Source organism: Engraulis encrasicolus, chromosome 16 (genome assembly GCF_034702125.1).
Source record: "Engraulis encrasicolus isolate BLACKSEA-1 chromosome 16, IST_EnEncr_1.0, whole genome shotgun sequence".
NCBI lineage: Eukaryota > Metazoa > Chordata > Actinopteri > Clupeiformes > Engraulidae > Engraulis > Engraulis encrasicolus.
This window is the reverse complement of record NC_085872.1, coordinates 15210338-15325337: the sequence shown is the minus strand read 5'-3', so window position 1 is coordinate 15325337 and position 115000 is coordinate 15210338. Positions and strand designations below refer to the sequence as shown.

The 115000-nt window shown below is 43.4% G+C and overlaps 2 protein-coding genes and 1 pseudogene across 2 annotated transcripts in view; 1 reads left to right on the top strand and 2 right to left on the bottom strand.

Annotated features, from left to right (window-relative positions):
* Positions 1–3359: 3359 nt before the first annotated feature.
* LOC134466005 (collagen alpha-5(IV) chain-like) lies at positions 3360–51561 on the bottom strand (annotated as a pseudogene).
* A 10565-nt stretch (positions 51562–62126) lies between these two features.
* LOC134466003 (collagen alpha-2(IV) chain-like) lies at positions 62127–106173 on the top strand. The gene is made up of 41 exons (XM_063219902.1): positions 62127–62189; positions 62939–63076; positions 64301–64417; positions 64664–64729; positions 64832–64867; positions 66107–66169; positions 66966–67001; positions 69125–69205; positions 69731–69775; positions 70243–70302; positions 70682–70726; positions 71941–71994; positions 72105–72171; positions 79023–79127; positions 81132–81287; positions 81676–81762; positions 82369–82520; positions 83546–83656; positions 83942–84125; positions 84618–84701; positions 85714–85821; positions 86605–86826; positions 87252–87410; positions 89870–90037; positions 90375–90518; positions 94839–94943; positions 95067–95248; positions 95579–95642; positions 96113–96187; positions 97135–97224; positions 97887–97991; positions 98285–98356; positions 99318–99455; positions 99893–100000; positions 100343–100498; positions 101913–102020; positions 102572–102712; positions 103265–103381; positions 103761–103949; positions 104231–104514; positions 105384–106173. Exons 1-41 carry the CDS (start codon positions 62127–62129, stop codon positions 105654–105656), a joined length of 4758 nt encoding a protein of 1585 aa, XP_063075972.1. The 3' UTR covers positions 105657–106173.
* A 3836-nt stretch (positions 106174–110009) lies between these two features.
* nyap2b (neuronal tyrosine-phosphorylated phosphoinositide-3-kinase adaptor 2b) overlaps positions 110010–115000 on the bottom strand; it is an 18262-nt gene continuing 13271 nt past the window's right edge. Inside the window, 4 exon segments of the mRNA XM_063219901.1 lie at positions 110010–110282; positions 110537–110643; positions 110742–111590; positions 114890–115000. The exon segment at positions 114890–115000 is cut by the window's right edge and continues 584 nt beyond it. Coding sequence (XP_063075971.1) covers positions 110010–110282; positions 110537–110643; positions 110742–111590; positions 114890–115000 — 1340 coding nt within the window.

The window sequence follows — 115000 nt, the reverse complement described above, 5'->3', positions numbered from 1 at the left end:
TAAGACATGCTACGCTGATTTTTTCTTTTTTTTCCCCAACTACAAAACCTCAAAAACACTCACACTGATACTGCAAGGTGTCCGCAATACGTGACTTAAAATCAGACAATGGAATGAAGACGTCTAGTCCTAGCTGCATACTGTATTAGAATGCTTCAAACACTTCAGTCAAAGCCTTAACATCGTTTTCATTAATCACTGTCTTGGGGATAAATGGGGGTGGCGCATGCAGACTGAATTTATCATTGTTGATCATGTATCGCTTTACATCATAGATCCATTTTACATTTCTGAGAAATAATACAGAGGACATGACCTCTGTGTCCTCAATGGTAGTTACGGCCATGATGCCTATCCCTTTCCTAGGCTAACATGCAACCAGTGGTGTAGTCTACGTAGAACGCGGGTATACGGAGTATACCCACTTCTAAATTTCAGGGATTTCAGTATACCCACTTAAAATTGATTGATCCCTTGTTTTGAATAGCACAAATATATACAGTATACCCATTTCAAAAAAATCTCAAAAATACAGTATACCCACCATAAAAAAGTAGACTACACCACTGCATGCAACTCATCATTATCCATAAGGGAGAGATGCTGAGCGCTCTTCTTTGTTAGATCAGTATACTCTGATATGCTGGTGCTCTTGAAGTTAAAAGACAAAGTCCATTCTTGAAAACATGGTGGCCGTTGGGCCTACTTCAGGCGACTCTTGCATATAGAGACAAGGAGTAGTGTGTACTTTTATGTGACGCCCTGATGAAGACCTGGTAAGGTTGAAACCGGTTGGCGTTTGTAGATACAGTATGTACCCCAGTTTAAAATAAAGGGTTTTTAAATAATAAAAGTACACACTATTCCTTGTCTCATCATTATCTGTGTTGTGTGTGCAGAGCCCATCAGAACCCTTGATTTGGCCAAGTCAGGCGGCCGTTCTAGAGAGTGAAGCGCCGCCACAGCAAAGTCATCCAGGGGACACGGCCCACACAAGGACAGAGAGCCTCCTGCCTCAGAGCAGCATGCCGCTCGACCGTTTATCTGTCAGTCCCCTGGACGCCAAGAGGAACCGACAAAGGTAAACCAAACCAACTCTTGTTTCACAGGGGACCAGGGGCAAATTATAGATATGTCCACTGTTTATGGTGGGGAGCCTCGGATACTCAAAACAATTCCCTACCCCGATAAAACCTCCCCACTGAACATCTGTTGGTCCCTATGAATAGCACGGGCCATCATGGAATTTTCGCGCCGTGCAGAGGGGTTGCACTGTCCTTCCAGGTCTATGAATAAAACAATGGGACCGTTTCTCGTAATCCAATTAGCCAACGACACGGGAGGTTACAGCTCAGTGTGCTAAGTCCCATGATGGAAACAATTTGCACTAACAACAAAACACTGACATCCTAGTTGAGTCCACCATAGACAGTTGCAAAAGCCATAAGCCACAATGGACGGCGGCACCCAATCGATCTCACAGAGATCTAGCCTCTGACATGTGTGCCATTGTTTGTTACCAGTCCATCACTGTTACCTGTCCTGCTGTCTTGCACTTTATGTCAGTCTGTAAAATGTCAGTCTTGTGTAGGTCTATGTCTTGGCATGGTATAGAGAGAAAACGTAATTTCATTTTCCTTGTATGACTTGTGCATATGAAGAAAGTGACAATAAAAGCTGACTTTACTTGACTTCTCCACAGGAAGATAAAAGGAGGAGGCCAGAGGAGAAGGAACAGTCAGGTTGATCAAGCAAAGGCCACGTTCCCCCAGGTCAGAGGCCGACTATCTGCTCAGACGGATCTGAGCAGGATTGCTGACACTAGTGACTCTGCTCACCAGACAAAACCTGGTGGCGGCAGCATCCCGACTGCCCACCCTGACACCAGAGATCAGGGTGTGGCCGTGCCGGGAGACTCGGTTAAAACTGGCATGAGCGTCCCCAGGACCAGGACCCATACTGGATTTGGCAGTCCCCTTGACCGGATCGGGATCGGACGCTTCTCTAACAGGAAGGGTTAAACCACCACTTTCTCAGTTTAGTGGGATAGTTTTCACAACTGTACTTAGGCCTTCAGAAAAAAAATCTGCACTATTCAACATTTTAACTCATCACCTTCAGTAATTTTATGCATAGGGGAGTAGTGTATTGCAATGTTCTGTTTGACAAGGAATTTCACAATGAAGATAAACTAACAGGTATATATAACAGACACCAAGACTATTTAATGTTCATATGAGTGTTTTATTTGGTCATTTGTAACTTTAGAATTTAAGATGTCACTGGTTTATACTCAATCATGTTGCAATAAATAAGATAAATAAACGCAAACATGTGTTTTGGCCAGTAAGTGTTCTCAGGCAACATAATCGTCATAATGACAACTCCAAAATGGATTAATCAGCAGCAGGGAAGCTGACGAGGTGGACAAAGGGGACAGTTGTCCCGGGCCCAGGAACAGAGGGGGACCAGAATTGGGTTCTCATTACAGTGTATGTATTGAGTGGGGGGCCCTTTCAGATGACTTTGTCCTGGGCCCAGCCAAAGCAGCGCCATGTCTTGTAGTAGAGAGTGCATCCCTCCTGTGATCCTTGGCTGCGCTTGCTCTTGTCGAATTCCTGTTCTTCCCGCCTTCCCAGTGACCTCCCGTCAACATCATCACTACTGTGGGTCAGAGTTCCACTCTCCTGCAGTCCACCATCAAATTGGAGAAGAGTCAAGGCCAACTGAAGAGGGTTTAGTGTGGAAGATATCTGGTAACAGAGAACAGAGTGCATTGTTTTTCTTTTCTTTTCTTTTTGACATTTTTTTGGGGCTTTTTATTGCCTTTATTTGACAGGACAGTGAAGGTAGTGACAGGAAGTGAGTGGGCAGAGAGAGATGGGGAAGGGTCGGCAAAGGACCCGGGCCGGGAGTCGAACCCGAGTCGGCCGCATAGCAAACAAGTGCCTTACCATTTGCGCCACGGTAGGGCCGAGAGTGCATTGCTTTTCACTGTTGCATTATTACCTTTTCTCAACATTCTCAGTGCGGGCTAATGCATTTTACAGCTTTAGCACTGACTGTAAAACAGCAATACTCTGGTGTAAGCACTTGGAACTATCATCTGCGTTGGTTGTAGCCAGTTGTATGTTGCTCATTATTATCACTTCATAATTTGCATTTTTTTTTAATTTGTGGTGGAACAGCCCCATAACTAATCAGCTAAAATGATTAAAATGATCAGCACCACGGATAGCTCCACATAAACATTCCTGAGGGCTTGTATAAAAAGGTGTGTAATAATAAGCCTACAAAACTGAGAATTTTTGTTATGAAAACGTATTACCTTGTGTTTCGGAGCAGCGAAAGATTCTCTCTCAGATGTCTGCGTCCGCATCTCTGAAAGACCGGGAGACCCTCCATCCACACCAAAAGTGAGGTAGGCCACAATGGCAGCGCAGCAAGGATGAAAGATGTGCATTTCTGTGATGTTGGATGGGTGAGGACTGGCTGATGAATTCTGGATTCCCAGTGGCAGATTTCCTTTGCCGATTGGGGTCAGAGAACAAGTTTTATACACGTGCTGCCCTGACGTCATGTTAGTACACTGTGTTGCCAAGAGAGGGTAAGAGGGACGGATTATGACCCCATGGGCCCCTGGGCCAGACAACAAGAAGGGGCCCCCATCCATGGATGTTGGGTAGTCTATAAAAAGCTTTAGGCCAGGCCCTGCCGTGGCCTAACGGTAGGGCACTCATCTGCCATGCGGCCGACCCAGGTTCGAGTCCCAGTTCGAGTCCCCGTCTCTCTCCCCATTCACCTCTTGTCCACCTCTCAGACTGTCCTGTCATCAATAAAGTTAAAAAAGACCAAAAACAAAAAGGTTTTAGGCCCGATGTTAGAGACCCTATGTGGTTTGGGGTCTGTGGGTATGTCCCCCGAGAACAATTTTAAAACATTGTTGTTAAAAGTGTTTTGATGCAATATGAAAAGAGGAAATATAGAGGCTTGGGCTTCAGGGCCTCCTTGGCACTTGGCCCCCTGGACCTGGGCCCGGTAGGCCCATGCAGTAATCCATCCTTGCGTATCCTATCCATGTTCAAGTATTCAAGCATGAGCAAATTAGCTTTAACTGCACCTGAGTGAATACTCCGTGACCTCATGGATGGAGAAATGTCCGAGTCATAAAATCCGTTTGGATGCACACATGCAGCTGGAAGAGGCCTGTTGAAACAGCAGCCCTTCAGCATGGCAAGATAATGGACTTCTCCTCATTTTAGGAACATCACGCTTTTTTTGCCGTCAACATGAAAATTAGAATTGCTCCCTATGTTTTTTTCCCCAGGAGACGAAAGTGGTGCTGCTTTGAGTGCCTTTATGACAGGAACAACAGCTACAAATATGACTAAACAGTAAACTGTGTGATGAGTAACATTCCCACCAAACCTGTTTTAAAATGTAGTATTCTTCCCACAAACAGGTTTGTAGGCCTATTTGAATACATAGTTTGGACATTGGCATCCCTGTAGTAATTTCTGGTTGGAGTTCAAAATGCTTTATATCGTCGACATGAAATCTTAGTCCAACCAGGACGAGCAGCTGTGTGAGCCAGGACATATCTATGCTATTCCAATATAAAAGACTGCGAGCCAGACAACAAGCGCTTCCAGGGCCATAAATGCAGTACTTTCACATGTGCTGAGAGGTGTGCACACCATTGAGGAGATGCTTTTCTAAATCAGGCCCTTGTAGTATGACATTCCAATGGGCACATTTCCCATTGCTCCGTGTCACTGCTGTGGGGAGATTGATAACTTGGAATGAGCAAGTGCAGGGCTGGACTGGCCATCTGGCATAGCGGGCACTTTCCAGTGGGCCCCGCACCCTTGTGGGTCCCTATTTTTTGAAATGTAAAAAAAAAGAAAAAAAGTTCATTTTATTTTTTGCATTTCTGAAAATAGGGAGCCACAAGGGTGCAGGGCCCACCGGTTACCGGTAGTCACTAATTACTAGGGGGCCTTTTAAGCCTTAAAAGTGCCCGGGCCCTGTTTCTCCCCCAGTCCAGCTCTGAGCGAGTCATGGGCGGCATGGGGTTACTGTGCCTTTGCCTTTGGGTCCAATTGCCCTTGTGATTATCACCTTCCCGCCAAGGGGAATGGAGACATTATGGGCTCCTCTCTGACAGCCAGGATGAGGGGGGGGGGACAGGGGTGTCGTTCAGGGGGGTAAAGTGTGACTGAGTCACCAGGGCCCCATGTATATAGGGGGCCCACACACAGTCCGATTTATGAAGATATAGGGTTTGGGGGGGTCATCGGAGCTGATTGTGCATAGGGCCTAAAATTTGCTGCTACGCCCCTGGAAGGGGACATGGCATCCATTCACCCCCCAGTTCACCCATACCAGCCACCCCACTATTAAATAGAACCAGACAATGAAATACAATCCATTACACAGCACTTTCCCCCAATAAAAGAAAGACACATCACAGCACTGCATGTCCATGGATTAAAGAGGAATCAAAAGACTGTCTGACTGGAAGTCAGACCCGATCACAAATGAACAGGCATGTGGTGGTGGAGTTTATTTTAGCATTTTATAGCAAACATATATCACAACATGGAGAGGAGGGGACTTTATTTCAGACTGTAGACGTGCTTGTCAGAACTTTTCCCCCTTAACGTATGAAAGCATAGTGGTGACGAAGACAATTAATTCCGGACAAGAATGACAGTAATATATACTGTGTATTACTGTTAATTACATGCAAGGTGGAAACATTTTATTGTACTCAACACAATCATATGATTTATTCCCACATTAAAGCAATTACAGTATATTTACAAAATCGCATCAGAATACAAAATAAAAAAGTGGATTTAAGAAAGACAACTGAAACTGAATCATATCTAAAATCATAAAATGTGAATTTATTTTAACAACAGAGCTAGCCATTCAAAATCAATGGCCTAACATACTTCAAATAGAGGGTTATAAAACCTTAACTGTATACAACTTATTATTCATGTATACAACGTATTATTAATGTGTAATTCACTTGTAGTGTGTGTGTGTGTGTGTGTGTGTGTGTGTGTGTGTGTGTGTGTGTGTGTGTGTGTGTGTGTGTGTGTGTGTGTGTGTGTGTGTGTGTGTGTGTGTGTGAGAGAGAGAGAGAGTGTGAGAGAGAGAGAAAGAGAGAGAGAGAGAAAGAGAAAGAGAGAGAGAGAGAGAGAGAGAGAGAGAGAGAGAGGGGGGTGTGGGGGAGAAGGAGAGAGAGAGAGAGAGAGAGAGAGAGAGAGAGAGAGAAAGAGAGAGAGAGAGATAGCAAGAGAGAGAGAGAGAGAGAAAGGTGTGTGTGGGGGAGCAGACAGAGAGAGAGAAAGGTGTGTGTGGGGGAGCAGACAGAGAGCGAGAGAGAGAGAGGAGTCTTTTTCAATTACTTGATGCAGACACGGCAGCGACTGATGACACTGTCCAAGAATCGACCCTTCACAGTCTTGGGTACCGGTTTGCTATTGAAGTAGAACAGAGTTAAGAACTTCATGACACGGCAGATTCAAATGTGGAAACTAATAATATACGTACTTTACTACATTCTGCCAAATATTTAACAGTACAATATAACAAAGCAATGTAAATGAATTGAAATGAATACAAGAACATAAATAAAAAATAAAATGCCTGTGTGCGCTCACTGTACCTGAACATGTATCTCTGATCTAGTGTGGCCAGCCAGTAGCTGTAGGAGTCTGGGTAGTAGTTGCAGGTGCCGCGGCCATGGCACTCGATAAAGGGCACCTGGCGGAACTGCTCTAGACAGGAGCCTGGAGAGACCAGGGGCTGCCCAGAGCCCTCGGCACCCACCCCCGTTTGCTGAAGGAGAGAGGACAACACAAAAAATATGTGCCTAGATGTCTTCGTTTATTATCCTAAATGCCTTGTTACCCTTCTTATTATTGTATGCTGCATCCTTTACCATGTATTGGACAATGCTGTCAGTGTTGCAACTGCACGCTGCACCTTTATGTCTTTGTTTACCTTTCCCCACTTTTTAAAGCATCTTATTCTTTGCTACGTCGTCTTCTTTACTTTGTGTTGGACAATGATGTCAGTGTTGCAATTGTACACTGCGCCTCACCCTGTTCTTGCTTAAACTCTCTCCTTGTAAGTCGCCTTGGTCAAAGGCATCTGCTAAATGCTAAGTAATGTAATGTCATGCAATGTAAAAGAGATAAGAATATGAGAAAACAACATACAGTAGGTGGTTATTTTCACATATGAAGGGGGAAAAAAATGCCTGTACCATGACAAAAGAGTATCCAGTCCACAAAGAGCGCCAACCATTGGGACAGTGTGGGGTAGTAATGGACTGGCTGTGAATGGCAATCACATTGGATGTGGTCTCACAAACAGAACACCTGTTGGCAGAAAATAAGGAGAAAATACATGTAAGTTATGGAGGGACTTTTTGCGTCTTCATTGCACTACATTCTAACCCCTTGGCGCAGACTTGGAGGAGCCTCTGTTATAACCTTATTATCGCAGAAAGTTTAATGACCAAGTCTTGATCTGTTTCGTAGCCTCTTATTGCAGATGAGGTCGGCGCTTGACTATTCACTATTTGATGAAAATGCTCAACTACATCATAACAACATTGCTATGACAGTGCAGAGAGCCTTAAGTAACAGAGTAAGACATAGCCATTACAATTTTGGGGACAGCAGGGTTATTACATAAGCTCTGTGCTAATTGAGTTAAGGCTCTCTGTAATGTCATGGGCTAGCAATGTTGTTATGATGCAGTTGAACGATTTCATCAAAAAGTGAGTAGACCCGTCGACAGGCCCATCTGCAAGAGGCTACGGAAGTAATAAACCAGTTACCGTATTTCCTCAAGTTATAGTCAGGACTACTACTAACAAAAAAAAACCCACAAATAAGGGCAGGCTGCAATTTGAAGGAGGCTTTCAATACAAAAAGACATTTTATTTAATGAGATTGTTTAAGACCAGGTTACCAAAAGAATCAGTCTTCTACGTATTTGAGGCTATGAATTGAGGAATTACAGTAATTGGACCATGCAGAGGCGCATCTTGTCACCAGGCTAGGCAGGCAGCCGCTTGGGGCCCCCATGGTGAAAAACAGCTCACACTTTGCTTCAGTAGTGGCTAATTTCTGTCAAATGTTCACTCTTTTGAAATTTCGCTTGGGGCCCCAGCTGATCCTAGAGCGGGCTTTGGGCACATGTGTGTGTTGGCACTAGAGACCTGCTTATGTATTCTGACAGCACTGCACCGCTGACAGAGTGCATGTTCACTGGCAGGGTCTTGTCTGTGGACAGCCAGTAGGAGTAGTCATTGCGTGCAGCGTAGCGACAGGTAGAGTCCGTGTCACAGAAGAGGTAAGGCATGGTGGAGAAACGGGGTAAACAGCTTCCCATTGTACCTGGAAAAGATAAAATAGAACAGAAAGCCTTTATTGTCATTATACAAAGTATACTGAGATTTCAGCTTCCCTACAAGGTGCACAGTCCTTTGCAGATGAACACAGTCCAGTAAGTTTAAGTTCAGTGTAGTGACAGCTTTGTAGAAGATGTACCTGGAAAAGATGAGGCACACATTGACACAAATAAGACACACAGGCACAAGTAATAGCCTACATGTCTTTATATTTGTATGTATAGCATTCATGGCCTACTGTACAACATGTACAACTGAACTCCTGTGTTGATTAAAAATATAGTATATTGAGAAACAAAACTGGTGAAATGAAGAAATTGTCATCAAATAAAGCTCTACAAAAGCCATCTGAAATTCATCATTATAATTGAAAATAGATGAAAGGCATAGCTATTAAATACTGTATGTTACAATAGCTTATGGAGATGTGTCTGTTATTGTATATGTAATTATTCATGTACAGTACATGTATTGTCATGTGTGCATATGTACTGCATGTACTCTATTGTGCTACATTAAGACAATATGTTGCATCGATGTGAAAGCATGTAAAAGAGCTGCGATTGCTTCCTACCCAAGTCTTGGCCATACGCTCTCTCGTTGCCATTGATGAAGAGCAGGGAGTATCCGCTGTAGATGTGGGTGGTGCCTTGGGGGCATATGGGTACATGGGTGCTCTGGCTGTGGCGAGCCAGAAAGAAGCTGTCAGCAGCGCCACCTGTCCCAGAGCCAGGCACACCACGCTGGCCCTTCACACCAGGTGGTCCCCTATCGCCATCAGGGCCTGAGAGAGAAGAGAAGGGCATGGACAGACATTCACACATTCAGGACCGTGCACAAACGTCAGCAGTGGGAGATGCCTTGTGAACACTATCAGCGGCGTAGCAGCAAACTTTGGGCCAATCAGCTCCGATGGACTCCCCCTCAGCCATATATCTACATCAGGGATGTCAAACTCAAATTGACTGAGGGCTAAAATCAAAATCTGGAACGAAGTCGCGGGCCGATCTCAACAATTATTTTTACAAATGGACTAAAATTGTGCATGCATGCACTTCATACTCTTAGTTAAATTGTGCATACAGTCTTTCCCATCATATTTGTTAGTTAAAATGTATCTGCACATCCTGTGACGCAGCAAATTCCATGTTCAAGTCATGTTACGCTATACATTAATGGTGTATGTGGGCCAACTGTAATACACATTTGAAATGATCTCGCGGGCCAAATAAAATGGTTCCGCGGGCCAAATTTGGCCCCCGGGCCTGAGTTTGACATCCCAAATCAGACCCCCTATATACATGGGACCCTGGTAACTCAGTCAAACTTTACCTCCCTGTACGACACCCCTGGACATTATACATACCCATTTGTATTTCATGTTTATGAAATATGTGTGGTTGAGGCACTGAAACTGATCAGAGGTGCGTCTCTCAGCGGGGAAGTTGCTAATTTCCTAGCAACTCTGGGCTTCGTTTCTCCATTGCGAAGTTGCTAACAGACTAGTAGCAACGTTGTGGAGTAGATACTATAAAAGTTGCTAACTCCTGTGTCTCGAACGTTAGCACACGAAGTAACTACTGTTTGGAGTAATGCGCACTTTGAAGTAGTGGGGACTTTGAAAGTGGGGCGCCTCCTATCCGTATCTCGACAGTGGAGTTGACGTGAAGTTGAAGTACAGCTGGAGTAGATCCATTGAGTCCAGACATCACCTAAGCCACCCCAAGTAACACACAGTGCTAGTCTACTTCAGAGTGTGACTCCACCCATTAGCTAAACTTGTAGTACATATTTGACCACAAATGTGTCAATATCTTTTAATCCTGTTTGCAAAAGCACTGAAAAACAATCGACATGCACACAAACTCATGATACAGCTGCGAGAGTGTTCAGAACACAAATCCACGTCATATCATATGTCCGTGAAAAAAAGATGTCATGTCCTTGGAATCTGATGTCTCCCACACTAATAATATAGTTTTAGCTGCATACAGATTGAATTTCACTTCATTTCGAGGTGTAATTTGTGAAATATTTGGATTAGAAAGTATTGGTTACTCCCGCAAATTCACCAGTTTAAGTGTCAACTCCCCAAAAAATTCGATGTGAATTCCATTTCGTAGCCTCGCTTGCCTGTCAATGGGAAGACGTGAGCCTAGCGGGTTCGTATCCACTGTGTAGTATGTTGACAAAAAAATGTGAAATAATGTTTTGTACCCTACAGTGTAACACATTTTCCCTTGGCTGCACGTGTGTGTAATGCACAAAATAATAGATCTATTTCGGCCGCCCCCGGCAAGATAAGTGTTTCAGTTTCTCACACCTGGTCGCTGCGGCCTTCAAACCCGCAGCCCTTCCTTGATCTGCTGCTCTCGTGCATCTCGCTCTCTCCCTCCTCTCCTATCACTCGATGTGATCAGCCTCTCTCCCTCCCGCTCTCATTCGGATCGGTTCTGACTCTTGCACCTGTCTCTGGCTCCCGCACTTCCCCCCTAGAGACCAGTCGCGTTTGAACAGACATTGGCTACTTACTGCCATGTGGGGTTGCCAGTGCACACATAAAGTGGAGTTGGCTACTCCTTTATTTGCACTAGAGTGCTCCCAGTTTGCTGTGTCTTCACCTGCCCAGTTTGTAGTGAAATGCATGCAGTGCTTTGAACTTCAACGTGTGCTGTGATCAGTAGCCACCCATTTGTGTCTGTGCTCAAACCAACCCCACTGGTTCCTCCAGCTGGCAGTTGCATCGAAGATGAGGGGGTTGTGAGTGACAGAGGAGCCCGCACATGCAGCCACCCGGATTTTGGGCTGCTGCTGGCCTGTCTACCCCACTCCGAGGCATGGGCCCACACAGGACTGAGGACATGAACTTTGAGTGGTACCGTAGGCCCGTGCACATTGACTGAACTTTTGTCTTCCTCCAAAAAGACTTTTAGTGATAGGCTATTTAATTAATAAAATATACTTGTGAACTCATTTTGTTGTCATGGTGTGTCTGTGGTGTACAGTTTGTTACTCGGGGTATTTGGTATCAAACGGGGGTGCCGCCTGGAAATGCGCACCCCCTACCTGTGACACAACCATGTGGATTCGAACCTGCGTGACTCATGTCTTCTCATTGCGGTGCAAGCGTGAATACCACTAGGCTACATAATGCAATTCACGCTCATTTTTTTAGGGTATTGACAACTTAACTGGTGAATTTGCGGGAGTAAACAATACTTTATTATCCAAAAATTCTACAAATTACACCTCGAAATGAAACGAAATCCAATTGGCATGCAGATAAAAATAAATTATCAGTGCGGACGGTGTCAGATTCTATTGCCATGGCCGTGTTTTTTCACTAAGAACTTACAAGGTGTGTTCTTGGAGGAAACAGCTGAGACATGACTCAGCAAAAACAGAAGGCTATTCCTCGTTTTCTCTTGTTGATTCAATGCTCGCACACTGTGGAGAGGGGAAAGTAAGTAGCCGTGTGGGGTTACGTGGCGCCATTCCGACATGTCGCTATTCCGACGTTAATGTCCACCGTCCACCGCTATTCCTACATGCCGCTATTCCGACATTTTTTTAAGAAGCCTATAGGCCTAACCCTAACCCTAACCCTAACCCTAACCTTAACCTTAACCTTAACCCTAACCCTTACCCAATTTCAATGGCACACCGCTTGCGTGGGGATAAAAAGTTTCGGAATAGCGGCATGTCGGAATAGCGCTATGTCGGAATAGCGGTTGCCGTGGGGACTCGGGAAAGTAGCCATACTTCTCTGGGCTTCGAGAAACATGTATTTCGGCTTGAAGTGAGTAGATACTTACCAAGTTAATCTGTCAAAACATGCTAACGTTCCGGAAATGCACCCCAGGGAAGGTATAAGGCTGATAGAGTAATGTCCTTGGCATGCAGGCTCACACTCACTATTGTATTTAACCTACCCATGCATTTAAAGGTGCACTGTGTAAGATGTGGCCAGAGTAGGTATTGCAACTACACTGTTCAGTGAAACTGTGCTGTCTATTGCCAAATTTGATCTTTTCATGAATATTTACTAATTAATTAACTACTAGTATGACCAAAGTAGAGTAAGTATTTCGGCTAAAAATGCCCATTTTTGTAAATTCAAAATGGCAGACCATGGAGAAGATCCCCCTTTTCATGTATGACAGGTGCAATTTTCCCAGTCATAATGAATACTTAGAATTTGATGGTGGTGGTAAATATTCATGAAAAAGGCAACATTAGTGAAAGGGCAGCATGAATTCTGGAAATAAACTACTAAAAATATTACACAGTGCACCTTAAAAGCATCTACCTACTCATGGAAATTAATTTCAGCATCAGGTAAACCTTGAATCTTACCCTTGTGGCCAAAGGGTCCTCTGTCTCCTTTTACCCCAGGAAAGCCTGGAGGTCCTGGCCATCCAGTGCCTGGCGGCCCCCTAGGGCCAGGCCTACCTGTGAACATATACAACACATCACAACCATTTCACCACATTCAGTGCCATTCATTTTAGATTAGCTGTGCTAGAGACCTTTTACTGAAGACATTTGAAAAGGGCATACTGGGAGGTAGACATCTTATTTGCCATTATTTCCATTTATATATAGTACTGGATGTATGTGATTTGATGGGAAACAGAAGTCAACTCACCATGAGCACCCTTTTTTCCAATGTATCCTGGGTCACCAGGTAGTCCGGGGTTGCCTGCCGGTCCTTCGCGGCCCGGGTCGCCAGGTATTGGCACGTAGGGCTTGTATATCGGCGCGGGCTGGGGGCCGGGGGGCCCGGGGAGCCCTGGCAAACCGGGCGGACCTGGAGGTCCTGGAATGTAAGTGGATGACCCAGGGTCGCCTAGGATATTGCACACCACAGTGAAATGTGTGGGTTAGTATGTCACTGTGAGGCAATACACAATGCACTGCTTTCCCTTGGAGTGTTAAGTGTTTTATTTATTTATTTTTAAGCCTACTGTTCAATGCAGTATTTCACATAGCTCAAATAAGCCTTTGAGCACAAGCGCAGAGCATTTCAGATGTATATAGTTACACTGATACTACTGTAATTCTATTAGCAATAGTTCCTTCCAGCCAAGTTGTAGATCTTAAACCATAGTTGGTAAAGTAGCGGTGGTAATACTATTTTTTTTCTTTTTTTAAATTGTGTTTATTGATTTTTCAAAAAAGAATTACATGAAAGTCACATGAATGTCCTCAAACTTTGAATCATATTCAAACATGGTAGTACAAATAGAGAGAATATCCCAATCCCTCCCTCCCTCCCTCCTAATGTAGGACTACAGATTCTAGAATAAATTCCACTATATAAAACATATACGATGAAATGAAATAATAATGGTCAATAATAATAATAGCCGTAATTATAATCATCATCATCATCATCATGATGGCTGGTAATACTGGCATACGGTACCTGGAGGTCCGGGGTAGCCAGGTGATCCTGGGTCCCCATCTGGGCCGGGTCGACCTGGGTAAGACCCTGGTCCCTGTGAATGGCAAGACATCATCAGACCATCAAAACTCAATTCACAGTCAAGTAAAGTGAAAGGATTGATTGATGCTCATCTATCATAGCAACTGGCTATCACGACTATAAAGCTCTTGTAGTTTAGTTTATTTGGTTTCGTTCAGCAGGGACCATGCACAAAAGACATTGTTTACAAAAGTAAAAACATGACTTATGCCAGATTATAGCTATATAGCTCAATTCCATCTGCAGCCTGGACAGGTAAAAGAAAATGAATTAATTGAGCTTGGACAGGCCTAGCTACCGTACATGTGTTCATCTATGAAATGGATGAAATCTTGTGCCACAGACCCAGGCTAGCTCAACTACACCACTGTTTCCCAACCAGGGGTACGTGTACCACTAGGGGTACGCGAGCACATTGCAGGGGGTACTTGGAAAAATGTAATTTTAACAAATACTTGGAGCTTAGTTACATTGGGATAGAGAAAGCGATATAAAACTTGACTTAGGGGGTACTCATTGCACAACGAAAATGCTTAGGGGGTACACGAGACAAAAAAGGTTGGGAAACACTGGTCTACACAATCAAGAAGAAATCATACAAACTTCAAAGCTTCAAGGAATATCGCTTCAATGCACTTGTTTTTTTTAACAGGATTTCTGACCTCCCGTCCTGGAGGGCCAATGCTGCCCGGAGGTCCTTTAGCGCCAGGGGGTCCTGCAAAGCCACGGTCTCCCTTCTCGCCTGCATATCCTGGGCCTGGGTCACCAGGTTTACCAGGAGGCCCTGAAGGTCCTGCGGTACGCCAAAACACAATAATTCGGAAGAAAAAAAAATGTCTTTAAAAGCAATTATATATTAAAAATGACTGAAAGCACTAATGTGCTGTGTTGGTCCAAGGCTTTTATGGCCTTTTCCAGTTACATAAAAAACACAGTAAGTCAGAAGAATACAAAATATGTTAACAAGCATTATACATTATACATTGACAAAGGCTGAATGTACGTTAACTAATGTGCTGTGTTGGTCCGATGCTTTTAGGGCCTTTTCCAGTTGCATAAATGGGTGAGATACAGTACAAGGCCACAACCACCAAATCACACATTACCTTCACTCCCAGGACGTCCGGGGTATCCAGGGTCTCCTCTCTCTCCGTCTTTGCAGCACTTGCTGTCCCCTTTGGGGCCCTTTGGCCCCCTCCACCCAGGGGGTCCCGGCAGTCCACCATCACCCTTCGGTCCAGGGGATGCACTTCCTGGATACCCTGGAGGGCCTTGGTCACCCTTAGGCCCTGGCAAAACAGAAAGTGATGCTCTGCATTCCCATGGAATTCATTCTGCACAATTGTGGAACGACAAATACTTGGCCATCTTTGGCTTGGCACCCAGTGGCTCCTAATGTGTCTCACCTGTACTGCCCTTTGCTCCTTGTGGGCCTGGTATGTAAGATCCAGGTCCTGATGGGAAAACAACACAGCCATTTCACAGTCATTAGAAATGATAGAAACATAAATGATACACAAAATGTTTACATACATGTCATCTACTGTATGTTCAGGCTGACATGCAGTTCTCGATGACAACGTGGAGCTTTACCTGGCTCTCCTTTCGGCCCAGTGCGCCCTGGGATACCGTCACGCCCAGGATTCCCCTTCATGCCCTTGGGCCCGATGTAGCCAGGAGGGCCGTGAGGCCCTGGGACAAAAACACGGCACATCAACCCGTTAAGACATGGTGTTATAAATGTGCTGTTACCAAAATGACAATGACCAAGTGGTAGTGCATTACTAAAGGCTCTGTGTTATGTCATAGTAGTGTAGTACTATGGTAGCTAACTTTTCAATGATTATTACAGCATGCCTCTGGAGGTATGGTGTGCATTAAGGGGCTACAGAGACATCATATCCCCATATGTCACATTTACTAAGCTGTGGATACACATACGTACACACAAGCTGTCGGACAACCCAATATCCCAATCCCACAGCCGAATATTTCTCTTCAGTTGCCTTAAGTGTCGACTAACCTGTTTTGTTGTCAGTCAAAGTAGGTGTACAGTACAGTCAATTAAACACCATGTGTCAGCATATTTAGTCTATATCAGATGCAGGAGTTCAACCTATTCTTCCAATTAATCATGCTAAAATGTCACCGGTTTCAGTTTTAGACGACAGATTTGTTGTATCATATCCATCAACTATTCAATAATTAAGAATATATTAACAACACCTTTGTTTTTTTAAGTATGTTGTGGGTTATTTTTGGGCCTTTATTATGACAGTGAGGCAGTGTGAGAGGAGACAGGAAATGAACAGGATAGAGATATGGAGTGTGTCTTAATATGCAACCTTGCCTCCTCCACTTGCCTCCTCCACTTGCTTCTCGTCATGATGACATCACTGACAACAGCATTATATTTCAATATCTTGCAAAAGCTCAATTGTAGAGTCTTTTTCTCTTTTGCAATTGGGATGGTGAATGAAAAACAGTCCCTCAAAAGTTGTTGTGGCTAGGCTGACAACTGGGAAACTTTATCGTTTTCTCCACGGAGGAGGGGCCAGGAGGCGGGACGAGGAGACAAGCACAAGTGGAGGAGGCAAGGTCCCATATTAAGACGCACTCATGGGGAAAGGCTTGGAAATGACCCGGCCGGACTCGAATCGGGGTCCCCATGGCCATGCCAGCCCAAATGTGGGGGGCTTAGCGCGCTGTGCCACAGCACCCCTAAAAACCCCTTACATGGCTGACAAGATTGGCCACCTACCAATGGGTCCAGGGGGTCCAGGGTTTCCTGGTCTGCCAGGTTGGGTAGATTCCCCAGGAGCTCCAGGTGGCCCCGGGGGTCCTACAGCAGGACACATACACAAAATCATCATCAGGTTTAAAAATATTTGTTTGGTCTTTAGTAACTTTGCTTAGGACAGGACAGTGAGAGAGTGACAGGAAACATGTGGGAGAGAGAGATGTGGGGAAGGATCGGTAAAGGACCCAGGCCGGAATCGAACCCGGGTCGCCAACATAGCAGCCCAAGTGCCCCACCGTTAGAGCCACGGCAGGGGCCACACATCAACACAGGCTGACAACATGACATGCACATGGCCATTTGTGTATGTGTAATGACGAAACATATGACAATTGATGAGTAGGTGATTGATGTTTTCTTTTCTACAAAGTCAAACTTTTCATGATGATAATTCATGATAATACGTGATCCTGATAATAACTGAAGAAGATAATAAGAATACATGTTGATTAGTCTATGTGCTTGTGTCTTTGTGGCTTTAACTCTACTCTACTTAACCACCATCAGGAGAGGGAAATGGCCTCTCATCATTACAGTATTACCCAGGAGATGTTACCTGGATACAGGATGTATTTCAAGACAGGCAGGCACTATTCTGGAGCCAGCCCAGCAGGGGACCAGAGGGAGAAGAAAGCTAGCCGCTAAAGCACAGTCAAAGCTCCTTAGTGCCATAACTGCACCGTTTCACAGACTGAATGCGAAAAACAACCACCTCTCCAACCAGGGGATGCTATTTGCTGTACAGTAAGCAGTACTGTGATCACCACACCTAAGCAGATACCCTGCAGGATATCTTCCCTGGCCTAACATGTGAATGGATGCCAGCTACCAGTGCTTGGTATGGAAAATTGGTCAACCTCCCTCTCAATGGCTCATACAGATACAGATACACTACCAACTTAGGCAAAAGGCCAGCTCACTGAGTAGTGTGCTTACCACCCATATAGGGATGGTGAAAATTGAAAAAACTCTTAACCGGCTACTGAGACTCATTAACTGGTGGTTAAGTGGTTATCCGGTAATCTTAAATTATACAACGTTTGCGTGCCTGCATATGCACAGCACTGATTTTTTTAAATTGTATTTCTCACATAAGCCTTTTTTTTGCTGCGCAGACAGGACCTGCCATGTCCAGTCACTGTTGCCAGATGGAAAATGCTGAATTATCGTACTAAAACCTCAAAATTGGGGCTTTTTGGGAGGAAATTATTGTTATAATTAATATTATTATTATTACAACCGGTTAACCGATGGCAGAACATTTTAACTGGTTAAAGTTGATCCGGTCGACTATCGGTTAAATGGTTACCGGTTAACATCCCTACACCCATACCGGTGTTTGCTGTGACCGTTGCAGGTTTGACACCAGGTCTGTACTGTGCCGGAGGACTTTTCCAACACATGCTCTTCCTTTTAAAAGCTATGGTACAACTCTATCCCAAATCCTGAGGGCTTTGTGTGGATGTCTTGACCTTCGCATAAGGCGCCACAATCTCTGTTCAACAAAGACGCTTTTGCACACCTCTGTAGTTGGGCAGGTGCGTAGGATATTATCCCAGTGGGGTTGTCATTCCAATGTAAAGAAATCCCGCACACTGTCCATTCCACCAACAAACTTTAATACAACGTTTCGGTCATCCGACCTTCTTCAGGTAAAGCCACAATCTCTGTAAAACATTCTCACCTCGGTAACCAGGGTCTCCCCCAGGTCCATAACCTCCGTCTTGCCCGGGTAATCCTGGACCTCCTCTCTGGCCTTTCTCTCCTTTCCGTCCTAGACCGCTGCAGCCAGGGCTAGGCTCCCCCTAGAGTCACAACAAATGTTTTAGTGGAGTACACACACACACACACACATGGTACACGCACGGACGCACACACATGCACAGACGCAAACACATACCACACGTCTTCTGAAAAACTTAAGACCTGTCTACATATTGTGCAGGTGTCTGGAGGCAAGGGTATTGTTTTGCACTCTAGATGTTTAGAAAAATTAGTAGGTGCGTTGACCCAAAAAGTATAGTTCAGAGTAGCAGGTTCGCACACTAAATAAGACACTAAGGTCAAGCACAAGGATTTTTTTACATTTTTCTCAGAGAACAGTAGAGCAGACGTTTCAGGTTGCTGACATCATCGCTGCTCTCTGTGCTTACCTTGTGCAGGTGTCTGAGATGTCATTCATTCAGTAGCCTCTCGCTAGCTCACCTTCTGTCCTTTTGGCCCTGGGGGGCCATATGATCCTCTGCCAGGGTCCCCTGGTATTCCCTTGGCTCCGGGAAAGCCCGGTATGCCCCTCGGTCCAGGGGGGCCAGTGCCACCGGGAACACCCTTCATACCATCATTACCTGACAGGGAGGACATTTAAAACACACAAACACCACAAAGTGACTTCCAGTTGCATTATTCAAGTCAAGTCAAGTCAAGTCAAGTTTATTGTCAATTTCTTTACATGCACTGGTCATACAAAGAATTTGAAATTGCGTTTCTTGCTCTCCCATGCAGACATAGACTAATCTAGGTAAGGACATAGACAGTATAGACATAGACAGTACTCATACATGGACATAAGACAGTATGGACGTAGACATTGCTCATACAGACATTTAAAGTGCAAGACTGGACAACAGAAGACTTGTAGAGAACATACATTAAGAGGAGGTATTTTGTTGTGCTTTATCTAAAAGTCCTTTATAGCGTTCTGACATAGTAATAGTAGCATTTGAAGAAAATAAATAATAATAAAAAAAATAAAAAATAAAAAAAACCTGTATTTGTGCAAACAAGTGCACTCATTACTCAGAGTGAGAGAGAGAAATAGAGAGAGAGAGAGAGAGAGAGAGAGAGAGAGAGAGAGAGAGAGAGAGAGAGAGAGAGAGATTCAACATTCGTTTATTGAGCCATTTGTGCGTCATCTTAACACCAAATCAGCCTTCACTTACAATCCACTGTGAAAGGTAACCCCCCCCAAACACACACACACCAAAATTAAACATTTCAAACCACCTCCCCATTCGCAGTTGTGGGACACAACAACCCCCCAACCCCCCATACAGCCATAAACAATTCCATCTCCTCAATAAGTCTGCAATACGAACACTCAATTTTTCACCCGCGCTGCCACCATGCCCTTACAGACTTCAACTGGATCACAGGACCCCACCCGCGGCAACTTACTTTTCCTTGTTTTCCGAATGGCTAACTTGGCAGACCCCCCAAAAAAGCTCGTTACGCACAGAAGAATAGAAGAGAAGAATATGAGAAGAGGATAACATGTGGAAAAGAATAATTTGGTAATAAAAAAATGGAACATAAGGTCTCACCAGGAAATCCCACGCCGCCACGGTCTCCTTTATGGCCAGGGGGTCCACGTATCCCACCGGGAATATATCCATCAAGACCAGGGTCACCAGGAGGACCTGTTCACACACACACACACACACACACACACACACACACACGCACGCACGCACGCACGCACGCACGCACACACACACACACACACACACACACACACACACACACACACACACACACACACACACACACGTGCACGCGTGTGCACACACACACCTTTCTCTTTTGAAGTCTGTGTTGAATTTTATATTTGACACCACACTACTGTACCATGGTTTTCATACTGCATGGCTTTGTCATTGCCATTGTCAGGAGGAGAGAAGTACAGCACACTCCCGTAGGACTACACGATTATGGAAAAAAAACATAATCACAATTATTTTGGTCAAAATCGTAATCACGATTATTAATCACGATTTTTTTTGCAGTTTTTTTTTTAAATTAAAAAATGAAATATAACCACGAATGAATTATATACGGGATGAGCAAAATAAAATGAATTGTAATAATTATGTAAAGGCAATAGCACGGAACTTAGGTGGACAGATTTCTGGCCAGAAACACCAGCCTGTCAGTATGTTCTGGCTTCAAGGACGCTCTTGCAGGTAGATCACTATTGCCACGATTAAATCCCGAGTGAAATCACGATTTATCACGATTTTCGATTATTTTCGATTAATTCTGCAGCCCTACACTCCCGAATTGTTTAAAGAAGTTACCACGTGAGGAAGACCGACAGGCCGAAACAGTGTCACATTAAAAACTTGTTTATGCAACTCGGGAGTGTGCTGTACTTCTCTCTTCCTACAAGTGTTTTACTGGTTGCCAGCACCTCTTTTTCTGGTGTGCGTTTTGCACCTCCACTCATCATTTGTCATTGTCATTGTCACTGGCTTACTGACCTGGAGGTCCTGCTAGCCCTGGGCTTCCGTCTCTGCCGGCGTTGCCAGGGAATCCAGGAAATCCCTTTGAGCCTTTGGGGCCATTCAGGCCGGGAAGACCTGTGCCACATCACAGTGTCAAGATACAATCTATATAGATATACTGTATAGTCATATACCAGATATAGATACAGATATAATCACACCAATATAGATATGATCACAAATACAATCTTCAGATGTGTACAGATGACAATCTAATTCATTTATATATTGTAGCACAATATCATAACTATACAATTGACTGAAACGGTTTTCAATCATACACATACTGTATGGTACACACATACACATGCACACATTGACACCAGCTCTGGAGGCTGCCAAGAAGGTGCCAACTGTCCAACTGTCCACATGAGACGTACAAACACACACAGACACAGACACACAGACACAGACACACACACACACACACACACACACACACACACACACACACACACACACACACACACACACACACACACACACACACACACACACACACACACACACACACACACACACACTATCACTACGTTTACATGATGGTTTTTTTTTCCAAATTCATAATTCAGAATTAAGCTTTATTCAGAACTTAAGTGAATGAATAAATGTCCCATGTAAAATGAAATGTCCCATGTAAACGTAGCAACTGTGTCTGTGTGGCATGAGCGCATTCTCACCTGGTGGGCCAGGGTCTCCTTTCAGGTCGATGAAGGTTGAGGGGCCTGGTGGTCCCTTTGGCCCCCGCTCCCCTTTCAAGCCATCAGGGCCTCTCCCGCCTGGAGAGCCAGAACCGCCTGGAGAACCTGCATTAGAATCATTATCAAGAAAGACATGATAATCAATGTTTTCATTCATGCATAGGTTAACATAACAAAATAGCCAAGGTAAATATGTTCAGTTCAGACCATTTTTTGAGGATTTGTAAAACTGCATATGAAGAGATTCATTGCAAAATGACATATCCACCATTTTTGATGTTTGCATTTTATTTTTGGAAATGGCTGCTCAGAAGTCCTATCATCTACTGCATGTGTGAATTCTTGTCATTCATATATTTTGAGAACATACTTTTTAAGCCTATGCAAAATGCATTTTGCAATCCAATGCAGTGCAATGCCCAATACAAAAATGTCAATTTCCCTAAATGTTCCAAAAATGGATATACAGCACGTAATTTTTCAACGAGGCTCTTCGTATATATTTTTAAATCCTCAGACACTGGCATATCAGAAAAGCCTGGTTGGGCTTTTATACAAAATAAGGGCTAGGATTAAAACCAGGGTGATGCGAAGGCATGGCAGTGCTGTGATAACAGTGTGTGGTGTGGTGTGGTGTGGTGTGGTGTGGTGTGGTGTGGTGTGGTGTGGTGTGGTGTGGTGTGGTGTGGTGTGGTGTGGTGTGGTGTGGTGTGGTGTGGTGTGGTGTGGAGTGGTGTGGTGTGGTGTGTAGTGGTGTGGAGTGGAGTGGTGTGGTGTGGTGTGGAGTGGAGTGGTGTGGAGTGGAGTGGTGTGGTGTGGTGTGGTGTGGTGTGGTGTGGAGTGGTGTGGTGTGGTGTGGTGTGGTGTGGTGTGGTGTGGAGTGGAGTGGTGTGGTGTGGAGCGGTGCGGTGCGGTGCGGAGCGGTGCGTTGCGGAGGAGCGGTGCGGTGCAGTGCGGTGCGGTGAGGAGCGGTGCGGTGCGGAGCGGTGCGGTGCGGTGCGGAGCGGTGCGGTGCGGTGCGGAGCGGAGCAGAGCGGAGCGGTGCGGAGCGGTGCGGTACGGAGCGGAGTGGTGTGGAGTGGTGTGGTGTGGTGTGGTGTGGTGTGGTGTGGTGTGGAGTGGAGTGGAGTGGTGTGGTGTGGAGCGGTATGGTGNGGTGCGGTGCGGTGCGGTGCGGTGCGGGGCGGTGTGGTGTGGTGTGGTGTGGTGTGGTGTGGTGTGGTGTGGTGTGGAGTGGTGTGGAGTGGTGTGGAGTGGTGTGGTGTGGAGTGGTGTGGTGTGGTGTGGAGTGGTGTGGTGTGGAGTGGAGTGGTGTGGTGTGGTGTGGAGTGGTGTGGTGCGGTGCAGTGCGGTGCGGTGCGGTGCGGTGCGATTTGGAGCGGAACGGTGTGGAGCGGTGTGGTGCGGTGCGGAGCGGTGCGTTGCGATGCGGTGCGGAGCGGTGCGGAGCGGTGCGGAGCGGTGTGGAGTGGAGCGGTGCGGTGCGGTGCGGAGCGGTGTGGAGTGGAGCGGTGCGGTGCGGTGCGGTGCGGTGTGGTGTGGTGTGGTGTGTTGCGGTGCGGTGCGGTGCGGTGCGGAGCGATGCGGTGCGGTGCGGTGCGGTGTGGAGTGGAGCGGTGCGGTGCGGAGCGGTGTGGTGCGGTGTGGTGTAGTGGTGTGGTGTGGTGTGGTGTGGTGTGGTGTGGAGTGGAGTGGTGTGGTGTGGTGTGGTGTGGAGTGGTGCGGTGTGGTGCGGAGTGGTGTGGAGTGGAGTGGTGTGGAGTGGTGTGGAGTGGTGTGGTGTGGTGTGGTGTGGTGTGGTGTGGTGTGGTGTGGAGTGGTGTGGAGTGGTGTGGTGTGGTGTGGTGTGGTGTGGTGTGGTGTGGTGTGGTATGGAGTGGTGTGGAGTGGTGTGATAACAGTGTGTGGTGTGGTGTGGTGTGGAGTGGAGTGGTGTGGTGTGGTGTGGTGTGGTGTGGTGTGGTGTGGAGTGCTGTGATAACAGTGTGTGGAGTGGTGTGGAGTGGAGTGGTGTGGTGTGGTGTGGAGTGGTGTGGTGTGGTGTGGTGTGGTGTGGTGTGGAGTGGTGTGGAGTGGTGTGATAACAGTGTGTGGTGTGGTGTGGTGTGGTGTGGTGTGGTGTGGTGTGGTGTGGTGTGGTGTGGTGTGGAGTGGTGTGGAGTGGTGTGGAGTGGTGTGGTGTGGTGTGGTGTGGTGTGGTGTGGAGTGCTGTGGAGTGGTGTGGAGTGGTGTGCTGTGATAACAGTGTGTGGTGTGGTGTGGTGTGGAGTGGTGTGGTGTGGTGTGGTGTGGTGTGGTGTGGTGTGGTGTGGTGTGGTGTGATAACAGTGTGTGGTGTGGTGTGGTGTGGTGTGATAACAGTGTGTGGTGTGGTGTGGTGTGGAGTGGTGTGGTGTGGTGTGGTGTGGTGTGGAGTGGTGTGGTGTGGAGTGGTGTGGTGTGGTGTGGTGTGGTGTGGTGTGGAGTGGTGTGGTGTGGAGTGGTGTGGAGTGGTGTGGTGTGGAGTGGTGTGGTGTGGTGTGGTGTGGTGTGGTGTGGTGTGGTGTGGAGTGGAGTGGTGTGGTGTGGTGTGGAGTGGAGTGGTGTGGTGTGGTGTGGTGTGGATAACAGTGTGATAACAGTGTGTGGTGTGGTGTGGAGTGGTGTGATAACAGTGTGATAACAGTGTGTGGTGTGGTGTGGTGTGGTGTGGTGTGGTGTGGTGTGGAGTGGTGTGGTGTGGTGTGGTGTGGTGTGGAGTGGTGTGGTGTGGTGTGGTGTGGTGTGGAGTGGTGTGGTGTGGAGTGGAGTCTGACCTCTGCTGCCTGGGGGGCCAGGTGGTCCTGCAGGTCCGTCGGTCCCTACGCCTCCTCGCCCTGGCAAACCTGGATCTCCCACCATTCCTGTCCATTTGAAATGTATTCACAGCACAAGGAGTTGTATTGCGAAGATGCTGTGTGTACACCAAGCATGCATGGCATGGTGCACTGTAATTGTGTGAAACCCTTTTATGCGGATGAGGTGTATGTACTTTCATATTGCAGAAAAATAACATGCCATGTCAGCATGAAAGCATGAAAGTATGAAAGTATCTACATTTACAACAATGTATAAAACAGCAATGTAGACTATTGGGCCATATGTTTAGTCCAGTGATGAAATCAGCACCTTTGTCGCCAGGGAAGCCGTCTCGCCCCGGGGGGCCTGGTACCCCAGGCGGTCCTTGGGGTCCGGGCACAGAGAAGCCTGGAGGTCCTGGAGGCCCGGGGAGACCTGGAGCCCCAAAACCAGGAAGACCTGGCGGTGCTCGGGACCCCTTCTCACCTACAACCCCTGGCAATGCAGAGATAAGGAATTCGATTTATGTATAGGTTTGTGAGCATAGAGTGTGTGTGAGTGTGCACACACGTCTGTGTGTGTGTGTGTGTATGTGTGTGTGTGTGTGTGTGTGTGTGTGTGTGTGTGTGTGTGTGTGTGTGTGTGTGTGTGTGTGTGTGTGTGTGTGTGTGTGTGTGTGTGTGTGTGTGTGTGTCTATGTGTCTGTGTGTGTGTGTGTATGCTACATCTATAGGTATCTTAAAGTCATTTCTCGACCCTGTTAATTTTGTGGAAGGGACGGGAAAAAAATGGATGACCTTTGAAGATGACCTTCCCTGTGTTTCCTGTTGTGTGAATCTGTAAGGGTTCCTGAATCAGTTACCTGGATGGCCTGCAGGACCAGGTGGGCCAGGAAGTCCAGGTGGGCCTCGCTCGGTACCCCGACAGTCTCCAGGCGGGCCCTCCCCACCTGGGAAACCCCTGGGGCCTTTCTCTCCTGTGAGGAAAGTAGCGACCGAGGCAGAAATTTCAGTAGTGTGAGAAGCCAACTGCTCTAGAAATACTCTCAGAGATTCAAGACTCAAGATTCTAGATTCTTTTTATTGGTCCCGAAGAAAATTTTGTCTTGGACAGAGGCAGAATAATTGTATCATAATACTACCATACTTCCACCTACCACAGCATACATCACATTCATGTTTTTGGCTGGCTTGATGAACAGTTACGTCGTACCACCGTAATGTGCAGTTAGTACCACAGATGATGCTTGCAGAGCTCTAAACCAGCCAACCGGCCATATGCTGGTGAAATTTCAGTTTGGCTGGTAGAAAAGACCAACTTACTAGCCACTTTGACCCATTATGATTAGTGAGTGTGTGTTTGGCCAGTGAGATTAACGTTGTCTACTAGTCATTTTGGCTGGTGATGCGAAAAGTTAATTTAGAGCCCTGGATGCTTGTACCAGAGATTCTAGGAGTATTATAGAGATATGCCAATGTAATAGGTTGCTATGGGCACCTAACGTGACCAGGTTCCGGTCTGCCTAAAGGGGCGTGTCATAATACTCCTAGAATGAATAGGACAGTCCTTAGGTCTGCCTAAACACTATGCGACAGTAGAACCCAGAAACAATGGGCCAACGGAACCTTTCTCTTATCCAGTCTCTCTGCTTGTACCTTTCATTCCGGGTGGTCCGGAGAAGCCTGGTATTCCTGGTTGTCCAGGTGAGCCGGGCCTCCCGGGGTCTCCACCGTGCCCTGGGTCTCCAGGAACGCCAGGGAGACCAGGGGGACCAGCGGGGCCCTGTGGGGCCTCACAGCATCCCCCGGGACGCTCACAGCACTCTCCACCACCACCACCCTGCCCACGGAGTAACAGACAAGATTAAAAGTGACAACAAAGACTTTTCAATACCCTGTACCGTACTTGAAATAACTGTAAGTCGCTTTGTGTCAGTTAAGTGTAATGTAATGGACAAGTGGGTCCCTGTGGGGCCTCACAGCGTCCCCCGGGACACTCACAGCACTCACCACCACCACCCTGCCCTCGTCACTTCAGAGGACAAGAATGGAGGGCTCGTTAACTAGTTGTGTCGAGGCGGTGCTCTCAGCAGGGAAGGATGCTCACCCATTGCAGGAGTAACAGACAAGATTAAAAGGGGCAACAAAGACTCTTCAAGGTATTTCAGAATCAGACCGAGGTGGGGCATTGTATTGAGAAAGACAGGTGGGCAGCTGTGGTGTAATGGTAATGGAGATAAGCTTTAGATCAAAGGGCTGTAGGTTCGAAACCCACTCTTTCACTCCCTACCACACTCCATGGCTGAGGTGCCCTTGAGCAAGTCAAGTCAAGTCAAGTAGGTTTTATTGTCAATTTCTTTACATGCACTGGTCATACAAAGAATTTGAAATTACATTTCTTGCTTTCCCATACAGACATAGACTAATTAAGGTAAGGACATAGACAGTATAGACATAGACAGTACTTATACATGGACTTAAGACAGTATGGACATAGACAGTGCTCATACAGACATTTAAAGTGCAAGACTGGACAACAGAAGACTTGTAGAGGACATACATTAAGAGGTATTTGTTGTGTTTTTGTGCTTTTCCTAAAAAAAGTCCTTTATAGCGTTCTGACATGGTAATAGTAGCATTTTGAAGAAAATAAATATAAAAAGGTCTGTCAAGTACACCAGCAGCAGTGTGTGTGTGTGTGTGTGTGTGTGTGTGTGTGTGTGTGTGTGTGTGTGTGTGTGTGTGTGTGTGTGTGTGTGTGTGTGTGTGTGTGTGTGTGTGTGTGTGTGTGTGTGTGTGTTTAGTGCAGGTAGAAGGTGCGGTGTGCGTCTTGTGTGTGTGTTCGTGTGTCTGTGTGTGTGTGTGTGTGTGTGTGTGTGTGTGTGTGTGTGTGTGTGTGTGTGTGTGTGTGTGTGTGTCAGTGTGTGTATGTTGGGTTTAGAGCAGAAAGTGCAGTGTGCTTGTGTGTGTGTGTGTGTGTGTGTGTGTGTGTGTGCATGTTTTGAGTTAGTGCAGGTTGAAAGTTCAGTCACAAGTATAGTAGTGCAGGTGGAATGTTCAGTCGCAGATATGGTGGTGGGGGATGGGGAGGGGGGGTTGTCAGTGGCCTTGCTGGCTAGAGGCTGACAGTGGGGGGGGGGGGGGGGGGTTGTCAGTGGCCTTGCTGGCTAGAGGCTGACAGTGGAGGGAGAGTGGGTTGAGTGTTCAGCATCTTGATCGCTTGGTGCATTGTGCTGCTCGCCAGCCGGGTGGTACGGGAACGGAGGCGCCTGTACCTCTTTCCAGAGGGCAGGAGGCTGAACAGTTTGTGTGCAGGGTGGCTTGTGTCTTTGATGATCATCAGTGCTTTCCGGGTGAGGCGTGTGGTGTAAATGTCCTGCAGGGAGGGGAGTGGTACTCCAATGATCTTCTTCGCTGTGTTCACAACACGCTGGAGTGTCTTCCTGTTTTTCTCCGTGCAGCTTCCTCCCCACACTGTGATGCAGTTGGACACGACGCTCTCTATGGTTCCTCTGTAGAATGTTGTCATGATGGAGGGTGTAGCACTTGCCTTCTTTAGTTTGCGCAGGAAGTAGAGACGCTGATGGGCCTTCTTCGCCAGTGATGTAGTGTTGGTGGTCCAAGAGAGGTCGTCGCTGATGTGCACTCCAAGGAACTTGGTGCTGCTCACTCTCTCCACAGCATCGCCGTCGATGGTCAGTGGTGGCAGTTGTTTTTGGACCCTTTGGAAGTTGACAACAATCTCCTTGGTCTTGTTGACATTCAGCAGGAGGTTGTTGTCTTTGCAGGTACCTACATAATCCCATAGTGCTCCAGGGACTGCAACCAATACCCTGTACCGTACTTCAAACAACTGTAAGTCGCTATGGATAAAAAGCGTCAAATGTTACGTGATGTAATGTGAAAAAAGACAAAAGTTTGATGTGAGAAAGAGACACTTGAGCATATGTATGGCACATTGTGTTTTGCTGTATACTTGTCTGGTATACTGCACCCTGGATATGTGATATGAGTGTTTGTTGTCGGCCCTACCATGGTGTAACGGTAGGACACTGGTCTACTCTACTCTGCGACTGACCCGGGTTTGATTCCCGGCCCGGGTCCTTTGCCGGCCCTTTCCCGTCTCTCTCCCCACTTGCTTCCTGACACCATCTTCACTATTCTATCATAAATAAAGTCCAAAAGACCAAGAAAAATTGTGTTTGTTGTCAGACCTTCTCTCCTGGTGGTCCTGGCAGTCCAGGGGGTCCTGGTCGGCCTGGATAGCCCTCAGTAGGGGGGCCCGGCAGACCTGAGGGGCCCCTATCCCCTAAAGAGACAGAGAAGACTCATTAACGACATTTACAACATGTGGTCAAAATCTCTCTTTCTCTCTCTCTCTCACACACACACAGTATCTAATTAACTCTTTACCACAGACACACCCACTCAGGCATGCTGACCTTTTGGTCCGGGTGATCCAGGGCGAGGCCCCACAATGGCCCCTGGTTCCCCCTTCTGCCCTGGCTCCCCAGGCCGACCCCCGGGGCCGTTAGGTCCTGGATAACCTGGCATTGCCACACAAACATGGATGATTACAAACTCTCCTGCCATGTTTTCCACATATCAGGAAGTCTTTTTGTGTATATTACTTTGTCATGCATACCATACCGGTCAAGCCTCCCGTTTTTCATGGGAATCTCCCTATTTCTGATTTATTTCCCGCTGTCTTCACGATTTGGTATTTTCCCGCAAATAACCCGATTTATCTCGAGCGTCAGTCCAGAAATTCTCCCCGTGGCAGAGTGAAAAAGCAGAGTAGAACACGCAGTTCGATTTGTCACTGTCGCCCCGTTGACTGTCAGGATTTGGCCTATTTAACATTTCCTGTTTTTTTTTGGTGTAAAATCTGGGAATTATCTGGGAATTAATTATAAATTTTGAATCGCACGAAGCTCACAGGTGTCCAAAGACAAATCTCTAAACCAGATTAACAGGTTGTCTAGAGTTTTCATCAACTAGTCTGTTTGACATCCAAATTCTTATCTACATGTTCTTAGTTAAACTGCACATTGGAGACTGGTCAAACGCAATTTCAAACTTCCGTGCTAACCCTGTTATAGATTTAGACAATAAAGTACACTTGACTTGACTTGAACACTGCTCCATGACACCAACCTGGTGGGCCATCGGGCCCGGGGGGCCCTCTCTTCCCTGGGGGTCCTGGGTCTCCTGGCACGGGGAAGCGCGAAGCAGGCTCCCCCTTCTGACCTGTGGAGCAAGGAGGTGCTACATTTCACAAACCCTCTGGAGAGTAGTGTGTACTGTACTTTAATAAATTGTTGTAGGACTTAACGGTATTTTCCATACAATAATTGACCACGCAGACAGTTGAATGTGTGTGAGTATTTTGGCCTCCATTTCAGCATGGAGTTCTCCCAGTGTTCTTAATGTTCTAATAGGTGTTGGTATTCAGTAGTCAGTATTCAGTGGTAGTCAGTGTGTAGTCATGTATGAATGATATTACTGTGTCCAACCTGTGATTCCTGGTGGTCCCAGTGTTCTTAATGTTGTAATAGGTGTTAGTATTTCTGAGTGGTAGTCAGTGTATTTGTGAATGATATTTGTGTGTCTCCGTGCGCGTCCAACCTGTGATTCCTGGCGGTCCTCTGAGGCCCCTCACCCCGATGTTGCCTTTGTGCCCCGGGAGGCCAGGAGACCCCAACCCCGGCGGTCCATGTGAGCCAGGTACGCCCGGTAGCCCTGGTGGTCCCGAGTGACCAGGTGGACCCTGGTCCCCTTTCAGACCACAGTCCTGCAAAGTTCCCACAAAGGGGAGTCATTTTACCCCTTGCTCACTTCAGTATTGAGACATTAACACACACAAACACAAACATCCAGATGCACCCACACAAGTGCAAACACACTCAGTGGGCTCCACAAGAACCCCAAGAAGAAGCTCAAAACTGAAAACCTGACTCTCGCCAGCTGCTATGTGTCACCTCGGTCTTCACGATACCATCTGGGTATCCCCCACAACCGACACATTTACGAATGATGCTCGGCATCAAAAATCCTTGCATGTGATTGGATGACCAACCTATCCTCATCTTTACTGATAAATTACAGCCTGCATTCCTGATTGGCTCCCACATGCAGGACTGATTCTGACTTTCACAAGGTTTTCAAACACAGCCAGATGGCATAAATCTGATTACAAAACTGAGGTCTGCATGAAAAATAAAACACTCTATAGCAGTTTATTAATGCACCTCTAATGTGCATCAGGGCAGTCATGGGTAAGCGGTTAGGGCGTCAGACTTGTAGCCCAAAGGTTGCCGGTTCGACTCCAGACCCGCCAGGTTGGTGGGGGAAGTAATTAACCACGTGTTATCCTCCTCCATGACTGAGGTACCCTGAGCACGGTACCATCCCGCCGCACTGCTCCCTTGGGCCACCATTGAGCGCTGCACGGGTGAAGCATAAATGCAATTTCGCAGTGTGCAGGGAACACTTGTGTGCTGTGTCACAATGACAATGGGAGTTGGAGTTTCCCAGTTGGGCTTTCACTTCACTAATGGTACGTTCAATCGCACACTGACTTACGAATTTGGAGTCCCCCGGTGGGCCTGGTGGGCCTTTTAGGCCGTGACGACCTTTGGAACCAATGAAGCCAGGAACGCCAGGTGGGCCAGGAAATCCAGGAGAGCCCGGGTCCCCCTTGATGCCGGGAATGCCATAGCCGCCCCCGTCTCCTTTAGGCCCGGGAAACCCTGGCACGCCTGGGAGCCCAGATGGGCCCTGCAATCAAACCAAAAGACATTAGCATTATTAGCCTTTACGATAAAATGCTCGTCCCACCCATCAAGGAATGCTTGGAGATTGAAAGTTCTAAAAGAATTTAAGACAGGATAGAAATAGATAGTATGGAAACAGTCGAATAGTAGATAGTACAGAAACAGAATAGAATAAAATGTGAAAATGTAAAAGCTTGCATTGTTGTAGAACACACTCTTTTTGTAGTATGTTCAAAGCCCATTGTCTTAAAGGTTAGTGATATCACGACAAAAAAGAAAAAAAAAATCCCCACTGATAATGAATAGAAGAGAACAGTTCTATGCAAACTGACTTTTGGCATTCAGACAACCTTGCTCCTCACTCCATGAATCTGACTGCAGTGAATGTTCATAAATGACCTTGTCATGGACGAGCTACCGTACATGACCATGACTTTCTACCTTATCAACCGAATGTTTTATTATCATATGTGTGCTCCAATTAAACAGCCATGTAGTGCATCTATGCATGTAATGTAACAAAGTGACTATCTCTGTGCAAGTCCTGGCTTACTGATTACAGAAGATAATAATGATACAGTACCGGTGAACCAGGGCCGCCCGGATAGCCTGAATGACCAGGGTCTCCCTTATGTCCAATACCACCAGGGGCACCTAGAAACACAATGGCAAAAAAAACATGTGATTCCTTGTAGCAGTGAGTGAAAGGAGAGTTCCATTTGCCACGGCTATCACACACAACAGCACACCGTGGGATCGCAATCCATCCTACCTGGGTGGCAAAGCCTGACAGGCAGACTAGGGAACAGGCCCCTTAACAAACTTATACTTAATATGAAAAGTTTAAGCTATGTGCTTTTAACACACAATTTATGAAAAAACATTTATATGGCCAAATTTCTATTTGCTTCATTGGCAAGATGGCATTTGTGATATCACAAGAGGTTCTGTTGCCTGAAAATATGTAGTAAAGTAGAGTAGAGTAGAGTAAATGTATTGATCCCAGAGGGATCAATTCATATAACCTTCTTCACAGTCAAATGAGTCATCTGTTAATACTGTAGAAATGCTGTTACCAGGGACCCCAGGTGCTCCAGGGAGGCCAGGCTGTCCTCCTTTGTCACAGTCCCCTTTCCCTTTACACCAGCACGGCTCTCCCTTATCACCTGCACACAGTGGACAGACATATGCGGAGATTTGGCAACGTTAAAATCAAATAAGAGAGAAAGGGTCCGAATTAAAAGTCCTTTATTATTACATGGACACCATTGATAGTCGACGCATTTTGGTCGCAACCTTCTTCAGGGCTAATTAAAAAGTGAAGCAAACAGGTGTGTTCTTAATAGTCTCAAAGACATGTGAGCATATCACGTGACATTGGCTTATCACTACACCATTAGACACATAATGACACAAAACAAAATTACACAAAACAAAAACCCACTGTGGAAAAATAGCACATCAAGAGAACCACCACTTCATTTACATTAAGACGATGTTCAAGACGGTAGGTAGCGATGTACAAAGCACCACTAACACGAAACGAAACGAAATAAAACTGTTGACAAAAAAATGAAAAATGTAATGATTTGTCCTTTTATGTTGAGTCAACATCTAATAGCTAATGCAAAAGATCATAAGAGCCTTAACAGGGTAAAAAAAACAGAACATGTTGCTGTTAACCTGAAGTTAGCTGGTTCTTACTTGGAGATAGTCTATCACATTTCAAGTACCTGTTTTAAACATATTGCTATACAGTACATGCAGCTCCAGCATTTGATGGGAACGCGATGGGAATTTGTAGCATGATTTAATGATTGGCAAGTTTTGTCTTAACCTGGATATCCTGGCTGCCCATCATTACCGGGATCACCAATTGGGCCCTTTGACCCAGGTGGACCAACGGTGCCACGGTCATCACAGTTAGGGTCTGGAAAAGAAAGTCTGTTTCATTACATTACATTACATTACATTGCATTTGGCAGATGCTTTATTAACCAAAGCGACTTTCAAAAGAGGACATAATCATAGCCAACATCACAAGCAAATACAGAGTGCACAGGAAATATACAAAACAACAAGTGTAGATGCAAAGAAGGGTTAGGGTTTTTTTTTGAGTACGCACACATGATTAGGCATGTTTTTTGTGATAGTCAAAAAATGACTGAGGTTATAGGTTTGCTGTTCGAGGTAAACGGCTCGATGACAAATTATCATACCAGGTGATGTGTCATTTCAAACATACAAATCAATCAAATCTAATCATAAACATTTACGACCCAAACATTACAATTAACTAACATTACCACAGTGATGAATCAAATCAAACACAATGTCATTGCACAAATATGTGTGGCTTTAATGCACATTGAGTGTTTGCATGACAGTTGGTGGAACACATTTGAAAATTTGTATCAGCTCTATCACACCTATTGGCCCGGGTGGGCCGGGGTCCCCAGGAGGGCCTGGGGGGCCGGGAGAGCCAGGGCAGCCTTCTTTCCCAAGGTAGTCGAGCCCAGGATCGCCCTTATCCCCTTTGATCCCTGGGTCTCCTTTTTGTCCATCAGGTCCAAAGTAGCCTGAGGAAGGCGATCGGCCACCTGTAGACACACGCAAAATTAAAAAATAAAGAGAGAGAGAGAGAGAGAGAGAGAGAGAGAGAGAGAGAGAGAGAGAGAGAGATGATGTCATAACAGGTCCTAGAATCCCTGTCTGTCCCGGTTGAGCTTAAAGAGCAGAAGAATAATAGGGGGAATGTGGGGTGCAGTGGCAGGTGCAGGTGCAGGTGCAATCTTAACCCCTTAATGCATGCCGTACCATCTGAGGCAGGCGGTAATAATCATTGAAATTGCATAATTAACATAGGACTACTCTTCTATGATATAACACTGGGCCTTTAGTGATGCACTATGACTCAACCATTGTCATTCTGGTAATAACAAGTTTAGAACGCCATGTTTTAACGGGTTAAAGGCAGATTGGGAAGGCTATGTGTGAAGAAGTCATAGTAGCTTGTATTTACCTGGCAATCCAGGAGGGCCAGGAAATCCATCCACACCTACAGTAGCCAGGAAACACACAAGCTGGCTGTTAATTCCAGAAATTAGCCATTATTTTTCTTCAGAGTATATTTATTTCTACCTCTCTGTGCAGCAAGATGAACTACATAAGTAGCAAGTGTAAGATAGGGGCAATGATGGCTTTGACTTCAGGACTTGCGTCTTGCAGTTCCTGCACTGACCAAGCAAACCTTGGAGGGCGCTACTGAGAGGTTAAAGACTGAACATCCTTGAAGTGCATACCATTATGTGACCTTGCGTCCTCCACTTGTGGCCTCACTTTTTGCTGCTGCCCCGCCTCCGTGGAGAAAACAATTAACTTTCCCCACTGTCAGCCTAGCCACAACAATCTTTGGGGGACTATTGTTCATTCACAATCCAGTTTACAAATGAGAAAAGTACTACAATTGAGCTTTTGGGAGATGCCTGTTGTCAGTGATGTCATCACAAATTACTTCCTGGTACGAGGCCACAAGCACAAGTGGAGGACGCAAGTCTGCATATTGGAATGTACACTCTGTCTGTAGCTTTGTTGTTTGTTTTTGTATGTTATTTGTTCTCCCTTTTCCCTGAGCATTTTCACTCAAGTGAATTAAGACATCACAGCAGATATATCGGATCATTAATAAAAAATTGAGTGCAAACCTGGTGGTCCACGCAATCCAGGCTGTCCGGCATAACCAGGGGTTCCAGGCGGACCTTTTAAAATTAAATCCACTGAACCAATAACCTTTTAAAACCAGACGAGATGGATACTGTGGATTACAGTGGACAACAAACTGTGCATGTGTATCAAACAAGCACATTATTTAGGTTAACAAAACTAAAAAGGAAAGCAAGGCATTATTGTATGCCCTCTTAATCATTCTAAATCGTTTGATTTGCTTTATCTAAAGGTGAATTAAGAAGAACTGTCATTAATATGCACACACGAGCAAAAAAGTTGTTTGGAACAGACATCATTGTCATGGTAAATGCTAGACCTGCTCGTTCAAAATTCAAGATTCTAGATTCTTTTTATTCATCCCGAGGAAAATTTTGTCTTGGACACACACAGCTGCCGCATAGCACAAAGCACACGACACAAAAAAAACACATACAGACATTAAGTGCCATCATAGAGATGCATAAAATGCATACTTAAAGTGCATACCTACTGTGGTACGGCCTCCCACAAAGATACACATGGCATGACAAGGACGGTAGTTTTTAAAGACCTGAGTCCAACAGGTTCACAGGCTGAGATATAATACGCCATTTACTTCAATTACTCACATCACCAGGGGCTCCAGTTGGACCTTGTGTGCCCTTTATTCCCTACGAACCAATGACAACATCTGCAGTTACAACATGTATTACATTTTCATTCATCTTGACATAGGCGCTGTATCATAACATTGGTAACCGTTTAGCTTAGTGATGGATTACTAACCTTGGGCCCTATCTGTCCATGGTATCCAAGTGGCCCGGCCTCTCCTTTCTCCCCCTAAAACAATGCAGTTTGAGTAAAAACAAAAACAAAATTCTACATTGACAGTACCACATAGCATAGGGATGGAAGTAGCAGCTGTTTTACTTAATACGCTAATTAAAATATTACTGTAACAGCTGACAGTCTCTGATGACTGTGGGCCCCATTGTCGAACAAAACATTTTTTTGGTTTTGATTTCAGATATAGAGCCAGAGGAACGCAGAGAAAGATATGCAAGCAGAGGAGCAGTCTTGTAGTGGACTCTAACCAGGGTGCTGAAATGGCTCTTCATGAAGCGTGACTAGCACTCGTAGGAAGCATTACATTTAGGCACACTCCTGTCTTGACACCCCTCTGTATACTAAGGCTATGTTGTGAAAATATGCTGAGAAAGGAGACATTGTTGGGGATATGAGCACAACATGCACTGAACATAGATATGCCTAGTGTAACACAGATATTCCACAGAAGCCGAGTCCATTCAAGTGATATTCTACTGATTTGCTCCAAACTCCTGGTCATCCCATCCATGATAGCTAAAGTGATACTGTCCCACTTAGCCGCCAGTTGGTCTCATAGGACTCAATGTTAACTGCTAGCTTGGAGATAAACTTTGTACTGCCAAACTCAGAGAACGGTTGAAAGTACAGCAGAAAGGTAAAACTCAATCAGTTAACTCAAGGAGAGGTGTAAAATAAGCTTATTTCCAAAAATGGGACAGTATCACTTTAAGTTTATATTCAACGGCTTACCCATACTCCGGGTTGTCCACCGTTGCCGTCTTTGCCTTGCTTTCCCTACATGTCAGGAAACAAAATCTTCATCAAGACATTATGTTATTCAACCTTTTCAACAGTTGTTAACATGCATTACCAATGTATTATATGTAGAAAGAATAATGTAAGTATAGACAAAGATGCAAACAATGGCCTTGCTTACATGAAAGATTTAATTCTGAATTAACCCCATTGAATTCTGAATAAATCTCAATTCTGCTTTGAAAACATAATGTAAACACTTCACAATTCATAATTAAATGAAAGTGCAATATAAACTCGACTGAACTGTTTAATTCAGAATTATTAATTCGGAATTAAAAACATAATGTATCATGTAAACATGGCCATTGAGAGTATATAAATTGACATACATCAGGGCCGATTTCACCCTTCTGGCCTTTATCACCCTGAAGTGTGGAGCTCCCTGGATAGCCCTGCAGGTACACAAACAAGCAATAAGGTTGTTTATCTCTCTTCCTTATCAAAGTCAAAGTCAAATTCAAAGTGTACTTAATTGTAGCACAGAGTCTCATGGTGAGGCTAGGTGATTGGTCAAACACAGACGATACGATCAGTTTTCACTGAAATTCATTTTGCATCCCTGAGCAACACTCGCTTAAGACAGGACATTCACATAACATCACACCACAAGACTTTTGCACAACTGACAAAAAAGACAGAGGACACAGGTCTATCTAGAGACATACATGCATACATACATTACATACAACCCACATAACCTGAGGATCCTACCAACATGGAGTGATAACTCTATGCAGTCTTGTGACTGATATAACAAAAGAATCGATTGATGTACGAAATCATTATGACAAAAGTACTCACAGGGTCCCCAGGACAACCAGGATTGCCCTCATCTCCACGGTCTCCCTGTTACAAAGACATTCACAAATATCAACCCGTTAAAACACAACGTTCTAAACTTGCTGTTACCACAATGTCAATGATCGAGTCGTAGTGCATTACTATAGGCCCTGTGTTATGTCATCATAGAAGAGTAGTACTATGGTAATTAACCTTTCAATGACTATTACCGCGTGCCTCAGATAGTACGGCGTGCATTAAGGGGTTAACTGTAGTCACCTAACATCATAATGCGTTGCAGAACTGTCAACGCAAAAATGGTCTTTTGACCACTTTTTGACTCATAAATTCAGGATTTGCCATGCTCACTGGGCTGCAGCAGTAGTATGAGGAGAATGGTCAGCACTGTGGTCTAAGAGCCTTCTGTTTTCATATGGCAATGTTCTCTGTCTTCATACAACTTGAGAACTCTGCTGGGACTCTGATGGGGTAGAACATACCACTGCCTCACAATCACTCTGAACATCAAACTGCCAAGAGCATCAACATTTTCATACGGCCGGTTACCTTCAGTAAATCATGTGCCTTTCCCACAAACTGTATGGAGCCTTTTGGTCCAGGAGCTCCCTGAGGCCCTCTGGTACCCTTGGGAAAAAGGAACATGGAACAAGACAAATATTCATTTCAATTTTCAATTTCAATTTTTATTAAGGATAGCCCCTTGAGATGAATGATCTTGCTCCGACAATACATGACATGACATTTTTTTTTTAAATAACGTAAAATACATACTAGACAAGACACAAAACACAAACACATTCATATCTAAAACAACAACTAAAATTGCTCCCCCAGACCAACCCCCACCCCCATTCCTCAACAACCACTAGATGACAGATCAGATAGGCTACACAGAGTGCATTATTAGTAGTTGTGCTATAAAGCCTGTGCTGGAAGAATGGAGAGACATGAAAAGGAAAAGGAGAGGTTTGAGGAAGTGAGCAGGAGTCCAACCTTTGGGCCAGGAGGTCCGGAATAACTTGGGTTGCTTCCCTCTGAGCCCTTTTCATAGACAGATAAATACACACACGCATACACGCAAGCACGCACACACACACACACACGCACACACACACACACACACACACACACACACACACACACACACACACACATACACGCACACACACACACACACACACACACACACACACACACACACACACACACACACACACACACACGCACACACACACACACACACGCACACACAGTATGAATGTCTACTCAACTGACACAGTCTGTAAAAATGTCATTCAGTGTGTTTTCTTAACTGGACATTCACCTTCGTTCCTTCTCGGCCACGTGGCCCTGTAAATCCCTGTGGAGTCAGGAAAAGCAAATTATTCATATAATTTTTTACGAAGCATTGATATCCACATCATGTGCTCCAAATGACGTGCATATTGTACACCATGCACTGTCTGCTTCATGTTCAATGTTTTCATAAATATAAATATAAATATAAATATAAATATAAATATAAATATAAATATAGAGTATGTGCAACAGGTGAGGCGACTCACAGGTGACCCGGGCTGACCAGGGGCCCCAGGTTCCCCAACATCGCCTTTCGGCCCAGGAGTGCTCTGGTAGGGGAGGACACAGACATGACTGACTGGAGGATGACTGAACATTGGAGACAGACCGATAAATAACAAAGCAAAACAAAAAACGCAAAAAATCTTTAAAGAAACACAAACGGGTCAAAGACGTGCAACATGAAATTGTCCTTCAGTGCAATGGATACTTTTGCTTAATAGTCTAGTCGTGATTTCATGAACCCAGAAATGTTGAGTACCCTAAAGTTTTATTGCAGAAATGTCATCTATAGGTCAAATGAAGGGGATTTAGCTTGGTTGCCCAAAGTTGCACTTTGGGCAATTTGCATAATTAGCATAAATATATTGTTAAGGTAAGGACTACTACTTGTGAATAGGCTTGAAAAATGAAATCGTAGATATCACCTTGAAACTTTCTCAGTTGATTACTGACGATAAGAGAAGAAAAAAATGTATTGGATGTTTTTTGTATTTTGATGTTTAGATATGCAAATGAGGGCATGCATCATTAATTATGCACTAATTTGCATACACACGAAATCAGCTTTTCATGGTAAAACCAGACTGAAAATTATTTTTCTGTGGGTAAAATTTGTATATTTCAGGGTTGAATTGGTGAAAACCCTCTGAGGAACCTGATCAAGAAGATGTTTTGACATGGATAGATTATCGTGGAGTCTGTTAAGGGTTTTACCATTACGGAAGTGACAAAAGCACCAGACTTTGCATGGTGTTTCTTTAGGGTATACAGGTATGTAGTAATTCTAGCCTAGGAGCCCTCTGAAAAAAAACTTTCTAACATGTCATATGAGTGAGTCTGTGCTTACATGCTTGACAGCAAATGTAACATTGTGAACAAGTTGAGAAGATTCATACTTCGCCTGTATTAAAATGAGTATTTCCCACACTACAACTAAGGTGAGAATAGACTGCTGCAAATGCTCACTCAGCAGCATACTGAATGCTGTGTCAGTGCAACAAGGTGTCCAAGGTAGCAGCTTCTCCATCTTCTAATTTCCATAACATAAATATTTTTATTTGCATGAGATAGAGTAAGGGACAAGGCCTCTCCATGTGTGTGAATAACCCATAACATCACCAAATTCTAAATCTTCACACTTAGTATTGTGCATATACAGTAGTGAGTGCATTTCAGTCATTTTTAAGAATGGCATTATAAATTACTCAATGTATATCTTCAGTTGAAATGAAATAAAGAAAATAATTTCTCTGTAGGTGTTCAGTAAGTAGACAGAGGTAAATTGATTTCTTTTTTCAGAATTTGCAAACAAGTCCTCACCTAGTAGTATACTTGTGTATACTTGTAGTATACTTTTTGCATCATATTGTACTTGACCTCAGAATGCTCTACATGTTTCCGTCCTATGTAGTTGTACAATAGTACAGTAGCATACAGTACAGTGCAGCACAGTACAGTGTTACAGTAGAGTACAATACAGTTCATTATAGTACAGTACAGTAGAGTAGAGTACAGTATAGTAAAGTACAGTGCAGTACAGTACAGTTCAGTAGAATACAGTACAGTGCAGTAGAGTACAGTAGAGTATAGAACAGTACAGTACAGTAGAGTACAGTTCACTACAGTACAGTACAGTACAGTACAGTGCACTACAGTAGAGTACAGTAGAGTAGAGTACAGTAGAGTGCAGCACAGTACAGTGCACTACAGTACAGTACAGTACACTAGAGTAGAGTATATTACAGTATAGTACAGTACAGTACAGTAGAGTACAGTGCAGCAGAGTACATTGCAGTACAGTAGAGTACTGTACTGTACTGTAATGAACTGTAATACAGTATATAGTCTTGATGATCACATCGCCTTCACCATCTCCATATTCTGTTTTGACACTCTCTTCAGCCTCATTATCTTCTTGGTATTCATCCTCATGAACTATGAATGGTTAAGATACGGTCCCCCCAACACTTTTTAAATGGTGTGGTGAATCAAATGATTGATTCGTGTCATCACAATTAATTGATAAACGATTAATTGATACTATTGTATGATGTTTGTATACATAGCTCTTTTGAATTTGTTCACTGTATATGTAGGCCTACATGCAGGCTACAGCTGTTTAGCATGAAACACCTAATTCATCCATCTACGGTACATGTCAAAACTGTCTCTTGACCAGGGTCTTGAAAAGGTTTTCACTACCTCAACCCTGAAATATACATATTTTATCCACAGAAAAATAATTTTGAGTCTGGTTTTACCATGCAAAGCTGATTTCATGCAAATTAGTACATAATTGATGATGCATGCCGTCATTTGCACATTTGACCAATATACAAAAAACATCCAATACATGTTTTTCTTCTCTTATAATCAGTAATCAATTGAGAAAGTTTCAAGGTGATATCTATGATTTAAGTTTTTTTTGCCTATTCACCTATATAGTCTTACCTTAACAATATATTTATGCTAATTATGCAAATTGCCCAAAGTGCAACTTCGGGCAACCAAGCTAAATCCCCTTCATTTGACCTATAGATGACATTTCTGCAATAAAACTTTAGGGTACTCAACATTTCTGGGTTCAGTATAGGGGCCTATGGGGATCACGACTGGACTATAACCGCAACTGCAAAAAACATGATTTATTTTCAAGTCGCTTTCATGGATTCACTTGAAAAAAAAACATGTTTTCTACAGTTACAGTAAGCAAAAATTGCACTGAAGGACAATTTCATGTTGCATGTCTTTGACCCCCCCCACACACACATACACACACACACACACACACACACACACACACACACACACACACACACACACACACACACACACACACACACACACACACACACACACACACACACACACACACGGTTCAACAGCAGAAAAAGACAAAGCGAGAGAGAAGGAATGCCATTACAGGTCCTGGAGGCCCAGGCTGTCCCGGTTGTCCTTTGAGAGCGGTAGATGGTTGTGAGCGAGATTCACCCTGTAGACAGAGACGTATCATGGGCACTACATCCAAATGACCTTCACGAGCACAATGTGTTAATATCATTCTGTTTTTACTTGAGATAAACATACCTTTGGACCTGTTTGTCCATGTGGGCCCTGTAAAGCACAAATACATTAGAAAGGTAATGTGCTTTAGATGACTGATGCAACCCAACTTTACATGTAAGTCATGAATATGGTGAGGAAAACAAACTGTGAGTCCCTACAGGTTTTCCTGGAGAGCCTTGCTGTCCTGGGCTGCCGGGAGGTCCCACGTCTCCCTGTAGAGACATCAAGACAACGGCACCATCAAACAAGGAACACCATGAAACAAGGAACATCAGCAGCAGTACTGTCTTAATGTTGTTCATTTCGGCAATTCCGGGTAAAAAAAATGAATTGAAAAATCCAGTGACATTAGCTGATAAAAAGCCAATAGACCTAGTCATTGCCAGCAATAAATAGCATACAATTTGTGAGCACAGTAAGTATACATTTCTGCCTCTGCTTTTTGGCATATCTCTCCCTATCTCTATCTCTCTATCTCTCTCTATCTCTCTATCTCTCTCTACCTCTCTCTCTCTCTGAAGACTGAGACACATGGAAAAGAAAGACAAATTGAAACACAAAGAGAAAGATAAAGATAATGATAAAGATAAAGAAATGACAAGTGCCACACACCTCTGTCCCATTACATCCTGGTTTTCCTGGTGGCCCAAAAGGGCCCTGGAGCCCTGGAATGCCCTGGAAAGCAAGATATTGAATAGTATCAGTCTGTGACGAGATTTCATTTGAACGAGATGATGACACACCAATATTGACCCAGTCGGCTCCTCTGGCCTACCCATATACCTGCATTGTTTTCCCCTCCGAATGCTCCACCCGTGGTCGTGCGTGCGGTGCCAATCACTGCCAGTCATTTGGCATCTTGATTAACCACTACATACAGCGGGTGGAGCAAATATGGGGGAAAACAAGCTATTTCATGGGCGGTCCCAGAGTTGCCGACTGGGTCAATGGCGTTGGGAAATAAGATAATGAAATTCGGCGGTCATACCGAAGCTCCCGAAGCCCCAGGGAAGCCCACTGGTCCTGGAAAACCCTGTTACAAGAGGAGAGGATCTAATCTCAGTATCAAGTAGATATGTGTCATTAATAGATTAACAAATATTTGTCAAGTAGCAGCACATGAATGTGTGTATGAATGTATGTGTATTCATTAATGTATTCATATGTGTATGAATCATATGAAATAATGAATATTAGTCACCAAGTCCCCCTTCTGTCCAACATTCCCGTCGCGGCCGTGTTGCCCCTGCAGCAGGAAGAGAAGACAAAGACTCTTCTTAGACATGACGAGAACACACATGGAGGAGAGTATATTCTGTAGTTGTGTATTTGTTACCTTTTGGCCCGCAGGTCCTGGTGGGCCCTCGTGTCCAGCCAATCCACCCACACCAGGAGGTCCTATCTCGCCAGGATATCCTTTCTCCCCCTTTGGCATAAAAAACAGACAGGTTGTATGTGTAATATATTGACATTTGACATGTAATCAGCTAGACCAGGGGTGGGGAACCTATGTCTCGAAGGCCGTTTTATCCGGCCCCCGACATAATTTTAATGCTATGCAGCTTCATATGAAACATGACATATTTGGTACAGGAATCTTAGAAATTGCATTTGCAATATGATTAAGTTATATTCAGGGGACATAGAGAAGCTGGGGTCTGTTTTAAAGGTATCTGCTTTCAATAGGCCTAAAGTGCAGGTGGAAATCCTGGTTTGTGTTCACAGTACGGCCCTTGGAGAAATTTAAGAGGCCCTTCGAATGTAAAAGGTTCCCCCCACCCCTGAGCTAGACTCTGGTATGCATATGTTCTGTATGTTATCACATAGCAGCGCCATCTGGTGGTAATTTGCTACATCTTATTCCCTGCATGTGTACCATCTAGTCAGTCTACCATGTGAAATAAACCACACCAGTCGGGTATACATTCCGTCTGCTGCTATTCTTCTGATATGGATAGGCTATATTATCAGTAAGGCAAACCCAAATATATTTCAATATACTGTATGTGTTTTTCATCTAAGATGAATGGTGACTGGTCCGAACTTTTGCAAATGAAGGCCTATCCTACGGTATGTGAAAACATGCCTGGCCAAAGCGATTTCTACTCAATATTAACTTAAAGGAACAGTCCATACTTTTTTGATTTTCACACATTTGCAGTACTTCCAAGCATTATTAATGAATGTGCATATATTTTGTCTCTATGTGTTTGCATTGCCTAGTTCAACAGTATAGCCAAATTTACCGTGCAAGTCTATTGGAGCAAACAAAACATCACCAAATGTACTTATAAACTACTTTAAAATGAATGGAAAATTCATCAGATTGCAAGACAGCTATTTAATCTCTTCCTGTGATCACTTGTGGCTTGATGCTAATGCTCCCATTTAGTTACAGTGGTTATGTTGAGCTATGCTTATAATTCTGATACCAATAAATCTAAGTACTGAAAACACTAAGATGAAAATTATATGCGCAATCATGAATAATGCTAAGAAATGTGTGAAAATCAAAAAAGGGTGTACTGTTCCTTTAATAGATTGCTGAATAAATTATATGATGTGACTTCTGCTGCCCTGACTTTCTCACTCTTTTCATCCACCTCCATCCACATCCTCATACAGTTTCTCTTCAACCACTTGTGAGTGCTTCAGAAATGTGGTGCAGTATGATTACAGGAAAGTGTAATCATATTTATACTGCCACAAGTGGATAACCCAATACCCATGTCAACCATATCATATTTAACATAACTTTTTAGCCATACTACTACTGACATATTTAACCAATTTTGACTGAACCAAAACAACATTGATTTTGGCAACAGCTTTCTGGTGACTGATAATAGGGTTATGGTGACTACTTCCCACTTTTCCACAAAAGACATGTTGCCAGTGATGAACTACACAGCAATTTGCAGATGGTGTTTTTTTTTTACTTCTTCTTCTTGTAGCAGATATTTCAATTACTCACACAGTAATAGACAGTAATATAATAATAACAGTAATAAAATGTCTCTTTCTGGACATTCAAAATTGTGGACATAAGATCCACCTTCTTATGGATGAGTGCAGTTTTTCAGAAGCACTGTGTATGGTTTGAAAGTCCAACAGGCCTCACATATTTTTATAAGGAAAACACAAACATGTTACAGATGTAGGCCTCCATTTATTGTTAAAGGTACACTGTGCAGGATATGGCCAAAAAGGTACTACAACTATGCTGCTCATTGAAACTGGGTTGCCTATTGCCAAATTTGATATTTTCATGAAAGATTACTAAGTAATAAACAAACTATTTTCTAGTATGGCCCAAGTACAGTCATTTTTGCTGCTAAAAATGGCTATTTCTTAAAATTCAAAATGGCGGACCATGGAGAAGATCCCCTTTTTCACGCATGAAAAGTCCAATTTTTCCAGTCATAATGAATACTTAGAATTTGATGGTGCTGGTAAGTATTCATGAAAAAGATAACATTAGTGAATGGGTAGCATGAATTCTGTAAATACACAACTAACAATCTCACACAGTGTACATTTAAGGCCACAATTTAAATGTCTTTTTTGATTCTAAATATAGTACACTGGACCTTTAACGCGGGCACACCACTAGGTGTGGTAATGGTAATGCTCAAACTTGCACTTGACTAGTCTTTCCTCTGCCATGCTCTTCTTTTTTTATGGGAAAATCCAACTCCCATTGTCCACCATGCTCTGAATCACAGGCTAACACACACATAGTGAGGATACCAAGCAGTCACTGATACATATGACAACATGCCAAGAAAATAAATGAGAAAAGCCTGCAAGTTTAAAAACATTTTGAGTTAAAAAAACAGATGCACAGCTAGTCTTGAACCATGAGGGGCAATGTACCATAACTCTGAGTCTAAAAATGTACAACAGGGACAACAACATAACATACATTAAAGGTAAGAAAACCATACTGTACAGGCAAAATCACAAACATCACTGAGTGTTCACTGTTCAAATGTAAGTAACAAGGAAGACTAACACTGCCCTCAAAGAAAAGCCATATAGGCCTACTTTCTTGTTAAATGGTGCTTTACTGGCACCTAGTGGTAAATCCGCAACATGCAAAATCTTTTCACATGCACTTCAGGCAAAAGGTATGGTAGGCCTATTACAACAGCCTCATCAATGTATCATTGAAACATTGAGCAAGATTTGTGGGTTGGCCATAAAAGGTAACCTAATATAGATATTTAATGGTCTATTTTTTATGGTCTATTGTTGATTAGGGGACATACATGTAGGCTACTACACTATGTCTCGTCATAGATAGAACTTTTCATCCCTTTTAATGAAACGTTTGATTTCTTTCAGTAATAGCTCCCAAGACAGCACATACAGTGCTGCTCTTACACACACTCTTCTTAATACCAAGGATTACTGTGGAATGAATGCCTTTAATCCCATGTACAGAAGTTGACAAATTCTATTTTTTTTTATTGAATATTAAGACACTACGACAGTTTTTTCTGAGAAACAAGTCTCTTCGGAAAACTGCAAACACAAACTCAAACTGACCAGGAGGATTTCCCAAAACATTGCTGCTGTTGAAAACCAAAACAAGCAGCAACAAATCAAAATAAAACAGCTGTTCATGTGCTCAGAACAACGCTCTGTTGGCAGATTATAAACAACACCATTAAAATTAAACCACAGTCAAACAGTTAGTAAACACTAGATCATATGACCAGAAAATACAGAGCACAATATTTAGCTATGTAAAAGTGAGATTATTTCATCTTTTCAAATGCAATACTTTGGATACACTTTAGTGTAGGCTACTGTACATGCTAACATAATACAGCTTTTCTGAGTTGTTAAAGCACTATTTACTATTGACTGTACATTCAATAGTAGAGGTTTGTCAACTGAACCATCTAGTCTTCTGTACAGACTTCACACAGAGCACAACTCACAAAACTTACTGGCTTCTCTTAACTCTCATTGTAAAAACATGCTGAATTGTGGGGCATTGTGTCATTTAAAGAAACATTGTTCATCATCATTTTATCAGAAGATAAGCTAGTGTACACACAGTGAGTCATATAAATTTCACTTCATAGCAAGTAAGCTGACACACAAGTATGAACCAAAGAGCCATTCAGGTCGCTGAAACTGGAAAATCTCTGCCAATATCTCACAGGACATCATTCGAATCAAAAATTACTCTATTTGTGATTGGGATATTGAATTGGGGGAAAGTCCCCCAAAAGCTCGGCCCTGATTGATATTGGGGATCATGTTTTTTCTTTACAGGGTGATACCAAGGCATGAGAGTGGAGGCTGGAGTAAAGAATGTTTAGGATTCATATTGACTGGCACTAAGTGAACTACTACAGTAACTAAACTAGAGACGCAATAATGTTAACTGCTTTATAAATTTGCTGTTACCAGTATGGTAATGACCAAGTTGTAGTGCATTACTGAAGGGCCGGTGTTATGTCATAGTATAGTAGTACTATGATGGTTAACTTTTCAATGACTATTACAGCATACCACTGGAGGTACGACGTGCATTAAGGGGCTAAGATCGCATTCTCATGTATTGGTGGAATATGAAAAATCTCTTAAAAAAGACATTTCATACATCTGCCATTTTTATTTTTTTCCTGGTGTAGTGTTTACCAGTTACTTCCTTGTGATTTAATTTTGATAGTGCTTTTACAAAAGGCTGATGTTTTGGGAAACATTGTATGTTGACAGTAGAGTAACAGAGTTAAACATTTGGAGAACATGTGTTAAGGTTTCAGAAATTAGATTGAGAAAAACTATGAATTATGAATGGAGTTTTCACAGAGACATCTACAGTATTTCAAGCAGGTGCAATACAGATGAAAGCGGGTTGTGTCAGTTGAATGTTCTTCTGAAACATAAAAGCACAGCTTTGTCTTCAGTCTTGCTATAAAACTACCAACTGTAGGAAAATATTTTAAATAATGAAGTTGGTTCCAAAGATTAGCATAAGACTGTCACCTCGCTAAGTTTAGGTATTGCAGCTGAAACATATCCAGTGAAAAGCTGCACTGCATGCAATTTGATGATGTAGCCCCTTAAAGCACGCCATACCTCCAGTGGCACGCCACACTGTAATAGTCATTGAAAAGTTAACTATCATAGTACTACAGAACTATGACATAACACAGGCCCTTTAGTAATGCACTATGACTTGGTACATTGCCATACTGGTAACTTCAAATGTATAAAGCCGTGTCTTAACGGGTTACATACAAAAGGTAATGACGTGGCCCTGCCGTGGCCTAACAGTAGGGCACTGGGTTACTTGATTCCGGCCTGGGTCATTTGCCAATCCCTCCCTGTCTCTTTGCCCCCACTCAAGTAATTTCCTGTCTGTCCTTCACTGTCCTGTCAAGAATAAAGGCGAAAAGCCCCAAAAAATACTTTTAAAAAAGAAGAAATTACTTCTTGAAGAAAATGAAGAGACAGTGGCAGAGGGCAAAACAGTCAGATGTTCTCAGCTCTGTGGGGTAAGTTACAAGACTTAGTACTCGATTTCCAACCCAAAAAATGTTCAAAACCCGCCTGGAAGCACCAAATCCCGCCCAGTTCTATTGATTTATGGCCAAAAATTGGGCGGGTTTTTCTGCAAAGTGCCATTTTTACTCGCACACAGCCATCCTAAGCAGCCCAATAGGGCGGGAAACAGCCCCATCTGGCAACACTGTCTCTCAGGCCTGCCATAGGCCCATCTCTCTACACTTTACAAAGCATAGCATCCACAAAGCCCAGCCTGAGTGAGCAGTTATTCCCTGTAGACTCAATGGTGCATAGTAGAGGTCTGTGCAGCTCAGAGGTAAAGCATAACTTACTGCCACACACTGAGAAAATACTCAGCATCCAAGTTCATTGTTGAAGTATGTTGTGCTTCATGAGAAGGTTTTCAACTGGGTATCACCACATATTTACCAGGATTAAAACAGGGCATAATTTGCATACAGCAGGGGCAGGGAACCTTTTTCATTCGAGGGGCCACTTCAAATTCCTCCAATTGCCGTAAAAGTACGCCGGGGGCCGCACTATGAACACAAACCAGGATCTCCCCCTGCACTTTGTATATTGAAGGCAGCCACCTTTAAAACATACCAACCTTCTGTAGCCCCCCTGAATATAACATAATTGTATTGCAAATGTAATTTCTAAGATTCCTTAACAAAATGTGTCATATTTCATGTGAAGCTGCACAACATTAAAATTATATCGGGGCCCGGATAAGACGGCCTCAAGGGCTGCAGATGTAGCCTGGTCTGGACCATCCCATAATACTACCATTTCATTTCGTATTCATGCCAATCCTTGGGCGGAAGTACGTGGATGGCTCGCGAGGCTACCGCAAATGGCCCTCGGAACAAAGTTCCCCACCCCTGATATACCGTATGTATAATGGGCACCCAGTAAGTTGCACAGGATGCCAAAGCTGGAGAGGAAACAGCCTGAATATGACGCAATTGCCAATAGGCCTACAATCGTAAGGCAGCAATAAACTCTTAAATACAACACTCTCTGCATGATGACATTTGTGTGTCACTGCAGAATGTGGAAGATTTGTGCCACACATTTTGCAGTGACTGCATGTGGATGTGCATGTGCAAGTCTGAATTCCTGAAAGTAGTGATTTGACCAAAAAAAAGACACACTCACACACCTACTGTAACTGTACCTACACTGGACACTGCAAAACAGTAAAGTCCATGCTTTGCCTGCAGATTTTGAGTTACAATAATAAACTGTCCAATTTATGATGCATGTCAAATTAATTGTGGGTTTACTTACCGTGCTGCCTTTAACTTGACAGTCACACCTTGACTTCCCACTGCAAACACACTGACAAAACATAGGGATATTGATGTTCAATTAAACAAAAAAAAACATTGCATCACCAAATATCAAGGTATTTCTGCCATAATGTCCACCACATGTGCAGAAGCATGGAGATTTGTTTCTCTGGGAAAGTATGCATTTGGCTGGGAACAAGGAGATAAAGAAGGGAGCCTTCCCACAGGAAAATGATATGGTTGTCTGACTGGCTTGTGTGGGGCTTACAACTATGGGTTCCAATTGAATTGTTTTTCATTTGTTTTCTAACTCCTAGGCCCTAGGGCAGGGCTATTCAATTGGCGGCCCAAGGGCCACATGCGGCCCAGACGCAGTCCACATGCGGCCCAGGCGTGGCCCCAAACTGTGGCAGTATAATTTTCGGTTTTGATACTGCAGTATAACACCTGCTTTTCTGGTGAATCTCCAGCTTGTCTTTTACATTCACATTAAGTGTGGTTAGGTTTTAGGTTAGAGGTAAAATTTTACATTTATTTGTAGACTACTGATTTGAAGTGTTGGTGATGGCTGAAAATGTGCGGCCCGACTTAAGTTCTTGGTTTCGAAATGTGGCCCACATGAAATAGTAATTGAATAGCCCTGCCCTAGGGAATGCACCCAAAGCGTCATTCACATGGTCCGTTTCACGGAGTGATGACACACTTCGTCCGCCGTGATTGGCTGCAGCGGACAGGAGCGCTGAAAACTGTGGCTGGTCACAGTCTAAACACGCAGAAAGGATGTATACTAATGTCTGGAACAAACATCTAAAGCAGGAGATTGTAAAAGTCCAAATAGTGCGCGAGTATCACAAACACTAAGACCACCGTGGTGACTAGGCCTAATACAGGCAGATAAACATTGATACGACATCGAACTGTTGGGCCTACATATAAACATATCTAATGTCTAATATCTCATTAGATATAGCCTAAACATAGGCCTATGTGTAAATGGTGTGGATTCATTCTGTTCTGTTGAAGGTTTTCTAACAGAAGTGGTTAAACCCAAAGCCATGGACACCCCCCCCCCTCTCCAAAATGAGAGAGATGAACTTGAACTTGAATGACCTTGTATTTCGCGTTAGTTAGTGAGCGAGTCACATTCGATCAGATCAGATCAAATGAATGGGAAATTAATGAACCATCAAATTCCAGAGCTTCTGTGACAGAGCTTTCTGTGTTGCTGCCCCCACGCTCTGGAACAGTCTACCTCCCAACATACGCCAAACCCCCACACTGGCTATGAAGCACCTTAAATCCCATCTATTCACAGAGGCATATGGACTTCAACCACCCTGCCCCTTTGCCTCTGCCCTTTCACCCCCACCCCCCACCCCCAATCCTACAGCGACCTTGCGTTCCTATTTAAAACCAAGTTATTATTAACAAGTTTTATCACCAAATTAGCACGTTATCCTCTTATTAAAACTAAATTAGGCGCACCCATTCATAATCCGAAAATAATACATGCATGCGTTTCTCCGTTCTGTTGCAGAGCGCGCTGCGCATGTTGAGCTTACCTGTTTTTCCTCACTTTCTCCAAGCATCGCGGTGCCAAGCAGAGCAAGCAGCAGCAGTGGCAGTGTGGTCTTCATATTTAAATCCTGCGCGGGATTGTCTGGTTCCGTGGTCCTCACTGTAGCTACTCTGAAGTCATACTATGGTTGTAAAGTTCGCAGAATATCAGAAATGTAAGGACCGCAGAAGTCCTACTGTAGTCTATGCCAGTTTTAATTTGTAGTGTGAGTGGATCTGTAGCATCCGTTGGTTAGAAGAAGGGGTTTGATCATGGAACCTCATCGCCCGTAGGCTACAGTTTCCCATTGCGCATATTAGGGATGCAAGAGGGCCCACTCTTGAAAGTTTTAGCACCACCCTTTGTGAAACGTCGGATGTAGACATAAACACAGGCAGAGATAAACATTTCTTTTGCTCTCTTTTCTCTGTCGACTTCCCTCGACTTTGGTGCTAAGTTTGGAAGCAGAACCTAATAAGAGCAGGATCTAAAGTACCCTACTGTATCATAGAGTGAACTGAATCAGGTTGGAAGTAGGCTAGGCCTATAATTTGACATTTTGCACAGACGCTTCGGGGATTTAGGCCTACACTGATTGGATGTTTGGAGACGATTGGATTCAACTTCACGAAGAATTAAGGTAAGGCTTATTTCTACTAAATCAAGTGATAGGTTCAAGGGCGCATGCACAATGAGCTATGACTGTCACTATTTTTGAAGGTTTTCTCTCCCTAGCATATTCGGAGGCATCGATTGTGCATGTGGAATGTATGTATATCATTCAACCTTTTCAATGACAACTAGTCAGCTTCAGTACAGGTTCCGCATCAAACATGAACTGACACTCTCGTTTCTCCCTGAAATTATTGAAATTGAAATTATTGAAATTTCAGACATACTTTTTCCCCTCGTTGAAATAAGACAATAACACACACAATAGAAAACAACGTAGAGTTGTTATGTAGGCCTAGGCTGTATAGACGCTCACATTCACATTATAAATGCATTGGAAAATACATTCAATGAGAGGGCATCCTCAGTGGTCAAATGCCACACCCCCAACACTTTAGAATCACTCAAAATTACAAATGATGGTTCAATAATGTGTGGGATCACAGGGTCATGTAGGCTACATTTAAGCTCAGAAAATGTCCCAAATATTTTAGAAGGGTTACATTGTAGGCCTATACACAGATATCCACTATGTGCCATACAAAGTTAAACATGAAATGTCATTTTAAAATTCGCCCATTAGCCTTGGAGAGGGTGAGATTATACTACTCCTCAAAAACCTTGTCTGATTGGTTCATCATCAATGGTCTGTGTACAGGTGAGGAGACTGCAGATGTGACCTTAAGACTGGTCAATGTGCTAAGCTGAGGCCCTCGCTGCTGTGGGGTCACGTGCTGCTGTGGGAGTCCTCATTCAGCCCCTTCTTGCTATGGCTCATCTCCGACAGTGGATCACATGGGCCACTCTCCTGTAAGTCATCAGATCTAGTAGTTGTTGCTATCACAAGTTGCAGTAGATGCTCTTCGACTGTCTACCGTGTTTTGCTATGTTTGCTTGCAGAAGAAGGAGACAAATATACAAGATCCCCTACTTGTAGCTCAGCTATCAAATAGATCTGTAAACTTTAGGCACTCAGTACCAAATGTACAGACCAAGTTGTAAACTGTGCCCTACAGGTTTGTAAATCGAGCACATGGCTTTCTGTGTCAGACTAAACGTTTTGCACATTGTACTGTACTACCTCCATGCTGGCTCTAGACTACAAACTTCAATATTCTCAATCTCAAAAATGAAGAAAAGTGGACCCTACCAGATGTGCTTGATCCTTTTAGCCAAACATCGAGTTTAAGGCCAGACTCTTTGATTGATATTGCAGCTGATTATACAATTGTGAAACACAACTTAGTGTGACATAGTGATGAGGAAAACATTTCTGAAATATAGAGTTCATTGGACTCACAGCTGTAGGTTGAGTTAAGTCAACAAGAGCTGTTCTAAGACCATCCTTAAATGACTTCTTATTATTTAAAACCAATTACCAGTCATTGACAGAATATACTCTTTTAAACACTCATCAGGCCTAGTTCAGTTATGTGTAGGAGAAGCGATGTGATCTGAAGTTACACCTCATTCAATTTAATTTAAGACACATACTGCATTTCAAGTTGCTGAAGCAACAATAAACAGTTAGGTCAAAAGAGGCAAGCTGAGATCATTGCCACCAGGGCCGGATTAAGATGGCCCGGGGCCCCTAGACTATGGGTTGCTGTGGGGCCCCCCGGAGGGGCAAGTTTACATACATGTAAACAGTCTCAAAATTACAAGCTAGAAATTAAAGGTGCATTGTGTAATATTTTTGGTGGTTTATTTCCAGAATACATACTGCCCATTCATACTGCCCACATTCGTTTCTCACCGTAGCCTGAATATATGTGGTGTCACCTTGAAAACCTGACAATTGTCATTTGACTGACTTACAATGATAAACTGAGAGAAAGAAAATACTTAAAAACAAAATACGTATTAACACGAATATGAAGAGTTTGCTATCTATTTGTAATTTATGTCAACAGATCTGTGCAAGGATTGTAAATGTATGTGCACAGCTCATTGTCTTTGTATTCAAACTGTGCAGAGAAGGCCTATGTATACAGGCGGCAAACGTATGTCGTAAATTATGACCACGTCTAAACAGAAGTATCCCTTACCCACCTTTTTGTTTATATTTTGTGTAAGCCAGGTGGTTGTTCAACGGATTTGGAATGTTAAATATTTTCCTTGCACACAAACATGGATATTTCATCATGATGTTACGCCATTGTTGTGATGTGTTTATAATCGTCACCCAGTAATGTTTCTACACCTTGTTTAACCCATTAATGCCTAAAGCGCCTGCAAGAAAGGTTGCTGAATGCCTAAACCCTTATTAAGAAAAGTTGCCCTCAGCCTATAAAAAAAAATATCTCAGCCTCTGTAGCATATAAAACATGCAATAAGTTGCATTTAAACTGTACAGACCCTCATCTTGCATTAGAATATGTTCATTCAGCTCTAACATACAGTGATTCTTAATGAAATTGTCTAAAATCTCATGAGCCTGAATTTTGCGTCGTGCAGCACCAGGGCTAATGTTGTGCAATGCAACATCCAGCATCAATGGGTTAATGTGAATCATTTTAAGAGAAGGGCCCATGTAAATTAGGAAGTAAAAGTCAATGTGTTTGCCATGTGCACACACAATTTGCTGAGGGAAAGAAAACTATACTGGTGCATGGGCATTATTACATTACACTTCGCTGATGCTTTTATCCAAAGTCACTTATATAGATGAACAAAATTCAAGAGACACCGCACACTGCTTACTTTTCTTTAGAGCTCTCTCTAGAGCGAACCTGATGATGCATTGGGCGAAACGCGTTGTTCGCTCCGAGAAATAAAGTAGAGAAAAGTAAGCAGTGTGCGGTGTCTCTTGAATTTTGTTTATTGATTCACCTTCTCCTGCCTCACACCTGCACCTGCATTACTGAGGGCTTGTGCACAAGGACTCTCTTGAAGTTTGATCACTTATATAGATATTACAGGGTAGCCCCTGGAGCAGTGTGAGGTTATGTGCCTTGCTCATGGGGCAGTTCAGTCATGGATGGAGGAAGGGATTGGCAAGGGTGGACCTGAACCTGCAACCCTGTGATCTACAGTCCAACTCCCTAACCATTTCACCACGGCTGCCCCCAGCTGGGGTGGGGATGGTGGGCATGGTGAACTAGATGTACTGATTAACGGGTTCCCAGACTTATGTGTCTCTTGTTTAACCCACTGGGTACTGCTGCTCAGTACATAGTTTGGGTCACTGCCAGTGTTAGGCATAGGCAGATGAGGAGGTCACCTAGGGGTCAACTGTCTCGGGGCCACCAGTAATGCCAGAATTTGATTGTCAGGAGAAATAAAACATTAAAATTTACACTGACAATGACTATACATGCACCTACAGAGGTACTACTGTAGATCAGCTGTGCTCGATCAGATGTATGGCAGTATGTTTGCAGATGCCAATTTTAATGCACAAAAAAGAATGGGGCCAATCGACTAGGGCACCTAATTGACTAGAATTGACCCTTGTCACTGTGAGCACAGAGAGCACTGAGGAATGAGGCGATGCTGAAACGTCTCCTCTGCTCTCATTGACCCCTCCAGTTGCGCGCTGTAATAGTCATTGAAAAGTTAACTACCATAGTACTACAATACTATGACATGACACAGGGCCTTTAGTAATGCACTACGACATCGTCATTGCCATTCTGGTAACAGCAGTTTTATAACGCTGTGTCTTAACGGGTTAAAGAAGCTCCTTCTATCAGATCTTGTGTCTTTATTCAGTGTGCAAAACTATCTTTTCATATTTGAGCTTTCCGTTTGGCCCCACACACCTGGTCTAGGGTAGCACCTCTTCATCTAGAGCGCAATACAGTACTCCTCTGCATCAGAACTCAAACTTATTGCTGGTAATTGGTAGGTTAGACTTGCCCTTACTGTACTATCTGTGACATTGCACACACTGTTTTGATGAAGTCTGTCTGGTCAAGATGATAATCTCAGTGTAAGTCCAATCTTCAGATAATAGCCAGAATGTAATGTTGTATACATCAATCCTATGGGACTATCAATACTAAGGGACATATTTCATGATATCTTTCATGTTCTGGACGTTGCTCTGCTTGCTGAAAATGTAATTATTTCCATCATTACGGGTGCATGTTACTTTTAGGCCATGTCTTTGCTTGTGCCATTCTAAATGTATAATTTACAGTGGTAGCTGTACTCGAGTTTCTAGCAGTAGCCTTTGGTTGTAGCATTCACCTTTCACTCTTGCTACGTCTTTCTTTCTCTTTCAGCTAATTTAGCTTTGTCTTTTCTTTACTCGGTCTATTCACCTTGCTGCAACACTGCCTTCTATTTCTGTGCTTTCAAGACTGTTCAACCAACAATCCCACGAACAGTCCCTCTACTTACACCTGAATCTATGTCTGAAGTGTGTACCCTTGGCCAAGGCACCTAACCCCCCCATTGCTCTAGGAACTTTAAGCTGCTCCCAAATAACTATAAGTCACTTTGGATAAAAATGTGATCTGATGTAATGTTACTATATATTGGACGCGTGGCGTGCCCAAATACAACATCTTGAAAACAAAGAAAGCAACTATTTCCCTGAGTTGGAGTGCATACAGGTATATGAACATACTCAGTGTTTCCCATACATTGAGGAAACTATGGCGGCCGCCATAGTTTACGAAAATGTAAATGTAAATGTTTTTTTACTTTTTTTTTTTTTAACGATTTCCGTTTTTGTTAAAACGATTTGAATTACGATTTCCTTCGCATTTTCCTCCTGGAGTAAATGCATCCTATAGAGAAAACCACAAGTGCTTGAAAGACAGAGGGATCAAAAGCCTAGTCAAGTTGTTATAGTTAACTTGGGTTTGGGAGCAATATAAAAAAAACTTCAGAGAAGGGACAGGGATGAGTTTACTAACACTCCCCAGGCTTTGTTTTACAGTTGTAATGAGTTAGGTGACAGGCCTTCATTGACACAGCAGAGGAGACATCGGGCTGCATATAGAAATGAATGTGTAATGAATGTGAATATAGACATAAATGTGTAATATGTTGTTCAGCCCTTTTAATGGAAAGAATTTTGAAAAACTGGCCCTATGTGTGTGGGGGAAAAGGCATAGCCTACCCTCTTAGACCCTTTTTGTCTATGCGTTACACACAGTGATCTCAAATTCTTATCTCTGCTATTTTGTTTTATTACTGTTTTCATTATATTGACCCCTGCATGAGGGACGAATGAAACTGTGTTATAAACAGAAATGATTCACTGTACTGCATTTTTTGACAATGACAATGTACTACTATTATACATGTCATGGGTAAAATGGGTAGCTTTATTTCTCAAAATATAAATGGCTGAAATGTAGGCCCAGGCCTATAGTTTCTCCATGCGCCAATGTCATACTGTACTCATTGTTTTGCCGTTTTGCATTTACGCTGTGTGAATACAACTCCCCCCCCCACCCCCCGTAAAAAAAACCCTGCTGCCCCCATAGTTTCCAAAATTTCTGTGGGAAACACTGATACTGTATCTATAATTACAGACAGACAACTATTAATTAGTATTTTTTTCATCAGTGTGGTAACTGATTTTGCACACCATCCTGTGCCTTGCTGCTAAGAACAAGTGCATGTCCCTGCTTCACCCCTTCGTTCAGTGTCGGGGCGGGTGGAGGCGGAGGCGGGTGTTAGAACTGCTGACTGTTGACAAGTAGGCTACACTCTACTGCTGCATGCCATCATGAAACGAGTGCATTTTAGGTGAAAGATTATCCACACACTTGGCTGCACCTATTAGGCTGCACGCAAACACACACACACACACACACACACACACACACACACACACACACACACACACACACACACACACACACACACACACACACACACACACGCACGCACACACACACACACACACACACACACACACACACGAAAATCCAACTCCCATCGTTTGCATTATTACAACCACATGAATAATTTGTCAGTGTGTGATGATGCAATGTCGCACACAGTACATCAACGCATTAGGCTATGAATCCTAGTGAGTAGCTCACAAGCTAAAGCTGCAACTGCGACATTGCATTATCTTTTGGTAATGTAACACAGCCTACTAATGTGATTTACAATGTAAATGGCCAATGGCGTTTTATAGAAGTACATGTCAGGGTGGTTCAGCCTCAGCTAATGCCAATATTGTATGAATGAAATGATTTTTTGTTTTGTTCTTAGTCAATTATTGAAGAAGCATATTCATGGCAATACATTAATTGCCAATTACTAATAAATACATGGGCATCAGCTGTGGTTTTATCACCTGGCGTTTGAGCCAAAAAAAAACGTCATTGATTGAGACTCAATATTACCAAGGAATGTATATTTTCTACCTGAAGGTGAAAATCATTTCTGGATTAATATGTCGTGAAATAATTTCAGTGTACTAACTTGGTGTGAAATTCAACAAAATCAGCTGTTTATTATGTCTGTTGTTTGTTAATTTTGCAGATAACTGTAATAGTCTATGACTATGTGATGCCTAATTCAAAATCAAGGCATCAGCGGTGGATAACTATGTGCATGACTTGACCCTTTTCACAGAGGAAGATACCGCACACGCTTGTCCATCATGCACAATGGACAAGAGTGTGCGGTATCTTCCTCTCTGAAAATGATCTTGCACCTCGAAACCTCTGGTGTGCGTTGGTTTCCTCTTCCAAATATGACTTGACCCTGGCGTGATTTCAAGATCATTCAGCATTTGTGGGAACATGCAACAGATGCTGATGTTGGTTGAGAGTTAGCTAATGTCTCAATTTTTGTGTGGTTGCAGGGTCATCCTTCTGATCTTCATGTTCAATCCAGATGTCAAAGCAGTGAGCTTCTATTTTATTGTTGTTACAAAATGTCTTTCTTTCTTTCTTTCTTTCTTTCTTTCTTTCTTTCTTTCTTTCTTTCTTTCTTTCTTTCTTTCTTTTATATTAGCATGAAAATGGCTCAACACATTCTGTAGTGTGCACTGTATGTCTATGCAGCAATGTTAACAAGACACACAGCATATCTCTGCTTCACTTGCACGTGGCCCATCCAGCTGGGGTTAGCCGGCATGCAGTAGTGTGTAGTAGTGGACTGATGACTCACTCAACCATGCGGCTCTCAAATGCATGCGTCATTTGGACACAGACACTCTAACTCAGTCTTATGTTTATGCTCTTATACTACAGCTCAGTCAGGGACTACAGTATACAAATAATTCACGGGGCTGGATTGAAACTAAATTTAATCAGAATTTAAATTCTGAGGGACAATAAGGGTATCATAGTCTTTAACATTGCATGTGACACACACTGTGTGTTCAGTAAGTTAATTGATCCAGATACACAAGAAAATTCAATTTTCAGTAAAGAAAATCTTTTCTTTCACCTTTTGAATTACAAGGACTGCTGATTATGACTAATGATGATAGTGATCAGAGCTACTGCAACTGTTCAGAAAAAACTGCGCCAGAAATGTAGTTTTTAGTCCAGATTTACACTGGGCTCCCTGGTGTTTCTAAGCAAGGTATTTTGTGTATAAACATACAAATACTTGTGAAGTTTTCAGGTGTAAGATTGAAGATGTTGTAGATACTGTAGAACTCCATGAACTCCTTGCACCACATAGGAGTATATCGCATTGCAAAGATTTTTGAGATTAAAAAGCACATTAAAAGGGTTTAATGTAAACTGAATTTGCATCACTCCTGTGGCTACTCTACTCCCTGTTTACTTTACCATCTTGACGCTGAGCATGCAGATGTTTATTCCGAGAGGAAGTCTGCCTAGACTTATTTGACCACACACTTTGCCTTTATCTAATGTCTTGATCTTCTTCTTTTTGTATTTCCTTTTTCCCTGTCGTTCTTTATTGCTCTGAATTTTCTCAAATGATTATTCATTCAAACACCAGAGGAGGGCCTTAGTTAGAAAAAGGGGTTCTCAACAATTCTATACATGAACATATTTACTTATGCACTTCACCTTCACCATTTTTTCACTGTCAAAGTTTGACCTTTTTTCACTCTTTTGGAGTTTGTCAGGTGTACAGGCTACCTACGAATGTCAGATTTTTTTCAAGAACAAAAAGAACAACAAGTCAAACTGTGTTGAAAAACATAATGAATCAATTCTGTTTTTTGATCTTTGATCTGAATATTCTGAAGAATAATTGAGGACAAAAAACAGAACAGCATTTAGTTAGACTAGTTATTCTATGTAGATAATGAACTGCCAATGTTCAAGTCAAGGAACATCTCGGTTATCCCTCTTAAAAAATAAACCTAATCAGATTAAGCAGAGGCAGTGGCACACATTAGTCAGTCAGTGGTGACTGCTTTAAATTTTTGCCGTGTGAAGGTAAAACAATTTTGAACACAAGAATGTGGAGGGAGAATGTGAACTTGCGAATCAAAAGTGAAACTATGTGCAGGTGGTGTGAAGCAGGGGTAGCCTGACCTTCTGGATGGAAATGTTTAGTAAATCATTCCTCAGTGTTTATCACGCCTACACAGGTCTAGCAAAACAGACAGGGGAATTAGGTTGCAGTTTCTCAAGTGTTTGTCGCTAGTGAATATACATTCATACACACACACACGCACGCACGCACATGCTTAACTTAACGTACGCACAAAACTTTGAACGTGCAGTCACACAGTGATAATCTTACATATACACACTTGCACACACACAAACAAATGTCATAAAGTACACCATGTCTAACTCACTAGCGGCACACATACTTTCTCACGGCCTTGTAGCTACGCACAGTTTACATCAACGTTTATGAGATTGCATGCAAACCTTAAATCATCTCTAAAATCATGTATCATTTTTACATACATGTATGCACTGTATTGTCACTTACGGTACTGTATGTGTCCACAGTCCACACAGTGGCTCTACAGTATACGATCCTATCTCAGTGATAGTCATTTCAAAACAGCTAACGTGAGTATGCATTCCCTTTCTGTTTTTCCAGGGAGCGATATCAGAACCGTGTGACGGTAGAAACTGTTCGGTCTGCGAGTGTCTGTCTGTGAAAGGAGCACGGGTGAGATACTCTCATCAACTTGCACCAAATTGCTTTCAGAATTCTATCACCCACCAATATACCCAATATACAGCTTCTCACCCACTTACTGCAAAGTGTTGATGAACTTACATACAGGTACTGTCTCTCCATGTACAGTATATTGTGCGTATGTGGAAATGTGTTAATTTGTCTCGTAGTAGCATCCAGTAAAGGTTGCACCATGCATAGATTATTTTTATATTGTTACACAGTGCACACTGAGGAAGGCAGAACGCCAAAACGCGTCTGTGTAATAATAAAAAAGAATCTATGCATGGTGCGACCTTTTCTCATTTTTTCAGTTTTACAATATTTTGGTCAGCTGTCTCAAAAGAAGAAAAACTTGTTGGGTGAAGCCTGCTCCAACCTTCATGAACTTCTAGCATCCAGTAAAACCATCATCCATATCCACTGATACATGACCAATGGCAGACGTAGGAATGTAAAAGTCCTGTCACATACTTGTTTCAGCCAATTCATTGTGTTCTGATGGTGATGATGTACAGTAGATCAAAACGCATACTGTAGATACTAACAGGGATTACTTATAACATAAATGAAATTATGTTTCTCTCTATATACCATGAAAGGACAAAGACATACACGTAAATGTCAGTCCTGTGTATGTCTATGTCCTTTCATGGTATATATAGAGAAACGTGATTTCAATGTTCTTGTATATGGAGAAACAGACAATCAAAGCTGACTTGACTTGACATGATAAATGTGTAGTATGGCCACTGACACCTTTTTATGAGAAATGTCACTTTCACTTGTCCTGTGGGCATAAATCATTTTAAGTATGTGCTTATGAAATTCATTGTCCCGTTATGCCGTAAGTGGTTTAAGCATACACATATGTGCTGCCCATATCCATGTATCTCCATAAGAGGATGGCACCCGTGTCGCCCTCCAATGGCGGTGTCCTTGGAAAATAAGTCCTTGGAAATAACTTCATTATCGCCCATGTGTTTCCCAGTATGAAAGGGCACATAGTAAGAATCTATATCAGGAGTGGGAAATGATTTTGGCCTAAGGGCCGCATTGGGTTTAGAATATTGACTGAAGGGCCATAATGATAAGAAATAGTGTAATGTAACTTGTCAGCCATGTCATTCCTGCACATTGTAATGAAAAGTGTTTAGATGTACCTCGTGTACTTGCTGACCCCTGTTTTAGGTAGCCATTTAAAAAATATTGAGGCACCATATCAATTTGTATTTACTATATTTGTATTCTTCCTTGTAAAGTCTTTGTGGGCCACATGAAATGGCTCAGCGGGCCGCATGTGGCCCCCGGGCCTGAATTTGCCTACCTCTGATCTATATGCTTTTAGATGTAAATGGTGTAATTAGTGGAATCACCAATGTGAGACCCACAGGAACAACGAATACATGAACTTTTAGGGCCTCCGCACACCGGCCCCGACAAAGTGCAGAGCACCCCACACACTGGCACTGATGTCCGTGGACATCGGCTAGCGATTAGAGACGAGTTCTATTTTGTCGGAGCCGCCCATTGACTATCCATGCTCTGTTGGTGCCAAATTGGGTTTGGGGGTCGGAATTGTGTCGGAAGCGAAAGTGCGCCGCAGTGCTGTCGGAACTGATGTGCGGAGGCTCTTACCATCTCTCATTCCCGTTTTTTTTTTGCCTCTGTCCAATAGCCAAGTGTTGTGTGTGGTGGAGAGAGTTTGGATGTGCCTCCTCTTGTCTTTCCCACTGTAGGGGGCTCCTGGGGAGGCGTCATCGCAGGTGGGCCCACGGGGGAAGAGTGGTCCAGTCGGGCCTCCAGGACGACCGGGCCCGAAGGGGAGACGAGGATACGAGGGCTTATCAGGGCCAGAGGGGCCCAAGGGGGGCAGGGTAACCTCTCAGACTGTCATGACAGCAGCCATTACTATCTTGCAGCAATATTACAGCGATGATAAAGAAGTTGATGATGATGATGATGATGATGATGATGATGATGATGGTAATAACTGCTCTTATAGCGTAATTGTCGTTATTGTGAAGGACTACCTTGTTCATTCATATGTACATTTTGTGTTTGTGGCTGTGTTTGTGTTTGTGTCTGTACATGCAAGCATTAGAGTGTGATCTATTTTACTTTGTCAAAGTTAATGTCTGTGGTGTCATTTTGAGTGCATAAAAAAATCTTAATTCTGCATATTTTATAGGGTGAAACAGGACCAAAGGGGTTTTCTGGGCACAATGGATTAAATGTAAGTCTTTACAAAATGCCTGTTATCTCTAAATGTCTGGGTTTTTTTCATAGCAAAAACTGCCAGTGTACTGCCCTACCATGGCCTAACGGTAGGTCAATGGGTTACTACTGGCGACCCGGGGTTCGATTCCAACTCCCCCATCTCTCTCCCACACGCTTCCACGCGCTTCCTGTCACTATCTCCAACTGTCCTATATACAAAGAAATCCTATGTCCTATATATATATGTATATATATATTATATATATATTTATATATATATATATATATATATACTGCCAGTATACGATATCATATTATCAACACCTCCTTCTGAAAAAAAAAAGTTCATACCTGAGTCTGACCCAACAGTAGCACGTCATTGTGCCAGTAAGATACAGTACATGTACTCAGTACTTTCGCCACACTGAAGAAGTTTGAGGATATGCTGCCCTCTGCTGGTTAAGTCAGAACATCCCTTTCACTCTCCACACTCATCACCACATCCTACTGGAAATGAATGCTGCAGCGAACTATCACTGATCAGTATTACAGTAACATGATGAAATTGTTTAAGTTACTGGTTGTGAAGTCTATAAGATCAATTTAATTGTGAAGTATGACTGTAATATTATGATTTGCCACTGGTCAAGTTTCAGTCATGATTACTCTGTATGAATTTGGTGGGGGAGATGACTTTGTCCAGGGTGTGTGCGAGTGTGTGTGTGTGTGCGTGTGTGTGTGTGTGTGCGTGTGTGTGTGTGTGTGTGTGTGTGTGTGTGTGTGTGTGTCTGTGTGTCTGTGTGTCTGTGTCTGTGTGCATCTGTGTGTGTGTGTCTGTCTGTGTGTTTGTTCACAATATAATTTCTTTGTATGCCTTTCAGGGTTTACCGGGAGATCCAGGTTTACCTGGCTTGACAGGAGAAGACGGGTGCAAGGGAACTCAAGGACCATCTGGTGACCCGGGGATTCCCGGGGGTTTTGGACTAATAGGCGCACGGGTAAAGACCATACTGTACACTAAACTAGACAGACAACTACTAAGCAGAACACTGTGCTATTGTGCGATTACAGTATATCCCATTGTTAACAAATGGACCCACTTTTGTACACTACTTTGAAACATGTATTAGGAGGTGTAGGAACTGTAAAATGTTACATCTGTCAGCTGCTGTGTTCTTACATGCGTTGTGGTGTAGGTGAGCGTGCAGTGTGTGACGCAGCACTGTAAATGTTTGTGTTCGCAGGGGCCTAAAGGAATCAAAGGAATGAAGGGAGAACCTATTTATGGACAGATTTTACCAGGGCTCCCAGTAAGTTCAACATTCTCCATTTTTATTGGTGATTTGTAATTTGTTCATTAATTCTTTTCTGTTTTTTATTACTGTTATTCATCTTATTTTCTTACTTTATAGGGAGATGTTGGGCCACCCGGTGCAGCTGGTTTACCTGTATGTACAGATTGTAGCCTCTCTCAGCTGTACATGTTTATGTTTAGAGTCAGGGGTGTCCTTCAGGGGGGTAAAGTGTGACTGAGTCACCAGGGCCCAATGTATGTAGGGGGCCCACACACAGTCCAATTTATGAGAATATATGGCTTTTGGGGTTCACTGGAGCTGACTGTACATAGTGCCCAAAATGTGCTGCTACGCCCCTGTTGACAGTGTAGTAAAAGAATATACTGTTTGTGTTCTTTTCTGCAGTATGGTTTCATTGTCAAAAACCAAATTGCATTCAGAAAAAAACTCACATTCAGTTGCTATCAGCTATACTAAGGGCCTTTCCCGTTACTAATCTCCACCCCTACCCCTTTGCCTTCCTCTTGCCCCTCGTGCTTTCAAACAAAGTCGCAAGGTGTAGGGCTTGAAACGCAACCCCTATGGATTGGGATGCCCCTTCAACAATCACGGAATGACACTCACAGCTGTCACTAATTCCATGCATTAGGTTGACGTTAATAGCGCTTCACAGAGTAAAGGGCCATCACACATTAGGACAATGTTAAACTTAGTACATTGGAATGATTATTACCACTTTAAAATCTGTCAATTGTGGCGAAAATACTTAATCTCGTGTGCTGCCAACGTTGTGGTTTGCCGCCCATTTTTAAATGCAATCGCAATGCATTCAGGGAAATCTGTCAAAGCCCTCCGTCCATGGAGTGAGGTATCGGAAAATCTCCGCGCGGAGGGGATGAAAGCCGAACCCCTACCCATCTGTCTGAACGTGAATCGAGATGCCACTATGCCTACGCGTGCACGCTCAAAACGGAGGCAAAGGGGATCAGCGTAGGGCTAAGGGGTGTAATGGGATTTTGTTTATTATAACATTCTCAGTCAATTATCAGCCTCCACCCCTGGCAGCAATGATTTCATACATTATGATACTGTAGGCCTACGTGGTGTGCTTTTCTCATCCCACACGGTGAATTTAAAGGTGGGATTGCAGGTTTACCAGCACTTTTAATAATGTCATAATCAAATTATTAAGAATGTTGGTAAGCCTGCAACCCCACCTTTAAAATTAATGTATGTTCCTATGCAATTATAAAAAAAAACGTTATACCGGTACAGATATATTAGGCTACACCTACCACAAATGTTGGGATAACAAAGACAATGACAAACCTCTGCATAGTTTTTTTTCTTCACTTTTTTGTGTTTTTTTTGCCTCCATGACTATTCCCAAAGGGGCCTAAAGGACCGAGAGGAACGAAAGGGTGGAGGGGCCCACCTGGTCAAGACGGGACTCCTGTAAGACTTGCTGTCTTCTCTGCGTAGTGTTATGACTGAAATCAACCCGTGTCATCTCTTTAATGCCCTAGTAGTGCTGTATATCCAATAGTCTGTGTGCAGGGATGTCAAACTCAGGCCCGGGGGCCACATCTGGCCAGCGGAGACATTTTATTCGACCTGTGAGATCATTTCAAATATGTATTACAGTTGGCCCACAAACACCATTAATATACAGTTTAGTAACAAGACTTGAACATGAAATTTGGATGTGCAGACACATTTGAACTATACCATACTATATGATAGTAGTGTGTGTGAAATTCAACAACGAGTATGAAGTGCATGCACCAGCAGCCTACAGACAATTTCAGTACATTTTCAAAATAATTTGTTGAGTTCAGCCTGCGAATTTGTTCCAGATTTTGATTTTGGCGCTCAGTCAAGTTGAGTTTGACACACCTGGTGTACTGTATAATTAAGAAAAAAAAGGAGGTATCTCACACCAATAAAGCCTTTCTTGAGGTGCTGGCTTCTTGTGCATACAAATGTTAAAGAAAATGAAAAGAATGCCATGTTTTAATGGTGAAGCGACGTTTCGGCTGTCTGGCCTTCTTCAAACTTGATCATTAAAACATGGAGCAGAGTGTGCAGCATTCTTTTCATTTTCTTGTACAGTATATCTGAAACAGCAACTAAACCATCAAATGTATGCCACAAATGCTTACTGCAGTTTTTTATTTTGTTTTTAGCGATAATTTGAAATGTCATCAGAGCTAATATTGTAGGTTAAGCCTGTTTCTCTCCATCACTATAGGGTGTAAGTGGCAGAGATGGCCCCAAGGGTATAAAGGTAAGTGGCCATTAGGTAGTGTAGAAGACTTCCCATATTTTAATTAATCTCCTATTTTTAGTTGTGATGTATAAATGTATTGATGCTTTGTTATTACTTTGTCTCCTGTTATTTCTCTGTTTTAATGTAAAGTGACCTTGGGTATATAATAATAATAATAATAATAATAATAATAAAAATACATTTTATTTTCAGCGTTTCAAGATATATCTTGAAACGCTGAAAATAAAATGTATTATTATTATTATTATTATTATTATTATTATTATTATTATTATTATTATTATTATAGCATGTTTTGTTTCCCCATACAGTATGAGTATGGTGTCAGAGATGGTTGGTAAGGTTACCATAAGACCATCTTTGATACTGTAAAGAGCATCCTCACGTCATTACATTACACTTACATTACACTGAAGGAGATTTTCTATTTTTATATGAGACCCTATTGAATATTTAGTGACATAGTATGTTTAGGAAATAATGTATCTGTATTCACCATGACATGAGGGTGGGGGGAAAGAAGGGGCAGGCCTGGGGAAATGGGAGGTCTGGGTGAGGAAAACCCCATTGGCTGAGGTGAGACTCCAATTAGTAGCCTGGCTGGCCAGAAGCCAGCCCCCAAACCGGCATGTGGAAGGTTATTTAAATTGAAACGCGGGCAGATGAGGATTGTCTGCAGATCATCAAGGAGGGAGGGAAGAGTTTCTTGGCGGGGTAACCAGTAGGGCTGTAACGATACACTAAACTCATGATTCGGTTCGTATCGCGATTTTTGACCTACGATTCGATACACCCCACGATTTCTGAAATGTATCTCCATTGAAGTTTGGAAACACTATCACATCAAATCATAAGGTTATTTTCTGGACTAATGGGTAATAAAACTTTGAAAGGGCGTATCACGATACTGCCTCCTTGTATCACTATACAGTATCGTGACTGTGTATCACGATTTCTCAGTTGGATACAATATCGTTACAGCCCTAGTGACCAGGCAAGATATTGTTGGAGGGAAACCGGACAGTCTGTGGGTTTTTGGGATTGCAAGTAGCACTTCAGCCAATGGGCCTTGCCATTACCAGCTTGTATTTTGGTGTAACTTGCGACAAGAGCTAAATAAACTTCAACTTTTCTGCATAGATTTTAGGCATTAGTTTGATAATTTCAGGTATTAAGAACTTTCCACGACTGTACCTAATGTGGGCTTAAATGCCTTAACAAAGTGTACTTCAGCCATGCATAAAGCTGTAGGACAATCATTCATTCTTCCTATTGGTAAGGATGGGAATTAATGGGATTTGAACCGGCAACCCTCTTTTCCAATGACCACCATTAGAAAGAGGATTATAAAGAAAAAGTAGAAGTAGAAGTACTCTTGTATTTTTCCCGCTAATACGGTATTGTGGAATATCTGATGTATAAGCTATGTAAGATCATGTACTCATGTTAGAGTAGAGTAGAGAGAAGTACCTCTACTTCTCAGTAAGATCTGTAAGATTACTTCTATTATACTCTGCAATTAGGCCATAGCTATTTGACTCATCTCAGCTCTTTAAAACCAGATTACATCAAATTCATTGTCAAACTCAGGTTATGACATTCACAGTCACAACAATTGTTCATAGTTTATTCCTAACACATTATTCCTAACACACAAGAACACTTCAGGATATTAGTGTTTGTTGTAATAGGTTTAGCCTTAGCAGCACATTGTAATGCATGACAAAGTGGGTTATGTGTTTATTGGTTCACGAAGCTCAAAAGTGATGTTTTCAATTTACCAGGGAGACACTGGAAGAGCAATATCGGGGGAGAAAGGAGATGAGGTGAGCAAAGTCATGCTTTGAGGCCGTACTGTTACATGTAGTTTTCATGTTTCGACTTCAACAGTCTTCATCAGAATCTGATGAAGACTGTTTAAGTCAAAACGTAATCCAGCCATGAAATAATAAAAGACAACAAAAAGGATTTTAAGTGTGCAGACTTCTCACTTTGAAAACTACAGTTGGCCTTCGTCCTGCACCTTCTCCTGGGATGCACACTCCTTTCCTTCAACTGTGCTGTTACATGTGCCACAGCTGCTCCACTAAAGCCTGTCCTGATTGTGTCCTGTCTTGCAGGGGGACGTGGGGGAGCCAGGGCCACCAGGGCCCTTAGAGCTGGTGCAGCCTCCATCAGACAACTACCCAAAAGGCATCAAGGTTAGCATTCATCCACCTACCGTACAACCCAACCCAAGACCAAGCTTAGTGATGAGCAAAGTAGCTTTACTCTTTACAAAAGTATAACTTTACTCTTTACTCATCCTAGTGGTGGAAGGCAGAATTCTCACTCAAAAAGTACTACAGAGAGACTGTCCCCATTCCACCTTATTTAGAATATGAAGTGCCTCTCACCCTGTTCCCTTACGAAAAACGACCATGGTAAACCATGATTTCATAGTTTTTTTATCATTTACATTAAGTCACATTCATTAGGGCTACCATAATTTGTCAGAATTGTTGGATGTGCACTGTAGCTTAGTACTATTGTTGTCCTGATAAGGTATGTTCCGATTCATAATGATCACAGTAAGGTGATGGAACTAGTTAGTACTCCAACTAAGAGAATCGTGAGTCCTATAGACTATGTTCTAGAGATTTCAGTCAGAAAGATGGCCATGGGGAAAAGAGGCCAAACAGGTATAAACCACTATCTGACATGATGTCTGGCATGTTAATTCACAGGGTGATAGAGGTGATCCTGGACAATGCGGACCTAAAGGGCTACCAGTAAGTACTGTACACAGTGTGTGTGTGTGCAACCTGTTGTCATTCAACTGTTATGGCAGTCCTGGAGGAGAATGTCCACAAGGGATGCCGGTGTTGAGGTCATTCTGCCAGGAGAGAGAGAGTGTGTGTGTGTGTGTGTGTGTGTGTGTGTGTGTGTGTGTGTGTGTGTGTGTGTGTGTGTGTGTGTGTGTGTGTGTGTGAGAGAGAGAGAGAGAGAGAGAGAGAGAGAGAGAGAGAGAGAGAGAGAGAGAGAGAGAGAGAGAGAGAGCAGCCAAGTGCATGGTCCTAGCATCCCAGACCCTCACTGCTCTTTGACTGCAATTTAATACTGTAACCATGAAGAACATATTGTGGGTTTCTTGTTGTCATACTAGGGGTTTGGCTTACCAGGATAAAGAACATAATTTGGGTTTCTTTTTGTCATACTAGGGGTTTGGCATAATGTGGGTTTCTTTTTGTCATACTAGGGTTTTGGCTTACCAGGAATAAAGGGAGAAAAAGGAATTCTTGGCTATGTCGGCTCTCGTGTAGGTGACTTTTTTTTTTCATTTTTTCATGTATATCATGTTTATCAGAGACGGTCTAAAATAATATTTGGTGTTTATCATTGGTGATTCACTGATTTTATGCCGATGTTTGTCTTTGGTTAACTATGTGTGATGAATAAATAGACCTGACAATTATCCATGATTGAAGTAAATGATAGATGTCCGCAATACTGTTAATGCTCCCAGTTACGTGCCAATAAACAACTGGGAGCATTAACAGTGTTGCGGACATCTATCAGTTACTTCAGTTACTTTATTTTGTCCAGCACCTGTGCCACTGATGTGCTCGCATTCTCTGCCTTCTTGAATGATCCATGATTATCATGATCTACGATTACCAATGCACTTTACATTGCAGGGTGGATATGGCAGTCCAGGTGTACCAGGGCCGCGGGGATGGACGGTCAGGCCTATTGCATCACTTTGTTACACCTTATACCATTACTGTTCTGATATGCTTTGGGGTTACTTATTTGCTCCAGGCCAATTTCTGTGGTGTGAAGAAATTGCAATAACGTCAGTTCAGTTGCATCAGAGATAAAAACGTGTTTTTATTTTGATGACATATTTTGACTGACTCTAACCATCAGTCAGTAGAGTTTTGCTGTTCTAGAAGATCCCAATTGTTTCATTATTTCTGAAATTCTGCCCTTACTGTATTTTAGAATAGAAAGATAGAGCACATACTGTATGGCAGATGCACATCACAGCTAAACACACCCTTGGCATTCTTTCTGCTGTGGGTTGCAAATGTTCTCATGAATGTGTGTCACTCACCCCTCTCACTCTGAAGCTGTTTTTTAAGGTCTGACATTTATCACAATCACATTTTTTATTCTTGGACAACATTGCTATTTTTCAATCTTTTGCAGTCTATCTCCTGTCCCGCACTAGCCTGGTTTTCATCAACTTTCAGATCTCATACTGAGATTCTGGTCTAACCCACCTCCCTCGGTTGCAATGGGTCGATCCCAGAAAGGGTTGCGCCGAAGTTTACACCAAACATGTTCTTAGTCCCAATAGAATGTGTCTGCTTAAACCACGTCACTGCCTTGAACACGCCTCTACCCAGGGCCTGCTGCAGTTGGAACTGCTCAAAGTTGATTGCTTCCCGACAAAGTGGGTGGAGTTCCCCAGCCCAGCGGCGCTCAGAAAGTACTTGATCAAGCTCTTTTCCTCGCTAATTTCGCAGCACCGAAGGCGTAGCCTGGCTAGTCCTACACCAAACTTGTGCCCCATTTAATGTGCCTTGCAGTTCTTGAATTCCAAAGCTAAAAAGATGAAAGTTATATTGTATGCTTACAGTGGCAATATTTAGCCAGCATGATACTCCATATTTAAATATGGGGTTTTGACGCTAAGGCTAAGCCCCCCACATTTGGGCTTGCATGCCCAAAGGTTGCACCCAGGGTTCGCGTCCGGCCTGGGTCGTTTGCCGTCCCTGCCCCGTCTCTTTCTTCACATTCGCTTCCTATCGCTCTTAACTGTCCTATCTGAAATAAAGGCGAAAAGCCCACAGAAATACATTTTATATATATATATATATATAAAATATTTAAAAATATATATACTCATATATATACAGTATGGGGTTTTGACACTTGTCTCCACTCTCAGGGACCCATTGGAGATCCTGGACTTCCAGGAATAAATGGACTTGTTGGGTTGAAGGTACTGTAGGTGAACTTCAGCACACACATGAAATCTGTTTATGCTTTACAGTAACATGACTTGAGACAGCCTACCGTACATCCTTCTGATAACACCCCTTTACCCATCAGGGGGAGCCTGGTGACCCGGGCCCTAAAGGAAAGGCTGTACATTTGGCTAATTATGAACATTGGGAAGGTAAACATTTAAGTTATCTTCCACACACTGCGCTCTTCCGTCTTGTTGGTGCGTCTCTGAAGTTATCGAGTAGTTAGGAAATGGATGGATGGCACTTTTTCTTCTTTCTTATTCTTTTCTTTTTATTCAAACATTGCAGGGACAGACACTGCAGCTGAAACATCTGTCTGTCCCTGCAATGTTTGAATAAAAAGACAAGAATAAGAAAGAAGAAGGTAAACATTTAAAAAATGCTCTCAGAGAGTGCAGACATCTGCCAAGGAAGCTGTTTGATAGAACATTTGACCATGTTACACCCTATTTTTGTCTTTCTGCTTTCTTTTTGTGGCGTCTGTCCCGCAATTCATTTTGCGGTCACTTGGGGCATCTAGATATCTAGCAATGCTGAAGAATCTTTAAAGGGGCTCCAGGTAGGATTAAAAGTTTAATTAATCACAGTCCCGAGTCAGGCAATGCTTATGCGAGTCATTAGTAAGTGAACGATGGCTCTCACGGCCACTTCCACGGTCCGCTGTCAGAAAACCCCACATGCAACTTTTGACAGCGTCGGACCGAACGAGTGTCGTGGGATACACCTTTTATTTGAAACATCGCTTTACATACCGTATCCAGATTTTTATCAACTGCTGGCATTCCATGATGAAAAACAGTCTCACAGCGAGTTTATTTGAACAGCATTTTTTCATTACGGTGTAGATTTTGAGACAGGCATGCCACGGGCACCGCGCAAATGACGTCATCCTACCTAGTGCCCCTTTAAAAAGGTCCTGGTTCCGAATCGTGATCCGGATCACCAACAAAATGTAATCACTTGTTCCTTTGGTCATTTCCAAAATTCCACAAAGTTTCATCCAAATACGTTCATAACTTTTTGAGTTATCCTGCTGACAGACAGACAAGCAGACAAACAAACAAACAGGCAACCAACGCAACCAAAAACATAACCTCCTTTGGCGGAGGTAAAAACTAAGCCTCCTTGGCTGAGGTAATGAATGGATGAACGAACGAATGAATGAATGAACGAACGAACGAACGAGCGAGCGAGCGAACGAACGAACGAACGAACGAATGAACGAACTAACAGTCTCTTGTGCCATTGTACAGTGTACATTTTAATTAGCCTGGCCAACACGACCACAAAGCTCACAAGAGCTGAATCTGGTACATGTCCAACTTCTCAGAGCCGACTTCTCAAGGAAGTGACAACCAATTGCACCTCCCATATACACTCCTAATATATGCATAGTGACAGAAATTGAAAATCTTTAAATTTTTCTTTAAATCTCACATGCCCTGCCTAAACTGCTGAATTGGATTTTGTTTTTCTCCGGAAACGCTGGAAAGACAGATAGTCTTCCTGGCCAGGCTGACTTGATCACAGAATTTATGGTTACAGTTTTGGATCTCAGTGTCACATACTGTAACTAGAAATGCACCCAGAGTGTGCAGACCTCCGCCAAGGAAGTTAAGTTTGTTTTTAGACACATACAGTGGGATATTTGTGTCATTTATGCAGGTTTATACACACCATTAGTGTGTTCAGAGAATTAAACAGTCAAGTTGTAACTAGATTATCTGTATTTTTTATAATTACCATGTCCTTGATTAACTGTGGTCTGTTTTGTTCACCTGTGTGATTGTGGTATTGGCAAAGTGCTACATGCTATATTGTGAACTTACTATGCACTGTCCTATAAATGCACTTAGGCCTATTGAAGGTCAGAAGTTGCTGGTCACAAAACAGTTTTGATGATTGGCAGCATGCCCTTATTACCATTTAAAATTTCACAGCTATTTCATATCACACTTTAAAGACTAAGTGGAATTATACCAATTGTATCAGCCTAATCCAGCCTTGTGCTTAGGCCTACTACAAGATAAAAATCAACCTGCTTTGAAAACTTGTGATCACACGACTGTAGGCCTATGATTAGTGAAGGGAATGTAATGATTTTGACCAACAAAACTGAAACAACCACAGACAACCATATGGTTAGACCTGTTTTTTTTGCCTACGATGGTAGGCTATGCATTATTCTCATGGGCCACTGGTTGGCCTTAGTGCTGTCGGCTGAAGCGTGAAGCGGCATTTCCTTCTAGGTAAATCACTATCACCGTTGTTAATCAGTCTAGGCATTGCTGTCGGGCTTTGTGGTCCATCTCGCAACTGGGGATAAATTGAGTGAAGTGTAATGCATTTGACCAGCATTGTGAACTTGCACAGCCACAAATTCCATATTGTTTTGGCGATGGTAGCCTACCTAATTAATTCGACATTATTGTCAACCGAAATGATCTGCGGTGGTCACTGTCCATCTCACAGCAGTGCACTTCCACTTCACACATATTTTAGGCAGGCAGCGGTAATTCATTTCACAGGACTGTTTGTTAACTTCAACGAGGGTGTAGCCAAAAGGGTGCCTGCTGATGAGCATTTTTTTTAAGGTTGATAGCAATGGTTTTGGAGCTGGCGTCAAAGGAGACAGTCCTTTAGGCCAGTGGTTCCCAACCTATGGGTCGGGACCCACCTTATGGGTCGCCAAAGATCCACAGGGGGTCGCGGAGCCCTCTTGATTTTAAGGGGTTTCATTTTAAATATATATAGCCCATGTTGAATAAAAGACAAAGCATTTAACTAATAAATGCATAGAAGCAACAAATTGTTACATTAAAAATGTATTCTATATTTGACCAAAGACGAATTGAGGAATAAAATAACTAAAATTAGTTTTCGCAGGAAACAGAGGGCATCTTGTGACTCCGTCTCGTGCGGGCGCTCCCGTGGGCGAGTTTGCGAAACATAGGACGATATTGCGCCCAACTGCGTTTGGCGTCTCCGATTGGCTACAACGGCTCCCTTGTTCCTCCCCTCTGATTGCTTTCATTTGACAGCAAGAATTTCAACTCTCGCTCAAAGCAGGCTTGCAGAACATTCGTGTACAAATAATTTGGCCGATCTCTTGAAACAGACACTAAAAGTAGGGTAACAACAAACAAAAAGTAGGCTACCCAAACCATTTACGATGCAGTATAATCCTAAATGCCGTGTCGTATTTCATTTTAGCGTGGTTTGGCATAGCCTCTCTTGAAACAGATGTGCCAATTAGCCATAGACTACCCAACGATGCAGTGAGCTCCAGTATTTGATTTCATTTTTATTTACATAGCCTAATAAATGAAAGCGTCAGCTAAATGCAATGTAGGCTTAATGTAGCCTAATCCTAACTGCATAAACTCCTGTGTTAAATGCAGTATCATGTCATTTTATTATGGTTTGGCTGATCTCTTGAAACAGATGACATTAAAAGCACAAACAAAAGCAGGCCTACCCAACGATGCAATAGGCCTACCAACGACGTTTCGTGCCATTTCATTTTATTTACATTACCCAAACCTCAAGGTGATCTGGTAAGTTGTCCACCGAGTCCATGGCACATGTGGTAGCAAATGTAGGATTTACCTTCTATTATTATGTCGGTAAATGTCGGTAAATCCATCTGGTGGTCATATTAGGAACTGCATTCTGCACATCAATTCATCCCCACTTCTGTAGATCTAACAGGGTACTTTGATAAGGTCTGTAAATGAAACACTGAAATTGTGGTGATAGTTTTCTGTTGTTTAAGTACCTCAGTTTTAACCAACTTTGCCTGCCATCATTGTGTTGATTTGCCACTGTAGCAGTTTCACTCCTTGAAATCTGATTTATACCTTGTTCCAAATACTATTTAATACATTTTCTACAATCCAATATGCCTTGTCTGTCATCATGACACCACCTGATGAGACAGAGCACCACCCCAGTTTTTGGATATGTTAAAAACAGACATTGAGTCTTTCTAAAACTGTGAATGTCATAGTGGTGAGTTCTGTCATTTCTTTTGTATAACATGGCGAAGATGCCACTAATATCAGATTTTCATAGGAGCAGTGGAAGTCACACAACAGTGGGTTTTAAAAAAATCATTGTGACCAAATGAGGCAGAATACCATCCCAGTTTTTGGATATGTTAAGAAGAGATATCTAATCTTTAAAACTGTTGATAATATGGTGGTGAGTCGTGACATTTTTTTTAAATAACATGACAAAGATGGTACAAAGTTTCAGTTTTTCCATTTTAAAGACTTCATATCTTCTAAACTGTTCATCGCAGAAGATCAGTCTTTCAACACAACATGCACAGAATGGTTGGGAACATACATTGTCCATATTAAACCTCTGTCTTTAAAACTGCACTTACCACAGTCCTTCAAAGATGCCCACAAATTCAAAGGTGAGAATTTTTCAAGCAACTTTAAGCCCCCAGAAAACGGTGGTAAATGACAAGAGGATGTGTGAAAATCCACATTTCACAAGTAGGCCTACATGTTCCAAATGTTACCCCTTGAAATTCATAAGGACCTACTTAAAGTAGTTTTTTAGATACAACACTCTGAAAGTGGGCTCTCTGAGAAGTCTGTTCCAAACGAGTCAGGGGGGTATCTGACAAAAACATTTTTAATGACAAAACTATGAGGAGTTGAGAGCTATAATTTTGCAATTTTCCTATTGGGACGTTTGTGAACCTCCTTGATTTTTTTCTGCCAAATCTGAGATGGTCGTGCGGGATGATTCGGAGATTTGGCGTGGAATGACCCATGTGTTAATGTTAGATCTACAGAAGTGGGGATGAATCGATGTGCAGAATGCAGTTCCTAATATGACCACCAGATGGATTTACCGACATAATAAATAGAAGGTTAGTCAGCTACCACATGTGCCATGGACTCGGTGGACAACTTACCAGATCACCTCGAGGTTTGGATAATGTAGAAAAAAATGAAATTGTAAGAAACGTCATTTGTATTGCATCGTTGGCTAGGCCTGCTTTTGTTTATGCTCTTTAGTGTCATCTGTTTCAAAAGATGAGCCAAACCATAGCCTAATAAAATGACATAGGCTACGGAATTTGTATAAACACAGGAGTTTATGCAGTTAGGATTAGGCTACATAAGGCTACATTACATTGCATTTAGTGACGCTTTCATTTATTAGGTTATGTAAATAAAAATGAAATCAAATACTGGAGCTCACTGCATCATTGGGTAGGCTATGGCTACGTTTGTTTGACTTGGCACATCTGTTTCAAGAGATATGCCAAACCACGCTAAAATGAAATACGACACGGCATTTGTGTGGGTATATAGCCAATCGGAGACGCCAAACGCGGTTGGGCGCAATATCGTCCTATGTTTCGCAAACTCGCCTCCCGTGGTTGGGTCACCAAAGCTTACAATAGTAAAAACATGGGTCCCTTAAGAAAAAGGTTGGGAACCACTGCTTTAGGCCATTGCTTTGGCGGCACACCCGATTGGAATAGCCTATTCGCCGGTGCTCGGCCATTATGCAGACTGTCGGGCTTTCTGATCCTGGTCCATCTCGCAAACAACTTGGGGTTAACTTTAAATGTAGCGAAGGGGATGTAATGAATTTGCAGCATTGTGAACGTACAGTCATAAATTATTTTGGCAACGGTAGCCTAATTAATTCGACAGCATTGCGAACCTCAGTCACAGTCCACAACAGCATTGTGAACTTACACAATCACATTCCATATTTTTGACAACGTACTTAATTCGACAGCATTGTGAACCTAAACGATCTGCGGGGGTGGTCACTGTCCATCTCGCAACAGCAATGATAACATATGGGCCAACACAATCACAAATTCCATATTTTTGGCAGCGGTGGTAATTAATTTGACAGGATTGTTTCCTGCATGCGGATGAACAACTTTTTAGGTGAAATCAAATGCACTTTGTGTTGGAGCTGGCGCGGCAAAGGAGACTCTCTCCCTGTTCCTGTTCCCCTTGTTGCTCAGAAAGGCGCAGGCACGCCGGTGCTCAGTAGCCAGGCTGCGCCCTCCTAGTGACGCAACACCTTCGGCGGCAAGTCTATGATAATCAGGCAAGGTGCTTAGTGCTCACCGTGTGCACCTTGTGGCAGGCAGTGAAATAGCAGCGCACGAACGAACGAACGAACAAACACAGACAATACACAAACCCAGGCGATCACATAACCTCCTTGGCGGAGGTAATAATATAAATTCAACACATTTTTGTAAAGAATTTGGTTAAAATGCAATTTTATAGTTTTCCAATTGGCTGTTTTTTTTGGGTCTTAACCCTTGGTGGATTTTCTGTGCTGCTTTTTACCTCCGCCAAGGAGGTTATGCTTTCAGTTGTGTTGGTTTGGACTTGGATGAAACTTTGTGGAGGTGTTGGAAATTACTAAAAGGACAAATGATTACATTTTGCTGGTGATATGGATGCGAACTGGAACCAGCATGTTTCCAAGATTCTTCACCATTGCTAGCCTACAAATCTAGACGGCCCTAGTGACTGCAAATTGTATTGTGGGACAAGACGGATATTGACATTCCAGTTTCTAACGCCACAAAAACAAGTCAGAGAGACTTAAAATAAAATAGAGTGTAACATAGTCAAATGTTCTATCAAACAGCTTCCTTGGCGGAGGCCTGCCCTCTCTGAGTGCATTTCTAGTTTCTACATGCAATACACTTTAAAAAAAAGAAACTCCAAGGGCTTTGTTGAAATGTCATTAAGCATGATCAACGTAAGTACCATTCTTCTTGCTGTGATATAAGATAAGATTTTTTTTTAAAATGTGTCCGTTTGCAGAGAAATTTGTCTTGCATGACACTTCTCCACAGTTCACATGTAAATGCACATTAAAGACACACAATACACAATATGGCCTATAGAGTCTAGTCATCTAGGTCCATAAGCTGTTAGGGCAGCTCAGTCCAATAAAAAAATAAAAACTTACTAATTAAGTTACTATGTCCCAGGTCCTGCTGGAGATCCAGGTCCTGATGGCCTGCCGGGTTTGCCCGGCGATTCAGGTTTCATGGGGATGCCTGGGGCCCCGGGTGCCCCTGGACAGACATACCCAGGTAACTCACTTGCCTGATTATCATCATGACTGTCAAATCTCTTCGAGACTTGGTCTGACCAAGACCATAACAACTAACATTCTTAAACGGCATGGTTGACTCACCTCCCTTGGTTTGCTACTGGTCGAGGGCAGAAAAGGCCGAGCCAAAGTTTGAACCAAGCATTTCCCTAGTCCCAATAGAGATGTACAGGATCCAAGATCCGGTTCCGGATCCGGCAGGATAATAGCGTTTTTCAGAATATCTGGATCCAGCAGGATCTTAAGCAGTGGATCTGGTATTCGGCAGTTACCTAAAAATCAGGATCTGGGGCATCTCTACTTCTTACGTAGCCTACGCTTTTCAGTCAGGCCCAATCGCTGTATGGAGTGAAAGCCCTTTGGAAGCGGCCGTTGAAGGCAGTGTGGCAGTAAGACAATGAGTCTTAAAAATAGTTTAAAAAGGGCCCATGTGTGCGAGTTGGCTATGTGTTTCAACATGGTAGGATCCGGTATCCGTTTCTGGATCCGGCAGGATCTTAAGCAGTGGATCCGGTATCCGGCAGGATCCTAAAAATCAGGATCCGGTGCATCTCTAGTCTCCGACGTTTCGACGCCGTGCACGTCTTCTTCAGGGTCAAGAAGACTCTGAAGAAGATGTGCACTGCGGCGAAACGTCAGTCTTTATGTTTGCACCACAACAAAATGACTAAAAAGTATCTGAGTGCTCCAGTCTTCCCTGGCCTAGTCTTTCTGAAGTGGACCAGTTTACTTAAAATGGCGGTACTGTAATGGTCCAAGGTGCACTGTGTAGGATGAAACTGTGCTGTCTTCTGCCAAATTTGATCTTTTCATGAATATTTACTAATTTATTTATTTTATGTATTTATTTATTTGTACATGGGGAATGCCTCTTGAGATGCAACATCTCATTTTCAGTAGGGTCCCCTTGAAACTGGATAAGACAGTACAAGACCAAACATTACATCGTACAAGACAACACACATTCACACACTCATTCAAACAGCAGCCTCTTCGTTCCCCCACCTCTACAACCCCCAAAGCAGTATGTTCTTGGTTAGTGGGACAGGCAGTAAGTACAAGGCATACAGTCAGAGGCAAAGGTACTGAAAAAAGAAAATAAACATAGATGCAAAACAAAACAGGAAAACAGAGACTCAAACAACAGTTCCTGAGAAGCATTGAGGAAGTATACAACCCTAATAACCCAACTAATGAACTAATATTTACTAGTATGACCAAAGTACAGTATGTTTTGCTGCTAAAAATGTCTATTTTCTTGAATTCAAAATGGTGGATAATAGATAAGTTCCCCCTTTTCATGTATGAAAAGTGCAATTTACCCAATCATATTGAATACTTCGAATTTGATGGTGGTGGTAAGTATTCGTGAAAAAGGTAACATTTGTGAACGGGCAGCATGAATTGTGGAAATAAATTACACAAATATTACACAGTGAACCTTTAAGTATCATTTAAGTATGGAATGTTTTTATTTTCTTCTTGTCTGTTCTACAGAGAATAAGAAATCATTCTCACCTAGTTTTAACTTTAATTTTTGTTAACCTTTTTTTTCTCTCTCTATTTTGCACTTGTGACCTAATGGGTCATGTGACTTGTATCTAAGGTTGGGGTGGGGTGGGTGGATATTGATCACTGACTTTGTAATGCCTTTGTTTCCCAACTTGGGAATCTGTTCATAAATAAAAAGCAGTGAATCACAAAAAAAAGAAATAATTCTCACCATTGCCATTGTTGTTTTCGGTGTGCTGCTTTGAATTGAACCAATGAATAGAACAGTTGAGGCCACACACTATAAAAGACCATGCCAATGGTGTACACATTTTAAGAAACTACCAGTTGTCTTTAAACCAGAAGTTGTGAAACATGAAAAATAATCTCAAAAGATTTGCTGACTTTCAGTTGAATTGCACTTATCAAATGTGCTGTACATACACAACTAGTTTTCAAACTGTTAAAAATTAGCCTATCATGCTTTCCTCAGGCTCAGATGGCATCCCTGGACTTAAAGGCCCTCGTGGTCCTAAGGGCTATAAGGGGGAGCCCGGCCAGTTTAGAAATGGCATTGGGTCAACAGGACCTGCTGGACTCCCTGGCCCTCCCGGATATAAAGGCAATCGAGGACCCGCCGGTCCCCCAGGTGCGAAACTGTCCAGTGTCCACATTTTTCTGTTTTTTAACTACCTAATAATCTAGTCCACCATTTCATCACTGTGGAAGCACACGTTACATCTGCTCATAAACAGGAGAATTGATCATTGATCAGGAATCTGCTGTACATATAATATTGTGTTATATACAGTATTATTATTTGGTTATTTGTATGATGATTTCTTAAATTGACTATGGGTTCTTTGTCTTTTTTCTGCATTTTTTTTCCTGCACCACTACCTGTACCTGCATTGCCTTATTTCCAAGGATGTGGTGAGATTTCTTTACACATTCTTGTAGTTTATCAAATCCTACTGAGGTTTGAAATTATGAATGTGTGTGTGCTTTGATGTTGTGACTTGTGACCTGCTCCACAGGTTACTGCCATTCCACTTTGCCTGGGTACCCTGGGCAACCAGGAGACCGAGGACAGCCTGGACGAAGTGGACTGAAAGGTCCCAAAGGTACGTGAATGTGAGACTGTGTTAGTGGGAGATAGACGATTCGTTCAATGGACATTTCATACGTTTCATACGTAAGACGTTTCCTTCACCATAAAAGACATTCGTTCAACCCATAAAGACGTTTCGTTCAAGCCATAAAGACGTTTCGTACAACCCATGCAGGTTGAGCAAGTTGAATGAAAGGTCTGTCAATCGTGTTAGTCAGTCAATGGCAGTACAGTCAATGGATGTACTGCGTTCTCTAGTTGTGCTTGTGTAAATATAAAACAATGCCATCAAGATGAAACATGAAATGCAATTGGAATGTATGTTGTCCCATTACATTAAATGAAATGCACTGTGCATTTGAATCAGTGTTGCCAGATGTACGATAATTATCGTATTTGTACCATCATTTTTTCCATTTTGTCCTCTGTACGATAAAAAAAACATGATGTACGATGATTTCAAAGTTGCCATTCAGTTCATTTAGATGACTTGAAACTTCCATTTGAATCTTGTACGACAAGTTTCTCCCAAAAAGCCCCCAAAATGATAATTTTGAGGTTTTGGTACGATAATTCAGCATTTTCCATCTGGCAACACTGATGTGAATGCTGTCTTCAGGCTACCCAGGGGAGTGCCTGTGTAATGAGCTTCCTGACCACCGAGGACCACCCGGACCCCCAGGGCCGCCTGGATACCCAGGACCCGTGGGAGATAAAGGACACAGGGGTGACCCTGGCAACAACGGTGGCCCCGGGACCCCAGGCTTTCCAGTAGGAGCTCTAGTGTATTATTACATTGCATTTTAGAAGACGCTTTATAACCAAAGCGACTTTCAAAAAGAGGACCTAATCATAGCCAACATTACTAGCAGATACAAAGTGCACAGGAAATATACAGAACAAGAATTGCAGATGCAAAGAAGGGTATATTAACCGAACACTGCCTGCTTTTTATGCCACTCATATCATCCATTGTGTCCAATAGATATAACATACGTATGGTATGGTCAGTTATAATGTAGTTGTTTCACTGTTGTGTTCATGTTTTTTGAGAAGTGGTGTTTGAAGACACATTTTGCTGTTTAGGGCTCACCTGGACTAACCGGTGGACGAGGTGGCAAAGGAGAGAAGGGAGACCCATACATTGGCTGGAAAGGTAAAGTTGCTTATAAATATAAATTTAAGTGGTGTAGATAGTACACAAAACGTGGACCACCAATTAGGTCTTTTCGTGTGTTTCAGCACAAGTGAACAGTTGTATTCTGAGTGTTTTCCCCTTCTTTCTTTTCTTTTCTTTTGGTCTGCTGTTGTTAGCTTCAACCATAGTGTGTAGATCACGAATGGCATCTGCTAAATCGATGATTGTTCAGTAATGTTGTGATATACGCGTATTGTGTGATTGTTGGAGACTGTCCAAATGTGTCATGGAGTCAAGCAGGGTGGAAAACATTTAGGTGGAAAACATATTTTGCAGGACCTGTTCAATGCGTTCTAGTTTGCTTAAAACTGAGGTAATTAGTAAAAGACGTTGCCATGTAACTGACATCAGAGCAATTTTTTAATTTTTAATTTTCTCAATCTCAATACATGCACTAGAACATGGACACACTCACATCAATAAGTACGCTATGTTCTGCTGCAGCCTTCTAGGCCGAAAAGGTCCTCAAGTGTGATGTCAATCTAAAGAATCGCTTTTCATGAATTAAAAACTTAAAGGGGTAGAAGAACAAACAACAGTACAACATTGATGTTGCAACTGTGCAGTCATGTTTATTTTCCCATACATACATATATAGGTGAGAAAGGTGAGCCTGGAGTCTGGGGGCCAAGAGGACCGCCTGGAAGGGACGGTGAGACAGGTTATGATGGCGATCCTGGGATCCCTGGAGAACCTGGTCCACCAGTACGTACAGAATATTATTTACATTTTCAGACGACAGAGTAGCTCCCTAATGCACCTCGTACCTTCAGTGGCACGCTGTAACAGTCATTGAAAATACTATGACATAACACATTTAGTAATGCACTTCGACTTGGTCATTGCCTTTCTGGTAACAGCAAATTTATAATGCAGTTTCTTAGCAGTTTAAATCCTTCGCTATTTAAAATGGTCGTTCTGTATTCTCAAATTGTGTGTAGAATTTCTCTGAAGTCTTTTCTTTTTTTTTGGTAATACAGTTCTGCTTTCACAGGGTGGTGGTGTTGTAGGGTGTAAAGGTGAGAAGGGACACCCAGGCTCTCCTGGTTATAAAGGAGCTCCTGGTCAGCCCGGCCGGCCGGGTCCAGGCATCCCTGGACGAGAGGGACCCCGGGGACCAGATGGGGATCATGGACCGCCAGGTTTCCTTGGCCTCCCGGGATCTCCTGGTCCCCCTGGTAAGCATTGCTTCTCTTTTATTTCCTTGTTTCTACTGTCATGGGGTGCGTTCCAGTATGCGACCTTGCGTCCTCCACTTGTGCTTGTGGCCTCGTACCAGGAAGTAATGCGTTGTGATGACATCACTGACAACAGCATTATATTTCAATATCTCGCACAAGCTCAATTGTAAAGTCATTTTCACATTTGCAAACTGGATTGTGAATGAAAAACAGTCCCCCAAAAATAGTTTAGGCTAGGCTGACAGTGGAGAATTGTTTTCTCCACGGAGGCAGGGCATCAGCAAAACGTGAGGCCACAAGCGCAAGTGGAGGATGCAAGGTCGCATATTGGAATACACACATAGAGTACGTCTTGCTTTGTTTTTGACCTGGTTAGTCCATCCTTTTTGTCTATATTGTTGACATGCTTGCTTTGCAGTATGTAAACGTAGTTTAATACACATTAAGAGGAGTGGTGATTATGTGTTGTTTTGTGTCTGTTTCACTGAGGTGATGTATGTGAGCGGCCCTGCCCTGATGGAAACAGAGGCCCAGATGGACCTCCAGGACTGGAGGGACCCAAAGGATATCCTGGTCAGTGCAAAAGTTCATAGATCCATGCACATGGGTGCCGCAAGGGGGGGGAAGGTGTTACAGATTCTAAGGGCCCGACAGCACTAAGAGGGCCCCTGGAGGGATGCTGATAACGTAATGTGTCATTTTGGGGGCCCAAAATTTGAATCTTTCATAGGGCCCAACATTTTTAGCGGCGCCCCTGTCCATGCACAACTTCCACTGAAGGTGATGGTAAACGCAGGAGTGTTCAATATTTCAAAGGAAAGAAGTTTAATGCACACTTGTTTGACTTTTTGCTCGTTTATTCAGAGCAAACGATGCGTTTCGCCTCTGTAACCCATCAGGTTCGCTCAAGCATACAAACCTGATGACGCACAGAGGCGAAACATGTTGTTCGTTCTGAATAAATGAGCAAAATGTCAAACAAGAGTGCGGTAAACTTCTTTCTTTTGAGATATCCTGGCCAGTATTCATATATTGTCAATTGTTGAACTTGTTGAACAATCATTGTTTGTTTACTCAAATATTGTGCACAGGAAAATAATCCATCTAGACTTTGCAAAGACTAAAAAATATTAAAACTACGGTACTGTATTCTGCATGGCCTAGAGTAGGAGCCACGTTTTATATCCCCTTCCATATGCATACCATTCAACCTCCATGGGACTTGCAAAGAAATGTGGTGCGGTGTGCATGTGTGTGGATGCATGCGTGCGTGCGTGTGTGTGTGTGTATGTAAGAGAGAGAACGTGGGTGCGTGTATGTGAACTGATGTAAGGCATTTTGCTATACTCAAATGTTTGTTTATTATATATATGTTTACTGCAATGTGCAATAATGTGTATTAGGTCTTTGCGTACGTTTTGCATTTGTGTATCTATGTAAGCTGTCAGACACCTTAATTTCCCACGGGTTTAATAACAGAACTACACTCTACTCTACTCCTCTACTGGCACCAAATAAGTGGCTCCTACTGTGCCTGCAAAGCTACTGTACACTACAACATCATTACAAAATGTCTGTTCTGCAGGGAAGCCTGGGAGACCAGGTACTCCAGGCCAACCAGGTCCCAATGGGCTGGACGGGCCTAAGGGAGAGAGAGGGGACAGCTGGGATGACACTGGAGTCGGCCCCATAGGTACACTACACTACACTAATGTAGTAATAATTTTAATATCGGCAAACAAACAACTCAGGTGGTAAGCACTGACGGCCGGAGAAGTTACTGCGTGGAGACAGGAAGTATTCCACCCAGAAAGTTCTGAAGTGAATACAAAAGGCCACACTATTTAACCATTTCCCTCCCCCACAGTCCATGTCGTCAGCTTCTTCTGCGCATGTGGGGTCCCGCATGGCCAGATGCACTGTCCATTGTCTTGTTGTCCAGCGAATGCAATTTCATATTTGTTGTTCAGCAGCCACACCAAGTAGATGCACATGTTTCCAATAATGTTGAGTGTCCCGTGACCCATTACAGAAAAGCTTACACACAAGAATATGTCACTATATGGGGACTTCCCCAGCCAAATCATGAGAATAAAATGAGAATATAATATAAGAATAGTAGAAGGTTAAGAAAACTCAGATGAAACTAAAAATTTCTCCACACTACACTACAGGTGTTGCTACAGTATTCCCACTTCTGCTGAACGGCAGAATTGCACTGATTACTTTCTGTGAAGTTCGCACCCATTGGCCTTACCGTGGCATTTGCCTGCTACGCGGCTGACCGGTGGGTTCGATTTCGGCCTGGATCCGTTGCCGACCCTTCCCCGTCTCTCTCGCGCAATTTGCTTCTTGTCTCTTCTTCACTATCCTGTCTCGTAAAAACTAACAAAGGATTAAAAATCCCCCCAAAATGCTTTAAAAACACACATTGTACATTGTATTTGGATCATGTGCAGCGCCTTTGTGTTTCCAGGCGGACGTGGGCCACCTGGTGATAAAGGGGACCCAGGCCTACCAGGATACCACACTCCTGGGCCGCAAGGGCCCCCTGGATTCCCAGGGCCTCCGGGAGCCAAAGGGTTGCCAGGAGACTCCAACCGGAGAGGCCGACCCGGCCTACCTGGCCCACCTGGACCTCCCGGGCCGTATGGACCTAAGGGCATAATCGGCCATACTGGTCCACCTGGAACGCCTGGTACGACGTCAGTGAGCCTCTTTTGTTCCAGCATAAGGCCTCACAATGCTGTAATACGTAGACATTGAAAAATACTATGACATGAGTCATTAGTACATTACATTACAGTACATACATTATGGCTTGATCAAAGCCATTCTGGGCCATGTCTTATCACATAAAGCTTTCTACATTGTTTTGTATTTTGTGTAAGCACCTGGTGTATATGTAGCCTCTTACTGCTGATGGGGTCGCCGACGGGCCTATTCACTATTTGCTGAAATACTCAACTACATCATAACAACATTGTTATGACAGTACCAAGAGCCTGAAGTAACAGATTAAGACATAGCCTTTACAATTGTGGTGACAGTAAGGTTATAACATAGGCTCTGTGCTAAGGGGTTAAGTGTATTTACTCAGTCGTCCTTGTCTGTCTTTGGCAGGAGCACCAGGTCTGTCAGGGCCTTTCGGTTACAAGGGGCAAATGGGAGACCCAGGGGACACGGGAGCTCCAGGGCCAAAGGGGCGTCCAGGCGTCATCTGTGACTTGCTGGCCGGTTTGCCGGGTGCACCTGGGCTACCAGGACCTGTCGGACGCAAAGGTGAGAGGCAGCCACAGTGGATAGCGATTTAGTGGAAACAGTAACCGTGCGATCACACCGCTGAACGCGTGGAAACAGGCAGAAGTAATGACTTTGTATGGGAGAGCAGGCGCCAGAAGCGTTAAAAGCCGCAAAAGCGTTTCTAGAGCCGAGGGAGACTCGAGGGTGTCAAAAGCGTCAAAAACCGAGGTCGTCAAAAGTTGAACTTCATATCAAAATATGTAATGAGCTCGGCGCTAGCAGGCGTCAGCCAATGCAATGTTCAATTTTTTCTAAACACAAGCTTCGGTTGGTCGAGATCCCTGGTCGAACGCTTCAGGTTGAATCGTTTGCCGCGTTCAATGCCCCTGACCTGTACTTTCCAGGCAGGAGTCAGCAGCGTTGTAGCTCTTTCAACGCCGGCGGTGTGATCGCACGGTAAGAGTTGCTACTGGTGATGATATTGTTATTGCTGCTGTTTTTAAAGCACACCCACTTCACACAGTGGTCCCTTCCTTTCCCCATGGTCTTTTTACCACTTTCTTGTGTCTTATGTCTTATGTTAAGATGTCTTACTTTATACTGTATTTACAAACCCCAACTCCGGTGAAGTTGGGACGTTTGGTAAACAGTGAATAAAATCAAAATGCTATCATTTTCAAAACATTCAATCTATTCATTAGATGGAGAATAGTGAAAAGACAACATATTAAGTGTTAAAACCAAGAAAAAATATTGTTTTGGGGGACATATGTACTCATTTCTAATTTGATAAACGCAACACGTCTCAAATAAGTTGGGACGGGGATCAGTGAAATTTAGTAAACATCCAAATAAGATAAAACAACAAAGAAGAACATTTCAAAATGAATTGTACTGACGGACAATATAGGTGTCCAGGTATAAGATCATCACAGAGAGGCTGAGTCACTCAGAATTAAAGATGCAAAGGGAATAATTACCATAGTTATTACATACATTTTTGAATTCCCTGTGATTTACCACGATTGAGTGTATATATAAGACATATTTTTGTTATTAAAATCATTGTATAGGTTCATGACATCATGAAATATATATTGGCTGTAGTCTCACTCTAGCACTCCAGGAATTAGAGCTATTGAAAATTGACCATATTAAGAATGCTTAATGCGTGCAAATGATACAGGGGTGTAACATTCTCCTAAGCACTTGAGCTCACTTGAAATAGACCCAGAAGACATGGGAAACTGTCCTTTGCTTACAGAAGTCAGCGGAAGTTGTAGAAGTCCATTCTTTTTGACAATAATAGAGCATTGCACATCCTGTGCTACAGTGAAAATGGACCATCCAACTTGTGTTAGTGCTAACTTCAAAAGTCAGCCTCCATGATGGCATGCGGGTGCAGTAGTGCATTGGTTAAGATGTTCTCACTCATCTGTAGAGTTAAATACAGTGCTGAATGGTATAAATGGGTTTTAAACAGCATGAAAAGCCACTCATGCATTATATTTTGAAGGGAGATCTTCGATTACTGCCACATAGTAAGGTCAAATTGCATTCTCTACTATGTTTTAACAGTTTGGCTCCATCATAAGGACCAGCAGGTGATAAAATGGTGGGCTTTTGGTCAAGACCTGTCACACTATAAGCACTACAGAAAGGAAAACATTGCAAAACATGACAAGGAATACACCCACCATTTAAGCTGGTGAAATCATGTCCAAGATAGGAATTAACACTGTTTTTTTTTATATAAAATCATCTCATCGGTTAATGTATTTAACTGTTAAGTGTTGTCTTTTGTTTTGTTTTTAGTCTTCCTCGACATTTGCTGCCATTTATTGTGCCCGTCCCAACTCTTTTTTAGACGTGTTGGATTTATGAAATTAGAAATGAGTACATATGTCCCCCAAAACAATATTTTTTCTCGGTTTTAACATTTAATATGTTGTCTTTTCACTATTCTCCATCTAATGAATAGATTGAATGTTTTGAAAATGATAGCATTTTGATTTTATTCACTGTTTACCAAACGTCCCAACTTCACCGGAGTTGGGGTTTGTATTATTATTTCACAATGTTACTATCACTATGTCAGAAATGTCACAATAGGACATAACAGAAAATGCACGACCATACCTCTTTTTAATATATGTTCTATGTATGTCTTCTGTTGCCCAGTCTTGCACTTTTATATGTCTGTATCTGTATTGTATAGGTACTATAGGTGTAATGTATGTGTATGTCTATGTCTAACTGTTTATGTCCATAACTTAAGTCTATGTCTATGTCTGCATGGGAAAGTAAGAAACAAAATTTCCATTCTTCGTAGGACCAGCGCATGTAAAGAAATTGATAATAAACCCGACTTGACTTGACTTGACTTGAGCAGGTGGGTTGAAAGGAACCCACACATTAAACTGTTTGGCCCTATGCTTCTACCCTTCAAGCTATTCTGTATGTGTGCTGTGTATATTGTGTGCCACTTTTGCCTCAAGGTTACAAGGGTGACAGAGGTGAGGATGGCCCACCAGGTCGTGCAGGCCATGGAGCCAAGGGCCTTCCGGGACCTGCTGGGCCCCCAGGAGCCCCAGGGGGGAGAGGGCCGCCAGGGCTCAGCGGCCCACCGGGTCACCCTGGAGCATCAGGCTTCAAGGGAATGAAAGGTGAGGCCAATCGCACATCATAATTGTGGGGACGCTGTGGCGCAGTGCGCTAAGCCCCCCCGCATTTGGGCTTGCATGCCCACAGGGACCCCGGTTTGAGTCCGACCGGGGTCATTTCCCGGCCATCCCCCATTTCTCTCTCCCAATCATTTCCTGTCTGTTCCTGTAATAATAAAGGTCAGAAGGCCCCAAAAATACACACATCATAATTGTAATGTAGGCATTAATGGCTAATCAATCAATCAACTTAATAGTTCTCCGCCAACCAAAAGGCTTCATGTGCAATTCATAGTACACAGATGCGGCATTTTTTTCTTATTTGTCATTTGTACTACAGGTGCAACAGGGGTCCCAGGAGGGCCCGGTCGTGGCGGTTTCCCAGGTAACCCTGGTCCCCCAGGTTTTCCAGGAAGAAAAGGGGATCCCGGTGGCCAGGGATATGATGGCAATCCTGGAATTCCAGGCTACAATGGACTAAAAGGTGTGTTTCTTTTTTTTTTTTTTTTGGTCTTTTATTAGTTTGTTAATGACAGGACAGTGAGAGATTTTGACAGGAGATATGTGAGAGAGAGATGAGGAAGGTTTGACATCCGGTGTGCTTCTTTTTTATTATTACATTACATTGCATTTGGCAGACGCTTTATAACCAAAGCGACTTTCAAAAGAGGACATAATCAAGCCAACATCACAAGCAAATACAAAGTGCACAGGAGATATACAGAACAACAAGTGCAATTGCAAAGAGGGGTTCGTTTTTGTTTTTTGTTTTTTTAAAAAAGAAGAAATAACGAGTACACACACACACAAACACACAGTCACAAACTAAACTAAACTAAACATCATGTCAGGAGTCTGCCCTGGGGCAAGGCCAGTTCAAGCATTAGTCTAGTAGATTCTCTCGAAAGAGGAATGTCTTTAGTTGTTTCTTGAAGGCTGCAAGAGATGTGCTTAGTCTTGCTGCCTCTGGGAGACTGTTCCACCACTTGGGTACCACAACGGAGAACAATCTTGACTGGGAGTACCTAGAGCGACTGGATGGCAGAGCCAGACGGCTTGTTCTGGATGAGCGCAGTTCTCTTCCAGTAACATAAGGCGTTAGTAGGTCCTTCAGATAAGCTGGGGCCGTTCCTGTGATGGTTTTGTAGGCAAGGGTCAATGCCTTGTGCTTGATCCGGGCGGCGATCGGTAACCAGTGCAACTCAATAAATAGAGTAACATGGGTCCTTTTGGGTTGATTGAATATCAACTGTGCCGCCGCATTCTGCATCATCTGCAGAGGCTTTAGCGCACAAGCAGGTAGACCTGTCATGAGTGAGTTGCAGTAGTCAACGCGGGACAGGACCGTGGCCTGGACCAGTGGTTGTGTAGAATATTGTGTCAGCACAGGTCTGATATTCCGTACGTTGGACATCTGGATTCGACAGGTCCGGGTGACCGAGTTGATGTAGTTGGAGCATGACAGCTCTCATCACAATCATGACGCCAAGGTTTTTGGCGACTTTGTTTGGGGTCACGATGGTGGAGCCTATCTTGAGGTTGATGTTGTGACTGAGCGGCTCTTTAGCTGGGATCACCAGGAGCTCTGTCTTGGCCAGGTTCAGCTGTAGGTGGTGGTCCTTCATCCATGTTGACAAATCGGTGAGGCAGGCAGAGATGCGTTCCGAAACCGTGGTGTCCTCTGGACGGAACGACAGGTACATCTGGGTATCATCAGCATAGCAGTGGTAGGAGAACCCATGTGTTTGAATGACACGTCCCAGGGAGGAGGTGTATATTGCAAACAGAAGGGGTCCCAGCACTGATCCTTGGGGTACGCCTGTGGAGAGGGTGTGAGTCGTAGACAGCTTCCCTTGCCATGACACACTGAAGGTGCGTCCAGAGAGGTAGGAGTTGAACCATGAGTGGACAACGCCTGTGATTCCCATGGCTGTGAGTATCAGGAGGATCTTGTGGTTGACTGTGTCAAAGGCTGCAGACAGGTCTAGTAGTATGAGGACCGAGGATAGTCCTTCCGTTCTTGCAGTCCTTAGAGCTTCAGTCACTGAGAGTAACGCCGTTTCAGTTGAATGTCCACTTCTGAAACCAGATTGTTTTGGGTCGAGTAATCCGTTCTGGTTTAGGAAGTTGGTGACCTGCTTTGCAACTGCCCTTTCTAGCGTCTTGGATAGGAAGGGAAGCAGTGAGACAGGTCTGTAGTTTTCGACATGAGCAGGGTTCAGTGTAGGCTTCTTCAGTAGTGGTGTCACCCTTGCTTGTTTGAAGGCGGAGGGGACAGTGCCGGAGGAGGAGAGTGAGGAGTTCATGATGGATGTGATTGCTGGGACCACTGTTTGGGCAATGTCTTGAAGAAGGTTCGTGGGCACTGGGTCTAGTAGGCAGGTAGTGGGACGGCTTCTTGTGATGAGTTTGGAAACGTCTTCTTCAGAGAGCAGAGTGAATTCATGAAGTGTTGCAGGAGTCGCCGTGTTTTCCAGGGGGGTGTCTTCTGGGCGGGAGGGCGATTCACAGAATTGCTTGCTAATATTTGCCGTCTTTTCCGTGAAGAAGGTGGCAAAGTTGTCCGGGTTAAGGTCTGTGGGCGCAGGAGGGGGGGGAGGGTTGAGCAGTGACTTGAATGTAGAGAACAACTTACGTGGGTCTGTAATGTTGCTGATCTTGTCGTTGTAGTAGGTCGTCTTGGCAGCTGTTACAGAGGCGGAGAAGGATACTAGTAGAGATCTAAGTTTTTCAAGGTCAGATGGGTTGCGGGTTTTGCGCCATTTCCTTTCTGCCGCTCTGAGGGTGGTACGTAGAGCTCGGATGGTCTCTGTCAGCCATGGTCGCGGTTGTGAAGGTCTTGCAGGTTTAGTGACTAGTGGGCAGAGGTTGTCGAGGCAGGAGGTCAGTGTGGAGCTGAGCGAATCTGTAGCAGTGTCAACATCGAGTGAGGAGAGCACGCTTGCTGAGGGCAAGGCATCTGCCACCACTGATGCAAAGCTAGTGCGTGACAGGTTGCGTAGATTCCGCCTATATGTGACCAAGGGAGGGGGGTGGGTGTAGGTTCGGGTAGGGAGGTGGTGAAATGGAGGAAAAAGTGGTCTGAAACATGCATTGGTGTTACCTTGATGTTGTCCGCTTGGCAGTCCTTAGTCATGATCAGGTCGAGCTGGTTACCACTCTTGTGTGTCGGGGGGCAGCTGGCTAGTTGAATGTCTAATGACTTCATCAGGGCCTTGAGGTCTGTGGCGTACGGCTTCTCTAGATGTATGTTGAAGTCGCCGAGGACAAGTAGGGGGCCGCCTAGGTCCGTGATGGAGGAGATCAGCGTATCCAATTCGTCAATAAAGTCGCCCAGTGTTCCTGGGGGACGGTAGATCACAAGTACAGACACCTTGATTGGGGCTGTTACTTTGATTGCATGGTATTCCAGGCAGCTGTAGTTGTTGGCAGGCAGCAGGGGGGCATAGCTCCAATGCTTGTTGATAAGGATCCCAGTTCCGCCTCCTCTTTTCTTTAGCCGACTGGTGTGTGAAAATGAGTAGTTAGCTGAGAGTGCTGCTGGAGTGGCTGTTTTTTCAGGCTTCAACCAGGTTTCTGTTAGTGCCAACAGGTCAACAGAGAGACTACTAGCATAAGCAGAGATAAAGTCTGCTTTGTTGACAGCTGACTGGCAGTTCCAGAGACCAACAGTGAAGGAGGTGATTGAAGTTGTGTTTGGTTGTAGTGGCTGAAGGTTGGCCAGGTTTCTGCGTTGGTTGGAGGGTTTGAAAGGCCTGCGCCTTCTGTAGATTACTGGGATTCTCTGGAAACACATTGTCAATGTAGGTCAGCAGTGAGATAAAAATGTGCCTTACGTGTCGTTGCTTCGGTGGAGTTGCACAGGTAGAGTTGCTTGTCTTGTCACTCGTCGATCTTAGCACGAGGAGGGCTGCCGCTTCTTAATGGGACATCCTAATGACACCTGATACATTAGCCACAACCACATCCTTAGCACTTAATGCAAAGCATTTGAAACTTCTGCAGTGCCATTCGGTCATTCTTTTTGCCTCAAGAACCCTTTGCTGCTTACCAAAGCATGAACTGTGGGAAGTGAAGTTGGCCAATAATGTCTTTCCTCTCCCTGAAATTCTTCAATCATTCTCTTTGTTCTGAAAATGGACTAAATTTTGTGAAATCACAAGGACCAACAGCACTGGCTTTAGCTTTTGCTTACATTCTGAATGTAAATCTTCAATTTTGGGAATATAGGGCTTGAAAGTCCCGCCCCTTAGTTCCGCATTTCATGGGACCGTAGCTGACCATCTAATAGCAGGGTAGCAAGTACATATCGTCTGATTCCAGTCATTATAAGTGCTGGGCTACTAATATGCTGTTTAAGGAGCTGAATATAGATTATTCATGCAGAAGTATCAATATTTTGAAGTGTTTAGTATGGAAAATTATAGAAAAATATCAGAAACAACATATGTGAAGCTTGTGGCACAATTCAAAGATCAAGGTATATATCATCGAAATATAATTTTAACACCGCCATTGGATTACATGTTAACATTTTCCGCCAAAAAACGCTGTGAGGTCTCATGAAATCGCAGGATGTGACGTCACTTTCAAGCCCTATGGTAGTTGCTGACATCCCCTATTCCCTCTGTTACAGCATAAACTTGTGTGGACTTGAGCAAAAGCTAGAGGTCTTTGGGTCTATGTCATTGTTTTCTTTTTGCTGGTTAGCTCATTTGATTATTTTAACTAGATATATTAATGTTGGAAAGTTTTGTTAGACCACTTCATGACTGAAAATGATCCCACTGAACAACACTTACAGGTGACAGGGGGTACCCAGGCGACCCAGGGAGAGCTGACTTTACAGGAAAAGGTCGAAAAGGAGAACCAGGACCCAATGGCCAAGATGGATTTCCTGGACCTAATGGTATACAGTAATGCAAAGCATGGCATATTTCTAAAGAGACCTGTTTTCTTCATCTCATTCCCTCATAGCATGCAGGACACTGTACATAGGATTAGCAACCGCTATTCTGTATTTCCCGCCCAGGTGACAAGGGCAATAGAGGCCCACCAGGTGGAGTGGGGCGACCTGGCTTGGACGGCCCACCTGGATATCAGAAAGGCCCACCGGGGCCACCAGGACGGTCTGGGCCAAACGGGCCTCCTGGCGACAAAGGACTCAAAGGAGAGCCAGGCCCCCTTGGCCTACCGGGCGCTTACGGCCACAGGGTAAACATGGGATTACCAGTCTGTTAGTCAGTAGACCTGCTCATTCTCTCACGGCAAATCGACCTTGGGTGTTTTGAAAGGCACAATATCAAACGAAAGTATTATTATCACTAAATCATCAGTAATGGGCAAGATGGATTTACAATCCTGTGCCACATTTTCCAAATGACCTGGTTTTACCTGCCCAATTCAATCAGGTGATTGCCTGTTTGAATTATCAAGTGGTTGAATTGGGCAGGTAAAACCTGTTGATCAGCGTATGCCATGCCACTCATGAAGGGAGCAGTTGGAAATATATTCATTTGCCATTGTTCATGTTGTCCCATTTAGGGTGACCCTGGCTTTCCAGGACTCTCAGGACCACCCGGGGTACCAGGCCACGATGGAGTGAAAGGTAAGCTGGGTGGCAATCAAAGCCAAATTAAAACATGGTGTTTACATATGTGCGTAGAACTTTAAAGGTACACTGTGCAAGATTTTTAGTTGTTTATTTCTAGAATTCATGCTGCCCATTCAAAAATGTTACCTTTTTCATGAATACTTACCACCACCACCAAATGTTAAGCATTCATTATGACTGGGAAAATGAAATGGTCCGCCTTTTTGAATTTCCAGAAATGGACATTTTTAGTTGCAAAACTTACTGTACTTTGATTATACGAGTAAATATTGGTTTATTATTTAGTAAATATTCATGAAAAGATTAAATTTGGTAATAGGCAGCACAGTTTCAATGATCAGCATAGTTGCAGTACCCATTCTGGCCACATTCTACACAGTGCACCTTTAAGTGGAAGCCATGAAGTGCATAAGATTACAGCACAGTGGCATGCATAAATGTGACACTTTAATACCCTGCTATAGGTGAACCAGGACCAAGCCTGGGGTACCCTGGCCCCCCAGGCCCGCAAGGAAGCCCAGGAGAGGGCGGCTCTACAGGTGAATTGTTTTCCCTATATCAACATTATTCAATTTTTTTGTAAATATTTGCCTATTTGAAATACATACTCTCCCTCTTCTTTTTTATCATGGGTTTCCCTGCCAATGAATATAATCAGGCTGTACTGGTAAGTGATTATTAGTATAATCGGCAAGCATGCGGCAAGCATACTATTGTTATCCGACTGTTTATTAGTATGCTTGCATTTCAGCAAGCATACTATTGCTATCCGACCGTTTATCCTTAATTTTATTATTCTATATTTTTATTCTATGACTTATTCCACCAGTCGCACAGCTTGAGAGTCCATTCATATGCACCCTTATTTATATTCACCATGAGGGCAAATCAGCCACAAGGAGGCGCTACAATTATACACACTTATATACGGCTCTGCAAAAATGTATTTTGACCAATATGGTAGATGTCAAACAGAGAGTTAGCTCATATCTAGACGGATAACTGTATGTTTTGTATGCATGGACGGCAACACATGCATGAAGGCATAGGTGCCGGAAAGGATGATGCAAAGGTGCATTTGCATCCCCACTTTTGGGCTCCCTGAATGAGGCTTCCTGAACTTTTACTGCAGATAAATGAGTGGAGTGCAGCAGCAGCAGTATTGATAAGAAATAAAGAATGAAGAAAAGAATGTACTACCACTTTAAAACTCGTTTCTGCGCCCTTGCATGAAGAGCAACGAATGCATGAAGGGTAACATATGCATGAAGGGCTACGCATGCATGAAGGGTAACATATGCATAAAGGGCAAGCATACTCCAGCATTTTCTGTGAGGAAATGCAATCTACTTGTATTATATTATTTATATTATATAATATTATTTATATTATATTATATTATATTATATTATATTATATTATATTATATTATATTATATTATTTTCTTAGATCCTGGTTAATTTATCCTCTTGTATGTTCTCCCAGGACCAAGAGGAGATGTTGGAGACCCTGGTGTCCATGGAATACCTGGCTTCCCTGGTCTTAAAGGACGTCCGGGGCCCCAAGGCCCTCCTGGTGATTTTAAATAGTGTTATACTGTGTATACACATACAGTAGGACTGCAATGCGATATCAGAAAAAAATGTGATACTCGATAACAGCATGCAATACCTCGATAACGATATCTAGAAATACGTATAGCCGAGTGCTTTTCTTGTCACTAATTTGTCGGTCTGTTGGGTGGCGCGGCTTTGGTCGTGGCGGGCTTCTCACACATTTGTTGACGTTCAGCTAGTGATTGGACAGCACAGAATATTTTTACCTGTTATTGATAATTAAGTCATTTTCGAGATACGCATATTGCCACTCTTGATATCGCGATTTGTATACATTTTCGATATATTGTGCAGCCCTAACATACAGGCTCTGAATCCACCATCATGTCATCCATTTACATTACAGTGTTGTTCTTTGGTAATATTTTCTTCAGTTGCCCAAAGTTACTGGTAACTAAATAATTGGAATACGAATGCAGAGGAATAAAACTGGTGGTTTGTTTCTATGCTCCAGTCAATAAATGTTGTCTACACACTCATGTGTTTGTCTTAAACATGTGGGCTATGATTATGTATTTTGACTATGATTATGTCTTCTTTTGAAAGTCGCTTTGGTTATTAAGTGTCTGCCAAATGCAATGTAATGTAATAACATAGTTATACTGTACTGTACGTATGCAGGTCCTCTAGGTCCACCCGGATCAGGATCCATTGGTCCTCCAGGCCCTCCTGGTACCCCAGGCCCTAAGGGAGACAAAGGCCACCCTGGACCCTATGGACCATCGGGTATGACTATGACGGCCATCCACTGGCCACACACTCACGCAAAAAAAAAATTGGATTTGGGTTTTTGGGTTCTGTGCGGCTTTTACTGGGTTGTGTTTCTTTCTGGCCCTTCAAAAGTGGAGACGTGCTCACACTATCGCCTAAATATTGTAACAGTTCTTAACTGGGTGCTGAATCCCACATGGCAATCGCCATTACACGCTGAAGAAGGGCTCTGCCCGAAACTTTCGTGGGCGAATAAACAAAGAAAAAAATCTGAAGAGTACTGTCCTTCGCTTCCTTCTTTCTTTCAGGCCCGCCAGGAGATCAGGGTCTGCCTGGGTTGGATGGCCTCACAGGGGTGAAGGGAGAGAGAGGGTCAAGCGGTGAGTTACCAGCAGCACCTCAAGGCCAACACTTCAATTATATACATTTCAACTGTATATTTTGCATAATTGTATAGTCTATATATTTTATTAGAATAGCTAGCCTGACCAGGGACTGGGGTTGCAAATTAGCTACCTAGCTATAAACCTTTTATGTACCCACATCTGCAAGCTGTGACATGGCCTTGCCATGGCACGTTTGTAATAATGTGCACTGCATTGTCCCTGACAAATAAACCACAAATAATAATAAAAAACACCCACCATTACTGAATCATGGCTGATATATGCTATATAGAGAACAGTGTTTCCTGCAACACATTTGCCAGCCAGGTAGGTGAGAGGTTGGAGGTATCAGAAGCATGTTATGTTATACTAAACAACTTCAGAAATTATTACATTCACAATACAAAGTCCTCTCAGAGCACCTATTTTTTGTGATTAGCTTTTTATTAGGTTTTTAGTTAAAAGAAAAACAAAACAAAAAACAAACAAACAAAAGCGTCATCCTCACATCATGAAGTCAGGGAATAGTGGACCGTGGGGGTGCGGGGGGGTTGTCCTCTCAGAGCACCTATTAGAAGCGGTAGGTGTTGTTAAGTTGGCCACCTTAACTATTAAGTAGGAGGGTACCCTGTAATAATTAGAGATTAATAATGACGTAATAATTTGACATTAGGCCTCCCCTTTTGCAATGCTTACTGTAATGCTTCTCCACCTGCTTCAGTCTCAACACCAGGGGTCAGTGGTGCTCTCAGTTGTTTCTACTCTGACTCTGAGCCCTTGTCTGAATGGGTTCTATGCACAAAACACGATCATCTATATCCTCTTTTTTTGGCTGACCGTTATTGTCCGTTAAAGCCCATTACACCAAAATTCATTCTTGTACTGAAATGTCTTTGTTGTTGTAGCAGTTTTAGTCGTTTAATATTGATATTCTACTTTGGGTGCGTCTTTCTAGGAACAGGCACAGGTGGTCTTCCAGGACCCCCTGGTTTCCCTGGAGACAAAGGCACACCAGGAAGCCGTGGATACCCTGGGCCCGGCGGGCCTAATGTTCCGGGCCCAAAGGGTGAAAGGGGCCACCCCGGAAACCCAGGTGATAACCCACTTGTGATGACGTCCTCGCTGACATTCTCTCCACTTAACATAATTGGAAATAAATGACAGTACAGGTTAAATACTGTATATATGTCATTTCAGACAAACAGAGCCTGCAGATCATTCATACCTACAGTACTAGTATATCCATGTTAAACAAGACAACTGTAAGACTGAATAGCACATTGCACCTTGGTACTGAATAACTGCACTTTACTGTGTTTAAGTTGGGTTTTTGTCCTATTGTCAACCTGTCTTTTTGTCCTAGAGGGAGGGTGGGTGTTGTGTTTGTCTATTGTGTTTTTGTCTATTGTAATGTCTTTGTAATTGTATCAGATGCACTGAAAATGGCACAGAACAATTTTCCGAAAGGACAAATAAACAATCTACCTATGTATGTTACATACAGTATGTACCTATATTTCTTTTCTGCAGGCCTTCCAGGTGGTCCTGGTGAGCCAGGTGATCCAGGGAAAGACTGCACACTCAGCAACAAAGGACCTGACGGCTACCCAGGCCCAGCTGGCCCTCCCGGACCTCCAGGTTAGCACCGTGACAACTGTGACGATATGCAATACGCAGCCTGAACTCTGTGTGTGTGTGTGTGTGTGTGTGTGTGTGTGTGTGTGTGTGTGTGTGTGTGTGTGTGTGTGTGTGTGTGTGTGTGTGCGTGCGTGCGTGCGTGCGTGCGTGCGTGTGTGTGCGTATATGTGTGTGTGTGTGTGTGTGTGTGTGTATGCGTGGGTGCGTGCGTGCGTGCGTGCGCGTGTCTGTGTGTGTGTGTGTGTGTGTATGTGTCCGTGCATTCGTGCGTATGTTCACGCGTGTGCTTTTTATTACATAACTCGATTGTAACACAGGGCATTGTTTTGGCTCGGCTGTCAGGTCCCCAAGGTCCTCTAGGGCCGCCTGGCCCAGCTCATGCCCGTCGAGGTGACCCCGGAGATCCAGGACCAGCAGGCCCACGCGGGCTCAAAGGCGACCCGGGACCCAGAGGGCACGATGGACCCCCTGGATACACCGGGCCTGCGGGACCAAAAGGTTGGAGGAAGTCAGAAGCACTCTACTGCATGTGCTCTGGGCCGCTGCTAAGGTTTTGGAGGCCGTAAGCATAACTGGTCAGGAACCCCCCCCCCCATAATTAAACAAGAATAATGGACCTGTGGGACCACAAGTTTGGAGGAAGTCACAAGCACTCTGTTGGGCTTCAAGTGCTCATTATTAAGCATTGGTTTCCCCTTACAAGGCAGCAGCATCAGCTTTACTTAATAACCAAACGTTTTTCTATTTTTTTTATATCCCAGACTTAAAAATATTGTTAGTGTGTACCTTACATGTTTTGACGGCAAACTTGTGGCAGCAAAAGTGTGTGTGTGTCTGTGTGTGTGTGTGTGTGTGTGTGTGTGTGTGTGTGTGTGTGTGTGTGTGTGTGTGTGTGTGTGTGTGTGTGTGTGTGTGTGTGTGTGTGCGCACAGAGGCATGTGTGTCTCTTCAAAGGCTTAAGTCTGTCCAGGCAAACAGGTGTTCTCACAACACGATACGATACGATACGATACGATACGATATACAATTGTACTTTATTGTCAGTTTACACTGAAATTCATTTGCATCCCTGAGCAACACTCGTAAGACAGGACATGCACATAACATCACAAGACTATTGCACAACTGACAAAAACTCTATCGGACAGTTGCAGGCTCGAATCCCGCCCTTACCTCTCCCTACACCTCCATCCATGGCTGAAGTGCCCTTTAGCAATGCACTTAACCTCACATTGCTCCAGGGACTTCAACCAAAACCCTGAGAAAAACTGTAAGAAGCTTCGGATAAAAGCGTCAGCTGAGTGCAATATAATGCAATGTAACATTTCAAATTCCCATGAAAAGGGAACCAATCAATTTTGAGCATTTCCAGTGACACACCAGCTCTGTTAACAGGCGAATGAAGAAACGGGTGGTCTAATCGATTGACAGTTCAACCAATAGCATGCCAAGGAATTTTATGAGCACGAGCTTGACACGGCCTTTGCATCTCCCGGAGAGAAATATTGTAGATGGCCGAACTTTAGTCCCGGAGAGACTTGCAGTTGCATATGTTAGAGCAGGCTAACAGTGTGTACCATAGTGTATAGGAAGCCACATACAGTAGAGAGTGGGATGTGTGATGTTTTGCCGACAACAATGCTATTTTTTAGAATTCTTCCACACCTCCTTAGGCCAGGTGGGGCGGTGCAGGTAGGAGTGGAACCACTGGGTCACCAACGTGGAAACGTCGCAAGTAAAACGTAACGCAAATGTGAACAGTGTGCAGTGGCGTTGCAGCGTTTTACTTGCGACATTTCGGTCTACATTGACGTTTCGGACTACATAGACCAAGGCGTTGCAAGTAAAGTGCTGCAAATGTGAACACCAGTGTTCGGGAGCTTTCTTTACTTGTCTCATGTTTTGCCAACAGGCCATAGAGGAGGGCCGGGCCTAAGGGGCACAGCCGGAACCCCAGGACCTCCGGGATACGGGGGCCCCACGGGCAGCAAAGGACAAAGGGGCCCACCCGGTGCACCAGGTACAGTGTGTAGACCAAAGTCGTGATAGGCCACCGCTCATCTGTTTAGAAGGTGCAGGATTCAGTTGAAATGTCTGTATAAAAAGGGGACAATTTGCACGCTTCTTTTTTGTGCAAAGAAGCTATACTTGACATGAAAAAGTCCATTCCCTAATTACTTAGTTAACTGTGATGCACAGTGAGATTGGTGGTTTTACTGTAGTGGTTTTATTGGTTGAAAGTTATCCCCAACCTTTTCCACAGCAAAAATATCTGCCTGCCCTGTCCTGTTGGAAAAGGATGGCAACTGCATCATGCTCATTTGTTTCCAAAATAGTTACTGTGATTATAGTGTCAAAGTTCATGTAATGTTGCAGTCTTCCCCTAACCATTATTCAAATGTAACATTTTACCTTGCCTTGTCTAAATGTGGCGCCAGTGTGATTGTATACAGTATATATATGATACATATATATTATTATGAGGGCGACACAACATGATGCCTTGCTGTGTAGTGTGTACGTAATTCCATGCCTTGCCCCTGTCTCTTCTTCAACACATGTTTGCTGCAGGCGTGAAGGGCCCATTGGGTTTGGTCATAGATCAGCCGAGGCCAGTACCATCCCGTGGGCCACCCGGGCCGCCTGGTACCGCTCCAGGACTTCCGGGCCCCAGAGGCCCTCCGGGAGGCACGGGACCACCAGGAAACAAAGGTGCATATTATAGCACTGTGATCAATGGAGGTTTATATGGGCCATAGGCTATACATGGTCTCAGTTTAGTTCTTTTTTTGGTGTTTTGGTTGCTTGTTTGGTTGTTTGATTTTTGTAATACACTGCTTACAACTGGAGAGTAAATAAAACAACAAATAAGAACAACAATGTGACCCATGACAACTGACCCATGATGCACGTGTTCCATTGTCCTTATCACAATGTGTGTGTGTGTGTGTGTGTGTGTGTGTGTGTGTGTGTGTGTGTGTGTGTGTGTGTGTGTGTGTGTGTGTGTGTGTGTGTGTGTGTGTGTGTGTGTGTGTGTGTGTGTGTGTGTGTGTGTGTGTGTGTGTGTGTGTGTGTGTGTGTGTGTGTGTGTGTGTGTGTGTGTGTGTGTGTGTGTGTGTGAGTGGGTGTGTGTGCGTGCGAAGAGTGAAGAGTATACATATGTTCCACCACTATTAAACATAAATGTAAACTCGATCCAGCACATTATTTTTAATGAGCTAAAGGCTTGGTTTTGGTGCTAATTAATCATTGACGTCCCTGCAGGACCCAAAGGGGGCCCTGGAGATAGAGGGCCACCTGGAGGTCCCGGGTTCGAGGGGCCAAAGGGGCAGAGAGGAGACCCAGGGACCCCTGGCCCATCAGGATATGCAGGACCACAAGGTACTGTAGAGGTTATCTATATTCACACTTTTTCCAGTGGCCAAACCAATCGATCCTCTGTAGTTATATACTCTGGAGGATTGGGTTGGTTTTTTTTTAGGAGGCATACAATTGGATCCATGTATTTAACATATGTACTCAAAATGATGTAATGTTGACCCAGCCGTGGCTCAATCGGCTTGGCACTGAACTGCTACACCGGCGACCCGGGTTCGATTCCGGCCCAAGGTCATATGCCGAACCTGCCCCGGTCTCTCTCTCCCAACTCATTTCCTGTCTCTCTGTAACTGTCCTGTCACAATAAAGGCATGCAAAGCCAAAAAAGAGAAAAAAAATATGCAATGTAGATGAAATACATGCTGTATGTGTCATCAACTAGGCCCGACAGGACCACCAGGAGACCAAGGTTTCCCAGGAGGGGCAGCGCCAGCCCACCCGGGCTTCCTGCTCGTCATCCACAGTCAGTCAGTCGATATTCCCAAGTGTCCTGATGACATGCAGGCCATGTGGACAGGCTACAGTCTTCTCTACCTGGAGGGGCAAGAGACAGGCCAGCCACAAGACCTTGGTAACAAAAAAAATTATTATTAATTGATCCATTAATAATAGTAGCATAATAATAATAATAATGATAATAATAATAATAGTAATTATAAATAATAATAATACAATTAGTGACATTTGCTTACTTTAATAACTTGTAGACCGCAATGAGCAATTTAGAGACTCAACTAACACGTTTACCGGTACTCTCTGTCCCTCCCTCCCTCATTCTCTCCCTCCCTCCCGCTCTCCCTACACCCCTCTCCTCCTCTCGCCCTTTTCTGATCTCTTCTCCCTGTCCCACAGGCCAAGCCGGCTCCTGCATGCCCGTCTTCAACACCATGCCCTTCTCCTACTGTGGCAGGGCGACCTGTGACTACGCCAGCCGTAACGATAAGTCCTATTGGCTCTCCACCACCGCGGCGGTGCCCATGATGGCGGTGGAGGGCCACAACATCTCCCAGTACATCAGCCGCTGTGTGGTGTGCGAGGCGCCCTCGCCTGCCGTGACCTTCCACAGCCAGGGGGACCCGGCCGTCTCCTGCCCATTCGGCTGGAGGACACTGTGGCTTGGATACTCCTTCCTCATGGTCAGTATTTTATACTGTATGGAAAAGTCCGCTTCAACCAGGGTTTTATTGCTCCCACTGATTTAGCATTTTCCCGTGACGTTTTGGGTAGGAACCTCTGTGTTCTGTATGTGTTTTCACGTCTGAAGAAAGATTTCTACCAGAAATGAAAATGAAATGAAAATAAGTGGGAGCAAAAAAAAAACCTGGTTGAAGCAGAGTTTTCTCTCTTTTTATCTGGCTACTGTATGTGTTTGTCCTTCTCCCAGGGCAGACGTTTGGATGTGTGAGTTTCTACGTACCTACTACTTCAGTGTTTCATATGGTGCACAGTAGTAGACACACAGAGTGAATGTGTGCAAGGTTTTCTAGTGTGGGCTAGGCATGTTCAGGATGCAAAGAAGCAAGGTGCATACAGTGTTTGGGCATGTGCTATGTCGTTGGACATTCATGTGCTATTCGTTGGATCTTTTAAAGACCACATATGGTTGCAGAGTTTGTTTCGGTATGGTTGAAGTTGTATTATCATCTAGCTTGGAGGGTTTTAACCCCTTAAGACCCAACATTATAAATTAGCTGTTACCAGAATGGCAATGACCAAGTCATTATGTATTACTAAAGGCCCCATGCACTGTCATGGTAGTGGAGTACTATAGTAGTTAACTTTCAATATCTATTACAGCGTGCCTCAGGAGGTATGGCGTGCATTAAGGGGCTATGACAAAAAGTCACATATGAATAGAGAATACTCATTTGTTTGTTTGTTTTGTGTGTTTGTTTGTTGTGTGCTGTGTTTGCGTGTGCGCACGCGTGCGCCTGTGTGTGTGTGTGTGTGTGTGTGTGTGTATGTGTGTGTATGCATGTGCGTGTCTACACTGTCTCCCCCTCAGTCCACCGGCTCAGGAGATGAAGGTGGGGGTCTGTCCCTGACTTCCTCGGGGAGCTGTCTGACAGACTTTCGAAGCCAGCCCTTCATTGAGTGCCAGGGGGCCAGAGGTACATGCCACTACTACGGGAACTTGTACAGCTTCTGGCTCACCGGCGTCAACGCTCGGGACCAGTTCAGGGTCCCGCCGCAGCCTGGCACGCTGAAGGGTCCCGCAGAGCAGCGAAATCTAGCAAGCAAATGCCACGTGTGTATGAAGACTGCAATTACAATCTGATAGTGAGCCTGTTAAGTTGTACGTTTTCTATTCTTTTCTTTGTTTTTTTTCCAGTATCATCTTTTATGAGACCGCAAGTTAGTAATCATACTTTTTACGAGGGTAATTTTAGTGCACGTTAAATTGGAGAAGACCTTTGTTAAAACGATTTGTTTGCAAATGCCAAAGTGTTTGATGGAAATGACTCAATATTGAATCTGTGATAACACTACACCACTTTATTAACCTGATTTGGGCATATTGGTAGTGATCCAATATGCCCAAATACTTTGTGTAGCATTTACTTCATTTGTGTTGGTCATTGGCTATTTCCATTCAATCATGTCCCGTGCTTTCATGAGATGTGAGTCTAATTGGGGAAGCCACCCTGTTCTCTGTGCTGAACGTGCTAAAATATCAGTTAAAGCAGAGGCAGCCCATGTAAACTGTGACTGACTTGTTACTTTTTCTAAATTTCCCTGTTTAATAGTAAATGATCGGGTTAAAAATAATAAAATCCATGTCCATAGACACATTGTTCATGGAATGCAAATGTGATTCTTGGCTGCTTCCAGTGTCCAGACATACCCTGCACTGTCTCCTTATGGTTCTCTATGGCAGTGTTTCTCAAACTTTTTTAGGCAAGGCTTCCTTTCAATTCATGAAAAATCTCAGCCCCCCCCCTTACCAACAAGCCGTAACATGGCCATACTGAGGCGACGTAAATTTACTTTATTGTGCGTAAATGGTAGATGAAAGATTCCACTGACTAAACATTAATTTATGAATTTAGACAAATATGTATTGTATCACATGCTTTATTTATTTAGGTCAATTTCACATACCGTCAGCCATGTTTCCGCGGCAGCACCATGGGGCCACAGCACCCTGGTTGAGAAACGCTGCTCTATGGCCTTCATTTGCATGTTCATTCAGTCAATATCTCATGCTTATATGCAAATGGAGGTGAAGAGGATCTAAATGAGCTCCATTCCGGCCCTACCATGGTGCAGATGGTAAGGCACTCGTTTGCTATGGGGCCGACCCGGGTTCAACTCCTGGCCCAGGTCCTTTGCCGACCCTTCCCCATCTCTCTCTGCCCACTCACTTCCTGTCACTACCTTCACTGTCCTGTCAAATAAAGGCAATAAAAAGCCCTCAAAAAATAATAAATAAAATTAAAAAGTAAATGAATGAATAAATAAAATAAAATAAATGAGATCCATTCCATGACTCATGGGTTTGCCACAGCAAATTGAAATTCATTTATTTATTTCTCTTAAAAAGACAGATGTGACAATCAGCATACTTTTTACAGATAAGAGAACACTCAGTGCAGTAAGACAGAGGACTCTACCTTTCACAGTGCACATTTTTACATAAAAAAAAGAGATTGTACATCATTACATTTCAAAGCCCCACGCAGTGTGCCTGGAGAGTGAATGTCAAACAATCATTTCAGCATGAAACCATATCCAGTGTAGCTTGGCACACACAGACACACAAACACACGCACACGCACGCATGCACGCGCGCACACACACACACACACACACACACACACACACACACACACACACACACACACACACACACACACACACACACACACACACACACATTCACATATCTTTCCTATCGCTCCTTCTCACAGGCCCTCAATCACACCGGGCTAAAAAAAAAAAAGGAATCATAGACCCTACATGTTCATTTGATCAAAATTCCAGTGATTGAAAAAGAAAGAAATGTACAGGCAACAATTTATTAGCCTGAGTAAAAATGCAGTTAATTAGCTCCTGTTTTATTTGCCACACTTCTCGCGTAAAATTCAAACACTGCATTGGTGCAGTGCACCAACCCCTGCACATTTACATTTGTTTACATTACATGTATTTATTGTTTAGCATCTCCCTTTTCCCAAGCATATTTGTTTTTCTGTCTTTTCTGACCTTTTACTCAAGTGACCTCGTCTCCACGTCACAGTGAGCAATGGTCTCCAAGGCAACTCATTTTAGAGCATGTTTCAAATGAATGACTTGGCCACCAGGGACGCGGAGAGGGTGGGAGGAGGATGTGGAGGAGTGGGGTTGGGGCTGGCTTTTCACACACTACAATACCCCAACAGTGTTGCCAGAGGTGCTCAAAAACCGCCTGGCGCCGCTAATTCTGCCCAATTTCAACAAATTGTATTAGTTTCTTACTGTAAACACTTTAGATTTTCTTTTGCCTTAAAGGTGCACTATGCAGGAAATGGTCAAAAAAGGTACTGCAACTATGCTGTTCATTGAAACTGGGGTGCCTATTACCAAATTTGATCTTTTCATGAAAGTTTACTAAGTAATAAACTAGTATTTTCTAGTATGGCCCAAGTACAGTAATTTTTGCAGCTAAAAATGGCTATTTATGGAAATTCAAAATGGCGGACCACGGAGAAGATCCCCTTTTCATGTAAGAAAAGTGCAATTTTTCCAGTCATAATGAATTCTTGGAATTTGATGGTGGTGGTAAGTATTCATGAAAAAGGTAACATTAGTGAATGGGTAGCATGAATTCTGGAAATAAACAATTAAAAATCTCACACAGTGTCCCTTTAATACATGTACAATTTTTACGATAAAAACTGTTACATGTCTTGTGGCAAAAGAAAATCTAAAGTGTTTAAGTTAAAGACATAATGAACCTAATACATACTGTATGTATTAGTTCCTATGGGCATAAAACTGCAGAAAAAAGCGCCAAATGGCCGATTTTTTCAGTTTTAATCCGCAGATGGCTATCCCAAGCAGCCCAATCGGGCTGGTAACCGCCCAATCTGGCAACACTGTACCCCAAGTACTTTGGCAATGCTTTTCTTGCATTCAGCGTGCAAACGAAAACCATATCAACGGAGCTAAGAGGTAGAGGGAGGGTGAAAGGTATCCAGCTAAAAGCTGTGTGATGGTGAACTATGGGTAGTGCTTTTTTTTTACTCTTTTTTTTTAAGTTTGTACTTTTTTCTATGGCATCATCAATATATGCCGAAGTGCAGCATTGACCGTTATTTTTGTTGTTACTGTTTTGCTACCACCGGAGGGCCATCCCCAAGATGAGCGCCTGTCACATTGTATAAGTGGTGAAAGGGGTTAGCCAATCGCTGGTCTCGGATTGTCTTTCACGAACTCAAGTCAGTCATACAGTACAATCCCTTCATTTACACGATTATAAATATACGGCACAGCATCCAGACTACCAAAAATATCCACAATATCAGGAACTTTTCTTTCCTCTTTTCATCCTTTTGAGCAAGTGCATAAAATCAAGTTACAGTAGTAATAGAAGTTAAAAAGGTGTAGAAAGCTCAAGCGTTGATTGTTCTGCTGTCTGTGACTGTGAGGGAGGGATGGATGGCCTTGACTCTGACTGGAGGGGGCAGTTGTCTTCACTGTGCAGGCTGGGGAAAGGGTGCTGACCTCCCCCAAGAGACTGCCTCGGCCCCAGGCTGGAGTTCACAAAGCCCCAATCTCACTCACATGCTGGTCTCACTTCACTGGTGACTCAGTCACCAAGTCTCCTCTTTCTTTCCTTTCCATTAAAAGTCACCTTTTCTTTTTTCTGGACAATGACATACATAAATGCTTATTTATCTTTCCCCTTACTCCAAACACTTTTTTTTCATCAAATTTTGTGAATTGCTTGTAATATGCATCAGCAATAGATGTGAACTCATTCCATGACAAGTGCTAACAATCCAAAATACAGAATTGAACATTTCAAAAGAATGTAAATGTTGTTGTCGTGTTCTTGGAGTTTGCTACAGAGGTCAAGATTGCACATTCTAGTATACTACATGTTGAAAGGCAAACACAAGACATCCAGGGCCTATTCCAGTTACCAAAAAAATCCCAGCAAAGGGAAATGAAATCCATTCAATATGGTATGTTATACCTTTTCAGCAAGTAAATAGCTCCTCTAGATGTGTCAATAAAAACACTTGAATAGCTCACAATGTTGCGACTAGGTTACTGGTAGATTGTGTATAGCGATGTTTGAGACAAAAGCATGTACTGTATAAAACAAACATTTCATTGCTCTAAACCTACATAATCTTTGAAGACATACTGTGTTAATTTCTCCTTTTAGAAAATATCTATTAGTGCTAAGTATATTACAAGAAATCACATTATAATATAAAAATATTAGATATAAACAACAATGATAAGAAAGCCTGGCCATCAGATACGTGTACAGTATATTGCTATGGAGAAACCACCTGCTGTTTGAGCATCCACTGCTGCTGCTGCTGCTGCTGCTGCTAGCCATCCCCTCCCCACTGGAGATGGCATGTAGCCAATACAGTGCGTGTGCTGTAGTCTATGGGGGCATTAGCCAAGAGGTTCAGATGGCAGTGTCCCAAAACACTGTGGTCTGGCTTGGGTATGGAGGGGGGCCGTACTTTTTCGCCCCGTTACTCTTTTTCCAACTGGGGAGGGCAGGCAAGCTCTCCTGTTTGCATGGGCTCCTGAGAGGTGGCGGGGGCTGATGGTGCTGCTGTTGCTGATGCTGATGCTGCTGATGCTGCCGAGAGCGGATCTCCCTACAGAGTCGCTGCTTGCGCTCAATCATCTCCATCATTTTGCTGTCACCATAAGCAAAGGGCATGGGCGGCATCTGCAAGGGGCAAGAGGAGATGGATATATTTATATATAGTTAGCCACTGTGGAAGAGTGTAAAGCTTGTAGAGTACAGTAGAGGCACATTTTTTATTTAGAATGAGATTAAAGTGTCCAACAGCATACACATATTTCTTTAAATATAGTTGTATATTTTATATAGTTCTTTATTAATTTAAATTAATATATATACAGTAATTATGCACATTTACCCCATGTGACTGTGTTACATGTACTGTAGTAAAGTATTACCTGACTCGGTGGCAGTTCTGGAGGCTGTTGTCTCTGGGGTGTTCCCAACGGAGATGGGGCAACAGGAGTGGAGGGCGATCGGCCAACTTTTTGTACAACTTTCATATCTGCATGGAAGAAAACGAATAATTGACATTATAGTTGGCATGGTTTTCAAATATTGCGTATTGTTATACATTTACAACTTTGTCATTAGTGGTCCTACCTGAATTGCCGTTGCCCAAGGTCTGAGGAGGGCTGACACACGATCGACCAATCCGGGTAGGGGTCATGGCTGGAGGGCCTGACAGTCCTTCCCAGTCGCTAGTTTTAGTGGGCGGCGGCTCTGTGCTGCTATAGTTGTTGCCTCTGTCTTTGCCCTCATGCCTGGAAATTGGCTCTGGGGCAAGTCCAACCCTGTCCTTGAAATCACCGCGCCTGGACAACAGTTCGACAGAGCTGCAACCGCGGTCTTTGCTTTCCCGTTTCATCTCCACGTTGTTGTAGTTGTTCCTGTCTTTAGATTCCCTCTCTCTTCTGCTGTCCGAGTCCCTCCTGCTCCCCTCTTTGCTATTTCGCCTCACCTCAAGTCCGTTTCTGAGCGACTCTTTGCTCTCATGCCTCAGCATGGCATCAGAGACATTGGTGCCCCTTTGGTCTTTGCCGTCTCGCCTTGAATCAGTGCCATTCCTGAGCATCTCTTTACTGTCCTGTCTTGGCATGCAGTCCATTCCATTGCATCCCCTATCTTTGCTGCCACGCCTTGACAGTATCTCATTCATGTTGCTTCCATGGTCTTTACTGTCATGGCGCTGGTAAAGGTCCCCATTGTGGCCGTTGCCGGTCCTGTCTTTGCTGTCCTGTCTGTGTAGAGGCTCTGGGATGTTGGCACCTCGGTCTTTGCTGTCTCGGCGCGCCACTGGCTCAGTGCCATTGCAACTCTTGTCTTTGCTATCTCTCCTCGACTCCTTGGAGCTGGAGTGGCGCTCTTTGCTCTCTCGCTTTGACTCCTTCTGGTGGCGCTCTTTTCCTTCCTTTTTGGACTCGGAACTGTGACGACTTCCCTTGGACTCGCCTGAAAAGGACAAACATGGGATGTTAGAAGGTTCTTTTGCAGTTTCATCAACAGCTTCTTTAAATAAAGGGGCTCTAGGCAGTTCATGATGGTAGTAGACTCATTTTCAAGTGGTAAAGATGTTGTGAAGGAGAGGGTGCCTCCCTTCTTGCACTGCATGCAAGGTGTCAATTTCTGTGGAGTGTAGGCCAATCTACCCTTTTAACTAGTGCCACAATTCAAAATAAATGGGTGTTCTTAAATCTTAAAATGTCCACATTTTTGTTGTCTAGGCTCCTGACCTATTTAATCCGTTTGCATCATTCATGGTGTGATATAAAACAACCTGACTGAATGGGTACCACCACATGGATTCTGCATGAATTGTTGCTATGTCAATAGTTAACCACATGGTGGCACTTCGAGTTTAGTGGAACCCAAGGCATACCGCAAAGGATCAAATGTGTTTTGATCACTGAGGATGAATCACCCACATACATAGGCAGTTAGCGCACATCATTCTCATGTGCACGTGCTTGCACAAAGCCAAGCACAAAAACACAATTATGCACAAAATAAAATTATGTTTCCACGATGATATCAATCTACATTGTTTTTACAGAGTGACCATAAAATAACAGGTCAATTGTACAGTAATTTTAATCACTTACAATTAATTTCCATCAGGTACAGAACAGATGCACAATTGAGCACATCATTATAATGTAGTGCAGTTCATCTTTGGACTGATCACCAAGTTATGGAATAATGTAATAATCATGTACACGACACATACTGTAATTATATTATAGGCCTATAGGTGTACCGGTATATACATTACATATGTACATACCTGTATGTAAATATGTGATGTATAAACATTAAAATACTGTACTGAAATACAGTACTATGGACTTTCTGCATGATTGACTCATTTCTCGTGCTGGCTGTCGCCTCATGCTGAGGAAGGCATATGTGAAATTGCATCTTCTATGTGTGTGAGTAAGGCCAAATCCTTCCTCCATCATCTAGCATTGATAGAGGCCTGTTAAATAGGTCACACTGTCCACCTCTCACTACTATAGACCATTATCTTTTACACACTATTGCACTCTTGTCAAAGCCCGCTCCGTGCCTTCAGCAAACGCATGGCCCCATGGGAACTGCAATCAGGTGCAAATCAGTTGCAACCTGCCAGTGAACCACAATGAAACTGCGCTCCAGAAAAACAAGCAGCAGTAACGTGACAACTGGGGAAAGCATCATCCTTCATGGGAGGTAAGACATGGCACAATGACACCAACAGCAGCAATAATATCCAAATCCAATCCAAATCTTGATAACACTTAACTTAAAGCCCATTCTATAGTGCATTATGAGCGTAGATATAAGAACGTATAATGCACATCATAATTAGTCAGAATGCATTATGGCTACACTCATAATGCTTCATGATGTATTATATCAACAGTTATAACTATACATCTAGCTTATTATGCATTATAATAAATATAAATAAATAACAACCTTGTATTTATAATGCATAATAAGCTAGATGTATAGTTATAACTGTTTATATAATGCATTATGAAGCATTATGAGTGTAGCCATAATGCATTATGACTAATTATGATACATATTATAATTCATTATAAATACGCTCATGATGCACTATAGACTGAGCTTTAAGTAAAGTGTTAAATGTTAGAATCCAAATGTTAAATCCAGAAAAAGGCACAGCAAACAGTTCATGGTATACAGTATGCATATGTATGAAAGCTTAATGCATGTCATTCATGCTGACGCTACTGTACTCTTGGTGTATAAGATATTTATTCTGGAGCCGTCTTAGGGCAGTGGAGGCATGAACCCATGCTCTGATGCGTTTCCCCTGATTCTATTGGACTGCCATAACCTGTGCAGTGATTGGCTGCCCCTCTGGCAACCAGTGACTGCACAAGGAACTGCATTACTCTGTTGCCATGTTGTGGAAGCATGCTAACTGTCAATGGAAGACTCGTGTGGGGTCACTGTCTTCTCTGCAGTGAATACAGTAGGCATAACAAATTGGAATGCATACCTGGCAAGTTCTTTTGTCTCATTTTGAAATGCATACCTCTTTCTCTCATTGAAATCATAACTGTACCTGCATCTGCAAAACACATTCATCACTGCAACCAACCTTGTTTAAAAAAATCTTGCACAAAATATGCAATTATGAAAAATGATCTTTTGTGTCCACTTTTCATCAGTGATAAAACAAAACGCTCTCGATGCATTCCGTCAATGAAAGCTCTTTCAAGCGCGCATTAATAAGACTAGATCTTCCACCAAGAACACACAGGCCATATCAATTCATTAACAAGAATCTAGATCATGGAGATCTAGTTCGAGAGGGAGGAAAAGCTTTTGAAGAAATTCCCTGAGCACAGGAGGCACTACACGAGACTGTGAATGTTGACGCAATTCAAACGCCTCACAGCCTCTTTGAAGACAACTGCAAGGCTGGTGATGCTGCTCCGCTTCTGTGCAGCACACCACACAGTGCTCTTGCGGAAGCCACGGCAGGCAGGCAGCCTCATAGTGTATTTGTCCGTTTTTAAATGTGATGTTTACATATTTAAGAGTAATAAACCGCACCAGCTTAATGCTGCAGCGGAGGCTAGAGGGGGCGTGCAGGCTGCTTTTGCCCCTAATCTCCACAGATTAATTCATATGATCTGTATGAGCCTGTTTTCAGCGCCCAGATTAAGTAAGCTCGCACAGCATCAGCAAAGCAAACACAGCAAAGATGTGCAGCCAGAGAGTCAAGAGTACTGTACTGCTGCAGCATCACCTCTGACTTTCAATTCATTACAGTAATGTGCTGGATTTGAAGCTGTTTCACCAACAGTCAAGCAATCAGTGAATCTCTCTCCTAACGCAACACAGTCGCCGTTTCGCTGAAAGTACAAGACAGGTTACACTTGTGTTACTGCATTTGGAATAGATTGAAGAAGTTGATGTTAGAATTCACACGCAATCGGCCCTGCTGTGGCCATCCAGTAGGGCACTGTCCTGCCATGCGGCAGACCCGGGTTCGATTCCCGGCCCGGGTCCTTTGCTGACCCCTACCCGTCTTTCTCCCACTCATTTCCTGTCCTACTCTTCACTGTCTTGTCCTAATAAAGTTGACCCCCCCCCCCCCCCCCGCCCCCAACAAAAAGAATTCACGCGTGTTCTTAAGCACCCAGTTTAACACTGTTACAGTCAGACAGACAGGTATACAGACAGGCATACAGACAGTCTGACAGACAGACAGACGGCGGATAAACACTCACTCTCTCCTGGCTCTTTGGACTTCCTGCCACTGGTGTTCTTCTTCAGCATGTTCCTGCCGGTGGTGAACAGGTTGGTGAGTTCGTCCAGGGGGCTGGTAGGGGTGCGCGAGC

Coding starts and splice junctions, on each gene's coding strand:
- LOC134466003 (XM_063219902.1), top strand. CDS start 62,127: ATGGCGGTGTCCTTGGAAAATAAGTCCTTGGAAATAACTTCATTATCG. Junction 83,657..83,941: donor AGAACCTGGTCCACCAGTAC/GTACAGAATATT, acceptor CTGCTTTCACAG/GGTGGTGGTGTTGTAGGGTG. Junction 97,225..97,886: donor GGGGCCCCAAGGCCCTCCTG/GTGATTTTAAAT, acceptor GTACGTATGCAG/GTCCTCTAGGTCCACCCGGA.